At 39.3% G+C, this 144,179-nt stretch overlaps 1 protein-coding gene across 3 annotated transcripts; it reads left to right on the forward strand.

Moving 5' to 3' along the window:
- Window positions 1–19,323: 19,323 nt before the first annotated feature.
- Window positions 19,324–110,779, forward strand: LOC124555776 (pre-mRNA-splicing factor 38B-like). 3 transcript variants are annotated; one of them, XM_047129827.1, is made up of 9 exons: window positions 19,324–19,498; window positions 47,023–47,187; window positions 63,016–63,140; window positions 68,938–69,089; window positions 71,131–71,191; window positions 76,408–76,527; window positions 87,589–87,977; window positions 92,664–92,993; window positions 109,599–110,779. In XM_047129827.1, exons 1-9 carry the CDS (start codon window positions 19,477–19,479, stop codon window positions 109,603–109,605), a joined length of 1,371 nt encoding a protein of 456 aa, XP_046985783.1. In that variant the 5' UTR covers window positions 19,324–19,476; the 3' UTR covers window positions 109,606–110,779. The 3 variants fall into 3 exon arrangements, with proteins under 3 accessions (XP_046985783.1, XP_046985782.1, XP_046985781.1); XM_047129826.1 differs by having other exon boundaries at window positions 110,322–110,779; XM_047129825.1 differs by lacking the exon at window positions 109,599–110,779 and adding an exon at window positions 93,601–93,864.
- Window positions 110,780–144,179: the final 33,400 nt, after the last annotated feature.

Here is a 144,179-nt window from a genome sequence, read left to right on the forward strand (position 1 = left end):
GAATAAAAGTTTTCAGTTTTGAACATTAAGCAGTGGTGATGGGATATTTTGCATAATTTCAAATTATTACAAAATTCTATTCAACCGTTTTCAAGAACGTTAATTTAATATCAACTTTTGTATGAGAAACATTTTTTATGTATCATTGTTTCGAGGATATTCCCTCCAAACCTAATATGCTAAATTACCGTTTGGGGCGTGTTTCATCACTTAAAAGTGAAACTGTACATAAACAAAAAATATTTATTGCGATATTTGGTCCCCTGTAGACACCCACCAAGCTTCATCAAGATGTTTATTGACACTTGGGAATGTTCTCTTGTGAGTGATAAGTGACCGAGTGTCGGCGTGCAGCCACTTAATTAATGCACATGGCGTTTGAATTTGCATCTGTGGTCTATTTTCTGGATGCATGGTATTGTTCCATGTTTAAGTGCTCTCTGTTGCTTCAGACGGCTCTCTGTGGCTTCAGACGGAGTCATTGGCGAATAAATGGACTGTCTGCGTGTCTGGTAGCGGAAGCATAATTTATTTCCTGGAATTTGCGCGATCTGGGATGCAATTGACCTTACTGTGTATGATACCAGGCTGAGGCTTCTTGGAGTGTGGTGCCCTCTGAACTCTGAAGTCTAATGCTGTATATCACCTCTGGCAGAGACACAGAAATTGGGCAAGGAGCCATATAACAATTTAAACATGTTTAAATGTGTATAAATATTCTATTCTAACCTGTTCCATTTATGGCGAGCGAACATATACTGAGCTTGTTTACTGACAGCTTACGATTCAATATTTTGAACATAGTAATTTCCATAACCTAATATTTTCAACAGGCTGTGGCTTGAAATTTGTAAAGGGCTTGTATGCATGTGGAACGTTTTGAAGCAATATGCATTAATTAATCCATGAAAGAGTTCACATAAATTCAACAAAAAGTTCCTTTGCACATGCATGCATCTAACAGACACTGCAGCAACTACAACCATTATGAAATACAAGAAATCTATTCACAGTTGCGAATATGCACAACCATCAGCTGTATTACAGGAATGAAAAATTGTGCTGAACCAGATCTCAAACCGGATTTACCGCTTATCCTGAGTGGTCACCCTACCATTTGGCTGTCCAAGCATGACCCATGGGCAGACTCAAACTTCCATATGTTGTCAACTGTGTGTTACAACCTATACTCATACACACATACAGGGGAGACATTTTACTTGAGAGTAGCTTGCCTGGTGTCAACAGACAGAAATGATACTGCAGTGCCTGTGTTGTTATGAATTACAACACAATGTTCCTTCAGCCATAAATGCATATTTGAAGGAACATCGAGGGAGGTGGCACAGTGGTTAGCATGCTGGACTCGCATTTGGGAGGACAATGGTTTAAACCAGTGTCTGTCCATCCTGGTTTAGGTTTTCCATGATTTTCCTGAATCACTTCAGGCAAGTGCTGGGATTGCTCCTTCTTTCCACTTACAAATTCTTTCCCCATCCTTCCCTAATCCGAAGGGACTGATGATCTCACTGTTTGGTCTCCTCCCCCAAATCAACCAACCAACCAAAGGAACAGACACTTCAGCTCTTATGAAATGTATTCGCAGTTGTGAATATGGACAACTACCAGCTGTATAATGGAATGATGACAATCAACATTTGTGCCAGACCAGGACTCAAAACAGGATTTGCAGTGTAATTCAGTTCAATTTTTCATTCGGTTTTGTGGACACATAGTAATTTTTTGTTTCTTGCATTTTGGTGACACTATTTATTAGTTTCTATTCAGATTTGTATTTATGGGTGGAATTCTCAATACAGCTGCAACTGTGTGCTTTTTTGGCTTCCACAATAACTTTTGTTGCTCATTCCTGTATGGAAAACAGGCTAATGTGGCATGGTCAGACTTCAGACTATTAAATAAGTTGCACAACAACATAATTTGGTTTTTCAAATGTGTCAGCTGTATAGCATACCATGGATTTAGTTTCTTTTGGACCTTGGTCTTGAAGCATTTGTCAGTTACTTTGCATTTCTTTATGGGGATGTTGTCATCAAATTATATCAAAAATGCTTTACAAACCTATCAAATATTAGCTTTTGCTGACAAATCGTTACTTAAAGTGTATTGTGTGTTACAATAACATTGTCCAAATCAAACTTTGTCAGCAAGACTTTTATAAAGCCTGATAATCTGTTCATCAGTGACAGGTCTGGTGATGACAATTTTTGGGACAGGCCTACTGTTTGTTCATGATAAGTTGACAATTGGCGCAGTGGCTGACACTATCGCCCGTGCCCCCCATTTCGGCTGGCGAAGGGACAGGGAGGTGAGGGGAAGGCAATGTCGGTTGCTTCCTGCTTAAGCGTTTTACCTTACAACTTACGTATTATTTATTTATCCAAAATAATGAAAAATGAAAGTAGATGAATGTACAACTTACAATACTATGAATCGAAAGTCAAAAATTGATTTTTGAGTCTGTTTGTATATTGCTTTTATTAAACACAGCTCAGCAGAAATGTTTACAGTTTGTCATTAATCATGTCGGAAAGAAAAGTCAAAATGATGTTCACTTAAGATCACTGTCATTTACGTTTGATTCAAGATCATCATCATCATCGTTTGAGGGCGTGGTGTTGATGATAACTTCATTCATTATTCCCTCTTGCATCCAGTACTCTTGTTCCAGTTGCTGCACTTTCCTGCAGTATCCTTGCCAGTCCTGTACAATTACTGAAAAGAAAGCAACGTTTCCTGCAATCTTTACTTTGAGATGTCATCAGTGACATTGTTCCCCCTGAAATTGTTCTATCTTGCCCCATGTCAGTTCTAGCGGATGTAGATCGTAGTTGTAGCGCGGTAAACAGACTCCTTGTGGCCTCTGCTCTCAGTGATTTTGTCAAGACATACACTTTCATGTTTAGTTTTTTCCTATATTTTAGATAACATTTCAACCTTCCTCAATGATTCATAGGAATTTATTTCCCTATCTTGCACTCACTCTAACACCGTAATTTTGAAATCAAATTTCTTAGGCATTCTGTCCAACTACATGCTGTAGAGACAGAGCTCTCGTGAAAGATAAGTAATTTAAGTTGTAATTAATTGTAGTTGAACACTATTAACTAATTAAATACGTTCTTTAGTTTACTCTTCAAGCTCACCATTTAAAGTTTTTCTTTTATTTGCGTAGTGTTCTAGCAATCGCAAAAACTTCGTTTGTTTACTTACTGCTGCTTAGGCCTCATTTTTGAAGTGTGCATTTTTAGCGTTATACCGGAATTGTAAGTGCATTTGCTGTGGTTTAACTGATTAAATACATTCATTAGGGGGCTTTTCAAGCTCACCATTAAAGGTTTTTCTTTTATTTGCGTATTGTTTCAGTAATCGCTAAAAGTTCTTTTTGTTTATATTTCGCGGCTTTGCCTTACTTTCCGAGTGTGCATACTTAGCGTTTTACCGCAATCTTAAGTGCATTTGGTATAGATTAACTAATTAAATACGTTCATTAGTGTGCTCTTCAATCTTGCCATTAAAGGTTTTTCTTTTATTTGCGTATTCTGCCAATTATCGCAAATAGTTGGTTTTGGTTACATTCGGCTGTTTAGGCCTAATTTTTGATCGTGCATTTTTAACATTATACCACAAAGTTAAGTGCGTTTGGTAATAGTTTCCTTACATATTAGTTTCCAAAACATATTTAGTGTCCTTTTACATCTGTATTTAATATATTATCGTTATCACTTAGTAAATCTTGTAACTAATTTCCAAACTACCATGGATACTAAGTGTGTGAGCTGCAATAGGAAAGTTAGTTCAGGGGTTTTGTGCAGCTGTTGTGACAGGTGGTTTCATTGGGGAAATTGTAGCGGCGTGGGAATTGGGGAAGCAAACGAGACTCTTCCATTCTTTTGCAGGTTTTGCTCAAGAGATAGGATTATAGCTGAACAGGAGGTGAAAATTAGAGCCCTTCAGGCTGATTTGGACAGAGCGAGGGAGGAACTGAAGAGGTTAAGGGGGGAGGAGGGTAAACAGTGGTGGGAAGTGGTGGCTGGGAACAGGGCCCACAGAAACAGGACAGTGTCTGACAGTTTCCCAATTGTACAACCAATAGATTTGCCTTGCTACCACAGTTAAGTAAGGAAGAGGCCCCAGTAGAAGTAGATGTAGTTAAGATGCAACAGAATCACACAAGGAAACCAACTGTTTCAAAAAAAAGTAGAAAGTAAGAGGAAAGTTCTGTTGCTAGGTAGCAGCCATGGAAGAGGTGTGGGCCAGATTTTGCAGGAAAAATTAGGTGACAGGTACCAGGTCACAAACATTTTCAAGCCAAGTGCATGTCTTAGCCAGGTGGTAGAGGATATACGTACCTTGTGCAAGGGTTTCACAAAGCAGGACTAGTGATGATAGTGGGTGGAGTGGGAAACAGTATTGATATGGATCAGAGCTACAGTATTGAGTGCGGCCTGGTGAAAATAGCCTCTGCAACGACCCATACCAATGTTGGGCTGGTGCCTGCTTTCGTGCGGCATGATGAACCCCAGTTGAACCGCTCTGTCAGGAGGGTATATATGGAGTTGGATCAGTTGCGTTGGGTTTCCACTCTGTCAGATATTGGATTAGTTCCTGTCGAGGCTATTGATAGGGGGATTTCACAAGGCATGGCCTACACCTCAGTAGGAAAGGGAAAGGTAAATTGGTAGGGTTGTTAGCGAAATCCATAAGGGGGGACACCAGTACTCATGGATGTACCTCTTTTTTAGACTAATATCAGTGTCCAATGAGAAGTTCAGGCAGGCAGGTGCTAAAGAGGTCCAATACTCACCAGATTCTCACAACAGTAAAGTAAATAATAATGTTACCATATTTAACCAAAATATTGGTGGATTAAAGGAAAAAGTAGATTCTCACAAAAGTAAAGTAAAAAATAATGTTACCATTTTTCACCAAAATATTCTGGGATTGAAGAATAAAGTAGATGAGCTCCTGGTTTGTTTAGATGACATTGAATCTCATAATGTAATAGGTATACTATGCCTGTCTGAGCATCACATTGTGTCTGATATGGAAAAGGTAAATGTCAGTGGCTATAAACTAGCTGCACATACGAGTAGAGAGAATAAGGTGAGAGGAGGAGTTGTCATTTATGTCAAAAGTTATCACTGTGCAAAAAGCTTGGATGCAAAAAAGATTTGTCTAGAGCAACAAATAGAACCATGTGCCTGTCACCTTAAACTGAAGGGGGGCTCTTTTATAATTGTAACAGTATATAGGTCCCCTTCAGGAAACTTTCATTTATTCCTGGAAAGCTTGGATGCCTTGTTGTGCTATCTGTCAGACAGAGAAAGGCAAATTATTATTTGTGGGGGCTTCACTGTTGATTCACTGAAAGAGTGTAATAGGAAGAATGACCTGGAAGTCTTGCTTGGTTCTTTCAATTTGACATCCCTCATTAATTTTCCTACTCAGGTAGTAAAGGACAGTAGCACATTGATAGATAACACTTTTATAGACCAGGATAAGTTTAAAAACATAAATTCTTGTCCTGTTGAGAATGGCCTTTCTGATCATGCAGCCCAGCTATTTACAGTATATGACATAGCTCCATTCAGTAATTCAAAACTACCCTCCATAGTTGTGCATTCAATTAATGACTCAACTACTACAAATTTCAGGGAAAATCTTTAGCAGTTAGACTAGGATGAGTTGTAGAAGGAACCCGACGCTAATTTAAAATATAACTTATTTCATGATACACTTGTAAGAGAATTTGAAAACAGTTTTCCCAAGAAAGTAGTTAAATCTAATCATAAGAAACCATGCAAAAACTTGGCTTGCTAAAGGAATAAAACTGTCTTGTAACCACAAAACAGAACTGTATCTAACAACAAGAAAGAGTAATGACCCAGAAACAACCAATTATTATAAAAACTACTGTGCTACATTAAGAAAGGTTATTAAAAAGTCCAGAAGCGTGTGAATCATGTCTGAGATTAATACCTCTGATAACAAAATCAAAACAATTTGGAAAATTATTACAAGGGAGACAGGGCAACCAAGAGTACAGGATAACGGCATCACCATCAGAGCGAATAGAAACATGATAAACAAAAAGCCGGTAGTCGAAAACCTTTTGAATAATCATTTTTTATATATTCTAGAGAAAATAGCATCTAAATGTTCATTTGAAGAAGCAAGGCAGTTAATGAAAGAGGCCTTACCCACACCATTTGATACAATTGAAATTCCACCCACGTGTCCTTCTGAAATTAGGAAGATAATAAACTTTCTCAAGAATAAAAGCTCACATGGAATCGATGGCATTTCCAGGAGGATAATAAAAGCTTGTTCTCAAGAAGTAAGTGGGATTCTTAGCCACATATGTAATAGCTCTCTGAAGCAGGGTATTTTCCCGGATAGACTGAAGTATGCCATTGTTAAACCATTGCATAAAAAAGGGGATCTGTCTGATCTCAAAAACTACTGCCCAATCTCTCTTCTGACTGCCTTATCCAAAATTCTTGAAAAAGTAATGTATTGTAGAGTAGCTTCACACCTTTGTAAAAATAAAGTTTTGACAAAATGTCAGTTTGGTTTCCAGAAGGGTTTTTCAACAGAAAATGCTATATATGATTTCACTAATGAAATATTAAATGCTCTGAGTAACCGGAAGTCACCTGTTGTGATTTTTTGTGATCTATCAAAGGCATTTGATTGTGTAAATCATGGAATACTTCCTGATAAGCTCAAGTACTGTGGTATGAATGGGACAGAGCTCAAATGGTTTAAATCATACCTAACTGGAAGAGTGTAGAAAGTTGAAATAAGCAGTTCACATAATATGCAAAAAAATGGCGATTTTTCAAACTGGGGAACAATGAAGAATGGGGTACCGCAAAGTTCGGTCTTGGGTCCTCAGCTGTTCTTAATATATATTAATGACTTGCCATTCTATATTCACGAAGATGCAAAGCTGGCACTTTTTGCTGATGATACAAGTATAGCTATCACACCCAACAGACAAGAATTAACTGGTGAATTTGTAAATAATGTTTTTCAGAAAATCATTAAATGGTTCTCTGCAAATGGGCTCTCATTAAACTTTGACAAAACACAGTATATACAGTTCCACACAATAAATGGAATGACACCATTAATAAATATAGACTTCGATCAGAAATCGGTAGCTAAGGTAGAATATTCAAAATTTCTAGGTTGATGAGGGGTTGAACTGGAAAAAACACACTGAGGATCTTCTGAAACGTTTGAGTTCAGCTACTTGTGCTATTAGGGTCATTGCAAATTTTGGCGATATATATCTCAGTAAATTAGCTTACCACGCCTATTTTCATTCTCTGCTTTCGTATGGCATCATATTCTGTGGTAACTCATCATTGAGTAAAAGAGTGTTCATCGAACAAAAGCGTGTAATCAGAATAATTGCTGGAGCTCATCCAAGATCATCTTCCAGACACTTATTTAAACAGCTACAGATCTTCACTGTAGCCTCACAATATATATATATTCACTTATGAAATTTGTTATTAACAATCTGAATGAATTCAAAAGTAATAGCAGTGTACGTGGCTACAACACTAGGAGAAAGGATGATCTTCACTACACAAGGTTAAATCTAACTTTGGCTCAGAAGGGGGTAAATTATGCTGGCACAAAAGTCTTTGGTCACTTACCTAATAGCATCAGAAGTCTGACAGATAGCCATATAGCATTTAAAAGGAAATTAAAAGAATTTCTGAATGGCAACTCCTTCTACTCATTAGATGAATTTTTGGATATAGTGAGTGGGTTATTTCCCCAACCCCCACAAAAAAATATTAAGTGTCATGTAATATTTTGTATACTGTAATATCTTGTATAGACAACTTTTATTAACCTGACACATTCCACATCATTACGAAGTGTCATATTCATGATCTATGGAACAAGTACTAATCTAATCTAAGAATAGCGCATTATCCATACAATTACAGAATTGGGTGGAATATTAGGAACCACCGTATCTGCAACCCCCCTCCCACCTCTCCCCACCAGTCAAGTTCGATTACCTTAGCCAGCTTCAAGAAGTCAGCAAGGTAATGGAAACAGTTTCTTGTCTGAAACTTCCTGACAAATTAAAACAGTGTGCCAGACCAGTTTCCCAGATTCGAGTCCCAGTCCGGCATACAATTTTAATTTTTCAGGAAGTGTTTCAAATCAGCACACTCCGCTGCAGCGTGAAAATTCGTTCTAATTTCTTGTATCTTACTGCAAGAACTTATCGAATTTGTCATTTCGCAGAAGGTTTTCTCAGTCTTACTAAAGTTCTGTGTGTTCAGTACAGGAGTGAAAATATCAGTGTCAAAAAGGAGAATGACGCAAAGACAAATGGGCCAAAACAAATGTATCATTGGGACCCATAAATATATATAATTGACATCACTAGTCAAGTAACTGCGATATGCGTTTACCAATCCTTTGTTTCACCAGAAGAAAAAATAAAATGGCACTACAGAAGTATTTAAATTTTAGCTGATTTTTTAATGTTACTGTAAACATAAATGCATTACATTTGTGATAAAAGTAGTAAATATTGCTTGCAAAAATGGAAGCGTATTAAAATGCAGTTTCTTGGTGAGATTGTGTGCCATATTTTGGTTTCGTGTTGTGGAATATTTGTTTATACAATAGACAAGAGATGTTTGAAATTTGTGTACAACATCCTCAAAGCTTTTTAATCTAAGGAAATTCCTCTGATTTCAATTAACTGAATAGTGTTTCTTGGTAACATCCATATGTGCTCCTCTAACATTTTTCCCATTTTTTATTTTTGTGTTTCGTCACGATTTTTAATCATTAACAATATGCAACGACATTTGGCACTGCTCTGGTTTTTAAGAATAACTGCATTTCTTCAGCTAGTACTTGCTGCAGGTTCCTCAAGTAAACTTGGCATAGTGACTTCAAGAAGTACTCTTGAGGAAGGTTTACTTCCAATGTAAACATTGGAAACAATGCAAGGGCATATAGAAGTTACTTGCTAGTGAGCACAAGCCTTCAGTATAGGGTGACCATACGTCCCGATTAATCGGGATTGTCCCGTTTTTTGAGGTCAAAAATTTGTCCCGACTTTTTTTTAAAAACAAGCAATATGTCCCAATTTTCTAGGACTATTTTCAGACATTTACAAAGTGGTTAAAATATTTTCTGAGTGTCGATTTTATAAACCATCAATTGAAACTGACATTCCGTATGTTGGTACCCCCTGATAATGTACAGCTAAAGCACTATAATTGTTGCGTACTCTTATTTTCTTTGCTTTTACTTGCCATTGTTGTCAGCAATCAGTATCAGTTTCGTGAAGCGCTAGCACATCAGAGGAAATTTCCTTGCGGCACTGCTACAGACAATGACTGTTCAGCAAAATGTAACGTATGTAACTGTGCTGTATCCAACGAGTTAAAATTTCATAGACTGGCTGAGATACTAGTTACAGCGCTCCTAGCGGCAACCAACGCTAACTCTGCCGCCATGTTCTCCTTAGTCAAAACATTAGGAAAGCGTTACTGTTGTTTGTGTTGGAAGTGAGTCAGCTGTTGTGATATTACTGCAATATTTAACTTTTCTAGTTGACTTTTTTGTTACAAAATATAAAGTCAACATGCCTGCAGTGTATTCAGCGTTCAACTGCACAAATCGCAGCGATAAAACAACAAATATTTCATATTATAAGTAAGTATATTAGTACCGAAATACGACACACGTTTTTTAATGTTTATTAAAGAGTCATTTGCATTGGAACTGTAATTATGCTTAAGACAAATGCAGGAAAGTAATTTATTTATCGTTGATTACAGATTTCCTTTAAATGATAAGGAAATTACAAAAAGATGGGTTATAAATATGAAGCGAGAAAACTGGTTTCCTACTACAGCCAGTTACCTCTGCTCAGCTCATTTTGAAGAGAAATATATGTACCACATAAATGTCCAGAGGCGCCTTTTGTCAAAAGCAGGACTTACTATCTTTAACTTTCCACCACATTTACAAAAGCAAGATAAAGTATTACGACCACAACCCAGAAAGCGATCTTTCGACAATTTGCAAGATACTGCTGTTACAGTGACATCATTAGCACAAAGTAAGTCAATAATTTAATTTTACTCCGTGTTCTTATTACTTTGAATTACATACTTTCTATTATAATCTTATGGTGTAACTCTGTTATAAACTTATGATGCAACTGCATTCTTTCAGTGCCTGTCGGACCCACATCTGTTTCTGCTGACCACAATTACTGTCTACCAAGCCCTAAGAAGTTGAAAACACAATATAACAGAGTACAAGCAGAGAATGTGCGACTAAAGAAGCGGATAAAGCAAATGAAGCAACTTAGTGTACGACACAAAAGAAGAATAGTGCAGTTACAGCCTTTAGTTGCTGGTTTGAGAAGAAGTATGTAGTTCAGTTTCTGATATGTTAAACAGTGAACATGTAGTTGGTTTGTTGAAGGAGCTATTGGAACTTCAGTGCAGTGCTAAAGTATGCCATTATTCTCAGCAAATAAGGAAATTTGCCCTGACCCTACACATTTATTGTGCCAAGGCATAGCGACAAAAATATCGCATTTCTGCGCCCGTTACTGTTTCTAATAGTTAACCACAGCATGTTTAGAAGTTTCACCATAATATTGTGGTGGTACCTGCTCTAATTGCATTAATTTATGGGCAACAAGTAACGTTATAGTGGATGGACAGACTTATTTGAGTTGTCTTGTAGTGTTATCTACATCGAAAAGTTTAGTTTCGACAAAAACATCCCTTTTTGCTGTCAGTGTACACTGAAATCACTGCTGTCTATTGCTTGTTTTAGAAAAAATAAAGCTAGTATGGGCTATTTCAAATAAGTCAAACGCAGTTACAAGGGGGCGGGACACAGCAGACGATTGCCTTGACTAAAGAAAACATGGCGGCCAGAACTTCAATTTGCTTCAAACATGGCGGACCTATAGCCACTCTATGAAATTTTAACTCGTTGGCTGTATCCGTGTCTCATGGTGGTGGTGCAGATCTCAAGCATCCTATGGAATCAGAGAACCAGAGGAAGAATCTTCGATCGGCAGGTTCCTCGCAAAAAATGCCGAGATATTTTGTAACTTCCAATACACAGGGACAGAAACACGTAGCTGCAGCAGAAGGAACCATGTCATTCCATGTTGTTAAACACCACCAAAGCTGTCGTTCTAATGACTGCAGTGTTCAACTAAACAAAAATATTTTCCTGATTCTAAGATTGCAGAAAATGTTTCGTGTGGAAGAACAAAGTGTGAAGCAATTATCAACAATGTTATAGCTCTGCATTCCCAGAAACAGGTAATAGCTGCTGTATACAGTGCCAAATACTTTTCAATATCTACTGATGCTAGCAACCATGGGCATCAGAAAATTTTTCCTGTGATAGTTCAGTATTTTTTCTGTAAGTGAGGGTAGACTGCAGACGAAATTGCTTGATCTTGATGAATTGCAGAACGAAAAGTCCGAAGCAATTTCCAATTATCTTTCTCATGTTATACAGTCATTCAGTATCATCTCAAAGTGTGTTGCATTTGGTGTGGACAATACTAACTTTAATTTTGGGGGTTAATGAAGAAAGAGGGTAATAATGTTTTCACACATCTGAAAGAAAAATTAAAAAACTCTAACATTGTTGGCATAGGTTGTCCAGCACATGTTGTTCATAACACACTTCAAAGTGCTTGTGATGTTTTACCTGTTGACATTGACTGCATTGTCATGAAGTTGTACGACCATTTTCATATTCTTTTCTATTTGTGTTGCAGAACTCACTGAATTCTATGAATCTGTTGGTGTCACTTACAAAAATTTACTTTTCTTTTCCAAAACAAGGTGGCTTTCATTGTTGCCAGCCATAGAAAGGATCTTGAAAATGTATGAACCTTTGCAATCTTACTTTTTGTCACAGTCTAACTCAAAGTGCCCTGCAATCTTGAGGGGAGCCGGAGGTGCCTATGCTGCCCATCTCAAAAACCACTAAGTTTGAGGAACATTTATGAATAAACTACCAAATAGAAAAATTTGAATTTTTTTTACATGTAGAGTGGTTTACTATTGCAGTTATGACACAGGGCTTTTGGAGTATCTTTTCTAGTTTCCTTCCAATTATTTTTTTATTAATGACCCAAATTTTTTTACAAATAATTGCTTTATAATTAAACTGAAATGAAACTACTGAACATATTGCCAAATGGCTGTGTTACAATGTAAGTTTGACCACTAGGAGTGCTGTATAAAAATTTCATCTCTCTAGCTTGAGTGGATTTTGAGAAAATGTTCCTTATATTCGAAAAATTCTAATTTACGGGAAATTGCTATCAAAGTTTCTCAATACATTCCTGCACTATAGGATGGATGATCAGTGTCTTCTTCTTCATCCTCCAAAAGCTTCCTCTTCTGTCTTCTTTTCTGGCCTGTTGTTCCATCATACTTCATATGCCTTTCTCTTCTTTCTGCTCCTGTTATCCTTTCTCTGTCAATATTTCTTAGTGCTCGTACAGTGTTCACCCCAGCTGCAAATCCTAATACCTTCAGAACTTCACACTTCACACTGTTCCCTTGGTTGTAGGTTGCTATTGCATCATAAATGCCAAAGTGCAGTGTTTTTATGCTTACAAACACCCTTTTAGGAATCACTTTCCAAATCAAATTCTTTACGCTCTCATTAGGATTCTGCATCTTTCCGTGTAGACATTTGTGTAACAATTCTGGCTGTGCTAAGTCATGAAAAATATCATCACTGTCACTAACATATTCACGAAATCTGTCACTTCCACCAGTCAGCTTCTTGCTAGAAGATGTCACAGGGCTATGGCCGGCCATGTGTTGCTTAGCAGAAGAACGCACTGTTTCAGTAATTGTAGTATCGCAACTTGGTATTAGTGTCAATTTTCTTTTACCTACGTTCTTCCTCTTCTTATATACACGGTTACTAAAACGTGGCATCGTAACCAGAACAACGCTTTACTCAAGAAGTATAATACTACCAACAACAGGCGCAACACTGAACTAATTCGAAACGGTAAACAGCAAAGAGGCGATGTTCCGCGCTCTTAGCGCTTCATTTGTCACAGAAAACAATGTAGCCAACCCTTGCACACTCGCTGTGTGCGTAACATAAGGCGCTGTATGCGTAACAGGCCGAGAAAATCCCAAGCAGTTCGCCAGGAAGTCACGAGAGGGTGTTAGATGCATTCAGCGCCCGGCCATTTCGTCTGCAGGCGTGGGGGAAATGGTATTAACTCCACTTCCAGGGCGAGTAGAACAATAATTCAAAGTTTACATTAAAGAGGAATGTTCCAATTAATTTTCGGTAGCAAAAAAAAGAAATCGTAATTTTTTGGATTTGACCACCTCCGGCTCCCCTTAAAGAGTTTTTTCAGTGATCCTATAAATGAATGTTATTTACTTTTTGTATATTCACAAATGGGTGTTTTCTGAGCATTGAGAAACAGAATAATTCCATATGTGAAGTATTAGCAGTCTTAAATAAAGCTTTGACAAGTCTAAATTCAAGTAAACATGGACATTTTGTACCACTAAGTATAAAAAACTGCTGAATGATTGTGATGGCCAGTTTGTTAAGAAATTTGACATAGCAGTATCAACGTTTTATGATTCTTCAGTAGACTATTTATCCTCATGGTTACAGGGAATGGCTGAGTTTTCTGTATTCTCATGGATGATGCTCACAGAACCACCAGAATGGCCAGTAGTTGAAAATACTTTAATGTGGCTAAATGAAAAGGGCATTCTAGTAAATGACAGCCTCTTATTTGATGAAATAGTTCATATACAGTCATTTGTAAAACAACAAGTGGAAACAGACAGTGAACAATGGAATCAGTTGATGGCACATGAAAAATGGTGTAGGTTTTTCAGATCTTGCCAGTGTAATGAACAGTTCAGAGAATCGCTTAATTTAGTGCAGTACTTCTTTTCACTCCCTGCCCAAATTCAAATGTTGAAAGAGTTTTCAGCTTACTATCATCACAGTGGACAGATGAGAGGAATAGATTTACAGCGAGGAGTGTTAAGAGTATTTTACTGACCTGTTTAAACTCCAGCAAATACAGTTGCACTGACTTCTATTCATACCTATTAGGCAAACCTGAGTTGCTGAATGAAATTTCATCTTCAAAGAAATATGATTGCAGTGTGGAATCCACAAAACCATAAATTCCTTGTGTTCACTGAGAACTTTTTTTGTGGTGGTTGTTACTGTATGTCTTTCTACATTCTGTGTTATAAATGTTACATTTCTTAATAAGTAAATTTCTGAAAACTTGAAATGTACTTTCCATTCTTTGTTTGGTTTTGTACGCACACACACACACACACACACACACACACAAATCAGTGAAGGCTATATTTGCAGAGGAAGAAGAAATGTTAGCATCAAAAGTGATATTTAATGAGAAATAAAAATTGTCCCACTTTTTGGCCAAGAAAATGTATGAAAGTCCCACTTTTGTCTGAAGAAAATATGGTCACTCTACTTTAGTAGCACTTTGGGCCTAGAATAAACTTGATGTTGGCACTGCTCTGAGAGAAATGAATATCTTTCAAGCAGTGCTGCTTTCCTCTTCTTCTGGGAGCAGTAGCGAAATCGTCAAGATATCATTGCCAAACAGTAGTCATATTACTTTCATCAACAGGGAACGTACTTCTGTAATTTAAAGATACAGAATTATGATCAGAAAATGGAAACACTTTCACATCACATGATTCTTCAGTAGTTTTAAAATCGAGGAAAATAATGTCGAGGTAGGCTTGATCTCTTGTGAGCCTATTATTGATAGAGTGTATTTTATTTATTTGGCGCCCATATTATCACATTCATGACATCGGACTTGTCAAAGTACAAAACTGTATAAAATATTTTATATTTACATCATGTACAAAATCTTGTCATTCTTCACAACAAAAACATTATTCTGCTTAATTAGATTGTAAAATTATATATGTACATTCAGATAAAATAAAAACTAGCAAAACACCATGGTCGATTTTACTAAAACTATTAAATAGCAGTACTTAAGTTACATATGCATAGTAGCATATAGCACAATAGTTAGGTGCACAATTAGATTCATACACTGATAAAAGAAGTTTAGTTTTATCCAGGACTACTTTGATAATTGCACTGTCTTAGCAGATTTTTCAGTTCTGTGACACTATGTTTATGTGCTGTTATTTCAAAATCGCCATTCAGATCTCCACCTATTGGAGTGTCATAATGCATCGATTTAGTCTCTGCAAATTCATCTAACAATATCATCAGTTTTTCTAAAACAATATGCTGATAATACCCTTAGGTGATGTGTAAAATGATATTATTACTAATTTACAACTGCCAATGTCTGTACCAGCAGCTTGAAAGTTCTGTTCTTCACACCAAAATCTTAGATCCAATTTAATAACAGAGGAACTGAGTGACCAGTCAACAAAGAATCCACACCACCTTTTACATGGGATTTTCTGCGATAGCTGTTAGCTGTGTTATTCTTATCAAATTTAACAACTGTAAGTTCGCTCCGAGTAGCCCAATTTTCACACAAGCAAAGAATATCAAAAGTTATTCTCGAATCCAACAGTATTTGCAGTAAATTGTTTATCGTTTACTCTTTGAATGTTCAGATAGCAAATTTTTAGATGAAGTCTGTTATTCCTTTTAAACTGAATATTTTGTTGAGAAGCTATAAAATATTTCACACTACCATTACTTATCTTATGGCCTTCTTCCTACAGCTGCCTTCGACTAAAAATCATTTAGACAGAGATGAGGCATAGGTTTCCACTAACCCACAACACTAGACACTGTTTCTTCAACCTTAGCTCTCTTCCCTCCTTATAATGGCACTGCTGTTACTGTTACTGTAACAGCTGCTGTTAGTACTGCTTCTGTCACTGTTGTTTGTGCTTCAGGCATTGTTGTTGTTTTTACAGGAGATGGTGCACATGCTGCTAGTTTTGTCAGTGCTCCAATTGTTGTTGATACTGATGTTGTTGTTGTAGCCACTGAAGTCTCTGGTGTAGCCTCAGATGATTCTTCATATGTCCGTAATATGGATGGTGACATATCAGCTGCTGGATTTTGACTGCGACATTCCTCATTTGGATCCAATGATGATTCTTTTGCTGCTGCAGGTGATTGTGATGATGATATTGTTGCTGCCAATACTGTCCATTACCATGGTTGAACTGTGTAAGCATTCACTTGAGCATGAGCAACTGCTACAGTTCCGCACTGCATTGACCATGGTAATGGTTGAACTGTGTAATCATTCACTTGAGCAACAACTGCTACAATTCCGCACTGCATTGACCATGGTAATGGTTGAACTGTGTAAGCATTCACTTGAGCACGAACAACTGCTACAATTCCGCACTGCATTTATAATGACCTGACACAGGTCGAAATCTGATCTGCGTTATGACTATAAATGTCATATTAAAGCAACTTAATTCCACAACAGATTGCTGCTCTATCTAACCCAATATAACCACATTCGTTGCGTGCACCCACCCCATGGATGGCAACCTGATAACAGATTTTTATCATTGTGCACTTAGGTTCTGTTAAAGGATGAAACTAATAGACTTTCCAATTTTTTATCTTATAGGCTGCTATACGGTTCACTGTTGCAGTTACTGTTTGGGTGCTTGTATTGTTAATATTTATATTTTAATGTACGTACCTCTTCTAAAAGCACTGTAATAATTATGTCTTTGTGGACTTTTTCCTTCTGTTTTGGCCCAGCTCATCAGATTTTGTGCAAAACCACACTTTTCGCTTCGGATGTTGAAGTGATATATGCTTCTGCAATTTAAACACATTATACCCTTGTTAGCATCTTTCTTACACAAGCAGTAATCTGTATTCAGAATTTTCTGTAAAATGTATTGGTTGTAGATGTGCTGCTTTTGTTGTCATTTTCAACACTGCCACCGCTTCTGTCTGGTACGTTTTTTGAAAGATGAACTTTTTTGCCTGTTTTTCATATATTTATTTTCAGAACTTATACATTCCTGGACTACACTTGGTGCTCTCTTGGGTTTTTGTTGAACTATTTACATAGCAATACGATTTTTTTCTATTTTGTTACAGTACTGGCAATTCTATTTTCAGGATAAAGCTCTTTCTGCAGATTGCGTGTTTTATCATAGAGCATAGCTGTGATACATTCCAAATGCGAAATTTTTTCAATGATTTCTTCATTTCGGTTTTTAATGAGCACATCACTCGATTTCATCATTCAAACATCGGCCATGTCTATACTCGAATTTAATTCCTGAAAGCTTTTCCGCATTTTGTCTTCTCTTTTGCTCTTAAGTCACAAATAGCGCAATACTTACAGTCTTCTACACCTATATTTTTACATACGCAGTACATTTCTTTGCGTTTATCATGTTTAGATACACCACTTGAATAACTGTTAAATACTACCAGCAGACATCTTAGCTCATTTGATTACCATAATGCTGATTTTTGCTCAATTTCCTTAAAACTTAGTTATTTTCTAATATTGAGATGTCAGCAGATGGTCAGCAGGTAGTAGGCAATTAATTTTTGTACTACGTTGTTGTTAAATAAGCGTTCTGCTAGTACTTATTGAGCTAGTCGTTAGAATGTTTTTCTTTCTCCAACAGCTATGAAGTAACGAAACGACCAGTCCAAAATTTCGCAGTCGATTGCATCGTCAACCCACAGTCTCCGTTATCAACGAGAGATGTGCTCTTACAGTTAGCTTGGAGCTATACCATTGTTGGCCCTTTTGTTCAGCAGTGCCTTGATGCATAGCAGAGAAATTGTTATTCCAGGCTCGCTGACCACAAAGTGCGAGAGAAGTTTCAGCTATGTCATATAAATACCAGTAGAGCGATGATATTCTCCTATTGTTATTAAGTGATGTGGCTTGCTGGTTAGCACACTAGACTCGTATTATAAAGGAGTGCAGATTAAACTCCCAAACAGCTGTTGTGACATAGGTTTTATGCGGTTTGCTTAAATTGATCAAGGTGTGTGCCTTCGAAACAGACATTGCCAATTTCCTTCCTCATCATCGCACTATCCAAACTTATATTCCATTTCTAACGGCGATGTAGTTGGCAGGACGTTAAATTCTACAAACTTTGTGTCTTCTTCTATTACTTCTCTCTAAATGGCAAGCCCTCAACTACCAGGAATTCAACTACCAGGAATATTTGGATTCATGTTATATCGTAATGTTTCAGATAAATTGCCATGATTTATGGTACCTTAATTACCAATTAATGGCAACACCTTTGATGACCTCATACTTCGCAAAATGTTCTATAGTAGATAATACACTGTGAGTCAAACGAAAATTTAAAATACCCTACATCGTTTTTCTTATATATAGTTCCTTTAGTAATTTGTTTGTGTTGCATAAATGACATAGTTGTTAGACATTTGATTTTAGACCCAAAAGTAAATGTAACACAGAGCAATTTGTGTGCATTCACGTGAGAATGTTTCTGTCATTGTTTTCATAGGTAATCTGTTTCACGAACATTCATATGCAGAGCAATTTGCTGGAGATAACGTAGCAAGGAAAGAGTAGGGACGTTTTCTGCAGAAAGTAATGTTGAACTGAGGCATTATATCTTCCTGTGTAAGTGTGTGTTAAAAGTAAGACAAATTCACGTAGTGAAGTAGTTCATATGCGGACGTTGCGTGCTTGTCATGCACAGGAACGTATTTGACCCGTCCAACATCATTTCGTGAAACAGTTAAACGATAGACAGAAATGATTATTAGAAAATTGGTAGGTTGCCTGCTCCGTATGAATGCGACAGGATTCGTTGCGTCTCTTTGTCATTCACTGACTTTTATACGTGCCTGTACTAGCGCCGAAGTAATTCCTAATGTGTAATGTAGTCATGTATAAATACAGACATTCACAACATGCTAATTGTTTTCTTGCTCAATAATATACTTAACCGTAAACAGTTCACCTCTTTCATAAACAATGCTTGCGATATCTCTTTAATAATGGGGCAACATGACAATCAGTCGTTTTGTCTGTCGCTTCGTCTGAGATTCTGGGTAACAGTAAACATTGTTGTCACCATGTGTGGTGGTGGCCTTAGTTCATTTTTCCGAGTGTTTGGGTTCTGTCTCATGCGCTACCCTTTTGTGGACTTTGTGTTCGTGAAGTTCCCAAGAGAATAGAATTTAACGAGTATTCTTTCGTTTTGTATTCTTTGGATACCTTGACGCAGTTTTGTAGTGGTCCTTGATTGATGGATGTGTATGTTTTAAATTCGTTAGAGAAACTCAAAATAGGGTAGTACCCTAAAAAAAAATAGATAAATATAAATATTTAATGGTTCTATGTGACAAATTAGAGTGGAGTGTGAGACAAATCGGACGTAAATGGTAATGGAAAAATACGATGGTATGTGTTTTACTCATCCTGTATGCGATACTTTATACCTGTATGTATATTGAAGATGCTAGGATTATGATGTGTGCAGGTGTCTATTGATGTGTAAGAAATTTTGTAACGTTACCCAAATGCCCCAGTGTTGTGTTATAGTGAAAGAAAATGCTCATTGCCAAGTATTCGCTAAGTATTATTTTAATATATAAACACTACCTCTCCAGCTTTACGAAGAATTAACACCACTTGTTAGCCGCTTTTAAATTATGAAGCTACGAAGCGCATCACAATTGGACATTCAGCAGACCAACGTTTCTTGTGTTACTGGATATCCGAATTTCTATTCCCTGTAATTTTCGAGTGAAACATAATTGCTCACATTAGTATTATCACGCCATACATAAAAAGTTTCGTTCCCATAGGTCATTACATGGTGACAGGAGAGTACGCATTTCATCATGAAATGGATATCATCTCAGCTGAAGGCGTAGTTGCCTTGGTTACCGTTTACGTGCGAAATACGCTGTTTGCTCTCGCGTATTTGGCTAGCGAGAGAGAGACAGAGAGAGTGACAGAGAGGGGGGGCGGGGGCGGTTGATGTGAAGCACGAAGTGGCCGATAGATGACTGGCGGGTTTGCGTGCGACATACGAATAGGCTGACTGTAGGGCGGCGGGCAGTTGGTGACGTATTGCTTGCCATTTGGGGGGGGGGGGGGGGGCGGCGGCGGCGGTTGATGTGAAACACGAGTGACCGATAGACGATTGCCGAGTTGGAGCGACATACTTATTGCGTTATAATATAGTTGTTACAAGAAGCTTTCACTGCCTGGTGGCCTGTAGTTATGAACAGTTGTGATACTACCCATAAATTTATGCTTAGGAGCTATAAAAGAGAATTGCGTTTATGTCTTAAGCTCCCGCTCTCCAACATAACCGTTACATTTAAAACAGTATATCATCGTTAAAATTTGGTGTTGTTGTATTATATTTGTGCTTAATATTTTCCAAAGAAAAAAAAAAAGAAACATGTTTATTGACCCGCACTAAATATCTTCGCCATTGTCTTGTAAAGCTTGATATGGTATACAAGTCTGCAGTTCTATCTATGAACTGTCTTTTTTTGTTAATGCAGGAAAGTTTGCAACAACTCTGCCACATGTTGAAAGTATTTGAGCAGAAGTATCTAGAACTCTATTTTCAACAAAGGTCATGCCCTGTCAGTCTTCATTTTCCAGTAATATTTTCATTATCTCGTTTTGTCTGCCAAAAAAGTATAAAACATTTAAGTAGTGAGCCGATTATTGTGGCTGTTATTTCATCCGTAAGTCAACAATTTTTCACAATGGTACAATTAATAAGTTTCCTGTTTTACCTGTCATAAGTTGTTGTAAGGCATTATATGCTCTATTTATTGACTTTTTGCTGTAATTATTAATAATATAAAAAAAAACTTCTACCAAATTCTAGCATTTTACTGTCATGTGCAAACGCTGTGTATGGAAATTCATGCCGGCCGGTGTGGCCGAGCGCTTCTAGGCGCTACAGTCTGGAACCGCGCGACCGCTACGGTCGCAGGTTCGAATCCTGCCTCGGGCATGGATGTGTGTGATGTCCTTAGGTTAGTTAGATTTAAGTAGTTCTAAGTTCTAGGGGACTTATGACCTCAGCAGCTGAGTCCCATAGTGCTCAGAGCCGTTTGAACCATTTTTTGGAAATTCATGTGTAACTATATGATGACTGAGTAAAAGTTATTTGGGATGCATAAGTATGTTGTGCTACACATGGAACTACTCAAGTTTTGGCAGTTATTACAGGCAGCTTTCATCTGTCAACTTGTTGAATTTTATAGTAAATGACTGGTTGAAAAGCTGATGCTCAGTTATCACAACTAACACTGATACATTCCCCACGGAATGTTCTCTCTGTTGCAGCTACTGCACAATTTACAGCTAAGGAATTGTCCCTTTACCTTGGAATAGTTTCCTCCTTGCAACTGTTTAGATATATGTGCACTTCCCACGCTCTGCTTTATCCTCAGATTTGAGGAATATATTAAATTAATGTTCTTCATAAAAACTTTATCTTTTGTAATACAGTTATTGGGCAACCCGGCTATTATTTGTGGTTACTCATTTCCCCTTCTACTTTTATGGTGTCAATACGTGATAAAGTTTTTAAAGGGAAATTGTTTACATGAATGATGATAGTTTTTATTTGGACCCATCAGTATAAGAAATCCTGATCCATTGTACGTACATGGGTTTTCTACTGTCCATATTTCTTGAACATATTTCCATGATACTAGAGTTGTTTTTGTCGATGCTCATGCTGCTGCTATTTTTGCTCTTCCACCTTTTCCTTGCAATAATGGTATACTTAAGTTTTTCCCTTCTTACTTTGTGTTAATGTGAAGTGTGCTTAATGCTCTTAAAGCCACTGCTAGAGTGTATATAGCATAAACGTTTGTATCTCGCTATAGTCTGCAGATTTTTTTTTTTCCTCCCTTTCTTTTGTTTTCCTCCCGTGGTATCTTAACTGGGTACAAAGTCTATTCAAGCACTGATCTTTGATTTTTGCCCAGTATTTTCACAGTTCTACTGGTGCTGTTGCTTTCTTCATTGGTAGTTTCTAAAAAGTATGCATGCATGAAATCTCCCTGTTACTAAAAATATGTTGACCCCTCCTCCCATCTCCTTTATATCCTTTACAGTTTCTGTCAGCTAGGTTGTACAGAGATCTTTGTTTCACTAGAAAGTGGACGAACTTACCCACCTATGAATTGTAATGTCATCAGTGTTCTTCAGTTCTGTTCAGTGATGCTTTCCATGGCATTCAAGGCTCTAGGGTGGATATCTGTTATATGGTGTTCAGCTACATGTCAGAAGATACATGTACTTTTTGGTATTTTGTGTCAGTTCATAGTTCCAATTTATTAACTGGCGTAGGGAGGGCTTTTTTTTTCACTGAATTAGGTTCTTTCTATTCACAGAGATAGTGTACAGTTAGCGCTGTGTTGGCCATAAATCCCATTTCTTACGATTCAGATACATTCCTCTGACTAGTTCACGTTTCCAGTTTGTCACCACATTTTCATAAACACAGTTGAAATGATGAAAGCCCATCACCTTGTCTGAGCCATGTTTGAGTCTCAAAACCATCACAGTTCTGTGTGTTAACTTTTACTTTGGAGTGTATATAATGATTTTGAGTGGTGTGTTGTCTACTCCTAATTGCTGAATGTTTTGACAAAGAGTTTGTTGCTCCACATAATTGTAAGCCATTCTAAACTCAACAGCTGCTTATGTTTCCAGAGTAAAGTAGTATTGTTTTAAGACTCAGCTAATCTATTCATGAAGCACCTCTGATATTCCAAAAAAAATTTCAGTTGGTTCTTCTCCTCATTAGCAAGGCCTTTGGATCTTATTCGGTAATGAGGGAATGGGGATGCTCATTATTGTCCATCATATTAAATGCTACATGTGATGGGGATGGATTATGGCTTAGGTACAGTCAGGTGGTAAATGTTCTGGTTTTCAAATTTCTGAATAATTTTAATGAACTTTATCACCATGTTGTCCCATCACAGTGCTTCCATAGCTTAGTTGTTGCCTTGTTTTGTGATTTGACTAACTTCTTCCATGGTGGGTAGTAGTGGACCCATTGTCCAAATCCTCCTCTGATGGATCTTGTGTAAGTATGTTCTTAAGTATTCAGCCAGAAGATTGTAGTTTTCCTTGTAATTACAAACCATTTAGTGTATGATTCTCTAAAGGGAATACAGTTACTTTAACTACACTTTCTGGGTTTTTATTTTGAACTTTCTGTGAAAAGTCTATGGACTTAGTTTTAAGTTATATATATTGTTGTTTGTGACAATACATTTAATTGCTAAGGTTGCTTTGGCTGCATGGACCCTCTGTTCCAAGAACTTTACCCAGTTTTCTTGATTTTACAGCAGCCCTATCCCAGCTATGATGTCTACCTTTGGACTGCTTCATAATTATGGTGTCCAGTGTATTGCATATGTTTCCTTTTTTTGTGAGAGGTGTGAGCCACTGGTCCGAGTTCTTAATTTTTTAAATATATTTGCCAGGCCATGAGATGGAGGAATTGCCCTATGGTGTTGGTTCTGTTGTTGTTTGCATTTAAAAACACTTTCACTCTGTTCATTGCCATCTTTATCAGAGCAGATGATCAGATCTGTTGTGTAGAACTGACCATGATACAGTGATTTGACAGTGTGACAAGACTTGACACCTTGAGATGACAGGTGGAGCTGGGATTACAGAAGTGTCCAATTCCACCCGTCTGCTTTGACCCATGATGTCACCAATATGGCGGAAACGACCCTTGTCAACGTCTCCAATATGGTGCCTATGACGTCATTACGTAAATGACAACAAACACAAAAATACATACAAAACCAACAAACACATCTCTCTCCAAAATATAATCAAACTAACGGGACCAGCATGGGAAATTGGGGTTTTTTGGATGGGGACAAACTAAATATAAACACACCAAAAATCCCAAACCACAAAAAATGACGACATAAAAACACCACTAAATCCCCTAATTCTGCTACACTTACAGTGTCGACAGGAATCAGTCACTTTCCTTCACCTACATAGCTCAACCGCAGTTGTCAATACCACAAAATGAAAACCAACTACTCCAAAAATTATAATCACACCGCAACTATCGATACCACAAAACCAACATCTAAAAAAAAAAACAAAATTGGAATCTGATGCTTCCCCTGTCCTATATAGGTCAACAGCAGCTCATGATACCAAAACACACACAGCTACGATGACACATTGGAATCGGACACTTCCCTTTACCTATTTATGTCAAAAGCAACTCACGATACCAAAACACACACAGCCACATTGGAATCGAACACTTCCCTTGATCTATATAGGTCAACAACAGCTCACGGTACCAAAACACACATAGTTACGACGACAAATTGGAATCAGTTACTTCCCATGACCTCTACAGCTCAAATACAACTGACGACACCGTAAAAATTACAATCGAGTACTTCCCCTAAGATACATAAATCAACCACAAGTGCCAATACCAAAACATCAACCACCAACACATGCAATAAATAACACCGACCCAACAACACATAAAAACCCCACCTAACACCATAACACGCGTACAATAGATCCAAAAAAGTGACTACCTACCATAAAAAAGTTCCTGCGCTACACACTGATCCCCAACTCGCATATTCTACTTGCATACACCACATTTTACTATCTCCGTTACAAGCCCGAAAAGTTCCAGAAACTTAATGACGGACAACATATCGTCCCCCATTTCAGCCCACGCACTATTAAACTTAGAAGTCTTATCCATACCTAACACAAGAAACCGCAAATTGAATTAAATGACTTACTGCACGACAAACATCAAACCACTAACATCAAACGACACCGCAACGGAAACTTAATCCGTAACTCAATGAAACTAATTTCCATTTTCCTATAACAGTCACGACCGATAAATGCACACTTCAAGCACCGACACCCATATGAACACACAGCACCAGAGCACTACACCAACCGCAACAAGACGACATCTACAAACACAACACACTGAAACTAAACTCCGCATCGTCATGACGTCACACAACACAACACCCTTACATCATGGGTCAAAGCCAACGGGTGGGATACGACGCCTCCATAGACCCGGGGAGCTTGCCAATTCAGTCTCTGGGGTGTTCGTGCTTGATACACTATTGCTATTTTTGTTGTCAGTGTTGGCCAGCAGTGCCTTGGCAAGTATATGGTGTAACCACTATATGAGTTTGCAGCTTGCCCTTGATTCCTGGCAGGGTAGCGTGCATGTTGCCCCCCTCCCCCCCCCCCCTCCACACACACACACACACACACACACACACACACACACACAGAGTGAGTTCCGCTTTCCCAACTTGTCTATCCATGAGCTTTGAGCCATCTGTTGTTGTTCACACCTTAAAGCGATTACTTTGGGAATGGGTAGGTGTGCTGGTCCTGGTTCTAATCCGCTCAGTGAATATCCATGTCTTTTGTTTTATAGAAATATGCATAAATTCGGTGGGATTCTTGACTAAACCAGAATTTTTGATGCTGTTCCACCCATCCCTCACCCCCACCTAAAAACAATTTATCTGATAAACAAAACATGTTGGAAAGTGTGTGTACCTGTTTAGTGGTGGCTTACATGTAAATTTTGAGTGAAATCATATGTCTGTTCAACACTTTCAATGAACAGAATTTTTTTAGTTGCTTATGTCACAGCCCAGATTTCATGATAATGTAGAGTCTTTCTTTTCTACCAGTTTTGACATAATTGCTGTCATATTTTGGAGGTACAATGAAATGGTAATTCTAGTTCATGTGTGCTATGTTTTTATATTTGCCATTATCACTACATTTCCCCATGTTGCGCTGATAGTATTTACTGGTGCCCATTTTCATGGCCCCACTTTAATTTAGTTTTGTTTAACCTGTGCATTTCATTTGTTGTTTATGGTTAAAATTTATCTACTTCAATCTCCTTTATGTGGCCATTTGTTTACATTATGCTGTTGCTATTGCTATGCAGTCTTTGTTGTGGACTTTTCTCGAATGTTGTGTTGACCAGCCTGTTGCTCTTTAATTTGTGTTGGCTCTGTTGACTATGAAGCACTGTCTCTGATGTTGTTATAAGACAGTTTCACTGGTACTTGGAGAAGCTTAATTTCACATGAGGATATTGGACTACTTTGAAGGTAAAAATGGTTATTTTTTATAACAGTAAATCTATTACTGGTTTCCATTCCAAAGATACACATTGCATACGGTTGAAGCATTTTGTGAAATTCGTTTACCACAAATTTATTCTTACTTAAATTATTGCAATAAGATAGACCATTTGCAGTGATGTGGCTTCGTCTAATCCTAATTGCATTTATATATTCATATCAAAGCTATATATTATGAATACTTCACAATCCTACTTTGTATTCATCTGTCAATTCATGTGGGACTGAAAATTTTCTAATGCAATATTTAGTCCTTCCTCAAAATCAAATTTTCACAGCATGGTACATCTTTTAATGAGTAATATTCTGTTCTTTTGTTGCATTCCTCCCCAATACTTTCCTGAGATTACTGTAGACTCAAACTTTTCTTTTGTCACCAATCCAAAAGATTACACCATATGCATTAGAAATGCCATTGCTGGACATGTTTGTAAGAAATGTGACAAAGAAGATCTAAATAATCATAGTTGCTAGACTGAAAGTGCATTTGCGCATTTATTTACCAGATGATGCCAACCACAGATGAGAAAATATCAACTGGTGTTGTGATCAGTCCAAATCATTTTACTGTGAAGATTAAAGTACTAATGTAGATATGCTTACATTTTACAGATCTTGTGGCATTACAAGTAACTGGTTTTGATGATAAATGACAAAAACTTTGGAAAAAACGTAATGCTTTGACGGGTGGAGGGAAATAATGAGCGTAGTTCCACATGGTACAGTTATGGGGTATCTTATTTGCCTCACTATGTATTATAATAAATTTTGGTAGAGAAACAGCAACAGAAGAACTTGTTAGTAAAATTTTCAAGGGAGTATCGAGTGGTTCTCTTCAAATGGATTCCCTCATGCTTTTGAGAGAATGGAAACAGGGGAAGTGTGTTTGGTGGGAGTACAGTTATGTGCAACAAATTGATTAATACAAACAATTAATATAGTACAATGTGCCTAGGGTGGAATCTTCCAAATTTTTGGAGGTACATATTAATCCAAGGATCATTTGATTATGATGTAGGAAATGTTATCAAAATACAGTGAAAATAAATAGCTCAAATATATAAACATGTATTTGAATATACACACGTCAAAAAAAGTTTTGCATCACCCTGGTTCCCAGAACTCCTGAAGATAGACATTGACTGTGGATATTGTATCATAGACGCAGTCCCTTTGACTGTTCAGAGATGTCACTAAACCCACCCAAAGATGTAAAAAACTGTGCATGAGCAGCGCCTCTTAGATGGAGGGGGTCTGACAGCCAATCAATTCCAGTCATTCCACCAGGAAGGAGGTACACAGCCCGTGTTGTCTGTAGTTCAACCATGCCTCGACAGCCAATTCCGTGGTTCGATCGTGTCCACATTGTTACTTTGTGCCAGGAAGGGCTCTCAACAACGGAAGTGTCCAGGCGTCTCGGAGTGAATCAAAGCAATGTTGTTCGGACATGGAGGAGATAAAGAAAGACAGGCACCTTGCTCAGGCCACCCAAGGGCTTCTGCAGTTGATGACCGCTGTCTACGGATTATGGCTCGGAGGAACCCTCACAGCAATGCCACCATGTTGAATAATGCTTTTCGTGCAGGCACAGGACGTTGTGCTACATCTCAAACTGTGCGCAATAGGCTGCATGATGCGCAACTTGACTCTCAACATCCATGGCGAGATCCGTCTTTCCAACCAAGACATCGTGCAGCACGGTACAGGTGGGCGCAACAACACGCCAAATTGACCGCTCAGGATTGGCATTACATTCTCTTCACCGATGAGTGTCGCATATGCCTTCAACCAGACAGTCATCGGAGACGTGTTTGGAGGCAACCCGGTCAGGCTGAACGCCTTAGACACACTGTCCAGCGAGTGCAGCAAGGTGGAGGTTCCCTGCTGTTTTGGGGTGGCATTATGTGTGGCCGACGTAGGTTGCTGGTGGCTTGGTAGGCACCGTAACAATTGTATGATGCATGAATGCGATCTTCCAACCCATAGTGCAACCATATTGGCAGCATATTGGCGATTCATTCGTGTTCATGGACGACAATTTGCGCCCCCATCATGCACATGTTGTGAATGACTTTCTTCAGGACGATGACATCGCTCAACTAGAGTGGCCAGCATGTTCTCCAGACGTGAACCCTATCCAACATGCCTGGGGTAAACTGAAAAGGGCTGTTTATGGACGACATGACCCACGAATGACTCTGAGGGATCTACACCGAATCGCCGTGTGAGGAGTGGGACAATCTGAACCAACAGTGCATTGATGAACTTGTGGATAATATGCCACGACGAATACGCGCATGCATCAATGCAAGAGGACGTGCTGCTGGGTATTAGAGGTACTGGTGTGTACAGCAATCTGAACCACCACCTCTGTAGGTCTCGCTGCATGGTGGTACAACATCCAATGTGTGGTTTTCATGAGGAATAAAAATGTGAAACATTGAACCAACTGAATCACAGTGCGCATTTCTTCAACTTGGCTCCAAAATTGTTCACCAAACATTATTTTAATTTTTTTATTGCTAGTTGAAGCTACAGTCTTAAGCTTCTAAGCCTTCTAGATGCAATCAAGCACCCATTTCTTGCCAATTTCGGTACATGCCACTAATCAATACTCATTAAGCAGTGGTTGCTATCTTAACTCTTCCTTATTCACCAGACACACTATTCTGGATCAGCATGGTACTTGATAACATGTTGGTTTATGTTGATAGAATTTTGTTGCATCACAAATATGATCCACAGAATGTGTAGAAAATTAAACTGTAGATTAAACCTTATTTTCCCTCCATCATACACCCAGCTATTGTATTTTCCACCTGTAACACTTCTGAAAAGTAGTAGTAAACAAACATTCAGTAGCATAACAAGCTGAGTTGTGTATTTCATAATTAAACCATGTCCCAAAATAGACACTGTCACATTAATGAAACTTGCCATAATGATGTCTGATAGTTGTTATAACTAAACTAATGGAATGAGTGAAGATAACCTCTCGCCCTGTAGTGGAGACATTGAGAGGTAATCAGGAACATAAACAAGAATTGGAACTCGGTAGCTCAATTTGTAGTGCCTTGAGACCAGATAAACTACAAGACACTTAAAAATTTGTTAAAATATTTAAGAAGTTACATTTGTTGTGAAGTGATGCCAGAGGAACTTCATAATGGTAAGACCCTTGGAATTTGGATGCCATTGAAGCACATTGAACTTCCACTAATGTTATACCAACCATGCTTCGATAATTTTGTAGTACAGCATTACCACTATGCGATATGTCATACCACTAGGGAAGACAGTAGAAGTGCAAGGCACATCCAGGGATGGAGAGTTACCATAATCAGTTAAGTTTACTTGCTGTTGATGTCAAGGGACCAAGAGAGTACCTAGAAGTCTTCTCTGTATGTTGTTGCTGTGCATCATCAGGCTGTATTGTACATATCTAACCACCAGTGTGGCATTATGCAGCCACCGTTAACGCACTGTTCATACAAACAAGGAATCATCAGGTAAACAAATTCCCCTGACTTTCTGTTGTTGAGGTTATTGCGCAACTTGTTGATGAACCCTAATGGGCATTGACACAATTCAGAGGTAATTGCTGTTGAAGCACTAGGTTAAACAATCTTCTATGAAATATTGTTCACCAGTCAACTCTCACTAATCTTTGCATGTGCTCTTTGTCTTTAATAACATGAATTTGTGGCACAATAATTTTCTCCCTTGACCATTTGCTGTGAAGATTTAAAATTTTCAGTGCTTCAAAAACCCTGGACTCTCACACTCAGTATACAGTTACTTTCCTCCCTCCAACTGGGATAAATTTATACTTTAGTGAGCAATAAACGTCATAATTATTGGATGCAGAATAAAATGTTGAGACACACCTTATTTCATCCGCTATATGCACAGTGTGCCTCTTGGATCTAATAATATGACTGGACGGTGCACACATGGGAAATGAAATAGAGAAGAACATTATTATCATGCATTATGCTTAGTATTTTGATATACATAAAGAGAAGGGGGGATGACAGATTCCTAAATGTATTTCAGATTAGAAATATACATATACATTGTGATTGATGTTTCACAGAGTCAATTGGTAGGGGACAACCACCAAACTATCATCCAATCGTAATTCTTTCTTGAGTACCACATGCTCGCTATGTTGCCTGTTTTGTAGGTTACATGCAGCACCTTGTGAGGCATGTCTAGCTGCATGACAGCAACATTGCTCCCCACCACTACGAGATGTCTGTCACAGAATAATTTTAATTGGGGTACAGTATTTGTGATACGGAAGTGACAGGAGTCAAATGAAAGACTAGGAACAGGTTCATGGAATGAACTATAAACATATAGTTTATAGCAGAATTTTGTCTGTAGGCTGTAAACATAAAGGATGTTATCAAACATTTCACACATGGAAGAATTCAGCAGGTATACTTGTTCATGTTGGTAAAGCCTGCTGACTTATGCAGAGTCATGTTTATAGCGGTTATGGAAGTGAAATTTCATTATGTGTATGCTAAGAAGGTTAAATGCATCATATCACTTCATTTCACTTTCAGCTACTTTGCATCTGTACAGTCACTGCTGTGGATGTATAGAGGTCTAGGAAATGAGACCCACTGGCAGTAAGATAAGGTTTATGGAACTTTCGACTCTTTGCCAAAGTTCTGACTCCCGTTCCTCATTGAACACAAGTTTTAGTACAGTATACATGCGGTGTGTAGAAGAAACATGCTTGTTTGGAAATCTTAGACAAAGTGTGCCAGAGTGTAGCATCCTGATCTGACATGTGGGTGGATCATACATAATACTAGTGCCAGATACCCTCAGCAATGTACTATAGGGCTGCTTGCAAAATAAGAATTTACCTAGTTAGTAGGTTTCTTATTTCATGTATCATTTTCATGATAAATCATAATGATGTAGCATAAGTAATGTTATATTGACATCACAAATAATTTTGTAAATATGTCTAAATGCTCATCATTTACAAGTGGTTGTTTCTTCATTTTTTAATTAGAAAAAGGAGACAGAGGGACATACAGATGTGAGTTAGTAATTGCTACCAACTACCCTGTACACATTACAGCAGTAGAAATTCTTCTGCAGAATAGGAGGAGTTGTCAGGGAGAGACTTTATCAGTTTATTTTCAGCTTTTACTGTGCTGTCTGTAAGGCATTTTATATCACTGTGTAAGTGATCAAAAATTTTGGTTGCAACATTGCACACCTCATTATGTTCTATGGACAACCTTAATGTGGAGTAATAAACATTATTTTTTCTTCTAGTATTGTAATTACATCTATCATTGTTCTTTCTGGACAGCAATAGATTATTTATGATAGTCAGTAAGCACGACATATTATTATTAAAGAACATTTTTAAGCAATGAAAACTTTCTTTCTTAAAGATGAGTTACCACAGAATGTTAGTCCCTATGACATTATGGAATGAAACTTTACAAGATATGTCAACTTACTGATTTGTCTTTCCCCAAGGTTTGGAATGATTTTAAGTGAAAATGTGGCTGAACTAAGTGGTTTTAGGAGTTTGAAAATTAACTTTTTCCACTTTAAATTCTCATCAATATGAATGCTTAAGAATTTCAAATTTTGCGCCCTGTTTCTTATTTCCTCACCATGTGTTACACTTATCGTTAGTGTAGTATTTGTATCGTAGATGTGCAGATCTGAATAAGCTGTGTCTGTTTAAAATTGAGGGGGATACTATTCCCAGAATACCAGTGAATAACACTTTTAAGAACATTGTTTACCATTCCTTTTGTTGTTGTTGTGTATGTACTTGGATTGATCACAATACTAGTGTCACCTGCAGAAAGTACTAATTCTGCTTGTTGACTTTGGTAAGAAGTACATGTAGTGTTGCAAGCCTGTTAAACAAGTACTTCATTTCTGTTACTGACAGCTTGGGGGTACCTGGTTCGGTGAACAGTGCAATGGAGTATCTGAGACCGGTCTTTAAAAATAACTTCAGTAAAATGGAAATGACACATGCATCTCCCAAAGTAGGAGCATCCATCATAAAATCCTTGAAATCTAAGTATTCCAGTGGGTATGATAACATATCAACAAAGTTAATCAAGGAGTGCTCATGCGAGTTTAGTTCTTTCTTAAGTTATTTTTGTAATCAATCTCTTAGCAGAACATTTCCAGACTGGCTAAAATATGCTGAAGTTGAGCCTCTTTACAAGAAGGCGGATAAAGAGATACCATCAAACTATCGACCAATTTCACTTTTGCCGGCTTTCTCAAAAATATTTGAAAAGGTTGTGTTCAAGCGTCTCCTTAAGCATCTGATTGCAAATAATATATTGTCCAAGTTATGATTTCTGAAGGGTTCTGATATAGAGAAAGCTATTTACACTTACAGTGAGAATTTACTTAATTCATTAGATAATAAATTAGAGGCTACTGGCATTTTCTGTGACCTGTCAAAAGCCTTTGACTGCATGAACCATAGCATTCTCTTAAGTAAATTAGAGTATTATGGTGTCACCAGCAATGCTGTGAAATGGTTTGTGTCTTATCTATCTAACAGGAAACAAAGGGTGTCATTGCGAAATACCTGTGCAGTAAGCAGTTAGTCTTCATTTGACTGGGAATTAATTACATGTGTTCCTCAAGGTTCCATCGTGGTTCCATTGCTTTTTATTGTGCACATTAATAACCTCTCATCTGTTAAATTGTCAGATGCTAAGTTTGTTTTGTTTGCAGATGATATAAGCATTGCAACAAGTAGCAAGTCAAGTACAGATTTAGAAATAGCTGCTGATCAAATTTTCACTGACATTAATAAGCAGTTTGAAGCTAATTCACTGTCATTAAACTTTGAGAAGACCCACTATATGCAGTTCAGAACGTCTAAGAGATATCCTTCCATCATAAGTATAACATATGAAGACATGCAGATCGAAGAGGTTGACAGTGTTAAATTTCTGGGAATACAACTCCGTAATAAATTCAGTTGGGAAGGGCATACCACAGAATTGCTTAAGCACCTAAACAAGTCTGTATTTGCCATGAGAATTATGTCAGATGTAGGAGATATAAATATAAAAGGGTCGACAGAAGCGTCCGATCCAACGCATCGGCTTTGACCCGTGACGTAAGGGTGTTGTCGTGTGTGACGTCATGACGTTGCGGAGTTTGGTTTGAGTGTGGCTGTCTCCAGTTCTGTTTTATCTTATTTTATTTACTTTTCTGATCTGTTCGTTCTATCTCGTGAGATTTTTTTTTTTAATTTAAAAACACTTATTACTTATTTTAATTATCTGTTTCCTCGAATTTCTGTTTTATTTTATTATATTTATCTTTCTGATCTGTTCATTCTATCCCGTGAGATTTTTTTTTTAAAGACAAAAAACACCAATCAGCTACTGAAGCATCTTTATCTTCTATGGGTTGCAGGGGTTACGACCCCCGGGGAGGTGGGTGGGTATTCATGCATGGCTGTCTTCACTTACACGTTGTAGCTACGCAAGGCGTCTAAATTTGTTTATATTTAGTTTGCCCCCCACCCAAAACACCCCATTTCCCCACGCTTGGCCCGTTAGTGTCATTAGGCTTCTTGTGGAAAGTGTGTGTGTTTGTTTTTGTTTCCTCCATATTTGTGACGTCATGGGTCAAAGCAGATGGGTGGGATCGGACGCTTCCGTATTTCCATATAAAAAACTTAAGTACTTTGCTTACTTTCATTCTGTTATGTCATATGGGATCATATTCTGGGGCAACTCATCAAACCAAGCAAAAGTTTTTACGGTGAAAAAGCATGTGATAAGAATCATTTTTGGTGTAAATTCAAGAACATCTTGTAGAAACCTGTTTTATGAACTTCATATTCTAACCACTGCTTCTCAGTATATTTATTCCTTAATGAAATTTGTTGCAAGTAATACATCTCTATTTCCAACCAATAGCTCAATACATAGTATCGATACTAGGAATAAGAACAATCTACATAAAGATGTAAAATCACTTACCTTGGTCCAAAAAGGGGTCCAATATTCAGGAACACACATTTTCAATAAATTGCCAGCAACCATTAAAAACTTGGTTTCAGATAAAGCACAGTTTTAACAGAGTTTGAAAGACTTTGATAGGCAACTCCTCCTACTCCGTAGATTAATATCTTAACAGAGACTGTTAAGCCAGCTTAAGTAAAAATATCTGTTAGATTTCAGTTTTGACAACACTTGGTCACAACAGTCAAGATTGGGTATTCTGTGTATGATAAATTTATTAATAGTGTAAAACAGTGTTTCATTCTGATAGTGTGTTAATTCTGTAAATATTAGCTGTTCCAATTTACTGTATCGTTTTAACCTATTTTGACTATCTCGTGACACATAATCAGGGTTGTAACTATTATATTCAAATGTTTTATATTTTTATGTTGTACTTTGACATGTTCCACACCCACAAGAATCATCTCATTTTTTTTGGGTCTATGGAACGAAACCTAATCTAATCTAAATGGAGGATTGTTTACATGGACGAGGAACAACAGCGGGCTTATATTGGACATTTTTGGAAGGTGACTACTAACAACCATCAAGTAATGTATAAAATGCATGTTAGACCATCAGCTGGTTTTTTTTTTTATTTAAAAGCCAAATATCTACCAGTTTCAGTCACAGATCATCTTCACAGATTAGGGTTAAAACAGTTTAAGCCACAACATCACGTGTATCATTGCTTAAATAATGGCCACATCTCACATGTAGAGCATGTCATTAATTCCAGTACAACACACAGGACTTTGAAACGCAAACATACTAATAACGTAATAAACAGAGCAGTACTTCTGTTCATGTTTACGCATGTTATTAGTGTATTTATCTCTAAGAGTCCTGTGTGTTATACTGGAATTCATGGTATGTTTTAAATATGAGACGTGGCCATTATTTAAGTAATTACAGATTTGATGTTGTGACCTAAACTGTTGTAACCCTAACCCACGAAGATGATCTGTGACTGAAACCAGTCGATATTTGGTTTCGAATAAAAAAAGCAGCTGATGTCCAAATGTGCATTTTATACGGGACTTATTTGGAGCCTTGGGGAACCCTATACTTTATTTCTGCCCTATCAGAATAATGTACCCTTACTACAAGGGTTGAATTACTAACAAAAGGAGGCTGCAATGTTGAGATCACAGATTCACTTCAATCTTTGTACACCTGTAATAGGTCATTATAACAACATAATGTGCAAGTAGTAAGGTGCACTACTCTGGCAAGTTTGAGAAAATGGAAAGAGAAGTTTTATGCGTTTATTATGACATAGATGTAACTGTGTGAAGAAGTCATTATGGTCAGATGGTTAGTGTTCATGCTTCATAAGAAGGCTGTGGGCATGACAACACTTCGAATTCTGCTAATACTTATTTTTTAATCATTATTTTTTTCATCACTGGTCATATTATTTAATTTATATGACATTTGAGAGGTAATGTAATGGAAAGAAACATGTATTTACATGAAATATTTGCATCCAGTTTCAGTTTATGTTTTCCATGTCTGTATGACAAATACCAACCTGCAGTATCTGATGTTGAGAGCACATCTGATGAGTAATTGTACATTACTCTTGTGGTCTGACGCTTTGTGATTTACATGTTGCTGATTGCATCATTATTTATCGAGGTTTGACTTGGGGTTTCCAAGCCTGTCCCTTGTCCTTGAAAATTTAATTACAAGTAGTAAATAGTCAAATAACATAAGATATTCGTTACAACTGTATGAAAATGCACATGGCAGTTTTTCCATTACATTACCTCCAGAATGTCGTATAAATTAAATTATGTTACCAGTGATGAAAAAAAGAAATAGATTAAAAAGTGTTAGTTGGATTCGAACCATTGCCGCACCCATGACTTTCTTGCAAGGCGCGAATGCTAACCGCTTGATCACAGTAACTTCTTACAGTTGCACCTTCGCACAGATACATCTGTATCATAAAAAATGCATAATACTTCTCTTCCGATTTTCTCAGAACTGCCAGAGTAGTGCACCATACTGCTTGCTCATTATGTTGTTTTAACAACCTACTAAAGGTGTACAAAGTTTGAAGTAAATCCTTGATCCCAACACCATGGACCTCCCCTTTTAAGTAAAACTTTCCACAGTATTTTGGTTAGATATGTCATTATCCGTTAGTTGGCAATCCCATCAGTCCTATGAAACTCCAATTTATGTAGGAGAATATTGTGATTCACACAGTCAAATGCCTTAGATAGGTTGCAGAAAATACGAACCAGCTGATATTTTGTTGTTTTAGATGTATTTTGACTTCAGCTCCTTACAGTGCCTTTGTTGACTTCTACCATGTCTTCATATTGTAGCATTGGTACACTATGTTATATTACAATACCTGGAGTGTTACCTTTTCGTATCAAACCATACACAGATATGAAATGCTGTGGACTGCTGCTGCATGGTTTCTGTGATTGATGTCAATCAGTAGTTGTCCTTTGTCACTCTAGGACAACTAATTAATATATACACAATTATAAGCACATTTCCATTACATTACATATAATCTGGAATAGCTAAATATGGTACAAAAAGACTTAATAGTCCCGTTGATTCCAATGAGACACAGGTGATACATAATGGTTCACTTGGGAAGCGAGATGTCCCTCCTCTCCCCCCCCCCCCCCCTGGACATATTTAATGGTAATGCAGTTGAACAGTTGCTTGTAATTCAGAGGGTGAGAATTTTCAAGTTTAACGTGGCAAACACATGAATTAACTGCGTAATTAGAATGATGATACCACAAATATACTGTCAAAATTTTTTTAAGAAACATAATTTAATATAAAGATGTATATGCTGCAAAAGTCTGCTATGGAATTTGAAGCATGTGAGTTATGTGTCCTTGTGAAATCTAGTTTTCATGTGGGTCACATTAAAAATTATTATGTTTTGTGGCTGTTAATGCTACTGTTTTTGTGTCCAGTTATTCTTCAACATTTCTTTAAAAAAATACAGACATCCACATGTTTACTTACATAACAATGGATAAATTACATCACCTTTTTGTGTGTCATTTCCTTTAAACTTTTTAGTTATTGGCAGGCCTTTGCATCAGATGTTTTGGAGTGTCCTGGGATCAGTTCTCTGCGAAGCAAAAAATAATATGAAAGGGTTATTCAGCTGAATTGTGGACACACTTTCTTGTGTTTATCTCATGAATGCCATAAGATCCCACCAAAGAAAATACTAAAGTGTTTGATACCAGGAATCAGCTGTGACCTACAATTTCGTCAAAATGGTAGACATAAGCAACTTGAGTAAATCCAATGTGACAACTGTGACTTGGTTGGTTGGTTAGCCGGCCAGTTACATGTTCCATAGACCACTTGAATGATTATTTTATCAAAATTATGTGGAGTAAGTCTGTTTACAGGATGTGTATACATGAGTAGTGTTAACTTTAATGCACCTACACTTAAAAACATCTCCACCTACCATTGGCAAATGTGCATGAAACATGCTGTAAGGCAATGGTGTATGGAATGATGACTGTGGGGACAGGAATGGCATCAGATAGTGTTTTCGGATGAATCCAGGTTCTGTTTTTTTGAAAATGATGGTCGCATTTTGGTTCACTGTGGACAAGGGGAGTGGCATCACAGTGACTGCATTTGCACAAGGCATACAGCGCCAATTCGAGGCCTTATTTACAAGCATTAAATAATAAAATAGCATTGGTTGGCTTTTTCTGTGACTTATCTAAGACATTTGACTATGTGAATCACAATATTCTCCTAATAATCATGTTGTGTATGTTGCAGTTTTTCTTATTTGCATGCTTGATGAAAGAAAATAAACAAACCAACCCACAGAAGATAGCAAAAAAGGGCTGAAACATATCTAGGAAAAAACAGAACTACAAAATGGTGTCTTGAATTAGGCGGAATTCCTCTCCAGTATTCTCCTAAGTAAAATGAGGATTGATGGGATAGCCAATGAAAGGATAATGTCATTTATAACCAAAAAATGCAGGAAGTTGTAATTAGTAACTGAACCAAAGTAATAAAGGGACATTATTCTGACTGTGGAGAAATGACGTATGAGGTTCTCGAAGTCTCAATCGTAAGTCAACTGTTGTTCCTCATATGTGTAAATGATCTTCTATCTGGTATGCAACAAGCAGAATTGCACTGTCCATTCACATTAATGTGACCATCCATCAGAGACCTGAATAACCACTTTTTGCTGCATGGATCAATGTGAGAGGTACCCACAGGGGTGTTGAGCCATGCTACTCTTGTACTGTGCCCAGCTGCACTGGGTTTCTTGATTGAGGATCCGGGGCACAAACAGCCTGATCAAGGTTGTGCCACAGATTCTTGAATATGTTTAAATCTGGGGAGTTTAATGGGCAGGGGAGTACGGAAAACTCATCCTGCACTATTCAAATAATAAACTTACTCTAAGAGTTTCGTGACATGTTGCATTTTCCTCCTGGCAGATGCCATCATGTTGAGGAAGAATGAACTGCATCTAACGGTGGGCATGGCCCCAAGGACAGTGTGCCTTCCAGAATGACAAGATCACTCATGAAATGCCACAAAAACATTTCCCAAAGTATAATGCTATCTCCTCTGGCCTGGACCGTTCCAACAATTGTTGCAGGATGTTTTCTTTCATAGGTTTCATGCCATACCCGCTAATGGCAATCTGTCCAATGGAGCATAAAATGCGACTCATCCGGAAAGGCCACCTCTCGCCACAGTGAATGCCCAGTTGCAGTATTGGTGTGCAAATTCCAGTGTTTGCCACTGATGAACAGCAGTCAGCATGGTTGCAAGAATCGGGCACCTGTTGCAGAGGCACATGCACAGCAACATTCACTGAATGGTCGTTGAGAAGACACTGTTGTTAACCCCTTGGTTCATCTGGGTGATCAGTTGCTCAACAGTTGCACGTCTATTTGCCCATACACTTGTCCGCAGCTGTTGTTCACTCCTGTCATTTATGGCCTGTGGTGCACCACAGTTGCCTCAGCAAGAGTTTTGGATAGTGCCATTCTACCATGCATGATGTGCTTTAACCTTACCGCCAGTGCAAATAATTTCTGCAAATCATCTCACCTTCAGTCGTAAAAAGACAGAACATATTCAATTCTGCACACCTAGAGCTACTACAGTAATGGTAAGTGTAACACATGGTGGGGAAATAACAGATAGAGTAAAAAAATTTGAAATTCTTAGGTGTCTGTATTGATGAGAATTCGAACTGGGGAAAGTACATTTTGGAACTGCTAAAACTACTTAGTTCAGCCACATTTGCACTTATAATGATTGCAGATCTTGGGGAGAGACAGACAAATCAGTAAGTCGACATATTTTGTATACTTTCATTCCATGATGTCATATGGAATGTCCTGTGGAAACTCATCTTTATGGAAGAAAGTTTTAATTGCTCAAAAATGTTCTTTAATAATAATATATGTTGCTTACTGATGATGGACTTACTTATGGATATCTGTTTAATGAGATGGACATTTTGACTACTGCTTCACAATTTTAATGAAGTTTGTTGTAAATAATCAACTGTTATTCAGAAGGAACAATGATGCACATAATTACAATACCAGAAAAAATGTTCATTACTCCGCATTAAGATCATCTGCAGTACAAAAAGGTGTGCTCCATGTTGCAAAAGCCGGTCGGGGTGGCCGAGTGGTTCTAGGTGCTAAAGTCTGGAACCTCGCGACCGCTACGGTTGCAGGTTCGAATCCTGCCTCAGGCATGGATGTGTGTGATGTCCTTAAGTTAGTTAGGTTTAAGTAGCTCTAAGTTGTAGGGGACTGATGACCTCAGAAGTTAAGTCCCATAGTGCTCAGAGCCATTTTTGAACCATGTTGCAAACAAACTTTCTGATCACTTACTCAGTGGTGTGAACTGTCTGAGAGACAGCAAAGTGAAATTTGAAAAGAAACTGAAAAAGTTTCTCCTTGACAACACCTATTCTGTAGAAAAGTTTCTATTATTGTAATGTGTAAAAGACGATGGGTAGGAATTACTAATTCACATCTCTATCCTTAAAGAAAAAAACAGTTGTAAATGTTCAGCATGTAGCCATATTTACAAAATAATTTATGATATTAATACAGGGGATATCAAAAGGTAATGTCCGTCCTTGGTGAGATGAAATAAGACCTTGTTTGCAGCAAAAAATGTTAATCAATTTTTCCATATTTGTCACCCTTTTTCTGTTATATGTAACTCCGGAATGGCTACTTTCTTGTTCATTCCATGCCAATGTCAATTAACGCATTTATCATACAATTGATGGTTTAATTTTGTTCTGTTAATTCCTGTAATAATTACATTAATATGTGCCATTTTCCTTGGTTTGATATGGCCCTATTGGTGACATGCTCGAAATGTCCCCCTCTCTCTCAAATACAAGGTTCAGCACAGCACCTGACCTCTCGCTGCAAGTTACCAAATCCCTACTGATGTGTTGCTCCTGCCGTTGTATGAATTGTTGCAATGAGCTCTTCTCTGTGCACTTGCTCTTTGAGGAATCCCCAGAGAAAGAAGTCCAGTGGCATCAGATAGTGGTGCTACGCTGGCCAAGGAACAGGACCACCTCTTCCAATCCGCATAGCTGGAAAATTGTTGTACAGCCATTGTCGTACTCTTAGTCAGAAATGTGCTGGAGCACCTTCCGGTTGATAACCATATGTGTTGTCTTGTCTGTACAGGCATATCATCCAGTATTGCTCTTAGCTTAACTTCTTAAAAAAGCAGGCAATCTGACCCCCTCCCCCCCAATTGTATATGAATGGGATAGTCAGTGTGCCACCAAGGATAGCTTCGTGTTCATTAACACAAAATCTTGTTTGAAATGAGATGGAACAAGCTACTTGAGGATTGTTGTCAGAATAGATGTATAAGTTGCGTCAGTTCATAACACCATATTTTTTGAATGCTGACTCATCAGTCCACAAGACATTGTTCTAGAAATCTAGTCAGTCATTAATCATCTATAGTGACCACTGACAGTATGCGAGATGATGTCCATGGTTGTGGCTTTAATTCTTGCACAGTGTTCATATGGTATAGATAAAGAGCTTGATGATGAAGTACCCACCAACCCGATGAGTGTGGAAGTCCAACGTGACACCCAGGACACCTTGTACTGATAATGGAAGTGCTTCTACAATATCGAGAATTTCTTCTTTACGATATGGAGCATGTCCTGGTTGACCAATGTGATGTGTAGATTGTTGTAGCATTCCTGTATCCCCCATGCATTGGTGGAGAGCTTGAAACACCCATCTACTTGGATGCCATGGATGCATTGCCATTACAGAAACCATAAACAAATTGCCTATCTTAGTGTTCCTCATTAGTAAACTTTGTGGATGTTCAGACACAGACTTCACTTTAGTAACTTTCAGTGCAAATAAGGTCCTTTATCCTCTCATCAAGGATTGACATTATCTTTTGATACACCTGGTATAAAGTGACTAATTCTACATCATTGCGATTTATTGTGCAAATTATGCATGGAACATGAAACAAACCAACCAATCAACAAGAGAGCCAGCCAGCCTTTCTTCATTTTCATACACTTATGCTGTCCATCTGACATGGTATTTCTGTAGGCAGGTTGTCAAAGAGTTTTACGGCAGTGTAAAACACTCATTTTTGTGCCATAGTTAGTCCAATTAGAAGGAAATTCATTATGTCTCTTTTGTTGTTTTTGACAACAAATTTCATCAGTGAATAAATATATTGCTAGGTTGTGCTTTAATATTCCCAATCCCAGCAGATGCCTGCATGATGTATGTGTGTGAACTCCACACACAATTCTAATTATTGTCTTTTGTGCAATGAATACTGTTTAAGTGAAGAGGTAACCCAGAAGATTATTGCACAGGACATTATTGAATGAAAATGTGTTAAGTTCTTTTTTCTCCTCCTCGTCCTCTGCCTCCCCCTCTCAGCACTTTAGCACTGTATAGGTAGTACCCCCTTCAGAAAGTTTCCTGCTTCTGCCCTCCTCAATGAGAGGTACTTCTCCAACATTTAAATCTAAGACTTTTGTATCCTCTTCCACATAGTATATTCACCTCTTTCATGGCCTCCCTCTCTGTCCTTTGCTGTTTGACCTCCATTCATTAACATATATTGTGATATTTACATTATCCACCCTAAGAACATGTCTAAGCCAATCTGTTCGACTTTTTATTTACATTAAAATTTCTGCTCCTTGCATAAGATGTTCCAACTCAGCTTTTGCTCTAACTCTCCATGAACCATTATTATTCTGAACTGCCCTGTAGATCTCGTGCAGCACCTTGTGTTCAAATATTCTGAGTACTGCGCATTAACATTCGTTAACGTCCATGTTCCACATCCGTAGCTTATGACTGTCCTGATAATGACCTGGTATATATGCAGTTTAATCTGTCTGTAGAAGGAAGGACAGGCCTTCAGAACAGTAAACATATGGAATCATCTACTATTGCTTAAAATGAATGTTTTAATGCTGGTGGGCAATCCTTGATCAATTATTCATGATGATGAACTAAATGAGGAAGGGGTATCAACCCTGTGCTGGACCACCAACCTTTGAGGACTAGGTTCTCATTTTGGAATTAGTTCCTCTTGTGGGATTGCCTATAGTCTAGAGTTCCCCCTTCCCTATCTTGTCGGACACGCTTTTATGATTTCTCCACTGTGGCCATTCGGGTTAGGGTGACCTTGCCAGTAGCTGTGCTACCACCAACAGTGCCTCCAGCATCTTCAGAGCAGAAAAAACCTCCTTTCCCACCACTGAAAATAAAAATGCCTTCGACATGGTGATGCTCCCTTTGGGGGGTCTATGTTCTGCCCAGAGTTGGCAATTATTCTTATGGCAAACATAGCCACTATTTTTCACTTTTCTTATTTTCCTTTCTGATGTGTGTTTGAGATCTTGAGAACAATATTTCCGGAATGGTTGAAATATGCTGAATATAGCCTTTGTTTAAGAAATGAGACACCGTATTTACCTGATTATAAGATGAGGTTTTTCCTCAAATTCATCATTCGAAAAGTACAGGGTCGTCTTATATTTGAGATTAAACAGTTGCTGCTGATGTTGACAGTTTTACATTGTTTAATAGCATAGGGGTCATCTTTCACTTACAGATGAAGCAGATGCAGATTTGTTTTGAAGAATTCGGAAGGGTGATGGGCAGACGACACTTGCATTTGAACAGGTTCTAGATTTTCCGATACGCTGAAGTGCTCAATACAATATTGACGTTGATCAGATGATCACATAACATTTGACTTGAGTGGCGCTAGTGCAAAGGATACGCGAGAAACTATGAATTAGCCACTACAACAGTCTGTTGCTGTTCTCGTACATGTATGGATACTGTGTACAATCATTAATGCTGCTTTTTAAGTGAAGCTAACATTCAAAAATGGAAACGTTGTCCTTCAACAAACAAACAAAAGCATTCATATTAAAGAGACTGTAATTATTGTGAGAATAAATTACAGCGACAAGATCTGCCCTGGAGATGGTACCAACAGATGCCAGTAGATCACGGAATGTGCGAAAGTTGGAGAATCGGACTGAATCGTGATTGCGATATTTTGTTTATGTATTAGGTGCTGCTGTTACATATTACCTGCACCGTAGAAGATCCTGCAGTTTGTGTTTCAAAGTTTGTCAAGCACAGCACTACAGAAGGGTTGGAGGGGAAACAATGGTATCAGCTTGGGTCAGAACTAGATACGTGCAGTGAGGGGAGTAGTGAGCAGGCAGCAAATAATGTCTTATTACCAGCCATGGGAATGTATACCTCATACTTTGACTTTTTTTAGGAAGATCTGTCACATTTAAACTGCAGTTTGCCTGAATCCACTTGTCAAAATTCAACTGACTTAAAAATTGGACAGATACTCAACAATAATATGCATTTCTGGAGGAGACGGTAAATGTCTAGATTGGGGGCCAGTAGTGTACTTACATGTTTTGTGCTACAATGTTGCTGACACTCGATGTGATGTACGTTGGGAACGAAAAATGGTATGTATGCTACTAGTTCTATGCACCCAATGACAGTGACGGCAAATGATATGTTTGGAAGCAAATGCCATTGTAACATTCTCACATTAGTTTAGAAGCAAAATCCAATATGTATTCAGATAGAAACAGCTGTATTCTCAGATCCCACCGTAACCACAACCTTAGAAATCACAACATATTCAGAATAGCCGAATATTTGTCACAGTAAATATATAAATTTCACAGCTGTGTCGTTGGGGTGAAGATGATTAAAAATAGTGATACCACAGGTGATACAGTTAGAAAGCAGAAAATGTAGAAAAGAAAATGGTCCGCAAATTAATATAAATCATTTCCTTTTGTTCATTTTATTTTTCCATGTTTTATTAAAATGTAGAGAACTAATAAATGACATAAATTTAGAATAGGTTTAATGTTAACTTTTTAGGCAGATACTTTGTCAATAAAACAGTTTGTAATTTTGATTAGTCAGAATATGTTAAAAATAAATTTTTCTCAAGAAGCCTCTTGGAAAAGAAGAAGAAGGGGGTCATTTTATAATCAGGGTCGTTTTATGCTTGAATAAATATGGTAAATAAGTACTGTCAAACTTCCCTTTTGCCAGAGTTCTCAATAATTTTAGAAAAAGTAATACACAGTCGGCTTCTTAAATGTCTGACAACAGATGATATGTTGTCAGAGTGACAGTTGGAATTTCTAAAGGGTTCTGATATTGAGAAGGCCATCTCCATATACAGCTAGAATGTACTTCCAGAATGAAATTTTCATTCTGCAGTGTAGTGTGTGCTGATATGAAACCTCCTGGCAGATTGAAACAGTGTGCCAGACAGACCGAGACTCAACTCAGGACCCTTGTGTTTCATGGGCAGGTGCTCTGCCAACTGAGCTGCCCAAGCCTGGCTCATGACCTGGCCTCCTGCAGCAAAGCTTCTGTGAAGTTTGGAAGGTAGGAGATGAGGTACTGATGGATTTAAATGTGTGAGGATGGATCGTGAGTCAGGCTTGGGTAGCTCAGTTGTTAGAACACTTGCCCACAAAAGGCAAAGGCCCCCGAGTTTGAGTCTCGCTCCAGCACACAGTTTTAATCTACCAGGAAGTCTCATAGAATGTACTTAATTTGTTATTAGACAGTAAATTACAGGCCACTGGTATATTTTGTGATCTGTGAAATGTATCTGGTGTGCAAATCACAATCTCCTCATGAGTAAATTAGAATAGTACAGTATAATAGGACATGCTGCAAGATGATTCAAACCTTACACCTCTGATGGGAAACAAAGGATGTCATTACAAAATAGATGTGTATTAAGCTATTAGGCATCCTCCAACTGGGAACTAATTACTTGTGGTGTCCAACAAGGTTCCATCTTAGGGCCCCGTACTTTTACTTGTGTATATCAGTGAGCTTTCATCTGCAACATTACATAATGTCAAGTTTGTTTTGTCTGCAGATGAAACATACATTGCAGTAAATAGCAAATCAAATACAATATTGGTTAACAAAATTTTCATGAACGTTAATAAATGGTTCCTAACCAGTTCTTTGTCACTAAACTTTGAACACACAACATGCATTTTTAGAACTTGGAAGAGGTTTCCTGCCAGTATTTGCCTAAAATATTATGAAAAACCAATAGAAAAAGTTGACAGTGTCAAATTCTTGGGATTACAACTTGATGATAAATTCTACAGGGAGGAGCATACCACAGAACTGCCAAGGCACCTAAACAAATCTCTGTTTGCAGTTCAAATGTTGTCAGACTTAAGTGGTATAAAAATAAAAAAAGCTCGCGTACCGTGCTTACTTTCATTCAATAGGGTCATATGGGATTATTTTTTTATGGAGTATCTCATCAAGCCAAGCTTAAGTTTTCCACATCCAAAAACGAATAATAAGAATTGTTTGTGGTGTGAACTCAAATATGTTCTGCTGAGGCCTGATTGGGGAATTATTGCTTTCCAATATATTTATTTGTTAATGAAATTTGCCATTAAAAATATCTGTTTTTCAAACCAACAGCTCAATACATGGAATCAATACTAGGAATAAGAATAATCTTCACAAAGATTTGAAGTCACTTCCTTTGGTCCAGAAAGGCATCCATTATTCAGGAACACATTTCAGTAGCTTGTCAGCAGCCATAAAAAGTTGAACTACTAATAAATTCTAAGAGGAGCCTAAATGATTTATAGGTTGACAACACTCTAGTTCATTGACAAATTGCAAGTAGATATGACATGCATACGATGACTCTGACACTTTCCTGAAACAAATGTTGCTATCTGAATAGAAGCATAATGGCCCAAAAGTGGTTGCAGCAATAAAATAAAGCTTTTTAAAAGTATCTTCGAGTGGTTGTGAACTCCTTCAACAGTCTTACAAGTTTTGTGTGTTTTTCTTATTGTGTAGCTAAAGTGTGAGAGAGTGTACATTCGGGGAATAGAAGGACTTTTATGCAGAACTGATTTCACACATCATCCAACATATCTATTGGAACAGTTTAACACTATTAAACACCTGAAACAAACATATTTCCTCCCACATGAAATGAATACTTTGCAAATGGCTCTAATATTTTGGACTGGTAATATTTCATTGGTACAGTGTTGAGTTTTGGAACTAAGACATGGAAATTTTCTTTTCAGACACCAACTGGCTTGATCGGAGCCCTGGCCAAGAAGAAGAGAAAAAGACACATGCCCAGAAACTAGAAAAGAAAAATAACATTTTACCATTGTGGGGGAATGAGCGGACCATGAATCTTAACCCATTGATTTTGACAAACATCCAGTCATCTCATTACTTCAAGGGTAGCTATTGTAATGTCTTAGAATAATTCTGTAATACTAACTTGATGGCCAGTGTACATGGAAATGACATTTTATAGGGTGTTTTTTTAAATGAGGGAATCACTCATCTGATGATGAATTTACCTGTAATGAAGAAACACTGCTGCATTGAGAAATGTTAATATGAGTTTTTGTAAGAAAATGAAGCAAATATAAGTACTTTTAGAGAGAGAGAGAGAGAGAGAGGTAGGTAGGCTTTTCAGCACTTCAGATAGATGGTCCATAGTATAATGTTTAAACCGGTAGAAATTTGGGGATCAGGGGTCGGGATATAGTATTCACAGCACTGTATTAATGTTATCCCTTTCAAGTCTTCATTATTGGAGGAGGGTAGTGTGCACACATTGTGTGCAAATTAACAGTGTAGTGTAAAACTGAAAGAAAAAAATTCTATCCCAATCAACCATTGTTAGTTACGAGATTGAGGAAACAGACATCCAAGCTCTAGTTGGGTACCACCAATTATCTGCAAAAATGTCAGACACTGTTAGAATGACAGTGGAATATTTTGTATCAATGGATAATGGAGGCTTCATTCACCACATTGTAATAAAGGTGTAACCCTCAATTAAAAAAAAAAAAAAAAAAAAAAAGAAAAAACTAAAGCCTCAATGTAAGTGGCATGCAGAGGAGATGTGTATGCCTTCAGCAGAAAATCGGGGTACTCTACTTTGTCAGGGGTGCCTGCTAAAGTTCATTTATTTCAAGCTGACCCAGTTATGCACACATTATTTCTCTGTTTGCTTGTTATAAAATATAAATTGTATAAGTCAAATACACACATACAGTGTTGAATACAAGTCTTCAACCATATTGAAATGTAGACCATAATAGCAGGAATTGAATGCATACAATACTTGTTCACTTTTTTTTTTTTTTTTTTCAATTTGTGAAAAGTGACTAGGCAGTCTTGAGTAGTAGCTTCTTATTTACATTGAAGTTAAGAGAAAATGCAGGAGCTCTAGAACATGATTAAAATCTTTTAAATAATGCTCTATTTAAGAAACAGCAACATGAAAGTAAGCCAATCCATCTCCAAAAGTGTTAAAATACCAAATGATTACTTGCCGTGGCAATGGGAATGCGCATTTAGCTGTCTGTGTAGTAGTGTGTCTGTGAATAGGTTTACTGTTGCTAGAAAAAGAGCTAGTGCTTGAAAGCTAGTGTGAATGCTGTTTTCTGTTATGTGTTCCTGTTCTCCACGCGTGATCTGCTGTAGGTGATTGGCTGCCCTTCCCTTATGTTGTGTCCATCCAGAAATTTCCATTATTGTTATACATATGATTACTAACTTTGTGTGAGCCAGGATGTTGTGGGCAACAAGACCCGTTGTGGGCACAGGTATTAAAGACATGTGTAGGAAAGGGAAACTGTTACATGTGTTAAAGCAATGTTGGCCACAGCATGCCAAACTACATGCGAGCACGATGTGAGGGACGAGGTTTGGCTTTACTTGGTACTTTTTGGAAGTACTCAGTAAAACACAAAATTTCGTTTAGCATTGTGGTGCAGGATTTTTCAGTTGGCACGATTTTCTTCAATTTGGCAGACTTGGGGGAGTCTGTGATGTTTACCCTTCGCTATTTGTTTGTGGTGTAAAAGTAGTTCACAGGTCCAGTGGCTTTTTCCACGAAAAGAGGCAGTCTAGCAATCTATCATCACAAGCCTTTAAATATGAATGGGAATGACAGAGGAAAAGGAGAATAATTCTCAATATCTATTACGCAATACACAGTCATGTTATAAATGGGTATCACAGTTTGCTGTGGAACAGCATTACTACATCATGTAGAAAGAGTTTAAAGATTTAGCTGACGATTACTGAGAAAAAATGTTCAACAATTGGCAGATGGGATTCATTGTTCTGTATGTCAAGAAGCACTCTGTGCTAAATTTGCAGGCATGGAGCACGTGACAAAGTTGGTGGTACAAATGGTAAATTTTCTGAAGTCACATATATTATCCCGTGTCAAGTTGCAACACCTTTCAGTCTAATTGAAAGAAGAGTATGGAGACACTATTGGTTACTGCAAAGTACATTGGTTAAGTCAAGTGTCAAGCCCAGAATGATTTTTCGATTTAAAACCCACTGTTGTTGAATTTATAAAGGAAAAATGAGCGCATGAATGAAAATTAAAACAAGAATGGATTGAAGACCTTGCATTTTAAGTGGTCTTAACTGCACACTGTGCATGGTAAGAGAGAGCAATATAAGAAACAACTTATTTCTAATTTGATGATATGTTTAAAAAGAAAATTGCATTATGTAAGGGACAAATTGTGACAAAAAACATTGTCCATTCCTTTGTCTCATTGGCATTAAAGAAATCACGAGGTTTGAAGAAATCATTTTTCCCCTGAAAGAATTAAATGTATACCTTTCTAAAGTTTTTACTGCCAATCTGTTTTCAAAACCATTTGTCATTTCAGTTGCAAGTGCCCCTGAACATGTGGATATGCACATGGAAGTGAACAATCCGCAATGTTAGTTCCAACTAGAAGACAAATTCTTTTACATTAAACCTGTCCTGGAGGTGTACATTGTCTTCCTCGGGAAGAGTTTCCATGTCTCTATAAAGTAAATGTGATATCAATTTTTCAATCAGTATTTGTGCGTGAAAGGTTTCTTTTCTGTTGTGAAAATAAATAGGCCACAATTAGGTGGCAGCCTGACTTGAGAAGATCTGTTAAATTCTGTCTCTGTACATATGCTGATGTTCTGTAACACATAAAAATTATATTACGCCTCCAGTGCACCAAAAATAATTAAATAACAACAAAAGTATGTTTTGTTTGTGATACTTACTGTTGAGAAATATGAAATGGGAAACCAAGTCGTATATAGTGTGTCTGCATTCCCATTTAAATATGGCACATTTGCAGTTTCCCCCTTTCCCCCCCTTGTCACACTCAAGCAGAGTGGTGTGGCAGTGGAGGAAGTGTACAGCTAGGCAAGATAGCTAGGGCACTGATAAGGAGCTGGTGTTTAGAATTGCGGTTCCAGTATTGGTGGCAGACAATCTGAAAGTGGGACCTTAAATGTCGCATCGAATACCATTCATTAGCAATCCTTTACATTGTAGCTCTGTGCGCAGCCAAAATATTCTTGCTCATAAGAGATGGCAGTGACTACTATCAGTTTCAGTACTGAGTATAGCAAGTGGACGCTATCTTCTGGGAAAATTTGGTTTCACTTGTAATTGCTTTCCTGGGGCATTTGGTCTCAGGCTTCTCAGAGCAAAACAAAGTGTATTCACATGACTCAGATTGGGTGTGTGTTTGCTTTGTTGGGCAAATGGTGACTTTCCTACCTCAGCAGTGTAATAGTTCTGCAGTGGTAAGTAGAGCATGAGACTTCTTGTCGATGATACAAATAATACTTCATATACCCGTATAGGCACAAATTTCCAAGATATTGAGCGGGCATTGATGCGAAGGACTCAAATTCACGATCTTCGCAGGTCAGTGGAATCTGTATATATATTCTCAACCTGGTTCCTACTTGTGTTCTGGTTATGTTGGTCAGAAGGTAATAAAATGGTAATGATTCCTCCTCCATTGCTGCTAATGATTCTAATGGGATTGGTAACTTTACTCGAATTCTGCATAGCCCTGCCAGAGGCTGTCTTGGTTGCAAAAGTACTAGGGTCAAATGCCCATGGATTGCATGGAGGGGTGCTTCCAGCAGTTTTGAAACTTTGATACTAGAGAAAGTACTACTTTCAGCAAGAGTGAAAAAAACCTCATGATGGTCAGCTGTGTTTTGACAGTTTACAAGTGGTCCTTGAAAACTTCTAAGTTATGACTTTCTGTGTCTGCTTACTCTCGGATGTGTGTCATGAGGATGGCAGCCATGGTGCTGGGTATTGTTCTCCATGTCTTGGTCTAGGCTGGCCAATTGCGTGCTGCATATTTCAAGCATTTCCTGATTTCCTTCCACATCTACCTGTACCTGTTGCAACCCTATATTTATGTCCACAGCATCTTCTGTGTCGGCAGTGCCGAATACCGTCTTTAGGATTCTGCCACCTGCATTTACCCAGACCCTTTTTTACTAAAATCACAAAACAATTCTGAGGTTTGGCGCAGCTGCTCGTGTAAACGTTCAAAAGCTAATTGTAATAGATGATATTCACTTTGAGTAGCATTTAGTCTTGCCCTGCCTTGCATCATGGTTTGTAATTTCTCAAAAGTATCCTCAAGGTGCTGAACTTAGTTTCTACTGTTCATACATCAAAATCCAGGCTTAATGTCCAATGGTGCTCAGAGGTCACTATGTCTGGGTGCTGCATAAAAATTACCCCACCACTCAAAGGTCATACCTTGATACCTTCTGCCATTCTGGATTTGCCCCACAGGCTCAGGAGCACCATAACCAGGAATTTTCTGGCTCTCATGTTTTCCTTGGTTTTGCGTTTGGCAGCCGGAACTGATACAGCTATCTTCTGCTCTCTGTAAACTGGTGCTGGGTTAGGCTCTGTCCACACCCTATGAGAAGAGGAAATTCCCTGTCAGCCTACTTGCCCACCTCACATTCAAAAAGTGTCCTCAGATTCTTCTTTATTGACTAAATTGCCGTATGAAACATTTGTTATCCCTTCCTCCCTTTCAGGGGTCTCGCACCTCTTTTATGAGTACACGCTTAGCCACTACAGCCTTCCAGCCCTATGTCTCTTTCTGTGCTGAAAGTCTATCCTCCTACCATTCTTTTTTCCTCTCTGCCTTTCCATTGGATGGTCTTCTTTGTGCCGATTTTGCATGGATGTGGTTTGTGATTTTGGACACTCATTTTCCTCCCTTCCAGCATGCTACCAATTTTCATTTTTAACCATATGGTCCCCTTGTTAGGTTTGACATGCTGCGCATTTTCCAATTTTTACAGAGGTGCAGTGAAGGTCACAGAGTGTGGTGTATAATCCACGTTTTGTGCCTTTCTCTCTTTGCGCCCTTCGTTTCTTGCAAAATTACTATTCCAAAAACCCAGCATTGTATTCATTCTGTTGGGGTTGGGTTATCAAGTTCAAGCATGGTGGTTGTCCCTGACCATACAGGGATCACACTGTTGTATCCTGAGCTAGAAATTCCCCAAACAAGCAATGGAGTTCCTGCCTGTCATGGCTGGAAAGGGGGGGCTCCAAGCAACATTTTACTGACCAGATAACCTTTTCTGTGGCTGGGTGACACCCATGGAGAGAGCCCCTGTTCAAAGTGAATTAAAGTTTCTTCTACTAGTGGTCACAAGGACTCAGCCCCATGACACTACCTTCCTTGGCTGTGCTGTGAGGAGAGAGACAATCCAGGCATTGTAGTGCGAAGCACTGCACCCCATACCCGTAATGTACTCATACTGATGGGTATACTTTACTGCAACAAAACTCTTATTGAAAAGATTGAAAACAAATTTGGGGAAATTGAGTCTTTGGGAAAAATGAGAAATAGTTCATTATTAATTAAAACTTCCTCTGCTGCCAAGACTTCAGCTCTTCAGGCACTGCCCCACACAAACTAAACATGATCCAAGGAATCATCGTCCACAGAGGACTTACACTCCAAACAGCAAATAGATCAGGAGCTCCGGACTAATCTCCGGTGGTGAGGCGTGCATTATATCGATCATGTCAAAAAGGTCCCAAGGATATTGTACGGATACAGGCACTTTTATCATGGCCTTTTAAAGTGAATGTCGTCACAGAGAAAGCTAGTCATGGTGTACAGGTACGATGCGAAACTGTTATGTCCCACAACCTATGAGGTGCTTCAGATGTTTACATGTTGAACATACGTCATCCCGCTGTATGGCAAACCCAAAATGCGGCAACTATGGGCAGTCACTCCATGAAGGTAGTTGTGAACATCCACCTTTGTATATAAACTGCATTGAACATCACCCTCGACATTTGCCAATTTTCAGGAAAGAGCACACGACCCAGGAATACAAATTTATTGACTACCTGTCATATATTGACGCATGGAAGAAATATGAACGCCTCAATCCTGTGTGTATGACAGTCAATTATGCCAAAATCACAACCATTGCATCCTCCCCCCTCCACCTCTACCCTCCCCAAACCAGATGTCCATCCTAATCTCTCATGGGACTTTCTTCAGGAACCATTTCCCATTTCCAGCCAGAAAGTGTTTTCCTTCTTCGATGTCTACCGGTAACAGGGCTCCCTCTCAGGATCCCTCTCGCCGGCCATCCCGGACCGGGGGCCAGCATCAAACAGTGGCTGAAGGAGCCATGGCCTGTGGATCCTCGGGCTGTCCATTCCTTGTGTGTCCCCATGCTCAATGCGAATAACCCCTTGAGCAAAAGAAAAAGGTGCTGTATCCCCCCCACACAGTCAGATTCTGAGCTGCTGTTTGTGGATGTGGTTCCATCCCCCCTGCTGACAGACAGTACCGATCTTGCAGAGTGACTGGTCCCCCTGGCCCTTGATGCCTAAACTGGCCACCAGTAACGCGATCTTTGAGTGGATCTATAATGGACACTACTGTCACTTGCCAGAAATACACCTCCTTATTCCCTCTTGCTTTCAAAGAAACACACTTCACTGATACCATTCTCCAGTGCGCCTTGGTTATCATGCATTGTGTTAGAACCATGCTGATCCCAAGAGGCAGCTTGAGGAGTCTCTATTTTCAGAATGAGATTTTCACTCTGCAGCGGAGTGTGCGCTGATATGAAACTTCCTGGCATATTAAAACTGTGCGCCCGACCGAGACTTGAACTCGGGACCTTTGCCTTTCGCGGACAAGTGCTCTACCAACTGAGCTACTGAAGCACGACTCACGCCCGGTACTCACAGCTTTACTTCTGCCAGTACCTCGTCTCCTACCTTCCAAACTTTACAGAAGCTCTCCTGCGAACCTTGCAGAACTAACACTCCTGAAAGAAAGGATATTGCGGAGACATGGCTTAGCCACAGCCTGGGGGATGTTTCCAGAATGAGATTTTCACTCTGTAGCGGAGTGTGCGCTGATATGAAACTTCCTGGCAGATTAAAACTGTTGTGGACTGACAAGACAGCCAGTCCACAGTGACGGGTAACCGAAAGGCACTCGCTTAAATTCACGCAGGCTGGCGTGAGGTCTGGAGCAATGACGGAAATTATAGTAGCCAAAAATAGTACATAGCTTCTGGAATACTTAACTTTAATTCATAATTGTAGAACATCGCTCTTGATGATACAGAAGTATTATAGCAATTGAATACGGCGCCTTGCTAGGTCGTAGCAATTGACTTAGCTGAAGGCTATGCTAACTATCTTCTCGGCACATGAGAGAGTCTTCGTCAGTGTCTGTTGCTAGCTACGTCGGCTGTACAACTGGACGAGTGCTAGTAAGTCTCTCTAGACCTGCCGTGTGGCGGCGCTCGGTCTGCAATTACTGACAGTGGCGACACGCGGGTCCGTCGTATACTAGCGGACCACGGCCGATTTAAAAGGCTACCACCTAGCAAGTGTGGTGTCTGGCGGTGACACCACAAAAACTGTGTGCCCGACCGAGACTCGAACTCGGGACCTTTGCCTTTCGCGGGCAAGTGCTCTACCAACTGAGCTACTGAAGCACGACTCACGCCCGGTACTCACAGCTTTACTTCTGCCAGTACCTCGTCTCCTACCTTCCAAACTTTACAGAAGCTCTCCTGCGAACCTTGCAGAACTAACACTCCTGAAAGAAAGGATATTGCGGAGACATGGCTTAGCCACAGCCTGGGGGATGTTTCCAGAATGAGATTTTCACTCTGTAGCGGAGTGTGCGCTGATATGAAACTTCCTGGCAGATTAAAACTGTTGTGGACTGACAAGACAGTCAGTCCACATTGACGGGTAACCGAAAGGCACTCGCTTAAATTCACGCAGGCTGGCGTGAGGTCTGGAACAATGACGGAAATTATAGTAGCCAAAAATAGTACATAGCTTCTGGAATACTTAACTTTAATTCATAATTGTAGAACATCGCTCTTGATGATACAGAAGTATTATAGCAATTGAATACGGTGCCTTGCTAGGTCGTAGCAATTGACTTAGCTGAAGGCTATGCTAACTATCTTCTCGGCACATGAGAGAGTCTTCGTCAGTGTCTGTTGCTAGCTACGTCGGCTGTACAACTGGGCGAGTGCTAGTAAGTCTCTCTAGACCTGCCGTGTGGCGGTGCTCGATCTGCAATTACTGACAGTGGCGACACGCGGGTCCGTCGTATACTAGCGGACCACGGCCGATTTAAAAGGCTACCACCTAGCAAGTGTGGTGTCTGGCGGTGACACCACAAAAACTGTGTGGCCGACCGAGACTCGAACTCGGGACCTTTGCCTTTCGCGGGCAAGTGCTCTACCAACTGAGCTACCGAAGCACGACTCACGCCCGGTACTCACAGCTTTACTTCTGCCAGTACCTCGTCTCCTACCTTCCAAACTTTACAGAAGCTCTCCTGCGAACCTTGCAGAACTAACACTCCTGAAAGAAAGGATATTGCGGAGACATGGCTTAGCCACAGCCTGGGGGATGTTTCCAGAATGAGATTTTCACTCTGTAGCGGAGTGTGCGCTGATATGAAACTTCCTGGCAGATTAAAACTGTTGTGGACTGACAAGACAGCCAGTCCACAGTGACGGGTAACCGAAAGGCACTCGCTTAAATTCACGCAGGCTGGCGTGAGGTCTGGAACAATGACGGAAATTATAGTAGCCAAAAATAGTACATAGCTTCTGGAATACTTAACTTTAATTCATAATTGTAGAACATCGCTCTTGATGATACAGGAGTATTATAGCAATTGAATACGGCGCCTTGCTAGGTCGTAGCAATTGACTTAGCTGAAGGCTATGCTAACTATCTTCTCGGCACATGAGAGAGTCTTCGTCAGTGTCTGTTGCTAGCTACGTCGGCTGTACAACTGGGCGAGTGCTAGTAAGTCTCTCTAGACCTGCCGTGTGGCGGTGCTCGGTCTGCAATTACTGACAGTGGCGACACGCGGGTCCGTCGTATACTAGCGGACCACGGCCGATTTAAAAGGCTACCACCTAGCAAGTGTGGTGTCTTGCGGTGACACCACAAAAACTGTGTGCCCGACCGAGACTCGAACTCGGGACCTTTGCCTTTCGCGGGCAAGTGCTCTACCAACTGAGCTACCGAAGCACGACTCACGCCCGGTACTCACAGCTTTACTTCTGCCAGTACTTCGTCTCCTACCTTCCAAACTTTACAGAAGCTCTTCTGCGAACCTTGCAGAACTAGCACTCCTGAACGAAAGGATATTGCGGAGACATGGCTTAGCCACAGCCTGGGGGATGTTTCCAGAATGAGATTTTCACTCTGTAGCGGAGTGTGCGCTGATGTGAAACTTCCTGGCAGATTAAAACTGTGTGCCCGACCGAGACTCGAACTCGGGACCTTTGCCTTTCGCGGGCAAGTGCTCTACCAACTGAGCTACCGAAGAACGACTCATGCCCGGTACTCACAGCTTCGGTAGCTCAGTTGGTAGAGCACTTGCCCGCGAAAGGCAAAGGTCCCGAGTTCGAGTCTCGGTCGGGCACACAGTTTTAATCTGCCAGGAAGTTTCATATCAGCGCACACTCCGCTGCAGAGTAAAAATCTCATTCTGGAAACATCCCCCAGGCTGTGGCTAAGCCATGTCTCCACAATATCCTTTCTTTCAGGAGTGCTAGTTCTGCAAGGTTCGCAGGAGAGCTTCTGTAAAGTTTGGAAGGTAGGAGACGAGGTACTGGCAGAAATAAAGCTGTGAGTACCGGGCGTGAGTCGTGCTTCGGTAGCTCAGTTGGTAGAGCACTAGCCCGCGAAAGGCAAAGGTCCCGAGTTCGAGTCTCAGTCGGGCACACAGTTTTAATCTACCAGGAAGTTTCAGTCTCTATTTTGTTTCATATGGGTTGAGGATTTTCTCTGCACGTGAACTGGGTGTTTTCCTCCTCATTTCATCATCATCATTCATGACAGTGTCTAGAGTAGACTGTGGAAAAAAAGGGAGGGGGGGGGACTGTTCAAAAATTGTGACTTTGTACGGGAGTCCATTAATCCATACACATTTACATTGATTTTTATGATGCAGTCCACTAAACCCTCTATCGAGTCTCCTTGCTTCTGTGTTACATCATTAAGTCATTTGCGATAATGCCGCAAGGTGTTTTTCCTGTAATGATCCAGTAACCCTTCCTGAAAGTCCATTTCTCATTGCACATCACATACAGGGCTATTACAAATGATTGAAGCAATTTCATAAATTCACTTTAGCTCCATTGATTGACATATGGTCACGACCCACTACAGATACGTAGAAAAACTCATAAAGTTTTGTTCGGCTGAAGCCGCACTTCAGGTTTCTGCCGCCAAAGCGCTCGAGAGTGCTGTGAGACAAAATGGCGACAGGAGCCGAGAAAGCGTATTGAAATGCTTGAAATGCACTCACATCAGTCAGTCATAACAGTGCAACGACACTTCAGGACGAAGTTCAACAAAGATCCACCAACTGCTAACTCCATTCGGCGTTAGTATGCGCAGTTTAAAGCTTCTGGATGCCTCTGTAAGGGGAAATCAACGGGTCGGCCTGCAGTGAGCGAAGAAACGGTTGAACGCATGCGGGCAAGTTCCACGCGTAGCCCGCGGAAGTCTACGAATAAAGCAAGCAGGGAGCTAAACGTACCACAGCCGACGGTTTGGAAAATCTTACGGAAAGGGCTAAAGCAGAAGCCTTACCGTTTACAATTGCTACAAGCCCTGACACCCGATAACAAAGTCAAACGCTTTTAATTTTCGGCGCAGTTGCAACAGCTCATGGAAGAGGATGCGTTCAGTGTGAAACTTGTTTTCAGTGATGAAACAACATTTTTTCTTAATGGTGAAGTGAACAGACACAATGTGCGAACCTGGGCGATAGAGAATCCTCACGCATTCGTGCAGCAAATTCGCAATTCACCAAAAGTTAACGTGTTTTGTGCAATCTCACGGTTTAAAGTTTACGACCCCTTTTTCTTCTACGAAAAAAATGTTACAGGACACGTGTATCTGGACATGCTGGAAAATTGGCTCATGCCACAACTGGAGACCGACAGTGCCGACTTCATCTTTCAAGAGGATGGTGCTCCACCGCACTTCCATCATGATGTTCGGCATTTCTTAAACAGGAGATTGGAAAACCGATGGATCGGTCGTGGTGGAGATCATGATCAGCAATTCATGTCATGGCCTCCATGCTCTCTCGACTTAACCCCATGCGATTTCTTTCTGTGGGGTTATGTGAAAGATTCAGTGTTTAAACCTCCTCTACCAAGAAACGTGCCAGAACTGCAAGCTCGCATCAACGATGCTTTCGAACTCGTTGATGGGGACATGCTGCGCCGAGTGTGGGAGGAACTTGATTATCGGCTTGATGTCTGCCGAATCACTAAAGGGGCACATATCGAACATTTGTGAATGCCTAAAAAAACTTTTTGAGTTTTTGTATGTGTGTGCAAAGCATTGTGAAAATATCTCAAATAATAAAGTTATTGTAGAGCTGTGAAATCGCTTCAATCATTTGTAATAACCCTGTACATTCTGACACCTCCTAATAGTCTCAAGCAAGCTATACTTAACAAATGTCCATAACTGCAATTCCTTAATTTCGCAGTTGTATGCAAACTGTCCATGAAGACAAAAATGTCTTTCCCAGATTTACCATAAAATGGAGCCACCAGTGAACCTGTACCAACATTGAGGATAGGTAAAGATACTCCTGGAGATGACCCTTCACTTCTTTCACCCTTCAGACGATCCAGTTTCCTTCTCAAAGTGTCATTGTTAGCTCTGACATTAGCTACCTTATTTAGTAGATGCTGAATAGTCTCTTGGGTTATTGCTTTCTCACTAACATACATTTTGCTCAGTACTACCACCTCAAGCATATAGTGTATGCAAATAGGAAGGAAAGGACAAACACAACAAGAGAGGCCAGTACTTACTTGAAAACTTGTGCTGAACGCCACTGCTGCTGCACCTCATCCTCTTTGAAGTTCCATTGGGCGACGATTTCCAGCTCTGGCAGATATTCAAACACCAACATTGTAAGGAGTAATCTTTAGGATGGGAGTGGGTGAGTGGCACTCTGCTGGTAGTTGGCGACGGAGTGGGCAAAGAAGGCAGCTGATCCATTGATAGAACACTTAATTGTCAGACACAGACAGACGTGGTTCAAAATATTTGAAACAGACAGACTGCAGACGATGAGAGGTGATCCTCGCATATCAGTACAGATGTACTGACACAGATGTTCCCCATGAGCTGTAGCGACGATCCAGCTACCACAGCACAATGGCAGATGGTGCTGACGACTGCCAGGTGGCGGCACGGCAGCGAGGTGAAATCTGCGTGCTCAGGTCAGACACTTGAGCAGCGTTAATAGGTTCATGACATTGCAGAGGCAGTGTCAAACATCCGACAACAACTGACACAGGCCGTGTGTCATTGGATGGGTCAGCTGTGACAACATGGCAGCAGGCTTATCCTGGTGATTTAAATCCCATTTCCACATGCTGACAGTTTCGGAAAGCCACAGTGTCAAAGTTGCATCAAGACACGTGGAGTGAGGTCGATGGCCTGGTATGGCATAACTGGTGGGCCGGTGGTTATGCGGTTGACATGCAGAAGTGTCATCTGCAGAAGCAATGTCTCTGCTAATGCTACTGAGCTGGTAGGGCATTGGCCAGTGGACACTGGCCTGGTTTTGCTGCTGGGCTGCTGTCCCGGCTTGCCGGTGTCTGTGCTGTTACAGTGGGATGCCTACAGTGATGATGTGTGATACATTGCCATGTCCACATTTGTGTTTTCAGTGACTCTTTAGAAGCAGCCACACTTGGTGCCTTGCCATGCATGAATGTTTTAATTTATAGTATTGGATATCACGACCCCTTTTCAGTGTATACTTTTACTGTGTCAAATATTGGAGATATCACAGAAAGCTTGAAAACTGTCACTGAATTTACTGAGAGATCTGATCTTGAACCTTTTCCTCCTGCCAGCAAATACCATTTTAAAGAACCATGCAACTGGTACTATAAGCCACACATTGTAGGCTTTTATTTTTTTTCTTCTGTAATGTTGATAATTAATTTGTCAATAATGCTAATATGCAAAAGAGAGTGATCTATTACTGCAAGAAATGAATTGTCTCTCACTTTTCACCAGCTTCATACACATATATGAGTAGATCCTTCTGTCTCCCCCTAGCTTATAGAACAGTCCAACGATGTTCGCTTTCTGCCGCAACATGTTTTGTGAGAGCACTTCACTTTTATCATGGGAAATTTTCTCGACATTGAGATATCAAATTTTTATATCGAAGATATCCCTACCAAGTTTCAGTGTCCTGCTGACTAAGCATTAACACATCCAGACTATACTTTCAAGGAATGTGAGGACAAGCTCTCTGGGGATCTATCTTAACTGGTTCCAATTTCACCTTTTTGCTAACTGAAATAATACTGGAAAAGGGCTACAGGCTGCTGCATTCATCTGTCACAACCTTTTTTATTACCGTGTTGGCACTGAGAACATTGTTAGTGTATTAATTATAGTTATATATGTTAAAAATGTTGACAAGTGAACAGAGATTCAGGATCATAACTTTATTAATTAATGTTCATCCATTTTGGGAAAACATCCCCCCCCCCCCCATTCTCTCCTCCTCCTCCTCCTCCTCCTCCTCCTTCGTCTTCACTAGTGAGCTTAACAGATTGCACAATGTTGACACTACAGATATACAAGTGCTGGGCTAAAATGCACGTACAGTGTTGGCAGCTCTTGTGTTGCTTGCTGATGTTGGAAATTCATTGACATTGGTCTTTAGCCAGTCCAGTCATAGTATAAATTAGCCATTGTTAATCACTGAATCCAATGGTTTCTTTTAACAGAAGACACAGATTCATTACATTTGAATTCAATGTGGGTAGTGTCAGAATCAGTTTTATTGGTCCGATAATTAGAAATTTTAAATTTGCTTGCTGATCTTCATATTTATTTTCTGAGTGGGGGGGGGGGGGGGGGGGAGAGAAAACAGAGTGAAAAAAAACTAAATGCAATGGCACGCTGACCTATAGCAGAGCCTTAGGCTTATGTTAGGTTGGAAATGTTACAATTTGATTGACAGCTGGCAAAATCAATGAATGTGAGTGGAAAGAAACAAAATGTACTGACTGTGAGAACTTTAGCATAGCCTGAGACCTGGGTTAGGTTTTAATGTGACAGTTTGGCTGAAAGCTTGTGAATCGAATGGATCTCAACACAGAAATATGATTGCCATAACTGATCTGTAGTTAAACCCAAGTTCTTCATTGTATTAACCTACTTGTATGTCTTATTTCGATCCCCCCCCCCCCCCCCCCCCCCCCAAACTCTGTGACAGTGTGATTAGATTTTAACATAATAGAACAAAATACCAGATGACTTTTCATATGAACCATAGAAAATTGTGAACAACCATTCAGATCTGCCAATAATCAACTCTCAATTTGTTGTATTCAGTTTCCATCGTTCATCATGTGAGTTGTTGCCAACCTATGCTACGCAACAGCGGCTGACCCCATAAGTGCACTTTTATCCAAATGATAGTAGTAGTAGCTTGATATAGTAAATGGCTAGCTTGAAGTGCAGAATAATATGTAGCCAAATGACTACCAGTGTGTTCCACATTTATATAACCAAACTGTCATTGTGTCACCTGATTGGCAAAGAGCCCCCACAATCACAAAGTGTGTCTGTGAGGTAATAAAGTGACAGATGTATGTTGGTGAAGGGATGTACCCCACTTTGCTTTTCCTATTGTCTTCAAAATACTTCAAAGGCTGTTGTTGTGCTCTTTAATTATCCTCATTTGTAGGAACGTCATTGTAAAAGACCAGTAATCCAATACATCGACATATCTGTGTGGTTTACCTATGCTAATGTTGTGGTAATGAGATTACCAAGCATGATCCAAAAGAGTATGCTATATAATGTATAAATACTTGTGAAACGTTACCAGTAAGTAATTATTTGCCCACATTTGTGAATTGATTGAATTTAAATACTGAGATTTCCCAGCAGATTAAAACTGTGTGCAGATCTGGACTCAAATCTGGGAACTTAGCCTTTCACAGGCAACTGCTGTTCCAGCCGAGCTATCAAAGCACAGCTCACAACATGGCCACACAGCTTTACTTCTGCCAGTACCTTGTCTCCTACCTTCCAAACTACACAGAAGTTGTTCTACATACCTTGTGGGACTGCCATTCTTTGAAGAATGGATACTGCAAAGATGGGGTTTAGCCACAGCCTGGGAGATTGTTTCCAGAATGAATTTTCTGCCAGCAGCAGAGTTTTTGCTGATTTGCAATTTCATTGCATAAGAAATTTGGAAAGTAGAAGACGAGGTACAAGCAGAAGTAACGTTGTGTGTGCAGGATGTGTGCCATTCTTGGATAGCTCAGTCAGTAGAGCACTTGACTGTGAAAGACAAAGGTCTCACTGTTGAGTCCTGGTCTGACACTGGTTTTAATCTGCCAGCAAATTTCAAATCTCTTCACACTCCACTTCGGGGTGAAAATCCATTCTGGAATTTCAATAGTGTTTTCTTTTTGTATTAAGCTGGTATTACTAATATAATTGTCCAAGGCATTTTGCAACAGTAAACAAACAACTAACCAAACTAAACAGTGACAGTTTTCACGCTGTTTATTATATTTTTATGTTTATTTTACTTGTTAAGCTTTTACATTGGTTAAAATTTTGGATTTATTTTAATTTTATTGTTTGATTTCAGTCAATCTATATGAACTCAAAACATATCATGAGGTCATTGATGAAATTTATTACAAGGTTACCCATCTTGAGCCATGGGAGAAAGGTAGCAGGAAAACAGCTGGCCAGACTGGAATGTGTGGCGGAGTGAGTATATCTTCAATTGCTCCAAGTATGGAACATTGTGTGATGTTCATGTTTTGTTTACTTTACTTTATGTTATTTACCAATTAGTAGAGAAATTGAGTCTTCGATGAGCATGTAAACAAGAATGAAAACTTCGACGTTTCACACTATACACACCAACAACCATCTGTCCGATGGAGCATACAACATGATTCATCTGAAAAGGCCACCTTTTGCCACTAGTCCCAATTGTGGTATTGATGTGCCTTTGTCACTGATGAACAGCAGTGAGTTAGGGTGCATGAGCCGGGCACCTGCTGCGGAGGCCTGTACACAGCAACATTCACTTACAGTCATTGAGGAGACACTGTTGGTATCACCATGGTTCATCTGGATGGCTAGTTGCTCAACAGTTGAACATCTGTTTGCTGGTACACATCTCTGCAATTTTTGTTCACCCCTGTCATCTATGACTCCTGGTGCACCACAGTTGCCTCAGTGTTGGTTTTGGAATGCGCCATGTACTTTAACCACAACGGCATGCAAACAGTTTACAAACTTGGCCATTTTGAAAATGCTTCCGCCCTTGCCCCGAAAGCCAGTGATCATGTAAATTTGGGCATCAGATAAATTGCTCCATTTCTGCTTTACGATGATTCCACTTTCTTCTGCATCCCCCTAATGCTCTTTATGTACCATCCACTGCTAATGCTGCCTCCTACCGTCCGTGAAGGGTTGTTGCACTTTAATGTCGAACACAGACAGTTGTCACATTAATGTGACTAGACCACATAAAAATAAATAAATAAAATGTGATTGTAGAGTGGACATGTAAACAAATTTATTCATAAGAGTTCATAAAACAGTGTCAGAAAAAACATTAATAAAAATGTAATCGTTCCTCTCTGTAGTGAAGATAAGAAAAATTGAAAGGACGTTGCGTATATACTGGGCATTACAATCAGAATTCCTAGAATTACGAACAGAGACAAAAATAAGCTTTAATACCTCATATGATCTGATGATTTATTACTTACAGGGTGTATATGACCCGGGACAACGAGGAAATCAGGGAAAAACCCGGGAACTTTCTCATCCGGGAAAAAACAGGAAAAACCCGGGAATTTTTCATTGTTTTAGCTTTCAGTTAAATTTTTGTAATTTTTGCTTTTAAGAATTGATTCTCTAGCAAAGAATGTTACTGTATCCTGCTACTGGAGAATGATACTGCAGCAATTAAATATAAACGAGAGGAAAAAAGCCGGCCGGAGTGGCCGAGCGGTTAAAGGCGCTACAGTCTGGAACCGCACGACCGGTACAGTCGCAGGTTCAAATCCTGCCTCGGGCATGGATGTGTGTGATGTCCTTAGGTTAGTTAGGTTTAAGTAGTTCTAAGTTCTAGGGGACTTATGACCACAGCAGTTGAGTCCCATAGTGCTCAGAGCCATTTCGAGAGGAAAAAATAAAATAAAACTTTAGTGGCAAAGGAAATGCGCAATTTACAACAACAAAACACCGTGCACGCACAAGCGTTTGCAAATAGAAAAAATTTGTCATAGGCCGTAGGGTGAAGACTGTGTATTTCTTCGTAACAATAAACTACTTGCAATGAGCATGTTGTCACAACTGTTCACATTAAGTTCGTTTGACCAGTTGCCAGTGGGCTGTTGCGCATGCGCAGTTGACTCGCGTATAAGCAGTACCTTCTCCCGCTTCCCGCTACTTGAAGTTTGGCTGTTAGCTGTATCGGCAGTAGCAGCAGGCATCCAGATGCAAACGAGAAAAATTTTTCTCGCGCACCCTAGCTGCCAGATTCGCGCATGCACAGTGTTGTCTGAGTTGTAGTGGGGAGGGGGTTAGTCTCCATGTGACCTGTGTTTACGTTAAGTGATTTCGCTGCTTCTCTTCGTGTACAGCTCCCACGTCAAATGAAAACAAAATGGATTTCTGTGGCCAGGAACTATCAAGTGAATTAAAATACATTCACAAAATTAGGGAGGGCAAAAATATATTATTAGTTTCAGTTTTCTGATATTATTTTATTTCCAAGTTAGTAGCAGTCAAACATTAATCGCCTTGCAGAACAATGAATTTATTTTTGCAAGTTTGCTAAAGAAATTTGGCTTTATTAATCTTTCCGCTGAGGCAATCATTTTATTTGAAATGAAGTGTTTCATTCTACAGTATTGGCTAGTTCCAACTGTTTGCTGAATTTCAAGTGCAAGTCCAAGTGCACGTTATCATCTTCTGCCATGTATGGCATTATGCCATAATAAAGAACCAAAAATGAGATCGTAGAGTACTGGTACATTTACATCCCGAAAACCACACTGAAAAGCTTAATATCAGATGGGACCTACTTCATTGTGAATCTGTAAAAAGACAATTTGTACTTCAAGCAGAATTATGCATTTTAGTATGGTGTACAAAATTCTGGTGCTCTTTGGAGTATCCTCTGATGCCCTGTTTCTTTTATGGTGTAATGTAAGCTCTCCTAGTGCCTTATACACACGAACATGCGGGCTTCCTACACCACTGCAGTTGCACACGCACAATAATCCCTGTTTTCTGGCGCTCTCTGGCAACTGATAAATCAAACCTATTTCTAACAGTCTCTGGATAGTATTGCGAACGGTGGTTAGAAAAGCGTTACTTTCAAAGTAAATTTCTTTTTACGCAAGATGAATTATGTTACGTGTGAGAAAGTGGGATGGAGTTCTAAATCATAGAGTGTTTGCAACTGAACAGTTTGAGGACCAGCCGAGACATTTATGTCATAATTTTAAATTTACTGACACATTTGTGTGATGTATCTTAAAGTATAACACACACAGAAAAAGATCAATATTACATGTGAAAGCTTAGCTTCTGTTGTAGCGTGTTAATCTGAGAGACCAATATTATATGCGAAAGCTTAGTTTTTCTTGTAGATATATGGTACTGTGTACATTAATGTAAACCGTTAGCTTTTCCTCTTGTGTGTTCGCGCTATGTAACCAGTGATCTTGCTATTGGCTGACTATAACACATGTCCTATCCTCTGAATAGCTGCTGTCATCGGCTGGCGAGATCTCGTAGCTTGAGATATGACTGGCTTACAAAAGGACATCGCAACCTTGGTTTCAACGCTCCGGAAACTAACGCGTTGTGTTTGGTGCAATTCAAATTTATACTTTCGTAATACGAAAATATGCAGTGTATATGTTGCTGCAAATCAAAGGTCTCTCCAAAACTTCTCTCCCCCATCTTTTCTTTCTTTCTTTCTTTCTTTTTTTCCCCTCTCCAAATAACTATTACAATCTTTGTTCTTCTGAATCTGCATAATCTATTCATCTCTTGGTCTCCCTCTATGATTTTTACCTCCCCCACCCCCAACCCTCACGCCCGCCCGCCCACCCACCCGCCCGCGCGCCGCCCACCCACTCACACTCACTCACACTCACTCACTCTACCCTCCCACACTAAACTGGTGATCCCTTGATGTCTCATAATGTGTCCTAAAAGCTGATCCCATCTTTTAAGTCAAGTTGTGACACAAATTTCTTGTCTTCCCAGTTCTGTTCAGTACCTCCTCATTAGTTACATGATCTGGCCTTCAAATCTTCAGCATTCTTCTATATTACCTCATTTCAAAAGCCTCTGTTCTCATAGGCAATTCAAAATTGAAAAGAACCAGTAGTAAAAATTATACTGTGCCAATTAGAAGAGAACGAGTAAAATTTTGTACATTTATTCACATATGTAATGCTGAATTCGATGTGCACTTAAATCATTTAGAATCAGTCTCATAAAATTCCTGATCTGTGCATGTTTCAGTATCTTTGTTACTGCAGTATTAATAATGCTTTCGTCTATTGCAAGTGCAATGACACCATTGCACCTCCCATAATCTTCTTCCAGTTGTTGAACCTTCTTGCAGTACATTTCCCACTTATGAGCACTTACTGACAGAAGAGACTCACTTGCAGTCTTTGACAATTTGACTTTGGGCATGGCACCTGAAATTTTACGCTCCCCAAACAACCATTTTACTTTTTCCCATGCCAGTTTTATCACACTCACATCACAATTTTTGTGTGTTAAGCAGACAACAGTGAGGCCTTTTTCTTTTGCAATTTCATCAATTACTACCTTTTTCTTTTCAGTAGGTCTGTATTGTTGAACTATAGGAAAGAGAGCCTGCTTACTCATGCTCTCATTACAGACAACACACATCTTCTGCAGCCATTCCAACATCCTCACTTTAGTATCAGACTGTGTGAGCATTTTGTCCACTTGTCTGTTATGGTATGGAGTATTGTCCATCACAGTGACTGACTTAGGAGGAAGGCTTGGGACAACCATATTTGCTAACCACCTTTCATGGATTTAGCCCAGAATTTTGGTTGTACCTCCTCGATCCAACACTTTCAATAATAAATATTTTTAAAGGATGTTCCTTATCCCATAACACTGACATCATCATCATTCTGCCAACATTTACCAACTGTCATACTGCTGTCCATCCAAGTTTCATCCAAAGATAGAATGTTTCTGTGGGTGCTGTCCTAATATATTTGATTATTTTCTGCAATGGAACACGAGTGTCAGTTAATAATGTCTCTATGCTCTTGCAGTAAAGACATCTTTCCATGTGAATCCCAAGGACAACAAATATTCTGCAGCCGATCTTTTCCTCGAGTATTGCTCAAAGTTTCTGCAGACTGTGAGTAATCTTCTGCACCAAGTAGAAATTTTCAATTGTTTGTCTCAAGACACCACTGTCAAAGTTATCCAACTGGGTTTTGCCCTAGTAAGCTACGGTCTCGGTGGAAGAGAATTTTAAAAACTGTCAGAGAGGAGGACTGTATTCTATGCAGAATCTATAGTTGCGAATAATAATGAGGTGTCCCCAGGGGAAAGATTGACTTTTTTAAACCACCTAAACTGTAGTTTAGGGTACAGTACCAGGCATCACACTATGCAACAATAATTAATTGAATAAAAATAATGAAGATAGTCATTTCTATTACAAGGCAAAAAGAAATTGACATGTGGCAGGACTTGTGCCAGCTACCTTCCGCATACCAGCCAAGTATTTTAACTACTACGTTATATGGAGGTTTCTAAAAAGTCGACTTTCATATTGCGTCTTTAAACATCTACTAAATGAAAAAAATTATTTTACACACACAGACAAAATGACCACTTTAAAGTAATTCAGACCAGGGGAAGGAATTTAAAAGCACTGTTGAACTAAAAAATTTGAACTGAAATTTACCTCTTTTTTCCTGGAAGTGTCTGGTGAGTTCCCAGAATTATCTTTACAAAATCTATTAATTCTTTTCATAGAACTGAAGCTTGCCACTGTGTATGTCAGCGTTCATTTTGTTAGCTGAGAGAGAGAGTGTCGCAGCTCTGTATTTTTGCTCTCCTGATCGCAATATTCAGCGACATTATTAAATAGTTTTCTTGTTCCACTCCATAATGTACTATCCTTGCTCTTCATCAAGGAGTTTGAAGGAGTATCTGACATTGCCCGTGATGGGCCAGAACTGCTTCATCACTCATCAAGGAATGTATTGCTTTAATACACAACATAACAGTCACTTCACAAAGGCTACGTACACAATGTTCTGTGTTAGATACCTGAGTTTGGTAGTAGTTGGATGCAAAACATGAAAGGGTCATAGTTTCTCAACTTCTATCTACTTACGATTAGAAGGCCTTCGTTCTTCTCATTGTAAACAAAGTGTATCTCAAGACTACTATAAATCACCATTGTTTCAGTAAATTATTTATTAAATAGTAAAATGACATTAAGTCTGTGTTTTAATAGGTTCGTGGAGTTGGTGCAGGTGGTATTGTCTCAACAGCTTATTGTTTGCTATATAAGCTGTTTACGCTAAAGTTAACAAGAAAACAAGTGAATGGTCTCTTAACCCATCCAGATTCACCTTATATTCGAGGCCTGGGGTTTATGTACATAAGGTAAGTTTCATTTTCTTTAGGAAATGTGGCCAAATAGTTTTATTTTGTGGAATTACTTAATTAACAAGCAATTTATATAATCAAAAACAAATGTGTCGGCACAGTACGTTTTTTTGTATGCAAAATATTGCTTCTTGGCAACTTGATATGTAGCTTTCACATTCTTATTGTAGCTAATATTAAATTGAAGAGTAATTAACAGCCGCACATAGCCATTGGGCCTTACTACAAAATGTGTTAAATAGTGGAGAGTTAATATCGCTCAATTCTCCCTCCCTCATCCTTTTCCTTCCTGAAGTCCACTTGCCTGTACCTCTAATTTCTCCAGAATTGTGATTCTAACCAAGCTTGTACCAATACTTAATGTACATTTTCATTTTTTTACACAACATAAAAAAATTTGACCCTGTCCCCTTCACTCCCTGCAAAGAAAATGAAAATGTTGCATGATATAAAGGTATTAAATGTTTATTTTGTGTGTGATTGAATAGTATGTAAGATGGGCACGCAAAGCTCTGAACTGATGGACTCAATGGGAACACAAATATAGCATACAGAGTGAATACACAAAAAGAAGTGTGTATGAAAGCTGTTTGGAAAATCTTGGCAGAACGTGAGCTGTAGGTAACTGTAAGAGCAAATGTAATACTCAAAATGGGATAATATTTTAGCAAAATCATTACATTGCCATACTCCAAATAGTGTAACTTACGTCTGCTTGTGGTCAATGTACCCAAGTGCATTTCACTTCAATACTGATAGGAACATTGTATTCTCTTGTAGTTTTTTATGTGAAGTTTAAGTGCAAAGAAGTTTTATCTTTGAAAGAGACATGTTTGGGTTAATTTTCTTTGGATTTGTTGTGATGATTTCTCGGTTACTCCTGTGCCAGGGCACTACATTGCACAAGATGAGGGTCAACTCATCACTCACACACTTTTCAAAACAGTGGATCTATAATGGTTTACTTATTTTTTTCATAAAACGAAGTAGATAGACAGTACATCATGCTGCTGTGAAGGAAGCAGCTAATACTGTTGATTGTTGCTATCATGGAGATGCTGCTGAGATAAGTTTTCTCATACAGGCTTTAGCATAGATACAGTAGATATTTTTTAACGGCTAACTCTCAAACATTTCACACATCACAGTCATGGTATTTGAATGTGTGTTCATGGAGAAGTTACATCTAGAGGAAAAAAGTTTATTCTCCAGGTAAAAATTACAGTTTTGCACATTGCAATATACACAACTTTTGAATACTTCCTGAGCATATTTATCTGAAATGCAACTATGCAGTTGCAATGAAATTGGTATGCAGGTGATATCAATCTCATACCCACACACCCTTTACTGTTGTCACCCTCAGCTGTAGATCTTTAGCTAGCCATTGACAACTTTAGTGCAATTGTACATTTAACATATAATATAGATTAAAACTAACAAAAGCTACTTTCCTCACTTAACAGAAATTACCCAAAACCACTGCTTTTTGTTGTCTTTTATTTTTCTGGTTAAATTTTCAGATATGTTGATCATATTATTTTTGATATTTTAATCAAGTGGATCTCCTAGTTTCTGTGCTCGCAGTCGTTCCCTATTGATACCCATTTGCGTTTGTTCCATTTTATGTGTAGGAGTGCCTTTGCCAAAATTAGGATAAGAAGCTCCATGAACAGAAAGTAGTTCACAGATCTTGGAGCCTCAGAACAGTATATTAAACAGAAACTAAAAGTCAAGAAATTAGATATATAAATGATAATCGAAACTCTAAACAATTAAGAATTAAATGAAGGAAAAGAAGTTGATGTATGGCAGAAAGAACTCAATTTTATCATTATACAGAAGCTTGCATGTTGATTTAACCCACAATTGTGTGTCTTCAGTTAGACTAATGGAAAAAAAAATATTTCCTCAACTGTCCCCACCTGTTCCCACCTTTGAGGAAGTAAAAAGTATTTTTAAGGATACAAAGTAAATAATTTACTTCAAACAGATTTTTATTTTCATGACTGACTCATATTTATATGGCAATTTTTAGGTATACTCAGCCTCCACAAGATTTGTGGGACTGGTATGACCCTTATTTGGAAGATCCAGAGGTATGTTTTCCAAGTGACTGACATTAATACAAACATTTCAGATATTACTCTGAAATTGTAGTTATCATTGTTTTGTGGCATTTAAGATTTGTAGTGACACCTGATTGTAATGGCTTCACCAGGCAAAACACAGTTAATTTTAAGAGCATATTTTAAGCAATGTAAATTTACTTTCCTGAGTGTAAAAGTATTCTTTTACATTTTGTTGCAATCATAGTGATTGATAGTACTTTTTCCTTCAGAGTTAGCTATTTCTTTATACATACTGTAAAAAAGTCTCAATATATGGGGTAAGTAAAGTTCTGATTGTATTTATATCTGTGATGTAGTTTTGGGAGTTTTTATTCACAAACCTTAATATTACTGTATCATTTGTGCAGTCACGGAAGGAAAAGACTAGGCATAGTTTCCAAGGGTCAATTAAGAAGCATTACTTAACTTCAGTACTGCAGATGCACAGCCCACGAACACAGTGCGTAAGGATATTACAGGCGTTTAGAAATTTAATGAAACAAATACCAGACATAGTAGTTAAAAAGTTCATTTTAAAACTTACTTTTTAATTTACAAAAAGTGATTTTATGCTAAACTGAATGTAGTACTGTGGTAGATCCTCCTTTGAGCTTAGTGCATATAGATATGAGGGTGTGTGAAACTTTCACCACACAAAAAACCATTGGTAGCAGATAAAATATTTTGGTGTGCTATTCTTCATTGTTTATTTTGTACCAACTTTAGACCCTTCTTTTGGTCAGTTGGTGTTTTGTTTTCCAAGTATCCGAGAAAGATTCTCTTGCCAGTATTTTTACCTAATTAACTCCAATCTTTTTATGGTATGTATGTTCTTGTGAAAACCTGATTTTAGATATCCAATAACACTTCATATGTTCAAGTGCGCAGCCCACGAACACAGTGCGTAAGGATATTACAGGCGTTTAGAAATTTAATGAAACAAATACCAGACATAGTAGTTAAAAAGTTCATTTTAAAACTTACTTTTTAATTTACAAAAAGTGATTTTATGCTAAACTGAATGTAGTACTGTGGTAGATCCTCCTTTGAGCTTAGTGCATATAGATATGAGGGTGTGTGAAACTTTCACCACACAAAAAACCATTGGTAGCAGATAAAATATTTTGGTGTGCTATTCTTCATTGTTTATTTTGTACCAACTTTAGACCCTTCTTTTGGTCAGTTGGTGTTTTGTTTTCCAAGTATCCGAGAAAGATTCTCTTGCCAGTATTTTTACCTAATTAACTCCAATCTTTTTATGGTATGTATGTTCTTGTGAAAACCTGATTTTAGATATCCAATAACACTTCATATGTTCAAGTAGAAGTCGTGGGTATTTAATACTAGAGTGTGGAAATGACCCACTAAAATGATGGGACCATAATTACAAAATACCAATGTTCCCATTAAAATGTAATGTTTATGGAACTATTAAATATGGTTACTGTTCCATTGACCATATGTAGTTCCACTGGATTTATATTCAATTCCAGATTTAAATATAGATATACTCATTCTGGGTTTATTACATCTGACCAGACGAGACTAAGACCAATTTTAGTAAATGAGATCCCAGGTATGGTATAAAAGCAGTGAAACATCTAGGTCAGAAAGGTACAGTGCATTTAGTGAAGACATGATTATTATTTTAAGATGGTCTGAAAACAAAATTTTGTTTTTTACCCTGTTTGCCATGTGATTTTTTTAAATTTTTTTTATTAACATTCATAATTTGTGAGGTCAGAGATGGTACTGTAAGAAAATTCTTTGCCTGGAAGCTACTTTCAGATGTAAGATGCATTCACTGTAAATTAGAACTGCTTTGCATAGGAGAGCTTGTCAGAGGTTTACAAAAAGTTTGAAGATATGATGAAAGCCAAAATGTTGTTTAGTTTGTAGACCTCTCTGTCAGAATGGTGAATCTAATACAGGATTCCAAACAACTGAAACACCTGTCAACTGAATGTAATCAGAGTTTCTTTAAAACCAACAGGACAGCAAAACTCCTATTGTCTTTTGCTCTGAAGAAATCAGTACACTTGTGAAAACTTCTTCAGTGGAAATGTTGTGACTTTGCTGTCAGCATGTACCTGTTTGCTAGCTTCAGTTAGCGATACATGAAATTACTTGACAGTGCCTACTTTGTTCAGATATTCAGTTGTTAATTGGGAAAGCTTTGGAATCAATGAAAAAATCTGTGTAGATTTTGTATGTAGTTTGGTAATTACTCATTGTTAAAATCATGAGCATGCATGCAGCACAGGTCATTTTCTGGTGGCTGTGATGCAGTCAAACTTGGTAGATGAGAACTGGTATATTACAGTTGTAACTCCCACCATTTTTTAGACCTGGTGAGTATTTAATAAATAAGACAGCAAATGCTGTGTGTTGTTGGAAAAGCATAACATAATGTGTTGCTCAAAAAGTAAAATCTGCCAAGCCTCATTATATTGCTTCTCATAAAGAATTAAATGTTCTGTACCCACTGTTACACATGTCTGATAAGGAAACAACAATGGATTTTTTTCATACATATCACGTACAGTGCAAATGCGATACCTCATACCATATCCTTGGTTCTCTGAAAGGTTTGTAAATGCAGATGATTTTCTGTTGTCAAAAAGGCTGTTGGTTGTGTACTACTAGTATTACTGCTGCTGCTGCTGCTGCTACTGCTACTGCTACTGCTACTGCTACTACTACTACTACTACTTCTTTGTTTAGGTATAGACACCTTGCAGAGAAGACATAAAAACACACAGAACTGCTCTGATGTGACATTTTGTGATTTAACTGTACAACTTAAGTAGGAATACAAGAAGTGGAATTTGCCAGGAATTTTAATGTACTTCACTGCAATCTCTCAGACTGTTAATGAATTGCTCTTTTTTTTCCACACAGGGTGATTCAGTAAAAAGTTACTGTAGCACAGCATAATATGTACTCAGAGTGTAGCTAAAAATGATGTTTTCTCTCTTTGCATAAAGATTGTGATGCATCAGTTGTATAAAAAATGTGACCATGAAATAAGAAATTTTGAAGTATTCTCTGTGTGTCCAATGATTGCATCCATATGCATGCTGTGGAAGGAATAAGAAAACTGTTACTGCTCTTGTCACCTGACTGACAGGTGGGTCACAGAAGTGGAGGCAATTGTGTTCCAAAACATAGACTAGAGCACCTCACTACCTCATTCCCACAGAAACTATTAGTGATCATGAGTTTATTGAATCACCTTGTACACGCCATCATGATTATTTTCAAAGTTTGTTGCCTTTTTCTGAATTCATAATCTATAACATATTTTATTAGGGCTGTGGATATAGGTTTATGTTGACCAAGTTTACATGAGAGGCAGCTTCTGGAAGACAAAAACTGAATTTCAGAAATCATTTTTCACTGTCGTGTTTACATGTTAATGCATTGATTTTACATTCATCAGCTGTTTTGCGTGCATGACCTCTGGAAATCAGTTTTTCCAGTTTTTGATTTAGTCAGCGCAATGGCTGTTTTTCCCTTCAGTTAAATATTGGAGGTAGACAACTTCATGCTCAGATCAGTGTTTACATGTTTCCATCACTGCACAAAAAGTCACTCCATCCAAATTAGCCAAAAAATTTTGAAAACAAGATATAATTTGCTGACTCCAGCACATTTCAAAATGGTTGTGCATTTACATGGGAGGAAAAAATCAAATCTGGAAGAGGATGTCCAGCAGTTAGAACTGCATTTCCAGAATCAGTATTGTGCTGTGACAAACCAGAAATGATATTGGGAAATCTGTTTATGAAATTCGGTTTCGGGAGCCTCATGTAAACGTAGTGATCCATACACTTCGACTCACATGCAGCATACTTGCTTCATGTTAACTTATAGCTGCTTGTTGGGTCCTTTAATAGGTTTTGTATTCTTTATTCCATATTTTGTAAATGTAGTGACAATTTACATGATTAATTTAGTGCTTTTTAGTGACTTCCAGTCTATTAACATTTTTTTTTTTTTTTTTAGAAACTTGTCTTTAGGAAGATGTAAATATGGTAGAAGATGTTTTCTTTTGTAATGCTTGAGAGCATTAAACAAGCAGCAGATTTCATTGAACTGCCTTTAGGGAGTGTTTTTATGTATTCTTCTTGTGATATGTTGTTTTTACAGTATTAATGCACAGATCTTTTTCATCAGTTGTGTGTTTTTGAATGCCCTTTTTTGATAAAGTGGTTAGTAAATGTATCTTCCTAATATGAAGCAAATTTTGCAAGATGAATTATAAGTTTAATAGTGATTCTTAAGTTTTTTGTCTTACCTGTCTTCATTTCTTGTCTTGTATGTTTTCATGTTATCTGCATTTAATGTAATAACAAATTCCATGTTCCAACAGGACCGAAGTCCAGCTTCATCCTAAGAATTACGGAGTGCAACTTTTGTGCTTCAAACCTTGTTTAACTGCAAGTACTAAGTTGTATATTGTTCTTGATGAATCTTTAGAAATATAAACAGTTGAGTTGATTATGGTGTACTTGTGTGTTACATATCAGTCACCAGTTAAATTTGTTGAAACTATATAACTATCTGGCAAACAAAATATTCATTTAGTCAATTACTCGTGATCATGATCACCTTTAAGACATGTTAAGGGACACACAATTGAATATTTTTTGGAGTTCCAGTCACTTACTAGCAATTTTGTACAGTATACTTTGGTAGCTTATTTGCATTGTTTCATATATTTCTTTCTTCTCACTCAGTTTATTTCATTGCTTGATGGTACAGATTTTCTCAAGTACTTCAACAAGAAAAACATGAATGAATAAAATGTATGTTAATATAACTGACTTGAAAGCTATGTAACATATATGCATATACAAGTCTCCCAAAACTACACCTCAGACTTCTAGCAGGTAATATTCATGTCTAGCTTCATCTATGAATGAATCATATCAATTGTGTAAAGCGGTTCTGAACTCAAGCATTTCGTTTTTAGAGGGACAGATTTTCACTTTCATTTTCTACTTTAACCTTGTGAAACAGCTGTAAAATTCCATATGCTAGATAACTGTATTCCTTGTTAGAAGCTGAGGTCCTAACTTACACCTTTGAAATAACCTGTTTCTCACTTACAAAGTGAAACAACCATTTTTAAATGATACTTTCACTTTTGTTGTCTTCTCAAGGAAAGCCAAATAACGTTGTGTGTTTTATGTTTTCAGGAAATGGATGTCAAAGCTGGTGGTGGCCAAGTTATGACTATTGGTGATATGCTCAGAGCATTCCTGACAAAACTGGAGTGGTTTTCAACCCTTTTTCCTAGAATACCTGTACCTATTCAGGTATTAGTCAATTTTTAGCAAAAATTCTTGTCAAATCTAATACTAGATTTTAATAAATTGTCATTCTTTCCGTAATTAAAGTGAGTGTACCACAATCTTTAGTGTTTGTTCTGTAGATAAATACATGCTCTTTTTGAAGATTTAATGATGAATTTCGCCGTACCAGGTGGAATTTGAAATTTATGTGCAACTGGACATACTTAAATGTAATAGTCCAATTTTCTGAAAATTAAAAATTTAAGAAAGACGAATGAGCAGTCACAATACTGATTCAGTATTCTTTTAGTTTTGTACTCAAGAAACTTGATTTCCAAACAGCTACTTTCGGTGTATAGTAGTGTGATGATTCATATCTTGGAGCAGAGGTGTACGTGACGTCTCTGTCAGGGAAATCCTTGCTGCATCTAGAAATAAACTTTCCTGCAGGCAAAAGGGGAATGGGCTATACAAGAGGAGCGGAGTAAAGCCGAACGAGTGATCGCCAATCGCCGTCTGATTATGTTGTTGGTTGGGTTTGTGAATGATCAGCATTGTTATAATTACTAGGGATATCCATAGATTCAGACTACCAGAGTGGAAATAAACGACTTAACAAGAACAACAGGTAAGGAAGATTACGTATTATCTTCTCGGTGTATCCAAGAAAATGAAATTTTGTCAGAAAATTTTTGGCCAGATCACTACACTAGTAAGGGCCAGTTGTACAGTCCCCATCTAGCAGCCGCTTAAGTTCTATTCTGGAAGTAGCGCGGAAAATGGTTTGTACGAACATTGGAGAATAATCAGGGACAACTAAACCAGTGATTCTGGCAGGGTTATTGAAGTTAACCGGCGAATAAGGTTTGACAAACGCAGGAATAGTTCCAGAATTAGTCATGACAAGATTGTTTATTAGGACTAGGAAGGCGAAGAAACGGGGACATCACACAAATTAGGGATGACGATTCCAAATTTATATAATAATCTCGTACTACTACTTTTCGATCTCGTGATTGAGAAACTGGAGCGTATGAATGAAATGTGAAACTGTTTTCTAACAGAAAGCTTTTTGCTTGTAGTAGGCCTAATAGGCATTTTTTGTTGGTCTTTGTGAATTACATTCTGTCATGTTATAAAAATGACCATTTGTGCCAAAACAGTATTGTTTATTTGGTTCATGTTTTTTCTGCAGTGTTAGAAAGGCCTATTTTGTTTTATCTAGCAGACAGTGACAAAATAGATGTAGTCAGATCAAGAAACCACCAGTCTTGGGTACTATTTGTATTAACAGCTTACGCAGTATTAGATAACGATATTTCGATTTTTCATGTAGCAAAATGTTTGACGAACTGTGATGAGGCAATAGATTCTTTCGCAGAAAGGAAAGCTTGCCATGTAAAGCTGTAGCAAGATTAGAGTGAAAACAACGCTAGGCGCTAAGGATTGAAGAAATGTGTACTGTATTGCTTGTCTCTTGTCTTTACTGGTTTTATGTATCCTATATTTAATTTAATGTCACCCAAAACAGGGAGTTATTAGCTAACAGGCAATAAAGAGTGCAAATTTTCTGAGGAGTTCTTGTTCTCCCGATTACAAATTAACCCATCCAGTATTAATGGCGAAGTTTTTTCTTTTTTAAAGATGGGCAGGATGTCAAACCGAGCGACTGGGAGCAGGAGAGGCACCACAGGACATTTTAATTTCCACTGTCCTGAATATAGTTTGATGGCATCCAGTAAAAAATATACACTTTTCAATTCCACAGAGCGAAATACAGTGACGTGTGATAAAAGAATTCTGTGTGAAGATGGGTGGCACTGCACTCTGGCACACTTAAGACCAAATAACATGTCTTACATTTCCTCGAACATCTATGTTTTATGTATCAGACTCTTCAGAATGATGTGCACTACAAAATGAATACAGGGTGTTACAAAAAGGTACGGCCAAACTTTCAGGAAACATTCCTCACACACAAAGAAAGAAAATATGTTATGTGGACATGTGTCCAGAAATGCTTACTTTCCATGTTAGAGCTCATTTTATTACTTCTCTTCAAATCACATTAACCATGGAATGGAAACACACAGCAACAGAACGTACCAGCATGACTTCAAACACTTTGTTACAGGAAATGTTCAAAATGTCCTCCGTTAGTGAGGATACATGCATCCACCCTCCGTCGCATGGAATCCCTGATGCGCTGATGCAGCCCTGGAGAATGACGTATTGTATCACAGCCGTCCACAATACGAGCACAAAGAGTCTCTACATTTGGTACCGGGGTTGCGTAGACAAGAGCTTTGAAATGCCCCCATAAATGAAAGTCAAGAAGGTTGAGGTCAGGAGAGCGTGGAGGCCATGGAATTGGTCCGCCTCTACCAATCCATCGGTCACCGAATCTGTTGTTGAGAAGCGTACGAACACTTCGACTGAAATGTGCAGGAGCTCCATCGTGCATGAACCACATGTTGTGTTGTACTTGTAAAGGCACATGTTCTAGCAGCACAGGTAGAGTATCCCGTATGAAATCATGATAACGTGCTCCATTGAGCATAGGTGGAAGAACATGGGGCCCAATCAAGACATCACCGACAATGCCTGCCCAAACGTTCACAGGAAATCTGTGTTGATGATGTGATTGTACAATTGCGTGCGGATTCTCGTCAGCCCACACATGTTGATTGTGAAAATTTACAATTTGATCATGTTGGAATGAAGCCTCATCCGTAAAGAGAACATTTAGAACATTTGCACTGAAATGAGGATTGACACATTGTTGGATGAACCATTCGCAGAAGTGTACCCGTGGAGGCCAATCAGCTGCTGATAGTGCCTGCACACGCTGTACATGGTACGGAAACAACTGGTTCTCCCGTAGCACTCTCCATACAGTGAGGTGGTCAGCGTTACCTTGTACAGCAGCAGCTTCTCTGACGCTGACATTAGGGTTATCGTCATCTGTACGAAGAATTGCCTCGTCCATTGCAGGTGTCCTCATCGTTCTAGGTCTTCCCCAGTCGCGAGTCATAGACTGGAATGTTTCGTGCTCCCTAAGACACCGATCAATTGCTTCAAACGTCTTCCTGTCGGGACACCTTCGTTCTGGAAATCTGTCTCGATACAAACGTACGGCGCCACGGCTATTGCCCCGTGCTAATCCATACATCAAATGGGCATCTGCCGACTCCGCATTTGTAAACATTACACTGACTGATAAACCATGTTCTTGATGAGCACTAACCTGTTGATGCTACGTACTGATGTGCTTGATGCTAGTACTGTAGAGCAATGAGTCGCATGTCAACACAAGCACCGAAGTCAACATTACCTTCCTTCAATTGGGCCAACTGGCGGAGAATCGAGGAAATACAGTACATACTGACGAAACTAAAATGAGCTCTAACATGGAAATTAAGCATTTCCGGACACATGTCCACATAACATCTTTTCTTTATTTGTGTGTGAGGAATGTTTCCTGAAAGTTTGGCCGTACCTTTTTGTAACACCCTGTATACGTTTGAAAATTCGATTTTTAAAAATTTTTGATATCATATCTCAGACGCTTGGGGGAGGGGGGGGTGGCAGCGGGCGCCATTATCTTAGTATTGTCCTGGTTCGGAAATATCGTAGATCTGGGGCTGATGCGCAGAGCAGTCTGAGTTATAGTGGGGAAGTGTGTAGTGTCCACGTGACCCTTGTTTCATTTAGTCAGTTTGCTATTTCCTCTTTGTTTACTACTCTCACGTCAAATGAAAACAAAATGGATTTCTGTGACCGGGAGCTGTCAAGTGAATTAAAATACATTCACATAATTACGGAATGCTAATATATGTTATTAGTTTCAGATTTTATTTTATTTCCTCTTTTCTGACAGCCATGCATTAATCGCCTTGTAGAACAATGAAGTTATTTTTGTCGGTTTGCTAAAGAAGTTTGGTTTTTATTAATCTTTTATGCTGAGGCAGTCAATGTGTTTGAAACAAAGTGTTTAGTTCCACACTATCGGCTAATTTCAATTGATCGGTGCATTTCAAGTGCACGTTTTCATCTTGTAGCACGTATGGCATTATGCCATAATAAAGAATAAAAAAATGATTTAATACAGTACCGGTACTCCAAGAAAATTTACAGCCTGAAACCCGCATTGAAAAGCTTAATATCAGGTCGAGGCCTACTTCATTGGGAATCTGGACATACGAATGTGCTCTTTAAGTATGCACTTTAAATGTGCCATTTTAGTATGGTTCACGAAATGCCGATGGTCTTGGAGTATCCTCTGATTTTTTTCTTCTTCTTCTTCTTCCTCTTTTTTTTTTAATGACGTAATGTAAGATCTTTTAATGTTTTACACGTACGAACATACAGACTTCCTGTGTCATAGCAGCTGCCAAAACACGGTGGCGCCTGTTATCTGGCTCTCTCTCACAACTACTGAAATGAACCTATTTCTAACAGGTCACGGAAAAATATTGCGAATGGTGGTTTGAAAAGTGTTATTTTCATAGTAAATTTCCTTTTACACAAGTCGAACTATGTGCGAGAATGTACGATGAATTTCTTAAATCACAGAGCGTTCGATGACGAGCCATTAAGAAGTATTTTGAGCCCAGAAGATCAGACATTCATGTCGTTATTAAGAGCAAATTGATGTAGTGCTATGGGAAGCTCTCTCTCCTCTGTGGTAGCTAATTTATTTGTGGAAAACTTTGAGGACAAGTCACTGTACTCGGCTAAAAATTTTAGTGGCCCATTTGTGTGATATACCTTAAAGTGTAACACGTGCAAAAAATAGCAACCTCATATGTGAAAACTGAGCTTCTCTTGCAGCTTATTAACCCTAGAGGCCAATATTATATGTGAAAGCTTTGCTTTTCTTATAACAACGCTATGTATATTAATTTAAAACATTAACTCTTCTTGTTTGTGTATCCGCGCTGCGTGACAATGATGTTGTTACTAGCTGGCTACATCGCGTGTCCTGTGGTCTGAATATCTGCTGTCATCAGCTGGCGGGATCACGTGACATGAACTATGACTGGCTTACAAAAGCACATCGCAGTCTCAATTACAATTGTTCAGAAAGTAACATGCGATGTTTGGTGGAATTCAAATTTATACTTTCGTAATACGAAAATATGTAATGTACATGTTGCTGCACATCAAAAATCTTTCCAAAAGGAGTTTTCTTCCGTGAGTTTTGTTATCTAAAGTGCCGGGAAATTCTACGCCCGTGTATAAAAACATAACCATTGAAAGGATTGATAAGTTTTACAGTTCTAAGAGAAAATATACTGTCACTTAATAACACGGAAAAAATGTATTTTTAACTGGGAAATCCGGGAAATTTTTTTCGTTGTCTGCGAATTCACTCCAGTGGCTAATTGTGGTATCTTCTTCTTCAGGAGAATGTAATTGAAGCTAATCACTTCAAAATTTACTTAATGACATGGGTATTTCATCGATTTGGAATAACTTTAGAAAATATTAGTTGCAATAATGGCAGGAAATCAGAGCAGTGTTGCTGAAAGAACTATTAAGAAGGGAATGCTGCTCAGTTTTAAAACTTGGAAGTTCCCATTGATGAAAAGGAAAAGTTTTTTCCAATAGAAGCGTGATAAGCCAGGTGTGTTATTGTGGAGATATAAAGTGACAGAAGGTAGTGCAAACAACTTCTAAAAGTAACATGATTGACTAATGGAAGTGAAGCATTAAAGGCAAAAGTGTTTTATCTATTCAGTTGTGGGAGATTGCCACTTGGTGAATGGCAGCAATCATGGAATTATTGGCTTTAAGAAAAAAAAATTATATTCTATAGTGGGAAGTGGTTAGGGTAAGAAAGAGAGCAGAAATTTGTATATAATGAATATGCATTCAGCACCAGTACATGCGCAGTCTAAATGCAACCGACTTCAGTGCCCAAACGTATAAACTTCGCAGTACAGGCGGTGGAATTCAAATTGGCGTGTTTCCTTCAGTCAGATCGGCTGACATTCCCAAGTGCAAAACATGGATGGTGAGAAATTTTTTTAGTTCAGTAGAAGAAAGGAGTAGTTTTTGGTGTCCCGAGGATGAAAAACAATAACGGGGATATATCACAGAATCATCAGTTTGAAGTTACTACTTTATTGGAAATCTCTGTTTCAGACAACTTAAAAATTTAGTAATAATTTATTCAATGTTACCTTATATTACAGTACGCATGTTCTGTGGCTATCTAGCCATTTTAGCCATATGTCATTTTCAGCATAGGCAAAATCTATATATGAAATTTTGGGCCTAGGTTATAACCTCAAGTAAGTGTGTGTGTGTGTGTGTGTGTGTGTGTGTGTGAGTGAGAAATGTTATGTATGTCCAGTTTGATGTTTTTAAGTTTCTGTCGTGGATCCTTTTTGGGTTGTAGTAGGTGGGCATTAGCTGTCAATGAATTACTGTTTACTGGCATTTTTATGCCAATGGTGATTCTGTTGTATGAGGTGGTGTGCAGATTTGGTGTATATGTTTCCACTTTTCAGTACTTTAGGTATTCAGAATATCTTATTTTGAAATTTATGTTTGTCTTTCATACTTATGCTAAATGATAGGCATTGACAGTTAATTAACATATGTCTGTTTTGCTGACTTTATTTGAAGTTGTGCAGTGTGTGTGTAATTTTTCTTTTCAATGTCACCGCAAATCGTGACAAGTATATAATAGAACATTTCTCTCTTCATCTCAAATATGTTAGTTGGTAAATAGCAGATGTGTTGTTGTGTTTGTCTGTGCTTGTGTTGGTTGTCCTTAGTTTTCTCTGCGTTGAGTTGTCTGTCCTGTAGGCTATTTTTAGCCCTTGTTTTTTTGAGTCTGTTGCGTATTCTGTGGGCTGCTTTGTTGTTGTAGGTGATAGTGGACCACTTGTTTGTTGTTGTGGGTATTTCTTGTTCGTGTGTGCCCATGAGTGTGTTGTGTGTGTTTGTAAGTTGATGAGAAGGCTTTTGTTTTTGTGTGTTGGGTGTACTGTTTAATTTTGTGGTTCAGTTTATCCATAGTGTTCATATCATATCCATTCTCTACAGCTATTTGTCTGATTGTCTGTAATTCACTGTCGTTGTTTTCAGCGAGTGGAGTGTTGGTAAGTTTGTGCAGCATATATTGGAAACCGGCTAGTTCGTGTGCAATTGGATGATAAAAATGTTTGTGAATGGCTGTGCTGGTGGTGGTCTCTTTCCAGAATATGGAGAATTGGTGGTGATTGTTGTGTCTGTATGTTGTGAGGTCAAGGAAAATTAACATTTTGTCATTTTCAGTTTCTATGGTGAATTTTATTTTTGGGTGGACTTTGTTTATATCACTGTGGGATTGTTGGAAGGCATATGATGTCATCTACATAATGATACCAATACATTATCCGGTATTGTTTGGATCTTACTATTGTTTCAAAGCCGAAACTGAAGCAAGAAATTAGATACTTAAAAAGAAGCAGGAACTCAATGTTGAACTATTCAGAATTCACCTGGAACTAGGAAATCACACCACAGTCTCTGAAATATTTAATGATATCATGAATACAGTCAAACAAAATACAGAAAAACAAATAAAAATAAAATGGAATAAACAACAACAAAAACTAAACACACTTTTAAAACAAAATGAAGTCATTATACATAAAAATAAAAAACAAACAAATCACACATTCTACAAACGTCTGGTCAACCTTACTGACATACAACTAACCAACCAAGAAATAAATTTTCTAAAAAAAGGCACAAAATACAATGTCAACACACACATTACACGCAAGACAATGGAGAATCTTATCAGATAAATTGAGTATGTCAGAAAACAAGAAGAAAGAAACAGTAACCTAAACTTCACTGCAGGTCGGACAAGAGAATTAGTCGTAGAAGAAATAAGATACATAATAAAGGAAAACAAAAACAACATATTGACAGGAACAAAAACTGAAGAAGAAAAAACCTCCAGAAAAATAAAGAACAAACTTAAAAACAAAGTTACACTCATTACGAGATCAAACAAGAGCGGCACCTGATAATAATAAAACAGGATGAATACAAGGATAGAACCTTAAAATTTCTGGAAGACAACAACATAACAAAGCTAACCAGCAACCCAACATAAAGATACCAGAAAAACACACAAACAATTCTAAAAACAAAAACCCTCACGTCTATTCACAAAACAGAAAGCAAAATGGCTGAAAGAAAGAAAGAAAAGAAAGAAAGACTCCCCAAGCACCCACACTGAACAGCTTACTAAAGCTCCACAAGGAGGGCATTCTGATACATTCTGTTGCCAATTTCAGAAGTGCACCCACATATCACTTACCCAGAGAAATGTACACATACTTACAGAAACATTACATACACACAAATAACAGAAGCATACACAACATCAAAGGGCTGATACAAAAAATCTAAGATAGCAACATACCCACAACAACCATACTCAAATCATTTGATGTCACATCCATGTACACCAAGATCCCCACCACAGAAACCATCAACATCATCAGACAACAATTAGAACAACAAGCAGAAATTCCCAAACCCCACATAAAAGAAATAGCTAGCATTCTAAAATGAATCACAGAGCAAAACTGTTTCTCATTTGACAATGAGTTCTACCCACAAGAAGACGGGATCCAATGGGGTCCTAGCCAACATTTTTCTCAATGAAATTGAAAATAAAGAATTTGAAATGGTAGTAACAATACTGAATAATATATTGGTATCATTATGTAGATAACGTGATATGCCTTCTAGATTAAACACCCAGTCACATCCAACAACTCCACAATGATATAAACAAAGTCTACCCAAAAGTAAAATTCACCGTAGAAACTGAAAATGACAAAATGTTACATTTTCTTGCCCTCACAATATAGAGATACAACAGCCAACTCCAATTCTCCATATTCAGGAAAGTGACCACCACCAGCACAGCCATACAAAAACATTCTAATCATCCAATTGCGCACAAACTAGTTTGATGTCCAATATAAGCTGCACAGACTGAACAACACTCAACTCACTGAAAACAACTGTAACAGTGAATTACAGACAGGCAAATAGCTGTAGAGGATGGATATGATACAAACACTATAGATAAACCGAACCAAAAAATTAAAAAGGACACTCAAAAAACAGAAGCCTTCTCATCAACTTACAAACACACATAACACACTCATGAGCACACATGAACAAGAAACACCCACGACAGCAAACAAGTGGTTCACTATCACCTACAACAACAAAGAAGCCCACAGAATAGGCAAAATACTCAAAAGACAAGGGCTAAAAATAGCCTACAGGACAGACAACTCAACACAGAGAAAACTAAGGCAACCAACACAAGCACAGACAAACGCAACAACACATCTGGTATTTACCAACTAAGATGTCAGAACTGTAAATCAGTTTACATAGGACAGACAAGCAGAAACTTTAATACCAGATACACAGAAGAGCATTAAAAAGTAACAGCTGTCATTCCACATTTTCTGAACGTCTTATGGACAAGAAACATAGCCCAACATACATCAATACTGACTTGAAAATTCTCAAATGCAGCAACAGCCCCCTACAAAAACTAATAATTGAGAAGAAAACTACCAAATACAAAAAGCTGTAGTTGAAGAAAAACAAGTAATAAATGAATACACAGTTCTCTGCAATGGAACTCTGTTCTCTGCCCTCAAAGAATTATTAGATGATACCAACCTATAGAACCCCCCCCACCCACCCACCCACCCACCCACCTCCTCCATTACCCTGCACACAAATAGACATAACACACACACACACACACACACAAAACTAAATAAGATTAATAATAATAATAATGAAAATCTTCAAACCTACCACCCCCCTCCCTCCTCCCTCCCTCCCCCACTCCCCCACTCTCCCTCTCTCCCCCACCCTCCCTCCCTCCCTCCCCCACTCTCCCTCCCTCCCTCCCTCCCCCACTCTCCCTCCCTCCCTCCCTCCCTCCCCCACTCTCCCTCCCTCCCTCCCTCCCTCCCCCACTCTCCCTCCCTCCCTCCCTCCCCCACTCTCCCTCCCTCCCTCCCCCACTCTCCCTCCCTCCCTCCCTCCCCCACTCTCCCTCCCTCCCTCCCTCCCCCACTCTCCCTCCCTCCCCCACTCTCCCTCCCCCACTCTCCCTCCCCCACTCTCCCTCCCTCCCCATCCCTCTCCCCCTCCCTCCCTCCCTCCCCTCCCATCCTCCCCCCTCCCTCCCTCTATGTTTCACACACACACACACACATACACACGAAAATAGGCACAATAAAAACATAATACCTAAGGATACCACACCATGTAGTAAAAAGGTGGTTACCCAACATAAAATCAGACCCGAAAAGAAAACCATAAAATAATCCATGTTGCTACTACAAGGACCTTGAACTCTGTGTCTGTTGAATGCTTCCAGTGCTGTGATGGAAAGTGACATTAATGCCAGACACAATGTATAGACTTTTAAAGTACTTACTTTGAAAACTATTAATTGCATTCAAACCTGATTTTACTAAAAGTGTTTATTGCAGAATAATTCCATTATGTTTAGGCAGATCCTATATTGTGAGATTATCAACAGCTGCATATCCTTCTTCACGAAGTTTCTCTCCTCTTACAAAAGAGCTATTTTCTTCCAGGCACAACTGTCATTCAAGTAAGACAGTGTTCTGATAGCTAGGACATAAGTTTTTGTGTACTTGCTGTAATGGTATATGTCAGAGAGATCAGAGGATCATGTATTTGTGTTTTATTAAAAACGTGCTATGGTTCCTTACATAAGGAATTACATTTTTTCTGGTAAAGTCAACAAACCAACTCCACCTTTGTATAATTATTTTCATATATTTTCCCACTGATTTATGTCCTTGTCTTTCCCAATATTTTTTCTGCTTCTTCGGTTTAAAAGTCATACCAATATTTCCTGTAAAATGGCAAATAGTGTACACTATTTTTGATACACCATCATAATTGAGGAGTAGGCTGTGCCATAATTGGCTCAAATGTTTCTACTAGCCATATTCAGTACTTGATGTGTTATTCCACATAACATTATTTTTGTTGCAGCAAAAACTTGAAAAAAAGATGTTAGAAAGATTTCCTCCTGTAGTATCACCCTCACGGCCACTGAAGCAATCACTACCACCACTGCAGTCAAGCAAAGAGGCAAGACATATCCCTGATGATGAAGTGTCTTTTGGGGAAGCAGAACGATTTTCAAGGCTCAGGAGGACGGATGCACCTCCACCAAGAGAGAGGCGGCAATCACCAGATAGAGCCAGAAGCAAAGAAAGGGAGAGAGATAGGAGAAGAGCTTACAGTTCTGAGAGGCGAAATAGCAGAGAAAAACATCACAGAAATAGCAGAGAAAGGAGAAGCTCGTACAGCCGTGAGAGGAGTCCTTTGCGCCATCGAGAAAGAACACATGTACATAGAACAAAAAATGGCAGGGAAACGTAAGTATTTAACAATTTCTGCTTGTCTTAATATACTTTTGAAAGTAGTGATGATGATTTGTAGTTATACTTTACATTTAATATGTTTGGGAATACTGTTTTAAATTCAGGTACAAATTATTTGATTATGTTGTTATAATTGTAAGCCATCAAAATACAGTGGAAAGTGCAAAAGTTGTTCATATAAAGTGGATTGAAGCTTGTTTACATGATGCAGCCATCTTTATTTGACCTTCCTTGTTTTTTACTACACAATTCCAGTCAAGTATTATAATGGTTCTGTTGTATCCATGAGTGGTGAGTACTCAACAAGGTGTATTGCTACACACTTAAGTGATAGGGCGAGTGCTGCCACTGAGACATCAGCAAAGTGTATGGGTGAATCTGGTTTCTGGAGTGCTGAGTAGTAAAAATCTCTGAATAGTCCAGTTCCAAGCGTAGTCAAAGTCCGGATGACAGCGAGCCAAATGTTGTGGTGTTGATATATCTGCAGTAGTAAAGTCCAAGATGAGACTGCTGGAGTGAGGTGCCACATGTGCTTATAAAATTCATAGTTCCACAGCTAAATCAATTACTTTCTGTAACACTAAATATTAGATTATCACTTTAATTTTCATTATACATGAGCATACTCAGTTGTTGTGGTGATTCTTGCTAAATCAGTCATAGAAAATATGGAAAATTGATAACTGAAAGAAATTCTAAGTGCATTCCAATGTTTGTTGAGCTCATTAGTGCCATTACGTTGTGACAATGCTGTATAGAATCCATGTTTCCTGAGATGCATGGCAAGGCCACTTGCTTGTTGCCCTGCACTGAGCCAGTGCTGGGCCATGTGGTGGCGAGTGAGAAGACTGTTGACCCCATGTGAAAAAAAACTGATAGAGAACGGTGGGTTATTTTACACTTTATCGTTAATGTGAAATTTTCCTGTCAGTACTAATAATGTATTGCAGTATGAAAGTTTGCTGGTGCCAGGAAAAAGAGTTGTTTAACCCATGTGCAGAAGCCAAAAATCTGTTTGCAAATTTTGCCCTTACAGTGTCGAAGTTCCATAGAGCAAATATGTCTAATTTTGGCATTGCCCACATTTTGTTTTACCACACTTGAAACAGGAACCTAGGATTCTGAACACGTTTAATACGCCGATCTTTGGCCTAAACATTGTTGGCTTAATTTTAGGATACGAGGGCTGTTCAAACAGTATCCGACTTTATCTTTTATTGCTGAAACCAACAATAGTATCAGGGCGGGCACACACTTATGTTTGTATGCATACATAGTGCGCATGCCTGATTTTGACAAATGAACACATGTAACTGATAGTCATCAGTTTTTGTGTTGTGAGTAAAATGACAGAAAAAGTGGAACAATGTTATTATCTCAAATTTTATTTTAAGCTTGGCAATTGTCAAGTTGAAATTATATAAAAGATTCAGTGGTACAACCACTTCAAGAATGGTCACTCATTAGTGAAGATTGAATTACATTCAGGTAGACCCTCAACATCCACAAATAAGGCTTGTTGTTATTGATCACATAAGGACGCTGGTGATGCAGGGCAGATGAATCATTATCAGAAAACTTGGAGATGAAGTTAAAATTAGTACTGGTACCATTCGTTCTGTTTTAATGAAACCTTGGGACCTCAGGAATATCTCGTCAAAATTTGTGCCAAAGTCGCTGACAACTAAGCCGAAGCAACTTTGTTTGCAGAGCACGCAGGATGTGCTGTATACTGTGAACAGTAATCCCAACTTTCTTAACACAGTGATCATTGATGATGAGTCCTGGTTTTATCAGTATGACTGAGAAACAATATTCCAGTCATCACAGAGGATGCATCCAGCACCCCAAGACCCAAAAAATTGAGGCAAGATCACAGCAATGTGAAAGTCATGATGACAATCTTTTTTGATTCCAGTGGTGTTTTCCAACTCATGCACGTCCCAGAAGCTAATAATGTCAGTAAGGACTACTACCAAGAGGTTCTGTGTCAACTTTGTGAAGCAGTGAGATGCAAACATCTGGACTTCGGGACAGTAGGCATTTGGCACTGTCACCACAATAACGCACTCACTTATCATCCTCAATTAATTGGGAGTTTTTTGTAACTTGTTTATTAACCTCCCTATCCCTCTGACCCAGCACCAAGTGAGTTATGGCTTTTCCCTAAACTGGAAAAAAACTTTGAAAGGGACCAGATTTCAGAACAGGGAAGACATTATGCAGAATTTGGCAGGGCAGCTGTGCACCATACCGGAAGACACTTTCTAACAATGGTTCCAGCTGTAGCAGCAGCCTTGGGAGAGGTGAAGGGGATTACTTCGAAGATGACTAGTGTTGAACAATTGTATCTGAATAAAGATTGATTTTATGAATAAAACTTGGGTACTGTTTGAACAGCTTTCGTACAACCTAGAGTCTTTCAGTGTTTCCTTCACCACTGCCTGAAGTATTTATACCTTCATATTACTCAAAAGTTACTGGTTGAAGAAATTCATTTTCCTGCAATAATGATGCAGTCTTTACTTTTAACTAGTTATACAAATAATGTTTTCTCTGGCGACTTCAGAATTTTTGATATTTTTATGTCACAAATAATACCAAAAATGATGAGTTTTGGGAAGATCTGTAATGTGGTGGATCAATTAAACAACATATTTTTGTAGTACACAAGTAGAAATAAGAAAATCATGAAATTTGGTTTTTACCTTCATTAACACACAAATCGGTATCATGCTGCTCACTTTGCTTCAGTCAGCCTCTCACAACACAGACATGTGACATCATGTTACCTTTTTCTTGCAGTAACACAGACTGCTGAGAATATTTATTTCAATATTTGTTCAGTGTAGTAAACTGCCCCCTCAGTTTTATAACATTTTTGTATGGGAGTGGGAAAATTGCTAAATTGTGTGGCATTTACTAAAAATTGCCAATTTCATGGTATGTCACTAAAACTCACAGATTATACTGTTTTTCACTTTCTCATTTATGTAAAATTTTCCTTTTGCTGCTAATTATGTATTGCAACATAGAAGCATGCTAGTCCCAAGAAAACAATTGTTTAACCCATGTACAGAAACCAAAAATCTTGGTGTCAGTTTTACCCCAACAGTGTTGCAGTTCCATAGTGCAGATAGGTCTTATTTTGGCAGTGCCCACATTTTGTGTTGCCCTGCAGGTTTGTGTGTTTTTAATGGTGTTCGATTGCCTCACTCGATGTCCATTTTACCCATTTTGTGTCACTAGATTTCCAAATAGTTCTTGTAAAGGCATCATGACTGATGTGTTTCACATTCTGTAACTTGTTTGGTTCTATAGGGCAATCAGTTATGAACAGTTAAGTGCAACAGACCACAATTTAACTGATGTGTAACTGTTTAGCCACAACTTTTATCTGTGTTAATGCCATGAATTCATTATTCAGTGGTGTGATGGGCTGGAACCAGAGGTATAATGATGTTCTAATGATAAATTTTGTTATTTAAAGCCAGGTAACCAAGTTGGGTGATATTGTGATCATCCTAGCTGAGACTAGTCATAATAGTGTTAGAAATAGAGTAATTTATTATGATACTAATTACCTTGACAGTAATTTTGTTCATTTGATATTTACTTGTCTCATTGAGAGCTTATGATGACCATAAATAACTCAGTCAGCCAATACTTCTTATTTTGCAGGACTTTCATGCTCTCTAAATTTTTTCTTTGACGCTATATTTGCATGTTAAATAGATTATTATATTGGTTGATTCTCTCACCTGCCTCTGTAGTGTTATTGAGGGTGAGGATAATCAGTTTTCAGTAACCCTTACACTGTTGTGAACATGTATACTAGTCCTTCTATGCCGTTCCCCAGGTGTTTCAGACATGTATATGCCTGCCGCTTGGATTTCCCTATGGTGCTATGAACATTGAATGTATCATAAGCTGTCGACCTCTCGCTGCTGCAGATGAGTTATTTCCATATCTTGGCAAGTAAAAAAAGTTTTGAGTATTTATGCCTCATTATGTGCTATCATTTGCAGAAATCCTCGTTTCAGTATCTTGAACTATTCATGAGATATGACAATTTTTATGGCCACACGATTCGCAATGTGCAAGGCTGTGAATGGGTGTGTCACATGCGACTGTCCTTCAGCTATAAAACCCAGTAACTCAAGCATGAAAAGAGATATTATTGTTCTCTCAATTTTAAATAAAATTTCAGTATGTTATCTACATTTCATTTACTGAAATTTATGAGCTCAAATCAACAATACACAAAGCTTGTGCATTGCATTTTTACCTTTGTGAACTCTTTAAAATTCGCTGCATTGTTTTACTTAATTTGATGCAGTGCAGTAAGAATGATGGATAATGAAAAGAAATTCAGTTCTTTATGGAGTGAAGATATCAGGTTGTAAGATGTGCAAAAACATTTTTTTTTCTTTTTTTTTTCCCCCAAATAGTTTTTGAAAAATCGGATAAATATTTCATATTAGCCAGAATGCCATCTGTCAGCAGAAACACCAGCATTTGACAAGCAGTACAGCCGTAACAAAGGCCACCTCAGCAAAGAATGCAAAGAGCTCATCTATAGCAGTGAAAGGCTTACTTTGTATGCTGTTTTTGTCTCACATTGAAATCATGCTTCCATCTGTGTGTTCAAACAGTGACTGCTGTTTTTACTTGTTGCAGCCCTGTTCGTCGAAGCTCACCTGACGATTTTGCTGCAGAGCTCAGAAGAGAAAAGGAACGTCAGAAACGGGAGAGAGAAAAAGAGAGGGAAAGAGAAAGAGAACGGGATAAAGAAAAAGACCGACACAGAGATAAAGACAGGGATCGAGAACGGGATAGGGAAAGAGACAGAGAAAAATTGAGGGAAAGGGACCGTTCTCGTGACAGGGCTCATGAACGCTCTAGGGTCTGGGACAGAGAGGATTCCCGTGACAAAGATCGCAGTCGAGATAAGGATAAAGACTTGGATCGTGCTTATGACAAAGAGAGGGATTATTCTCGAGAAACACGGTATGTATATTTCAATATTTCAGTTGTATCTGTTATCCACAAACTTTTTCTTTTCCATTTCCCTGGGGGTGTAACAGAAAGTAGGATAAGTCAACTTCACTCAGATTATAAGGCATTCGGAGAGAAAAGAACAAGCTCTACTTCCCGTATGTAGTTTTGCTAACAATGAAATGGAAGCTTTGTCTTCTGATTCATATTAACCTTCTAGTGAGTTAACACAGATGTGCTGACACAATTAATATGTATATGTTTCATGTCATCATAGCTGAAGCCACAATTTCATCGAAGAGTAGTAGGAAGTTCCTGCCTGTGGTGAACCAGGAACACCCTTAATGCTCAGTTTCACCCAAAATACAGTATAGAAGATGAAGGAAAGTGTTAAAAATTGGTGCTGTAGCTTATTTTGAACTGCAGCATATTTGATCTCAAACGTCGACAGAGTTATTGTTTGTGCTAATTAAGTATTACAGATCAGGGGGCAAAGATAAAGTTAGTGGATAGTATGATAATTTTTTTTTTCCATTTATAGTGAAATATATCTTTTACCTGAGTATGAAGTAAAATACTAACATAGTTTTCCTGGTATGTTTTTTTTTTTTTTTTTCAGCCATAAAAGGAAACGGAGCTGAAATTTGCAGACACTTTGTATTATTGAGTGTGTGTCTGAGAGAGAGAGAGAGAAAACTGTATGCAGTCTCCGCTCTACAGAACTTACAGATTTTGATATTGTGAGCTGTATGACTGCTGTAACTTCTAATTCGTGAGAAGTTGATACAAAGATCATTTAAATTAAAACTGGGAACAATATAATTTGATAGATTAAATATCTCAAATCATTACAAGAAATGCAAGAACTATTTTTGATCATCAAAAATTTCAGCTTTTATTTTGAAACAAAGGAAATTTGTTTTGAGCTTTATTTCAAGAGTGGTTCTGGAATTGTTAAAAGATGGCATAGTGTGAGAATTTTTGTAAAGAAATATTAACTAAATTATTAAAAATGTGAGACTGCGTGTTAGCCATGTGTGAGCCTATGAAAGCAGTTCATTGCATATCACTCTCAAGTAGTGTGTTTTATTTGTTTGACTATAGAATTAAGTCTACAGAAATGTAATTTACTTGTAGATAAAAGTATACCCCAAACATGTTTCCTCACTAAAACTTGGTCAAATTTGTGCCTAATTTTTCACCTTCTACCAGTAGAGTTTGTGGAGATAACTGTTAAGGTTGCCTGATATTTACTGGTTTGAAATGCTTTTACTTCAAGCACGTCAAAACAATACTGTTTGTGCAGTAAGGATAGTAGTTGTAGTCACTGGCCTCAAACTGATATGAGGTCTGTCACACACAGGTCCCATCCTAGATAACAGTCCATAATTGTTACGAGTGAAGATCACAGAATGTGAGCCTGAATGAAAACACTAATGCCATATCGGTACCAGTCAAAATATTATCTTAACTGTGTGTTTGAGCTGAAGTGCTAAGACGTCAATGATCTATCATTACAAAGTAATCAGAAATGCCTTGATTACAAACGACGGCTCAGTACAAAGCAGATTTAATATCAGTTACCACAATTTGTTCGGCTAAATCAAAGATCGACTCATCCAGTCTTGAATAACAGTCTTGACATTGTTCCAGTGCTTCACATAATGATATTTTGTATTTAACAAGATATGAACTTTTTGTTGATACGTTCCCCCCCTCTCACCCCTCCCCCCACTGGATTTCACATCCACATCAAAAATGGATTTTTGATACTGATTATAATAAACTCACTCCCATTTGTAACCTTACTGTAACTGCATTTTATAGTTATGGTAATTTTTCTGGCTGTCAACAAGTATACCATAGTAAATATATTGTTACATATTGTTTTTCACAAAGTATAGTGAAATATTTTAAGTTTTGATTTTTTACAAAATGGGACACACATCATCTTCTGTGAATCATGGCTTTTGAATTGTCATATATCTTTTATAAATATCATGTATCATTTGTCAGTGCTCCTTTGAATCTTTTAGTTCATGTGTATTGTGGATGGTGCAACTCAGTTTTTCACAACAAACTATTCCAATTTTTTAATTGTGTAATTTTCATTCTTTCTCATATGCATGTTGGATTATGGCTCACCTCCTCCCTCTCTTCTGTTTTTGCAGTATTAATTTTTCATCTAAATTTTAACAATGCTGTGTGGTTTTTTACATCTTTTTTCGTCTTTTCTTTCTGAGTAACAGTTTTCATAAGTTTTGTGCAAACAATAATAATAATAATAAAATTAATTTTTCATCTAAATTTTAACAATGCTGTGTGGTTTTTTACATCTTTTTTTTCTTTTCTTTCTGAGTAACAGTTTTCATATGTTTTGTGCAAACAATAATAATAATAATAATAATAATAATAATTGCTCTAATTTAAAAGAATAAAAAAATTAACTACATATATACAAATATTTGTATTGAGACATGTATGTTCAGCATGAGAAACGTTTAAATCAAAATTACAAGTACCGTATAAATACTCAGTATTGCTTCAAATTTACTGCTAGAAATAGCAAAACAGCTACCTCCTTAGCCTCAGGGGATCTTCTTTCCACAGAAGAAGGTGAAAAGAAGTACTCCAAGAAACCTAATATCAGCAAGAATATGAATACTGTGTATGAAAACCCATATTATATGAAAAAAACAAAACCACTCACAATAAATCTGTTACCCTTTATCGAATGTGAAAGTTGGTATAATGCACCTAATACCCTTGTTAAAGTTCAAAAAGTGCTTGAGGACTCGTTTGTCATTTTGAATTTGAATGAAATATATGCAATCAGAATAATTTGCCAGATTTGGGTGTGCAATCACTGTCTTTGCACCTTGTAAGCCATTGTATTGTACTGTATGTTAACCGGGGACCTAGAAACGACGGAGACGCTCCATTCCTGCCGCTGCCGCAGTGGTCCACAACCCCACGACGACTTCCGCAGTCCACTCCACCCCTCCGCCGCCCCTCACCGAACCCAGGTTTATTGTGCAGTTCAGCCCACGGTGGACCCCCCTGGGAATGTCTCACACCAAACGAGTGTAACCCCTATGTTTGCGTGATAAGAGTAATGGCGGTGTACGCGTACGTGGAGAACTTGTTTGTGCAGCAATCGCCGACATAGTGTAACTGGGGTGGAATAAGGGGAATCAGCCCGCATTTGCTGAGGCAGATGGAAAACCGCCTAAAAACCATCCACAGACTGGCCGGTTCACCAGACCTCAACGCACATCCGCCGGGCGGATTTGTGCCGGGGACCAGGCACTCCTTCCTGTCCAGAATTGCGAGCCGTGATAACCTTTTTTTTCCTCTGGAATATTTTTGGTTAAATATCCCTTTTATAGAAATGGAGGTGTAGCAAAGTGGTGCATGGCTTTTAGGTAACAACAGGAGTGAACTACACGCTACTGTTCTGGCAGTGGTATAAAAGAAATGTGAGGTTTTGTGAGTACAATAACACTCAGTACGATTCCAGAATGAGATTTTCACTCTGCAGCGGAGTGTGCGCTGATATGAAACTTCCTGGCAGATTAAAACTGTGTGCCCGACCGAGACTCGAACTCGGGACCTTTGCCTTTCGCGGGCAAGTGCTCTACCATCTGAGCTACCGAAGCACGACTCACGCCCGGTACTCACAGCTTTATCCTTTCTTTCAGGAGTGCTAGTTCTGCAAGGTTCGCAGGAGAGCTTCTGTAAAGTTTGGAAGGTAGGAGACGAGATACTGGCAGAAGTAAAGCTGTGAGTACCGGGCGTGAGTCGTGCTTCGGTAGCTCAGATGGTAGAGCACTTGCCCGCGAAAGGCAAAGGTCCCGAGTTCGAGTCTCGGTCAGGCACACAGTTTTAATCTTCCAGGAAGTTTCACTCAGTACGATGTTTAAAAACATGCTTCTTTGGTTTTAATTTGAATGATCTTTGTACTGATATAAAACAAAGTATTTTACTGTAGAATATTTTAATTGCAGTGATGAAGTAGTATTGATTAATCAAATAATTATATATAAACATGAAATGTTGTTGAAGTAAACAATTGTTAAGGTATCACAGAAAATGTCGAGAAGTGTGTGCATGTTCACCTGTTTGTGTGACTGAACGTATTTTTTCCCTTATCTATTATTTATGTCAACTTTATTGTCAGAATGTTAAATGTAGTTAAATTCTAACTGTACATTACATACCTGTCATGTATCCTCCAATTTCTTTGAACTCCAACTTATGCACTCTAATGCCTTTTCAGTATCACCATTACACATTTACCTTACTAGATAATAAAAAGAATCTGGGGTACATAAGCACAAATGGAAAATTAATGTTTTATTGTGTTTTGAGATTTGGTTGGCTTTTGCTATTTGTATTGCCAGGTTGTCTACTTTCACACTGAAAGTATTTGTTTTGTCAAAAAGAAACCTGATAAATAATTAGAAATTTACTAAGCATGTTGGAAATAATGTCATGAAATTACTACATCCTGTGTCCAGGAGTACATCAGTAGTTTGACAACAGTTTCAGGGCATGGAGAATCTCTCTGAATAACAGACTGACGACTGGGATCAGTCAGAATTGTTGTGTACTATCTGCCTCTCTCTCTCTCTCTCTGAACTGTGCTAATTTATGATTTCTACGTGAAAAAAAGGTGGTGAATAGTTTAGAACAGACAGCTTTCTTACTGATTGAACATCTGTTTTACAATAAGTTCCACTGGAAACTTATTTTGTTTGTGTATCACTAGTAGTATTTGTATGCTGTTTTTGTTATATGCAGCTTTTTGCTGGGATTCGCATTTTTATTACTGAAATTCATCTTTATTTGTTACTTCTCCTAAACACCACAATAAATAGTGTATAGTGAATATTTTTATTAAATCATATACAGTGTTGTGTGGATTTTATTTTCATTCATTTTGTAATAGCTCTGAAAAGTTAGTACTTCATTTTTAGTATGTTGGTGTAAGACATAAAGATGTACTCTTAAGTATGTTTTCTCAGTTTTCTGATGAACAAAAAACATCTGTCAAATGATGATAACTGGGTGGCTATTCCAGTCCAATATGATCGGCTTTATCGAGAAATCTATTTTATGATTAATATAGAAATTACAGCCTGCCGAGCATACTTAGACATGGATCAAAATTTTTATAAAGGTATTTAGTAGAGGAAATACATAAGTAATGGAGTTACATTGTTAATGACTCATGATGGATGAAAGTAGATAATATAGGAGACACGAGTGACCTCAAATGTTCGCCAGTAGTAACTTTGTAAAATGTTTGTTTCTGTGATTTTATTATAAGGTGCATTCAGAAAGAAACAAGCCAGAGACTGTAAAGTGAAAACCACTGAAAGTATCTCAATGCTATTGCTTACAGAAGAAAGTGTGGTTCCTGTACGAATGCTGAGACCCCAAGCCCATTCCAAGAGGGGTATGGGCACACATCACATGATGACAAAGCGAGCACATTCTTGTGTCAACCATGCACCAAACTTTATAGTGCTGAAAATAGAGAAAGAGAGGCTTCAGAAGAAGAACAAAGGGGTGTTGTGTTTCCTTACAGCGAAAGGAGTGTGGGGGAACGGAATTACATTGGACAATGGCACAAGTGTATGGATAGCACTGCATGTCTATTGCAGTTCGAAGCTCTGTGGCAGTGGCTGCCAACATAATTTGCTAGTCTTCAATAATGAGGGCATCCACCTGCTGGACAGTAGTATCGGTAATGTGGTGTGGTATTCCAGATTGTACATCATTGGCCAACTTCCTTCATTCTTCTTTGAATTGCTTTGCCATGCCTTGACCATTGTGATGGACATGCCATGCTCTCCATACATTTGTGTCATTCTTTGATGAATTTCCACCCCTGCACTCCTTCTGATGTCTTAAGATGCACTACCCTCCTTTGATCTTTCTTCTTCAGAAGTCTCTATTCCACTGTTCTCAGCTAGACTAAGTGCAGTGGACAGTGAATGTGTGTAAGTGCTTGCTCCGTCGTCACTTGGGCGTGTGCCTCTGTACCTCTAGTGGTGAGTGTGGTGTGTCAGCACTCTCATAGGGACCACACCTTCTTCCATAGGTAATGGCATTATAATCCCTTCTGCGGTTCTCATTCTACAGCCTCTGGCTTGTTTCTTTTTGAATGCAATTTGTAGATTTGTGCACCAATATTTGTGACATTAGAAGAACAACTACTTACCCGCTGCTGAAGCAGGAATAATCACAGAAACACACATTTAAAAACTCTAATCTGCAAATTGTGTAATTTCTTGTAGAGGAGGATGAAAAAATGGAAAACACAAATTAAAAGTTTTCAGGTGATTTAGGGCAAGGAATAGTTGTGTCAAAATCTGTATCTTGATTAATTTAAGACTCTTCCATTGTTCTCTCTGACTGCTACATTGTACTCTAATGATCAATGATGATTAGGAGTGCCTTTTCATCCTTTTTGGCATTTTTACATCTCATGCTTGAAAACATTTTTAAAAGTTCAGAAAGCTTGACATTCAAGTGAGTTTTAAAAGTTGTATGTCAATCAGTTTTATTTTTCATTTTTTAATGTTATATTTGATAAACTGACACTACTCCTTTTGCAAATGTTCAGTCTCTTGACATCTCAAGTGTGGGATTGGGTCATGATCTTTAGACATAGTTCTCTGCATAACATTTCCTCTACTGCTACAGAACAGACTGTGAGAGGCTTTATTGTTAGGTGTTCTGATTATCCCTCCTTAGCTGCTGTCAGATAAATAATACTTTGAGCACTTTTCTGCTACAATTGTTAATATTTTGCCATATTTTACTTTTTAATTGCATTTGTAAGGAAATTGGACAAATATCTGCTGTTTGCTTTCAGACCAAAATCTTCAGTAATGTACACGAAATATAAAGAAGATAACTCTGTCAGTAGTTGAAATATTGTATCCAAAATGGAATCAGCTGTGCTAGATACTGAAAAACATACCACCAATTAGTTATGCTGGGAAAGTCTCCTAGAAATCAAACCAAAGCCTATTAGATCAGCAAGGTGATGATAAGCAAGAAGTAGAGAGAAGTGACATGAATATGTATATGTAAACAGCGACCTAAGTTGATGATATATAAAAATTTCTGTGGCCAAAAAGAATCTAAAACCAATAGAAAGGTGGTAGATTTAATTGGTTGAGTATTAATCCTTTCACCGGGGTGTTGGGAAATGACGCAAAACTCGCATGCAGCCCTAGAAATTGACTTTCTCTCACAGCCAAATATCTCTCTCTCTCTCTCTCTCTCTCTCTCTCTCTCTCTCTCTCTCTCTCAAGTCAGGAGTAAGAAATTAAACTCTTGTGTGTCTAAATATAAGTTACACATTTTTATTGATACAGTTTTACAAAAATGATTACTTAGAATTTCCTCCACACCCCACCGGATCATAATAATGAAATTACTATGAAGCACATTGTTTTTTGATGAGACCAGTATGTGGGATGGGCAGCCTTGATGGCCACACATTGGAAAGACCATGCTGGAAAATGCTCTTTTGGGAAAGCAACAAGCATTAGAGTGGGACTGTGGAACAATGCAATTTCGACGCTTAGAGTAACAGAAACAGACATAACAGAGAACATTACTCATCAAGACAATGCAATATAAGAAACTGATTTAAAACAAGTGAAGCATATGAAACTGAAAACTGAACCTGTACACAACACCTGACATCTAACAATTGCCACTCATTTATAAATGGGTTTATCAGTCAAAGGTTTAACTCGAGAGGCAAGTGAGAAGTACAGTGGCAGAATAAACTCCAAATAGGAAGTTGTTTGCTGTGGGAGGATGGTTGATGGTTGAAAAACTAAGAAGTTTCTTCCCTATCTGTTGTCTTTTACAGTAGCTGGAGGTAATTGAGTGCCACCATACTGGAATAAGATAGCTACCATTTATTTAACACACATTGATTGAGAATAATGTCTTTTGTTGGGAAATTTAGTTACGCTTTTATATCTCAAAATAGCCGCATTGACTGTAAAACAGATTGTTATTCCACTGTGAGTATGAAACACCGTTGTTTTCTCTCTTGCACTATGCATATTAACCATTAAATTTCCTATTTAAATATTATTATAAGATTCATTGTGTATGGTTATTGCCGTATGTTAATTGGAGCCAGATCTTCCTGTAATGTATTGCTTGAGACTAACTTTTCTACTGTCATTGTTACTATTTCACCTTTGAAAGTGATGAATGTTGGAGGTCGTTCATCTGAGGGTTATGCAACTGAAATATTAACGTCATAAATATTGACTGTCCATGCAGAAGTATGAAGTAAAAATCTTTGCAAGTTTTGTTGTGGCGTTGATAATTGTCTTTCCAATGCCTTTAACTTTTATTTTCCATTTTCCTAATACTAGTCCCTAAAATATCACGGCATCCAGTTTTTTTGTCATGGTTAGATATTATAATCTGATCATGGGGCTCTCTTTTTCACTAAAACCTCATGAAAGGCAAGTTTTTAAGCCATACCAGTAAGCAGCATACATCATTATTGTTATATTTTCATCATTACTGATTACTACGCCATGTAAGGTTTTTTCCAGATTTTAATACCATTCATCAGAGATTTTTGCACTCCATGCACATTTTATTCACTGTTTTCAGATAAGGAAATTAGCTCTAACCTGCATAGTTCATCTGGGGTTAGCAATGGTTTTGCTCCAGCTCACTTGAGTACACTGCAGCCCACAAGAAAAATGGGAATCTTGTTTTATACTGAGAATCCTTAAATGTTTGGTGTAATCAAAGTTGCTTCATTGAGGAAGAGTTTATGTAGCTTTATCCTCCATTTTAATACAAGATGCTCAAAAAATAAAAGTACAGAATTCCATAACAGTTCCTGTGACTACTATAATACTGTTTTCTTTTACTAGGAATCAGGAGAGTTCTAATGGTTGGTACAGTTGTCCCCCGTCCTGAGTCAGATATAGCAAGCCAAGAAACAAAAATTAGTGTGCAAATAAATGTTTCCCAGATTTGTTGGTTTTTTTCTGGTAATATGGCAACTTGTAAGTCGGTCATTCTTCACCAGTATTAGTAAGTGAAATATTCAAAGAAGAACTATTTTATATTCTTGTTGGAGGTTTGCCTGACTTTTGATAGATTTTAGCAATCCCTTTATTGTTCAGCATATTTTGATAATCATACTATAGCTAAAAAAAAGTTTGCTGTTGTTGTTGATTAACCAATATGTGCTAGTAGTGAGCAGATGTTCAGCCTCAGTTCCATCCTCATACTATGCACAACATTTGTTGTGAATGGCTACCAATGAAATTTCATTGGGCTTTTGTTGTCATATTCTGTTAAAGAGTTGGCAAAGCTGCTAGTTGTATGTTGTTATAATGTAACTTCGTTTTCACAACATTTATCACTGTAACTGAGTTGATGAATGTATGGTAAGATGTGGCTGGAATGACCGATTCCCATTTATACTGTTTGATATTATGATGATGCTGATATTTGTTATTCTAGGTTATATGGATTGCCAGTGTTTTTAGTTGCTATTTATTGGATACATGTGTTACATGATTCTTTTGTTGTAGTTCTCTTGATTTAATTTGTATTTGTACAGTTCATCTGCATTTGCTTGTCTTCACAACTGACAGATTGAAACATAGGCATGTGTGCAACAGATATGCAGTATTATTTGTTATAAATGTTGAATGCTGAATTATTTTGCACAGCGTGAATATATTACTCCTGATACCATATCAACTAATGAAGTTCCATCTCTGTTTCACAAATTTCTTGGTTCTCTGTGACTCCAGTTCATGTATAATATTGTTGTGGTATATAATTTTATCCTCCTTAGTGTGTAGCTTTCACTAAACTAGACGTAGTAGTTACCACCTGTAGACAGAGTTTCGTGAGGTGGGGGGAGGGGGGGGTGGGGTGCGCGTGCGCTTACACACACACACACACACACACACATACACATACACATACACATACACATTCACATTCTCATAGTCTGGTTGTTGTTGCCATTCAGATAAACAGTTTGTTCCTTATTGCTGCTCCTAGGTTCTATAACCCCTGGCTAAGTTCCAGTTCTCCAATAATTACAGTGTCATTCAAGCTTCTGCTCTTCCCATGATTTGTCCTATCTTTCCTGTGCCAAAGGCAAATTCTTAGTTCTAGAGCATTCATTCAGTTTCTAATACCGGGTGTTGGTAGATAACGATTAACTTAGAGTTATCAGAGATCAAAACTTCCATGACATCATTACCCATATAAATGCTGTGTGACTTCTTACTAACACCCCTCCTCCGCTTGTCACCACCACCACAAACAAATGACTTGTAAAACCTGTCATCATTGTGTTAATTCAGTTTTTGAGCCAGTTTTATTATTTACTTTGCCCATTTGAAACTTCCTACATTTTCTTTATTTTGCTACCTCCAGAAACATTTCTTCAGAGTAGTAGAATTGTTTCATGTGTTCACAGTTTGCAACATTATTTTTTTCTCTAATTTCTATATTGTCATCAACTAGACGTTCTCCCCAATAGCATATGGTTGTCTTCATTTGCATCCCTCATTTTCGGGACTCCAGGTCTCTGTTTCTTATTAATAATTTGAAGAACAACAACCATTATAGAGTAAATTTGTTCTCCTTGCCTTATGTGTACCAAGTATATATCCTAAAACAGCACAAATAAGTTTAGGTGCAGTGGCCATGTTGTTGTTTTCCGTTGGTCTTCGTCGGCTCTGATGTGGCAGTATCAACGTCATGCATATATCTCCATAAGGATATTTGCAAAGTAGGAGAGAACTACTGGATATGCTAGTATTGTCTGTGACTTGTGATTGTATAGATTAGCTATAGAGTCTTGCTGACAGAAAGTAGTGATACAGGTACAGATCTTAGTTTGACACATTATTTTAATCTGTCCAGATGTTCATTTCTGTGCAAGATACAGTCTTGGTAACACTTCCATATAATGATAGATACAGAAAATGATATTTAACAATTGAACAATTTTTTTTTTTTTTTTAAATTTCCGCCATTGACTGTAAGTTTGTATTCATTTATGTCATACAATCATGATTTCGGCTTTGTAGCCATTCTCAAGTGCAATTTGAAATCACAAAAATATCTGACCTTCCTAAATGACATGTCAGTGTCAAAATAACATTTATCTGGTCTTATAAACTGGTCATTATATTAAAGGATATGAATACATATCAAAGACACACAGTATATGTATGGTACTCATGTCCTTTAATGTGATGACTGTTTTATAAGACCAGATAAGTGTTTCTTTGATGATGGCATATCATTTAGACAGGTTGGACAGTTTTTGATATTTCAAATTGCACCTGAGAATGGCTATAAACCCGAAATCATGATTGTGTGAAACGAATTAATGCAAATTGACACTCAGACGGAAGAAATTTCTTTCAAGAAATTCTACTTGACTGTGGTCCCCAGTGAAGGAAAAATCATTAATTCAACAAAGGTATGGAACACTGAGAGTAGTTAATAATTGTAATTTGAAATTTTCAAATGATTCAGCCTTTTACTGCATTCCAGTCCATGATGTACAAAAGTTTTTTTTAAACATATCATTAGCATAAACAAGTGTTCATTCTGGGTAATACTGAGGATAAATTACCCACTGAACATTACTGTACATCATTGCCATTCAGCTATTTGCCATCAGTAATTATAGTGGCAGTGTTTGCTGAAGACATTTAAATATTAATTTCCATCTTATTAAATGATAATTATTTTCTTTCCATGTTTTCTTATACTTTGTACCCTGTCATAGTTTGTATTTCAGCCTCGTAGCCCTTGGTACCCAGTTTTACAAAAGTCCAAAATGTTTGGACTGTTTTAAAGCTTACAGTACATTTAAATTTCTGACTTATATTCCCTTTATTCATTTGAAATGTAACAAACTTGTGAAAGTCATTTTAATTAAAACACCATACAAACTAATCAATCTACCTCAAAAAATGAAACTGATCTTGTTCTTTTGGTTGGCTGTCCAGAACATTTATTTTCTGGAGGAAGCAAACATAATTTTCAATTCTGTACTGTATTCTATAATTTCATCTTATTACTGGCATGATAAGCATCATATTTTATTTTGATCATGAACTAATATACTCAGTTTAAATCAAAACAAATGGATGTCACACTTTAAAAAAAAAAAAAAAAAAAAAAAAAAAAAGGGGGGGGGGGGGGAGGGTGAGCCATGTAGGATGATGTAACAACACTTTTATTTCGTGACCTTTTCAAGGTACAGAAATGAGGTTTTCAGAAGATGACAGTACACAGAGGTACTATGAAAAGAGATATTGAAACATGTTATGGTGTGCTTTTTTTAACAACATTTGAAAATTTTTGAAAGTACGACGATTAAACTCTCATTGGTGTTGAAACTTTTGACTAAAATATACCAGAAATGTGCTAAAATTGAAAGACAAGATAGCTGTGATTGGCTGTTGCACTGTAAACACAAGGGGGGTCTGTTATGTTAGGCTCTGTCATAATATGCAGATAGAAGACAAGCCTACACTGCTAAGATGAAACATATTTCCTCTTGATCTTAATTTATTTTACATAGATACAATATCAGCCTCAGTTGTTATAAGTGGAGCTACATTCTAACTTCTAGCCTGTCGGGAGGGGTTGAGTAAGACTATTTCAAATGTGTGTACATACTTGAATAGAACAACATATGTGGGAACAGTTAAAGGGCTAGATATGACAGTGGAGCCTGGCATGAGAGCCCCACTTAGCAATGTTTACACCACAGTTGACAAATTCTAGACACCTCATCATTTAACATTAGCACATTTTTTGGATATTTTTCCAAAAAGTTTCATTGTCAATATGAACAAGCATTACAGCACTATATTCATCACCCTGCATATGAAATGGTAAACTGTGTAAAATGCACAACAAACAAAAGATATGTTACACACTCTACCACTACACATCATCTGTGTATATTGATTAGCTCTCATTCATAAGTTGAACATGTATTTATGGAAAATGAAACTACAGATAAAATTTAAAAAACCAGGACAAAAAGTTCATAAATAAGCTATGTGAATAGGAAATATTACAGGATATGTATCAAGAGTTTAAATGCTTTTTTTTCAAATTTGCAAAGAATATGTTGATGGCAATTTTCTTCAGTCAGGCAGCTGTGTTCACAGGTCCCTGAGATATGTATTTAATTATGAAAAATGAATGTATTTAAATGAATTTTCAAAATGCGTAACAGCATGTCTTCACAGGGAAAATAGTTTGCCTTTTGATAATCTGAGCATGATGCAGTGAATGACTGATAATGCTTTTGAAAGGACTTTGTATTCATATGAAACATTTCACAGGCTCTTGTTTCGTAATATATCACAGTCTCATTTTGTCAGAGCTAATGTAATCACAAAGTACTTACTTTTGTAAATTATTTGTAGGTTCTGATGTGTAAAAAGGCAATATATGTACTTAAAATTAATGTAACTTTTGAATAATATTTTTGTGTAGAGGAGAGACAAAGATAGAAGAAATAACTTACTAGAAATCAACTCTAAAATGTAAATGTCACAGATTCACTAAATTCATGATTTTCCTTTCTCTCCTCATCCTCCCCCTCCTCCTTCACCACCACCACACCACCACCACCACACCACCACCACCACCACCACCACCACCACCTCTTCCCTTCCTCCTTCCACCTCCCTCCCCCCCCCCCCTCTCTCTCTCTCTCTCTCTCTCTCTCTCTCTCTCTCTCTCTCTCTCTCATAAAACCTCCTTACACACACACACACACACACACACAAAAAAAAATCACCCTCTCATTTTCATAATATGTTCTTTCCCATTCATAGTATTTGCACAAGTTGTTATATTGTTACTTGATAGACATCTATGTGAACACTGCACTGAAAATGGAAGCTTATGTACCGGTCACTCAAGTACATTGTTTTATTATTCTATTGATATTTTGAATTTTGTAAAGAAGAAAAAACAGTCTTTTCCTCTGTACTGATTTTTATGTACCTTATTTAAGAACCTCATTGGGAAAGTCTCAGGGGACTTTTCTTTCACGAAAAGGAAGAAAGAAAGATAACATAGAATTTTTGAAATGTCTCTGTGTGTAAAGTTCAAATATCTTTTGATACAATAAAGTTATGTATAGGTATGCCTCTGAATGATTGGTCTCTTATCTTCCTGTTAACTGTATATTTTGATGTACACCCTGATACAGACTTAGAATCATTACTGTCATTGAAAAAAATACTAAAACTGGACTGCATGCTCTCATTATCATTTATGGGATATGTGTAGATATGCTGCATGTTGAATAAGCTGCTGAAAAGGTGACTTCTCATATTTTGAGAATTATTACTATAGAAATAAAAAGAGATTGCCCTGCCTTTATTTTAGTGAATATGTTAGTTGAAGTTGATGACTTACGGTGTACACTGATTGTCTCGTGTGTTATGTCATTACAAAGTCTCTAGCAACATCCAGAATTCTAAAAGTTCCTTTGTTACTAATGAAAGAAATCATTTTGAAACACTGAGTATCAGGTGTGCTTATCTTTATAGAAAAGTTTTTCAGTTGTAATTACTTTCAGAAGAAAGCTAAAATACAAAATTTCCGGTTAAATGGCGACTATCTACCACTCAAATGGCCTTACTAAATGTTATAATAGGATGTTGACTCAGGGAGACTGTGATACAATAATGCCTGTCCTGCTAGTGGCACACTATGCGTGAAAGCAAGATACTGCAGGTTTCGAGCTCTTTGTCATACTTCTAAGGCTATGAGGGCAAAATTATATTCTTCAGGATTATACCAAATGGTTATCACAAGAACTGATTAAGCAAGATGTCTGATCCACATATGGATCTCAGATGTCCAGAATAACAACACAGACCACTGCAATTCTCCATCAAATACAGACCAGGTGACTTAATATGGGTTTTTATGTTTGTACAGAAATTCAGGCACTCAGAATAATTATTCAAATGTAGTTTTGTTCTGTACTGAATGCTGCATCCTCTCTCTCTCTCTCTCTCTCTCTCTCTCTCTCTCTCTCTCTCTCTCTCTCTCTCTCTCTCTCTTTTTCTTTTAATGTCACTTACAAAGCTGCGAACACTATCTTATATAAAGAAGACTTTATCCATTCCCTTCACATGAAGCCCTTATTACAGTCCAGATGGTTGGATCAAAGATGAGGACTAATCATATTAACCCTCACATGATATCTGGGGTCTTTTGAGACCCCAAGGCTCGTTTAACTGCAAATAAACAGTTTTAATGTGGGTGTAAATTACTAATCCTCGAGATATGCTGTTCACAGACTTATAACTGGGTAAAATGTTTATGATTACATCCCAGTCTATAGTACAACAATTTGAAATTTTTGCAGTGTGGTCAGAAAATACCCCAGGTATGCAATATGTGTTTTGCAGTGTCATATATAAGTTTTGGTATGAAAATAAATCTTAGCAACAATGCACCTTATAAACTGATATTCATTTGTACATTGTTGTAAACAATGAATAGAAAGTACACTCACATACACATTCACAGTTTGCAATTGAGTTTTCTGGAAGGACGGTGTGGTGTTATAGTTTATTCATCATAGATGGTGATGTATGTTTTGCAAGGAGCTAAAGTCTTGAACAGGCTTTGGCAGATTTACAGAAGAGTGAAAGTGATAATGAATGAATTTTTGGGAACGAGGATGATAGTGATGCTGGTGGAGATATGATAGAGGAAGATATGCAGGTTGGAGATGAAGTGGATATGAGTGACTGTGAAGATGATGATAATGGTATTCAGGTAACAAGTGCATCTGCTTTTGTGTCTAGAAGTGGACAGATAACATACAACACAGTACCACCTGATGTGTGTAAGCAGGTTTCAAGGCATGTATTACGTGAAACCGCGTATTCCATGTCACCTTCGACCACAATTACAGACAAGGGCAGAGTGTTTCAGACTTTTTATCACCAATCACATGCAGAGTGTAATAGTAATGCATACCAATAATCGTGCAGAATATAATAAAATTCTGCACCCAACTCTTGAACCCTGGATTGAACTTGATTCTATGGAGCTGCAGGCATTCTTTGGTCTTGCACAAGGCTTGTAGGAAGCCTTTGAGTGAATATTGGTCAGCCACAGTGTTCTTTTCAAGATTTTGATGTGCCTCTGGTTTGGTGATAAACTTACAAGGAAAGAAACAAAAGTTGCTTCTGGTTCAAAAGCTGAACCTATAAGGGCTGTGTCTGAAATGTTCATTGATGCATGCATTCCGGCTTATGTCCCTGCATCTGTGTACTTTCAAGGGACAGTGTCCATTCAATGATAATGAATGAATTCCTTAGAAACCTGGAAAGTATGGGATAAAAGTGTGGGTTGCTGTAGATTGTGAGAACAATTATGCCATAAATGCATAAGTGTATATGGGGAAATCTGCTGAAGGAAGGGAAATAAATCAAGAGAAACGATTGGTACATGATTTAGTTGATCACCTGAAGGGAAGTGGTAGGAACATTAATACTGACAAATTTTTTACAGGTTTTGATTTGGGACAAGAACTTCTCATAATAAATTGACATTTGTGGGAAATCTTCAGGGCAACAAAAAAGAGATACCAAAAGAAATGTTGGCGTCAAAACAGAGGCACCCATTATTGACCACTTTTGGGTATGGACAGAATACTGTTTTAGCTTTGTATGTTACTACACAAAAGAAGTCAGTCATTTTGTCACCTATTCTACACGAAACATTTGATGTAAGTGGACATGAGCCACCTGAAATAATAATGTTCTACAACTCAACAAAGTGAGGAGTGGGTACAGTTGATAAGATGGCTAGACATTATTCAGTGAAACAAGGAACAAAAAGGTGGTCAATTGCTGTAATTTTTTTATATACTAGATGTAGCTTGTATCTTGCTTATGTTCTGTATTGTAAATTTTTACATGATATGAGAAGTAGAAATGCAAGAAGAGAATTCCGCTCAGAACTAGGAAAAGAGTTAGTCAAACCTCACACTGAACAACAAATCCTGTCGCCCCAGTGCAGAACACAACGCATTCGTTTCTAGTGCGCCTTTCCAATCCATGACCGTTTCTGATGCACATAAAGTTTCTGGCCTGATGACAGTGCTGTAACATCTCAGTTTTACATTACATGATATGCATGATTTATCGTAGATGTTTCCAGCCTTTCAGAATGCTCTACTCATCTTTTGATTTTTTTTCATTGGTTTCTTCCTGTATCCCATTTGCCTTCAAGGATCTTCTAAAGGAAAACCAACACAATAACCAGGAAGCTGATGTTCCAAATCTGAAAAGAAAATGATGTGATTCCTGCTCAAGGTCAAAGGACAAGAAAGTGAATCAACAATGTGATGGGTGTCAAAAGTTTGTCTGTAAAGAACACGCTAGGTTAAGTGTGTTGTGTAATGATTGTTGATCATATGACACGGAGAGCAAGTAGGAGTGTATTTCTAATAAAATTCCATGTAAGTGATACTACACATAGTATTAATTAATTATAGTATTGTTACATAATGTGCAGGTTATGAATATTTTGTGTTAAAATAATTTTTGGAACTAAACAAAATATGTTTTCATATTTCAAACAACTCTAGTGAATAATTACAATTTACATGTTACTTAATTATATTAACAAACTATGGGGTTGTAATATCAACATCGTGTGTATGTTTCTCAATAAATTATAATTACATTTGTGGACATATTTCAAATTTTATCGCCATAAAGTTGCTTGAATAACTTTGGGGTCAAAAATGACCCCAGGCATACAATATGTTTTTCCAGAGCTGATACCATGCAAGGGTTAAGAAGTTGATGATACTGTTGGTGGTCTTCACAGCTTTCAATGTTGCAGTCATGAAGACATCTAACATACAAGGACCTCTCAAAAAGATACATAAGCAACTCAGAAAAGCCCTTACAAAAAAGTTTTATTTAGGAATGGGAGCTATATCATACCCTTTGTGCCATTTGTGGTAATGTGCAGATCTTAGATCAAATTCCTACCTCTTGTCAGTATCGTACTCATATAAGGAAATTCTGAAAGATTCTACAAATTTTTAGCCAACAAAATGTATGGGCAATTAAAGAGAATTCAGTGTTGTGCACAAATGCATCATTTATACAATAATAGGCCTCATTCCATAGGTCAGCATTTGACTGTGTGTGTGTAGTTGCTGTTATGGTTGACTTTTTCTGGCATGATGCATATTGAACACCTTTCTCTGTTCTCGACTGGAGCGTATGATATGTTCATGTCATCTATAGCCAAAATGTATTGGTATGTCACCCTCCATCTTCCAAGTATCCATTCTTCTCCACGGTATTCAAACTAGCAATAGGGCCTGTTGCAAATGTCAAATTTATCTGCTGTGTAACTGCAGGTTGACCTATCCCATTCTCCAAGGCTGTTACATTTGGCAAGAGATACTGATGCACGACTTTTCCATCTACTATCAATTTCATTTGGAATAACTTTGTTTTCAAAAAATCCCGTATGCCTTGTAATATGTTGTGTTAGGTATGCAACATCTTGATGACCTCACATGACCCCTGGAAGTTTGTCAAACATTTTGCGCAATCTACTCTTTTTCTGATGCAATGTTTCCTGTTATGATGAGATGTTGGGCTGATTAATGGGTTAAGCAGGTAGGTTAGAGAAATGGGTAGGTTGGAATTACAAGTAGTAGGAATTTGTGAACTCTATTAACATCTGTCCAAAAGCTTTCAATCTCAACAACTGTCAAGCATTGCAGGAGGAAAGAAGTCTTTGAGGTGGGCAGCAAACATATTATTTTCTACCCCTTTCCTCCCTGTCTGTCAGGTTATGTTGCAAAAGCTATCTCAGGTTCTTCGTGCAGGGTTAGGCCAGTTTGTCCATTTCATTTCTGCCCATTCAGTTTAGATGGAGTTGTGGGCTGGTGCAGAAGTAGGTCAGTTGAGAAGAGTGATCTCATTCTGTTCTGTCAATCATCCTTACCCTGTTGTGAACAAGTGCACTGGAGACTGATCCCAATGGAAAGAGATTACTGCCTCAGTATATAATTGTCACGTTGATGGGATTATGATATTTTCATGATACAATTATCAGACCATTGTTTTCTGAGGGCGATACTGAGTCCTCGGAAAGTACAATAGTTTGCCAGTCATGATTGTCATTTTCCTCAACTAATATTAGATGGTAAAGCCCATATTCATCACAGTCTCTCTCTTTGGTGGCCGCATTTTTGCTTTGCAGCCAAGTCTGAGAAAGCCAGAGCAGAAGCACGTCCGCCGACCCACAAAATTTAGTTGTGTGCTTCGACTGTTCTGCTTTTAAAAATGGATTTTGCCATGATGTGTTCAACATTGTAGTATGCAAGGTAGGTGTTGAAATATGGCTAATGGATTCTACAGTGTCCCAATATCAGTGTATCAACCATCATGCAGTGCACTCAGGTGTGCTGACAAAAGCCCCTTCCTCTGCAGGATTAATGATGTGGACGCAAGTAGGCTGTTGACAGTAAGCTACGGCTCATGAATATAATGGCTGGATGCAAATAAAGATTGTTCAACTATCTGACTTTGAATCCTGGAGTGTCATTCATTGCCATAGAACAAATAATACATTAAAGACCCACATAACTCATCTCAATAGACTGTCAGAATAAGACCAGCATTTGGATGATACTGTTTAATGTGCCATGACATATTAGTTTGGCTGAGCAAATTCTGTTGAATACTTTCGTCTGTCCACATTTGTCCAACACACTTCTCTCACAAAATTTAAAATTTTGTATGTAGTCCGTTGACACACACTGCGTTTTTGTGCCCAGTGAGCAAACTTTGTTGCTGAGCATGCAGAGGAGGAGGGAGTATTTTAAACAGTATCAAGTTGTGTAGTCGTATTCACCTGTAATACTTTATGTTCATATTGCAGTTTACATTTTGTGGTGAGGGTGACATTTTATAGTATTCTGAATAATCAATTATGGTATGTTATATGAGAATAATGTTACTAACAGTCCACGATCATAACATACCATTATGTTGTAATTAATAACTGCTACTAAATTATTCTCCAAGAAGTTAATTCTGACTGCTGATCCCTCCACATTGTGTCAGCTCTTGAAATACGAATGTGTTATGTCAAACTACTAATTTGATAACAGCTGTGAAGTGGACACAGGAAATATAGAGCAATGAAGCTTTTATTTTTATCATACAAGCTACAGAAATTTATTTCGATTACAACAATTTGCTATACTATTCCATTCCTATTATTATTATTATTATTGTTATTATTATTATTATACTTTTTCCATCTTCTCACCATGTATTTTCTTCCTTTCATCTGACAAGTTGTTGTTGTCTTGCATTTCTTGGTTCATTTTCCAGTGGAGTACTTTGTGCTTTCTTGCATAACTGAGTGTCATGTTGGCATTCTTCATGATTCCAGATCTGTTTAGTTTGTTAGGTGGGCAGCATTCTGTTGATATGCCAGCAAAATTTCTGTCTGTATTTCTTCGTGTCATATTCTGTGTTAGATATCTATTTGGTCTCTTGTCTGCTCTGCAATCTGTGGCCTCCTTCTATCTTATTGAGCCCTGGGATTTTTCTCATGATTCTTCTTTCCAATTTCTTGATGTTTTCTAGTACACCTTTCCAATCCATGACCGTTTCTGATGCATATAAAGTTTCTGGCCTGATGATAGTGTTCTAACGTCTCAGTTTTACACTACATGATATGCATGATTTATTGTAGATGTTTCGAGTCTTTCAGAATGCTCTACTCATCTTTTGATTTCTTTGTTCATTGGTGTCTTCCTCTATTCCTTTTGCCTATATCATCTCTGCAAGATACTTGAATTTGTGAACTCTCTTGATCTTACAATGCTTTGTCATGATGGTTTTGGTACATCTTTTTTGATTTGACATCTATTCTGTTTCCTCAAAGGGAATCTGTAGTCTGACTTTTTCAACCTTCTCTTTCAGGACTGCTATTTACTAACTGCAGTTGCTGTGGTACGGGGCATATTACCAGATCATCAGCAAACTATCAGCCATTTTCCTTCCTAGCCAGACTTATTTATGAAGAGTCCGTATCTTCTGTTCTTTCTCTCATTTCCTGATAACTCTGTCTGATCATACATTGAATAATACAGTAGAGTGTCGATTATCCGAACGTCGGTCAACCGAATGACCGCTTAACCGAACTGTGTACTCACTCGCACCTGTTACTCTCCCACCCTACCGTCCATCATCCCCCTCACTCCCAAACAATGTTTCCCACAGTAGTCGCCGCACTGGTCCACCACTGGCAGAACATTGCTTCTAATGGGGCCTTCACAAGGCGCTGCTGACCGGCCAATCCGCCAGTCGCTGTGTTTCAACAATCAGCACACTTCTGTTGGCTTGGCACTGGCAGTAGAAGTAGCGGCGGTATCAAAGCTGTTCACAGCAACAGCTGCGCCAGCTTAGAGTTGAGGCATGCCACTCCGCACAGTTTGAAGGATTGCGCACCCCCAAGAAGAGCTTCTCATAGTGCAAACAGTCACCTTCTGTTCTGTGTTATGACCACTTGTGTGCTGCTGCGTGAAGAAGTGAACTTGACGATACAAAATGCTTAAACGTAAACGTGTTGTCCTTTCTATGAGGGACAAGTACGAGATTATTAAAAGGTTAGAAGAAGGTGAATCTCCAACCACTTTATCCAATGAGTACCACGTGGGGAAGTCGACAATTACGGATATAAAAAAAAAAACAAAAAACAAGCATACCAAATTTTATAGCTATGCTTGATTCTACTGATGGATCAACAAGCTGTAAAACTATGAAGCTCGCCGCAAACACAGATCTAGATGATGCTGTTTACAAGTGGTTTACACAAAAGAGATTGGAGGGAGAACCTATCTCAGGTCCCATTCTGTTTGAGAAGGCAATGCAGTTCAACGAAAAACTTGAAGGGCCTTCGAACTTTAAAGTGAGCACGGGCTGGTTAAAACGCTTCAAGTCAAGACACGGCATTTGTGAGCTTACAATACAGGGAGAAAAACTGTCGGCTGATTTTTCAGCAGCTGATTCTTTCAAAGTCAAACTAAGGGACGTATTAAGGGAAGAAGATTATGCTCTTGAAAACGTTTACAATGCTGGCGAAACTGGACTTAACTGGAAAGCTTTACCGAGAAAAACTCTTGTTTCACATCATGAATTAGCAGCACCTGGTCCTAAAACAAGCAAGGACCGTATTATAGCTCTGGCTTGTGCTAATGCTACTGGAAGTCACCGACTGCCTATGTTCATCATTGGTAAAAGTAAAAAACCATGTTGTTTCAAGCACGTTAATATGTCAGCCTTGCCTGTTGTGTACACCTCACAAAAGAGTGCCTGGATGGATAGTACCACTTTTATGAAGTGGTTTCTGGACGTTTTCGTACCCTCTATAAAAGCTCATCAGCTAAAGAATGGGAAGAGGGAGAAAACACTACTTCTCCTTGACAATGCACCAATTCATCCGTCATGTGATATTTTAAACGAAAAATATGAGTTCATAAAGGTAATATTTCTTCCACCTAATGTAACCTCCTTATTACAGCCCATGGATGATGGTGTTATTGAGACTTTGAAACGATATTACAGGAAAGAATTGTTGTGTAAGTTATTGTTAGAAAGAGAAGAGGATGGAGAAGAAAGTCTCTTAAGAAATCATAAGAATATTGACTTGAAAGATGCAACATGATCAGCGCAGCATGGAATAGTGTAAAGGAAGAGAATTTGAAGGAAGCCTGGAATAAAATTTTGGACACACAAGAAAATTCGCAAGGTATGATTGAAAATGACAAACAGAATGATATGTCCGAAATTCTCGGTATGCTAAAAGAAATAGATTGCCACAAATGTGATGAAGAAGACGTTCATGAATGCATGAATATCGATGACGCAGATCCAGGACACCAAATCATGCTGGACAGCAAGATTGTAAACGTCGTCACTGATAAAGATGACGCTGCCAGCATCTCATCAATCAGTGCTCCAGAAAGTGAAGATGAAAGAATACCAACAGCTTCTGAGGCATTCAGTTGTTTAGATACTGGCTTGCGATGGTTTGAAGCCCAAGATGAAAGTGACCAGTTTCAGATATCTGTAATGAAAAACGTACGTGACTTAGCTGCTCGTAAGCGTGTAGGCTTGCTTAGACAGACCAAAATAAAGGATTTTTTTAAACGTTAATTTTGTATACTGTGTGTATTGTTCATGCAAAATGCGTATGTAATATGTATATATTTTTGTTTAATAAACTGTGCCACATACTATATATTCCTACTGAAGTTGTCTTTGTATGTTACTTTGTAATACTAAAAGAGATGCCTGTTTTTATGAATAAATTTACTGTACAGTACTTCTTTTTGGCAAATAAACATGTACAGTTCGATTATCCGAACGAACCAGTTTTCCGAACACCCATGTCCCCCAATTACTTCGGATAATCGACGCTCTACTGTGTTGGTAAAATACCATTATACTATCTCACTCATGTTCTAATCTCTAAAGTCTCCGATAACTATCCCATGAATTTAATTTTACATTTGGTGTATGTTAGTGTCTGTCAGATAATGTTCACTGTCTTCTTGTTCAGGCACCTCGTTTAGTTCCTGGATCAGTGACAGTCCATCTATAGAACCTTACTCCTTTTTGAAATCTACAAAGGTGCATGCGGTCTCTCCTCTTCTCATTGCTTGGTATCTCAGGACTGTCTTTAAATTAAGTATCTGTTTAGGACAGGATGTTCCCGGTTTGAAACCTGGGTGGTATTCTTCTATCTTGTTTTCCAATTGGAACTGTGTCCTATCTAGCAGTTACTGTGACATAATTTAGTATGTAACAGGCAGTTAAAGATATCCCTCTGTAATTTTTAACATCGGTCCTATCCCATTTCATATGTAGAGTTTGTATAAGACGTGCAGTCTTCTTGTATTACTCCAGTTTTGCATATATTTTGGAGGATACTTGTTGTTTCACTGATGGTACTGAGGCCAGCTTTCTTTAACAGTTCTGCTATGATGCCATCTTCTCCTGCTCTTCTACTGTTTTCCAATTTCTTAATTTCTCTCTTGATCTTCAATTCATCTGGTGCTTTTGATTTATCATTTCCCTTGGGAATCTCTGTTGGTTCAGCACAATTCAATAGTTAGTTGAAATATTTTCCCAGTGTCAGTTCTCCATCCTTTTTGTCTGAAACAGATTTTGTGGTTGATATCCAATGGTTCTGGTTTTAAATGTTTGAAGTCTCATGTGTTATAATTTGTTGTAATTTTGGGACTCCTCTTCTATTCCTTTTAACTGATCCATTTCATATTCTCTGTTGACTCTCCTTATGTTACTTTCTTGCTGCTACATACGTTTCCAGATTAATTTCTGTTTTGTTGCTGTTACATTTGGTGTACATTGTTTTCGTGTTCGTAATTGCTTTATGGCTTGTCATTCAACCATGGATGTCTCTTCTTTTAGCTAGAGGAATTTTCTCTTTCACTTTACTGGTTGTCTTCTCTTTGAATTCTTCTCATGCCGTGGCTATCTCTGCCTCCCTTTGAGCTTTGAACCTTGATGTTAATTTTGTCATATCGAACTTTGTCAGCAGGGTCTTTCTATTTGGTGTCAGCCTAATTTTGATTCTGGTGAGATAATGATCGGAGTCTCTTCTGACTTGTATGTTTGTGATTTACCTGCAGTTCTTATGTGTACCTACATGGTTGATTTGGTATTCTCTTAAAGATTTGACTGGTAATCTCTATGCTCTTTTTGAAATGTATCAACATGATGTGTATATTGTGTTGTTAACATAGTTCAGTTACTCTCTGTCCATTCTTGTTGATAAATCTGTGCCTCTGGTATTGTCCTGTTGATCCTCCGAATCTCATTTCTCAGCCTAATTGCACTTATCATCTCCTCTTTTGTCTCTCTTGTTATCTTGGTTTATTGGTGCAAGTTCGTCGATTATCGTGTAAGACTTATTGGCACATTTCAGTCTCTTCATCGTCAGTCAGTTGTCTATTTGTTTTACATCTGTTACTGACCAAAGGATCCTCTTGTTGATTGCAAAGACCATTCACATGAACAAAGCTCCTTTGCTCATTTCCCCATCTGTTTCGCTCTTGAGCAGTCCATAGTGTTGTCATCTGTTATACAGGTCTCTTGAATTACCAGTATCAGGCTATTTTGTTCATCCAGGATCTTTTTTAATGCATGCAGTTTCCCTGATCTGATTAGCGTATTAATGTTCAATGTTTCTATATATGTTTTCACTATAGTATAAAGTTTGCCACAGGTCTCAGACTCCATGTTTCCTTGGTCAGCCAAACTCCCCAGAATCCGATAGTCCAGTTGTGATGGTAAGGTGGGCACTGGAAGATTGGTTATCACTTAGGGTATTGGTAGTATTCTGCTCACAATTCATGTCTGCACTTGGTTAATGAGTTCATCTTTCACTAGGTAGATAGAACTGGAGTGGTTACTTCCAGAGTTTTGTTTGCAGCCACACCAACCAGATGAACAGATACTGGGTCCAACTGCTCGCTCTTCGCTCTGAGCAGACACTGAAATGGTTTCTCTGAATGGTTCTTCCATTCTCCCTGCCATTGGGAGTTGATACTCCTCTTCCACCTTGGAGACCATTGACCAGATTTCCCCTGTAATCCCAGGCAGGGCCCCTCACAGGGTGCTACTATCTGGAGCCAGATGGCCCCAGGTTTTTAGTGAGGAGTTACTCCTCCGCCCCCCCCCCACCCCCCACCCAAAAAAAATCACTTATTATTATTATTACTACAACTACTACTACTTAGTGACATGAGAACTACATTGCTGCCCATTAAAACTGCTGCTCCAGAAAGGTTAGCAATTGATGAAGATATCCTTATTGTGTATATACAATATTGTAAGAATAATTCATGATTAAGTGTGTAAGTTGACATCTTGGATATTTGGGAATCCAGCTGGACATTCACGTCATTCTCGCACAATATTTCAACAGCGTGCCTCGCTGTCTTCTTCAGGCACTACCTGAGACTGGTCCTTGGGTTGATCGAGTCCAGTATTTATGCCTGGAAGGAGCTGGGCGTTCCGTCTTCGGGCCGCGCCGAGCCGAGTGTTCCCTTTGTGGTCTGCACCCTCCAGTCGCGGATGTTCCGACTGCCGTCCACGCCTGTTTTGGCCATCCCCAAGAGTTGTGTTTTCTGGTGATGAAAGAGTGGCACTGAGGCGACTCCGGGAGGATGACAGCATTGTGGTGATGCCCGCAGACAAGGAGAACTCCACAGTCATCCTAAAGAAAACAGAATATGACAGAAAGGTGCAACAACTTCTGGAGGATCTTGCATACAGGTCAATAGGAAGTGGCCCTACAGAGAAAGTGGAGAAAAAGACCAGGGCTCTGTTGAAGGAGACAGGCCTGCCTGAACAAGTCATCAAGAAGCTGTGTCCCAAAGTGCCAGCACCACCTAGACTGTATGGACTCCCCAAGGTTCACAAGGATGGGGTTCCTCTGCGATCTATTGTCAGCAATATTGGCGCAGCAACCTACCCTACTGCGAAATACCTGAATATGATGTTGACACCACATGTGGGTAAATGTGCACATCACATCCGGAGCTCAGAGGATTTCCTGCAATGGCTGAGCCAGCAACACATCACACATAAAGACATCATGGTTAGTTTCGATGTGGTGTTTCTCTTCACACAGGCACCACTGAAGGAGTCACTTGAGCTTATTGGAGAGAAGTTTGATGGGGGGTTTTCCTCGACTTATTCAGGCATGTACTGACCTCGATGTACTTCCTATATGGGGGTCAATTTTATGAACAAACAGAAGGGGTGGCAATGGGCAGCCCTCTATCACCAGTGGTGGCCAACCTATTTATGGAAAGTTTTGAAGAGGAGGCACTCTCTTCAGCCACATATCAACCCAAGTGCTTTTTTAGACCTATGCACACTGACTTATACCTACAAGCCAGCAGTTGCCACCATCTGGCACAGAAGAATGGAGTGCTCAAAACACTGGTCCACAAAGCACAAACTCTGTCAGATCCTGATAGTTTGGCCACAGAAATAGATCACTTACGATCAGTGTTCAGCAGGAATGGGTACTCCTCTAGAGATATCCAGAAGGCATTTCAACCTGCCAATCAGCCAAAGGATCCAGAAGAAGAACCAGAAGAGGCAAAGAAAATGGCATACCTGCCATACGCTGGACCTGTCTCTGCAAAAATCAGCAGAATTCTCCAGAAATATGACATCAAGAGCATATTTTGCTCACCCACCAAAATTGGGGCTATGCTGGGGAATGTAAAAGATGACCTGGGGCTACGCAAGCCAGGTATTTACAGCATACCATGCCAGTGTGGGATGTCATACGTTGGCCAGACCACCAGAACTGTGGACATCAGGTGTAAGGAACACCAGAGACACACCAGACTCAGACAGGCAACTAAATCAGCCATAGCAGAGCTTTGTCTGGAACTTGATCACTCAGTGGATTACAATGACACCAAGATTGACACACAGACCTCAAGATTTTGGGACAGTGTCATTGAAGAAGCCATTGAGATTAAGGTCACAGATAATCTAATCAACTGTGACTCGGGATACCAAATCAGCACTGCCTGGAATCCAGCACTTAAGCTTGTAAAAACTCAACGCCAGACACTCCGGGATTCTACAAGAAATAGAAGCGGAAACTGAGAGAACAGACGTGGGACAAGGTGTCGGACATTAGAGGCCAGATTTGACACACCCCAGATCATGAACTCGACTTCAGAAGACTGCTAGGCCGGGTGCGGGCGGCGGTCAGAACACCGGCGACCAGAGAGGGCCAATGTAGCAGCGTCTGGCAGGCGTGGACCACAGATGGAACACACGACATGGCGCGGACCGATTATGGAGCACCCAGCACAAAACAGAAGTGGAAATCATAGTAATAGTCATGAGACAGAGTACCCAACATCTCAGATCGGGTTCGACACACCTCAGATGACGTCCACAACCATTGGGGATGGCCAAAACGGGCACAGACGGCAGTCGGAACATCCACGACTGGAGGGGTCCATTGGAGCCGAATCTGGTGGGCGCAGACCACAGAGGGAACACTCAACTCGGTGCGGACCAAAGACAGAACGCCCAGCTCCTTCCAGGCATAAATACTGGATTCAATCGACCCAAGGACCAGTCTCAGGTAGCACCTGAAGAAGACAGCTAGGCATGCTGTTGAAATATCGTGCGAGAACGACAAATATCCGGCTGGATTCCTGAATATCCAAGATGTCAACAGATAGCTGGAAAAGCTTGAAGAATTACAAGTGTGTAAGTCGTTCGAGGTTAAACAGGGTAAGAGCTTTAATACACAGAGCTGCCATCTTGAGGAACAACAAGTCTAGCCATGTTGGGCATAGAGTTGAACTAAGGTTGAATGACATATATGGATATGTCATTCGATGCAGTTTTCTCTCTTTGCCAGAGTTAATTAGTCATAGCGACTGGTGAGTGGAGGTATGCCAGTCTCAGCAACCAGTGACCATTTTTTCACTGAGTGAGAGACCTGGAGAATGTGGTGGCTAGATCAGCAGTTGAACTCCCTCTATCAATGTAGGTCAGGACAGCATGCACAAATTGAAAGGAAATATCAGAGAGACCTCAAGTTAGGGCACACCCACCAGCTTTAACACACCAGAAATGTAACAGCTGCTGTCCAAATTACTAACAATGCAGACCAGAGCTGATAGTGTTGTGTAGCTGATGGCACTCTATACCACTGTGCCAGTTGTTATGATGATGGCATTCAGTCTCCTTGGAGATGTACACAGATAAATCCATTTTAATGCTGTACACAGAAACAGAACACATCTGAAAAGACAATATGGTGTGACTCCTGTGTGGTGCAATTTTGATGTGCACAGCAGTGTCAATATTCCTCTTTCTTCAACTGTACCAAGAAAACTACAACAGTGGTCACCACAATGTCTGTCTGTGGTGCTCCAGCATTATTGCACTGTGCATTTGGATACTTACCTTGGTGCAAAAAAAACATTTTCTGATGCAAGGTATGTGACATGGCTGTATGATCCTGCAGAGCCAAGTGACCAGTACATCTGTCCTCTCAGGTACTCGACATGTGGGACCATAGAGATCGTGCATAGCATTCAGTATGGCCATCCTGAACCCACTGATTCCATATTCACGGGACATCAACCATTGCAAGCTGTGCAATGATAAACAAGTTTCAGTGAGCCACAATCCTGTTACTGTCAAATTCCAATATGTTGGTAGCCATTCCTCTTTCTTGCAGGAGTCACATCACAATTTTCTTGCAAACAGTCAACATTTGAATGTGATTTATGAATAAGATAGCTATTGTGTAATCTTCCCTTGTGCAGAATGTAGATGGCGTTACTCCTACTCACTTTGTGTCGAAATGCTCATCATTTGCAAATCCATGCATGTAGGATATGCATGAACCATGGACATTTGTGTGGCTTGTATGCCTCAATGGTGCAGAGAGTGGTACCATAGGTGTAACCACAACAGAGGTGTATATTTTAAGAGGCGAGACTAACCTGTGATTCCTGTAGAGGGACAGCAGCCTGTTCAGTAGTTACAGGGTCAAACTACAGCCGTAATTTTTCCCAAGGGCATGTAGGTCTACTGTATGACTTAATGAAGATGGCATCATCTTGGGTGGAATATTCCAGATGTAAGATAGTCCCCCATTTGCATCTTGAGGTGGGAACTATAAGGAAATAGGAATGTGAGTAAGCTACCATGAACAGTGCAATGAAGACATTATAGTATCCAAGACAGACATGAAACCAACATCCAATAGAGAAGTACAAGTTTATAAGCCTATTAGAACCATAGATAATGAACAGATTGTAAGAATGTATCAAGAGAGAAGAAATTATTCAAATTTATAAGGGAGATGAAAATTTAGTAGTTGTGGGCCACAGGAATTCGATAGCGGGAAAAGACAGAGAAAGAAAAGTAGTAACAGAACATATACTCTAATACAAAAACAGAAAGACTCACCACTAAGGAATTAGTGAAATGGGATAGAAATTGATAGATGTGATGCACATGTACAGACAAACAAATGACAATGTTTTCAGAAAATTTAAATGATTTATTCAAGAGAAAGAGCTTCCCAAATTAAGCAAGTCAATAATGCATTGGTCCACTTCTGGTCTGTAGGCAAGCAGTTTTTTGGCTTTGATTGATTGATAGAGTTGTTAGATGTCCTCATGAGGGACATCATGCTAAATTCTGTGCAACTGGCATGTCAGATTGTCAAAACCCTGAGCTGGTTGGAGGGACCTGCCCATAATGCTCCAAATGCTCTCCATTAGAGAGAGGTCCAGCAACCTTATTAGCCAAGGTAGAGTTTGGCAAACACGAAGACATGCAGTAGAAAGTCTCGCTGTCAGCGGACAGGCATTATCGTGCTGAAATATAAACCCAGGATCGTTTGTCCTGAAGGGCAACAAAATGAGGCATAGAATATCTTTGACATACCTCTATGCTGTAATGGTGCCACAGAAGACAACCAAAGGTGTCTTGCTAGGAAATGAAATGGACTGGAATTTCATTGAGAAGAGCAGAACTGTCTTCAGTGATGAGTCCCGTTTTCAATTGAGCTCTGATGACAAGCGAAGACGTGTCTGGGGGTGCCCTGGACAGCAGTGGGATCCTAACCTGTCACCCACCATATGGCCTGACAACTAGGAGTGATGATCTGCAGTGCCATTTCATTTCATAGCAGGACCCCTTTGGTTTTCACCCACAGCACCCTTACAGAATAGCGGAATGTTACAACAATATTCTATGCCCCATTTTGTTGCCCTTCACGTCAAGCCATCCTTGGCTACATTTCAGCAAGATAATGCCCGCCTGCACACGGTGTGAGTTTCTACCTCTTGTCTTCGTGCTTGCCAAACCTTGCCTTGATCACTAAGGTTCCAAGATCTTTCCCAACCTGAGAAAATTTGGAGTATTATCAGCACGGCTCTCCAACCCATTCAGGATTTTGACGATCTAACACATCAGTTGGGCAGAATGTGACACAGTATCCCTCAGGACGACATCCAACATGCTTATCAATCCATGTCAAGCTGAATAACTGCTTGCATAAGGGCCAGAGGTGGACCGGATCATTACTGACTTGCTTAATTTGTGTAGCTCTTTCTCTTATCATTGAATTTTTCAGAAATTGTAATCATTTGTTTATCTGTGCATGTATATGACATCTAGCAATTTCCATCTCATTTGGATGATTCCTTAGTGGTGCATCTTTATTTTATTTTGTCTTATAGTGTATACTAGGGTAAAGGAATAAAAGGAAAGCTGCCTGGTAGAATTTTGCGTGGAGCATAATCTAATAATTGCTAACACTTGGTCCAAGAATCAAGAAAGAAAACTGTACACTGCTGGAAAAAATACACCACTCTCAAGGACTGTGGTCAGTGGCACTAAGTTAAAATACACTCCTGGAAATGGAAAAAAGAACACATTGACACCGGTGTGTCAGACCCACCATACTTGCTCCGGACACTGCGAGAGGGCTGTACAAGCAATGATCACACGCACGGCACAGCGGACACACCAGGAACCGCGGTGTTGGCCGTCGAATGGCGCTAGCTGCGCAGCGTTTGTGCACCGCCGCCGTCAGTGTCAGCCAGTTTGCCGTGGCATACGGAGCCCCATCGCAGTCTTTAACACTGGTAGCATGCCGCGACAGCGTGGACGTGAACCGTATGTGCAGTTGACGGACTTTGAGCGAGAGCGTATAGTGGGCATGCGGGATGCCGGGTGGACGTACCGCCGAACTGCTCAACACGTGGGGCGTGAGGTCTCCACAGTACATCGATGTTGTCGCCAGTGGTTGGCGGAACGTGCACGTGCCCGTCGACCTGGGACCGGACCGCAGCGACGCACGGATGCACGTCAAGACCGTAGGATCCTACGCAGTGCCGTAGGGGTCCGCACCGCCACTCCCCAGCAAATTAGGGACACTGTTGCTCCTGGGGTATCGGCGAGGACCATTCGCAACCGTCTCCATGAAGCTGGGCTACGGTCCCGCACACCGTTAGGCCGTCTTCCGCTCACGCCCCAACATCGTGCAGCCCGCCTTCAGTGGTGTCGCGACAGGCGTGAATGGAGGGACGAATGGAGACGTGTCGTCTTCAGCGATGAGAGTCGCTTCTGCCTTGGTGCCAATGATGGTCGTATGCGTGTTTGGCGCCGTGCAGGTGAGCGCCACAATCAGGACTGCATACGACCGAGGCACACAGGGCCAACACCCGGCATCATGGTGTGGGGAGCGATCTCCTACACTGGCCGTACACCACTGGTGATCGTCGAGGGGACACTGAATAGTGCACGGTACATCCAAACCGTCATCGAACCCATCGTTCTACCACTCCTAGACCGGCAAGGGAACTTGCTGTTCCAACAGGACAATGCACGTCCGCATGTATCCCGTGCCACCCAACGTGCTCTAGAAGGTGTAAGTCAACTACCCTGGCCAGCAAGATCTCCGGATCTGTCCCCCATTGAGCATGTTTGGGACTGGATGAAGCGTCGTCTCACGCGATCTGCACGTCCAGCACAAACGCTGGTCAACTGAGGCGCCAGGTGGAAATGGCATGGCAAGCCGTTCCACAGGACTACATCCAGCATCTCTACGATCGTCTCCATGGGAGAATAGCAGCCTGCATTGCTGCGAAAGGTGGATATACACTGTACTAGTGCCGACATTGTGCATGCTCTGTTGCCTGTGTCTATGTGCCTGTGGTTCTGTCAGTGTGATCATGTGATGTATCTGACCCCAGGAATGTGTCAATAAAATTTCCCCTTCCTGGGACAATGAATTCACGGTGTTCTTATTTCAATTTCCAGGAGTGTATGTGCATACTGATGGGTTGCAATGTTATTCATTTGACACGGTCATTGACAATCAGATGGCACTCAGGAAGCCTGCCTGTACACCCTCTCTTTTGACTCTGCAGGCAGTAACTGTGCAGAGCTTAAAGGTGAAAAGTGTTTACAACATTCATTCTAGGGTACCACCATGCCCCACTGATAAGTATATATCCCTGTAAAAAAGCATTAGCCATTTGCAAGGGGTTGTATTTTGGGCTTGTGGGAAGCTGGATGGATGTAACAACAGACTGCAGCACATGTTGGGCACAATGTGTTGGTGGTGTGTTGCAGCTTTCAACTGCAGTTTGTGGAACATTACCACACTTGGAGACCATCTTCTAGCTGTCCACTTGGTACAGACAAACGTGATTGAAGCATTGTGTGAGCAATGGTGGTTGAACGAATATCATCTAGGGCCTAAATCCAGGCACATGTTGCACCTGCTGTGTCATCAGGGGCATTGGGAACCACTTGCTTGCAGCAAAATTAAGACCACATGTACCTCTGACCATGCTACAGCTGACATCACAACATTGCCATATCTGGTGTTGTGAAATTGTTGACTGGAAAGTGGATTGTCACTCTTGCCTTTGGTGATGTGAGTAGATTATGTATGTATGCGAGTGATGGACATATACCTTTAGGGCTGGTGAGCTGCCTATTCCAGATGCATTCTCCCTCAACACACAGGTCCCATCCCAGACTTCATGGTGCAGGGCACCATTGGTTACAACATGAGTTCACATTTGGTGTTTCTGCAGCGTAAAGTAACCAGTGACCCTTACATTGTACAGGCTGTTGTCACTGTGCTACTGTCATTTCTTTGAGAGGAAGGTGATGTGCTTTTTCAGCAGGACAGTGCAAGTTGACATATGGTTGCTTCAATGCAAAATTCTCTATGCAGTGTACAACAGCTACCCTGCTATGTCAGCTTTTTTAAAGCTGAAATAACAATACTAATAGTATGAATATATACAATACATCATTTGCTTCTATTAAAAAATTCGTCAATGGAGTAGAAGGAGTTGGACACTAGTAAGTCTTTCAGGCTCCTTTTAAACTGATCTTTATTTGTAACTAAATTTTTTATGTTTGCTGGCAAATTATTGAAGATGAGTGTACCTGAGTAGTGGATCCCTTTTTGAACTAAAGTAAGTGCTTTTAAGTCCTTATGCAGATCATTTTTGTTCCTGGTATTGTATGTATGAACTGAGCTGTTTGTTGGAAAAAGAGATATATTGTTTAGTACAAAATTCATTAAGGAGTAAATATACTGAGAGGCAGTAGTTAGTATACCCAGTACTTTGAAGAGGTTTCTACAAGACGTCCATGAGTTTACTCCACAAATAATACATATTACACGCTTTTGGACTCTGAAAACTTTTGTTTGACTTGAAGAGTTACCCCAAAATATTATACCATATGACATTATGGAATGAAAGTATTCAAAGTATGCAAGCTTCTTCACTTTTATGTCGCCTATGTCTGCTAACACTCGAATTGCAAATACAGGTTTGTTAAGGCGTTTCTGCAGTTCTGTGGTGTGCTCCTCCCAACTAATTTATTATCAAGTTGTAATCCCAGGAATTTAAGATTGTCAACCTCTTCCATCTGCTCTTCTTCGTACTTTATGCATATGCTGGGTGGAAACCTCTTACAGGTTCTGAATTGCATATAGTGAGTCTTTTCGAAGTTTAATGTCAGTGAGTTGGCTTTAAACCATTTATTAATATCCATGAAAATATCATTAGTAGATCTTTCTAGAACTTCACTCGACATACTGATGAAAAGTGAAACACAGTTATTAAACTTGATTATACCCAAAGCTAACTATTTTGGAAGCTACATAGTGTAGAAGTGAATGAGAATGTGCTGTCTGCTTTCACCAATGTCTGTAAACTTTGACAAGCAGTGCAACAATGTCTCTTGCAGACTTCGAGGGAACAAATTTTAAAGTATACAATCTGATATAGTGATTGAACTTTTCGTGGTAGTTGTCATGAATTACACAGTTATCATCATTAATTTATATTGAAATTATGTGCAAAGTGAGCTTACCCAAAATGTCGCTAAGCAGTAAGATATTGTACACTTTTCACCTAGAAACATGCTGTGTCATGTGCAGTTGTGTGTCATATTTTAGTAGCAGTTCAGAAGAACTATGAGAATATGAAAATATGGTGATGTTAGAAAACATATAAAGAACTAATTAAACAATTATTTGATGCCACACAGTAATCAATAAAACAGTACATTTACAAAAAGAAAACTGAACATTATGTTGGTTGCTGTGGCAAAAAAATATAGATGTGACATAACTCTAATTATGCACTTTCTTCAGTGTGTTTTTACTGCCAGAACTACCACAGACAAATTATAGCAAAAATTACATCAGAGCCAGCAAGCTTATTTTTCAGTTATTTCCATGCTGTTTAGAACAACATTGCACCTGCCACAATTCAACCTCTTTATCAATGCTAAATATGAAATGAGCGAATGGCATCTTTGGCTGGGAGGCCCCAACGGGGAAGTTCGGCTGCCAAATCCAAGTCTAATTTCAGTCGACATCACATTGGGTGACTTGCGCACCAGTGATGAGGATGAAAAGATGATGATGATAACACAAGACCCAGTCCCCGAGCAGAGAAGATCTCCAACCTGGGCCCGCTTGTGAGGCTAGTGCGGTACCACCTGGCTAAACAGGCTGACCTTTATGAGTGCTGTTCCAGGGTTTGGGATGAATTAATTTGTGTTCATAAGCAACCTGAAATCACCTCGACTGCTGTCAAGAAACTGGAAGCAGCTGTGAATGAGTTTGTGGATGGGATACCAAGAGACACACATGAATAACACTGCAGGTACCCCAGCTACTATCCTCTCCCATGGATACAGTCTGCTCTACTGGAAATACAGTACCTGCAACTGTTTATCTACTTGTGTGGTCAGGGACCAGGGAGGAGGGGCTCTACACCCACTCAATGACTAATAAGTCTGAGGTGTTATCTCCCCTGAAAGTGAAACTGAGCCAGTGCAACACAGTTCCCTTGTTAAGAAACCTGCTGTGTCCCATTTTCCCAGAAAACAAATGCAAAACTGTAGAGTCCTGTTGGCAGTTCAAACATATGGTAATTAATGGTATCCTTCGGGGAAATGGCAGTGTTGGGTAAGAAGGATTCAGTATGTATCCCTGGAGGCCTCATTCAGAAAGCTGAAAAGCTGTTCTAGTAGCCATTGCAGAAATAGGTTTCCACAGGCTGCAGTTCATGGTGCACATCCAAGGTTATATTTGAATCATTTCAGGTATTAGCATGTAATATCTCTTTATATTTGATGAATTATTCTGATACAATTCTACCCTTGAATGACGTTTACTAATTTTCTATCTTCATACTCACAGAATCCATGCGCAAAGTAGTTTCATACAATAGCTATGCCATGAGCGCATAATTATTCTTTGTAGTACTCTCTCTGGTGGTTGTTAGAAAAAAGCTAATGAGATTGTCTTCGTGCCAATTAGCCTGAGCATTGTTTGAAGAATTGTAAACTGAATATTGAGATTTATGACAAAAGATAACTGATACGAAATTGTATGATTAAAAGGGAAAATTTACATTATTTGACATTTGACAATTAATGATATTCATCGATATATTGCGTAGCTGTTAATCAGAAGGGAACTTCCAAAAGACTGGATACGAACCTGCATTTAATAATCCAAGAGCTCCATTACTTCTTCAGGAGGTTAAACTTCATCAAAGCCAAATATCCACTTGCTCTGAGGTTTCCTGACTGATTATACAACGCTCCCAAAAATACGAGGCATTTTATTTGTATAGATTAGCAGACTGCCGCAAAGCACGAGCCTGCAGAGAAGAAGAATCATCGCCTGATTTCATTCTAACAAGTAAAATTTCTGAATCATTTTGAGTGACTGAGTTATGACTGTGTTTCCTCTTATGAATGATTGATTGCACGAACGAATTGAGAGCTACGTAATTACATAGATAGGAGGAAAAATTACAAGCAGGCAAGACTGAATTTCAAAGAAGCTATAATCTGTGGCATTATCCTCACAACTGATTGGAGCACTCTGTTTCTTAGTCAAGACATTGGTTTAAACTGAGGTCTTCAAAGGCTCTCTGACAAGCTAAGCTGTATCACCTTAGACATGCACCATAGGGTTGAGAATTGTCATGTCCCTCCAGGGGTTCACTACATGTCAGAGGCCACTGCCCAGATATTTGACCATTTGTGAAGCACACAAAATCTCTGTCCCTTTTATTAGGTTTTCTAAAAATTTTATTCTTATATACTCCTTAATTAAGCTGTCACAGAAACTTGGCATTTGCACCGTGATATCAGTATCATTTTACAGTGTATCCCAAAAGGTACATTACAATTTCAATGTCATAAAACTCAACTCGTAATTCAAGGCACTGCTCAGTGAGAGCTGAAGTGCTCAGATGTTTTAGTCAGGTGTGTCACTGATATACCTTGCAGCTCTCCTTGACTGTTTTGGCAATCTTAGAGAAACAAAATAAAGTTCTTAAAAAGTTTTTTTTGTAAGGTAATGAATAAATGTTTTGCCTTTCCAGGTGACAAGGGCAACAGAACTAAAAAAAGGTTTTTCCTTTTGTCACAGGGTGGAGGAGCACCATAAATGAACTGAACAATGGAGTCTGCACCAGGAAAGGCACATGTGTGCGATTTGGTTTATTGAAAAGAAGTCAGACACCCAAGTTCAGAGAAATTTCAGAATGTGAAATGGGAAACCACCACTCTCTCAACCATCCATAACAAAATGGCACATGAACTTTATGGAAATGGAAGTATGGATTTGAAACACCATGTAGGCGGGCCAAGGAGAAGTCACAAAGATATGACAAGAATTCAGCTGGTTTTCCAGCATTCTCCACAGAAGTCTGTCTGTAAGGCATCAAAAGAATTGTGAATCCCTTGTATGACAGAGCACTGGGCGCTCTGAAAGTGTCTTCATCTGTTTCCATACAAACTGCGTTTCAAGTAGTAAAGGGTACAGCACTCAGTCGCAATGATGTGTATTGTATATCTAGATTTCAGTCACTATGTGGCCATCTTCATTGCTAACAAAAGTGTGAAGAATGAGTTACAATTAGATAATGTGTGTGCCTTATTAAATGTACAGTTGCATAAGCTTTAAATGTAAGTCAGTCATAAAATACGTACCAGTAAATGTAGGTTAAAATGTTGAAAACAGAGGTTGAGTTCACACTGAAGCTGCTGTTTACAATTACAAAACAGCTTTTTTCAATGTACATGGTATGATTGTGGATGATTGCTGTCCCTATTTTCCTCTTCTGACAAAATATCCAATCTGGCGTTTCACCATCATTAGCCACCTCCGAGGTGTCTATCTCCTCCTTAATATTTAAACAATGACAAATATGGCAATCAGCATGAACAACCAATAGGTGTGACATTATAGGCCAATTGACACTAGCAATCATGGCACCATCAAGTCACGGCACCACCATGTCAAGGCGTATTCGCACTGTCCATCATGTCATGTCATGTCCTATCAAGTTCATTCAAGTCACTTGATCTCAACTCGCATGATTGTCCTCAACTTTTTTTGCAAGACCTGAAATCTTTGCAACATGATTTTCAACTGTTTTAAGAGCAAAGTGCATATACATAGTGCGGCAGGGTATATACACTCCTGGAAATGGAAAAAAGAACACATTGACACCGGTGTGTCAGACCCACCATACTTGCTCCGGACACTGCGAGAGGGCTGTACAAGCAATGATCACACGCACGGCACAGCGGACACACCAGGAACCGCGGTGTTGGCCGTCGAATGGCGCTAGCTGCGCAGCATTTGTGCACCGCCGCCGTCAGTGTCAGCCAGTTTGCCGTGGCATACGGAGCTCCATCACAGTCTTTAACACTGGTAGCATGCCGCGACAGCGTGGACGTGAACCGTATGTGCAGTTGACGGACTTTGAGCGAGGGCGTATAGTGGGCATGCGGGAGGCCGGGTGGACGTACTGCCGAATTGCTCAACAGGTGGGGCGTGAGGTCTCCACAGTACATCCATGTTGTCGCCAGTGGTCGGCGGAAGGTGCACGTGCCCGTCGACCTGGGACCGGACCGCAGCGACGCACGGATGCACGCCAAGACCGTAGGATCCTATGCAGTGCCGTAGGGGACCGCACCGCCACTTCCCAGCAAATTAGGGACACTGTTGCTCCTGGGGTATCGGCGAGGACCATTTGCAACCGTCTCCATGAAGCTGGGCTACGGTCCCGCACACCGTTAGGCCGTCTTCCGCTCACGCCCCAACATCGTGCAGCCCGCCTCCAGTGGTGTCGCGACAGGCGTGAATGGAGGGACGAATGGAGACGTGTCGTCTTCAGCAATGAGAGTCGCTTCTGCCTTGGTGCCAATGATGGTCGTATGCGTGTTTGGCGCCATGCAGGTGAGCGCCACAATCAGGACTGCATACGACCGAGGCACACAGGGCCAACACCCTGCATCATGGTGTGGGGAGCGATCTCCTACACTGGCCGTACACCACTGGTGATCGTCGAGGGGACACTGAATAGTGCACGGTACATCCAAACCGTCATCGAACCCATCGTTCTACCATCCCTAGACCGGCAAGGGAACTTGCTGTTCCAACAGGACAATGCACGTCCGCATGTATCCCGTGCCACCCAACGTGCTCTAGAAGGTGTAAGTCAACTACCCTGGCCAGCAAGATCTCCGGATCTGTTCCCCATTGAGCATGTTTGGGACTGGATGAAGCGTCGTCTCACGCGGTCTGCACGTCCAGCACGAACGCTGGTCCAACTGAGGCGCCAGGTGGAAATGGCATGGCAAGCCGTTCCACAGGACTACATCCAGCATCTCTACGATCGTCTCCATGGGAGAATAGCAGCCTGCATTGCTGCGAAAGGTGGATATACACTGTACTAGTGCCGACATTGTGCATGCTCTGTTGCCTGTGTCTATGTGCCTGTGGTTCTGTCAGTGTGATCATGTGATGTATCTGACCCCAGGAATGTGTCAATAAAGTTTCCCCTTCCTGGGACAATGAATTCATGGTGTTCTTATTTCAATTTCCAGGAGTGTACATGGATGCTGGAGTGCACATTTGTCCAAAAATGCCATTTATTGGGCTCAAATGGTTTGCAGGTTGTAGAGCTAGCTTGTATATTACAAAGGGAAGACAGAAGTGCAAAATAACACAAAGAAGAGTGTGGGTCCAAAACATGTGGTACAGAAGGGGAATTTCACACGCTGTACAAGGAACCTGAGGAAGAGGAATGTGCATTTTATATTTTAGAAACTTGAAGCATAGGTTTTTTTCATTTTTATGTCAAATTGCACCCAGAATTATTAAAAGGATCACATCTTGTAAAAAATAGGTTTGTTTAAAGTTAATTTTAATTGGTAGCCCATTGCAAATTTTTGTGCAATAGCCATATCTCTCTCAGTACCTTTCCTTCAAGATTCATTGATTTTCTTTGCATCTTGTATTCGGCCTGTAATAATACCAGTGCCTTATTTGTACTGGGTTTAGCTTGTGAAGCCACGTCAATATTGACCACTGATGCTTGCAAAACTGTTTCACACACAATCCAGAGAGCTACTTAACAGTAATAGCATAATTATAGCAAAAATTAAATGCAAGTTGTAGCCATATGGTAATCTATTTCATTGTAAAATGTTCAATGTGGTACCAGTATGTATAAACATTCAGTTTATGTAGTAGAGATGTAGTAGAGATCAAGTAATGTAGTATGCTCATGTCATACAATTCAGAATGCTACCTAACTGCTTCAATTAACCTTTCATCATTTCTTATAAATTTTAACAAAAGAAATAACAAAAGGAAACTATTTTTAACAAATAACAAACAACTGATATCAACTACGAAAATCACGATGAAATGAAATATGGACATCTGCATATGGCCATGTATCAGAAGGGAATGAGCCTGGGGTCATATGATCAACAACAATGGACGATGTCAACCATCAAAACTCTCTTCCCGAGAAACCTTGGCAGTGGCATGACATGGTGTGATGGAACAGGACAGCCAATGTGGATGCTGTCATTGGAAATGCATTCCACAATGTTTTGACTGGACGGGAATTTGTCATGACGTGATGCGACATGACTGCCAGTGTCTATTGGCCTTAAAGCCTCATCACCTATAACCATTTGATTAGACATGAATATGACAAGACCCCTATGTGCAGTTGTCATGCCTGGCTTATTCTTTACATTGATGGAGATGGCATGGCCTTCAAATATGCATTTCAATACATATGAAAACTGCCACTGCCTAACCTCATAAGCCACTCATGACAATTGCACATAGAGGCATTGTCATTTGTTTCTTGTGAAATGGCTGTAGGGTATGAGGCTTTTATGTCATGCCTATTGGTTGTTCATGCTGACTGCCATTTTTGTCATTGTTTAAATAATAAGGAGGATATGGACACCTCACAGGCAGCTAATGTTGACAAAATGGTGCTATGAGATATTTTGTCAAAAGAGGAAGATAGGAATGATGTGTCATCACTGGAAGTGAAGGAGTCACCATAGACTATGAGCTATAGCTATTCATCATGATAAAATGTGTAAATGGAGAATGCAGTTGATCGAGTCGTTCAACAGTGAACTTAATTACAGAGGTGTCACCAAGGACAAAGAGCGCATTATAGCCAGAAACTTTGATTCACATGCAAAGCAAATGGCAGTTTTCTGGCACTATGATATAAAAGATGAGACAATGTTTCTCAAAAATAAACAAACTAATGCACTAATTGGTAAAGTAGTTACATATGAATACAGAATTAATGTGAAGATTGAAGGAGATACTAATGATAATCAGGTATCAAAGAAGGTGTTTGAAGAAAGTTGGGGTGTGGAGCAGGTGCGCATATGCATTTCTAATAAACTTGGCAAATTTAGTTTGTAAGGATTTGATTTGGCAGGTGTGCCTTGGCGCTAGTGTACTGGAAAGAATGCATATTAGTTGACACAAGCAGTAAATGGGAGAAGTCAATTTCAGTTGATGCTGTTGAAGATTGGCCTGGTTTTGAGGAAGCAAGCAAAGCTAAAAGTACTGTATTTTCTGATAATCCCTTTTATATTGGTGTTCTTGTCAGTGCTAGTGAAGCTAAAGATAATGATAATATTCAAACTGTGATGAAATGTTTCATATATGGTAAAGAATGTTATTTATCTAACATTTTGTAAAAGAAAGGGGCCAATAACATTTTAAATAAAGACCTTTGTTTACAGCTCATGTCTGCATTGGAGTTCTTATGCCTACTGAGAATTCATCTGATATTATGGCGACAGTCTTTGCCTTGCATTCTTGATTCCTGATACACCAGCATGTGTTGATGAATTAGCTTTAACGTTTTACAGCAATAAAATCAATGGTGCTGCAGCTGCTTTAGTATTGGAGGAGCTTTGACACTACAAATCAAATTCTGACAATTTTATTACATATTACAGAGAACTACTACATATGAATACAGTCACTGGGCACAACTGTTTCCCCATGGAATCGAACCTGATCAGACTACAATTTTACTACAAATCAAACCCAATGACAGGCCAACAGTTTGCGATTTGAAGGCAAGAATAATGGCAGCTATTGAGATAGTTGACATTGTTAGAATGGGTTTGGACTGACTTGGAATATCAGCTAGGTACTGTATGTGACACAAGGGGAGCACAAGTAGAATGTGATTAAAGATCCAGAATAAAACTTTTTGAGTTGATACATCAAACAGACTTTACTTTTTTTCTCTAAGTTAGTTACAAGTCAAATGATAAAACACTGAAGCTGTAACGTACCACCTGGGACACCCTCTATTTCATTTAATGATTATATTTGAGGCAATGCTCAGTTACAGTTGATGTGCTTGGATGTTTCATTCTGGTGTGTCGCTCATGCTCCTTGCGTCTCTCCTTGACTGTTCTGATAGTCTGCCCCAAGTAAGACATATTACATTTGTGTAGAATGTGATAGATCCTGACTTTTGGACTGACTTCGAATATCAGCTAGGTACTGTATGTGACACAAGGGGTGCACAAGTAGAATGTGATTAAAGATCCAGAATAAAACTTTTTGAGTTGATACATCAAACAGACTTGGATCATCTTTAATGTTACAAAGAAGACTTTATCTTTGTTGACAGGAGCGAAATACACTAGATGGTATGTTTCCACAGGAGTTTACCAATCTTTCAAACTGTTAGGCCAGCAAAAGATAAAAAGTCTTCTTTGTCTAAAGTCTATTTGTGTCTTCAAAAGCCAGATGTCTACTGCATTCCATATCAATATGGCATGTCTTGACTGAGGCAGACTATTAGAAAAATCGAGGGGTCATGTAAGGAACATCATCAACACACCCAACTAGAACAACCACTCATATCAGATGTCACTGAGCATTGTCTCAAATATAATCTTGAAATTAAATACGATGAGACCAATATCAACGTGTAAATGCCAAGTTTCTCGGACAGCATAATGAAGTAGTGTATTGAAATAAAGATATCATAAAACATGAGAAACTAGTCTGGAGGTGTCAGTTTTAACAGAGCTTGGGGTGAGGCATTCAGTTCATTAAGATCTCGCCCACCATACCGTGCACCATAACTGGGAAACACTAAGGGAATATGCAGTTCATGTAATATCAGTGCAGGCTCTGTAAAGCAACAGAGCATCAAAGGACATGGTATGCATCATGAGTCAAATACAACTATAAATAGTGACGCAGGGGCAGCAATAGTTGACAGTTTGTTTGGAGTCCAGGCAGAAAGTACATGTAACAGCAAAACTCACAGCACCTGAAGATAATGACTGCATCAGTCTTCAAAATATTGTGCGTAAAATGAACAGTAACTTGGCTTAATACTCAGAAGCACTACATTAAGGAATGTTTTATCTCAAGAAGGAACTCGAAACATTTACTCTGGGTAATAAGTGTGTAGAGGAACAGTTGGCCAAGAACTGAATAAATTCAAGGGTTGGACAAACATATGGAAAAACCGCAAGAAGTGCATGCTTGAACATAAATGCAGATGCTAGCCAAGCCTGCAGGTAGCACTGTTGTATTTGAGTATGAACAGCACTAGTGCAATGTCCTCAATACTCTACAAATATCAGCTGTGGTCAGAACAGTGTTCTATGTGGTTGTGAGTGCATTATGTAAGAGCTAAGTGAATTCGAACATTGGCAACTAGTTGATGCTCATATGGTGGGTGCATCCATAACCAAGGGAGTGGAAGTCTCTGGTTTCAAGAGGTGTCATATTGGAGATTTATGCTGCTCACAGAGAAAGTGGAAAAATATCATTCACTAAGTCACAAAGCGGTTGAAAGTGTATGTTGAGTGATCGTGACAGACAGTTATTGAAGAGGACTGTGACGTAAAATAAGAGGACTTTGGCGGCCGTACCACAGAAACGCGTAAACAGCGGAACTGTGGTCACAGCTGACACAAGCAAACAGTGCCTGGCATTTGCTGATCTGCATGCACTGATTTACTATTACTCCAAATTTTGGCAGTGCTGCAATGCACACCAGCCTGCACATGACAAAGTAGGCAGTCAGTGCAAGCTGGACAATGCAATGTGACTCATGACCCCGATCTTTCTTGCCATGGACCATGTGTGTCGAGTTAATGTGGCTCTCCACAAACGTGTATGTGAAGTTTTGCTGATTTGTTCATTTTGCGGTGTCTTTCATCCATCCGCAAAAGACATGCCACTCCCTGGGTAGCATCAGAAACTGACCATCGGAGATGTGGCCTTTGTTTCATGCAGTTTACATGGTCACACAATGTGGTTATCACCAGAGTGTGTACCCTCCAGGATCGGTGATCAAACTATACCACCAGTGCAAGATGCCAGTACTGACATTAAAGATAAGAGTTTGTGTTTAACATCTAGCGAGGTATGACATATTAAATGTATGCCACTGACAAACCAATTCTCATGAATTCTTGTCACTCTTTCTTGTACATAATGTGGCAGTAAAGCAAGTTCACTGCATTTATAGGACTGTAAGCGGCGATAACACATGTCCATATCTCTGTCTGTGCTGCTATTACCACCTGCACCTGAGTGGGGAGGCTGCACACCCATGTAGTGGATAACAGCATGTCTGGTATCATGTCAGACTGAGTGAGGCTCCACAAGTGGTGCAGAAACTGAGAAGGTCTCTGATCACCACATTCCTCTTGACAGAGCAGGTGGTGCACTCGCTGTTCCTCAGGTAATGAGATCAAATGGATTATTTCTTCCTTCAATCATTTGTAAGAGGACTGCGTTTGCAGGGTAGTGATTATGTCCCATGCTTCAGCCACTTAATTTTGGTCAAATTGGCTCACTACGTGCCCAAATTTAGCAATGTCATGGGCTACATTGTTACTCGTGAAGATCACCTCCACTTGGCTGAACCATGTGTCCCAGCCATGTGGCCAAAAGGGAGGCAGCCTGACCAACACTGCTCCAGTGCTTGCCACTGCTCCTGCAACAGTGGACGCCATTGCATACTAGACTGACCAGGTGCATGATGCACTGGGTACAGCACTTAGCACCATGGCCTCAGCAGCTTATGATGACATTCTGCCACCTCCGCAGTGGCACACACCTCCCACAGTCTCTGCCATGGTCGCTGACCTGCACCAGCTAGTTCACAGCTTGGCTGCACAGGTGACAGCTCACACCATGCAGGTCAACTGGTTGGCACATTCACAGGCAGATAGCAGTAGGCACCACAGTGGTAATCGATCCAGCCACTGCCGAATTTGCTAGCACAACTGGCAGTCTAGCTCCAGCTGTTCCACTGGTACTCCACTGACAGCACAGCAGCCATTGAGAGACTTCTGCTCATACTGCACATGCTTTGACAATGAAGTGGCAAAGTGTTGTCCTCCCTGCTCACATCCAAGCGCCAGCTGCAGACAGCCCTGGACACACCCAGCTGCAATCCAGTATCCGAGCGTCTCTTCATAGCAGAAGAGGTGGTTGGCATGATGTACCTTGTTGCTGTGGGTTCGGATTCTTGATATTTCCCTGTTCTATGCTAAGATACCATAGGTGGGCTGAGGCACTCTCTCTCACTGCAGTGGACAATTTGGCCATTAAAAGTTATGGCACACACAACTCCAAGTTAGGTTTCAGACTACACTGCACATTCTCATCTACACTTACTATGGCCGACGTCAATGAGCCGATCCTGGGAGCGGACTTTCTCGGCCACTACAGGCTGCTAGCTGACAATGCAAACGGTAAGCTTATTGATGTGACAACAATTTTAAAGATAGTGGGATGACACCGGCAGGTAGCATTCTATAGCATAAAGTCTGTGATGTGCCCTGAACATTATGCTGACATTCTGGAGAAATTTCCTGAACTCACCCATCCAGCTGGCACACTGAAGGGCATCAAGCATTCAATGGTGCACCACATCTTGCTGCCCACATCGCCTCACGACAAATAGACTCGTGGCACCAAAGGCCGAGTTCAAGACCATGTTGTGGCAAGGCATTGTTCAGCCATCAAGCAGCCCAAGGTTGTCTGCATTTCATTTAGTCCCAAAAAAGGACAATTAGTGTCACCTGTGTCTGGACTATCCTGCCCTTAATTCACAAACAGTGCCAGATCGATATACAGAACAACACATTTAGATATGCCTTATATTTAGTACTATAAATTGTGCAAAGATGTACACACAAATTCCAGTGGCATCCAAATTCAGAAAACAGCTGTAGTCATGCTCTTTGAAACTCTGTTTGTGACGTTCAGCCTTTGGAATGCAGTCCAGACCTGGCATTGGTTCCTGGATGGCGTCTTGCAGGGCTTGCCATGTTGTTTCGCCTACCTCCATGACAGCCTGTTGTTCTCAAAGTCACCTGAACTCCACCGCTGCCACCATCTTTGAGCGCCTGAGTGAAGCCAGAATTGATATCAACCTGCTAAAGTGCCCATTCAGGGTGACAGAAATCGAGTTCCTTGGTCATTTAATCACCCCCACTGGATAGATGCCACTACCGGAGAAAGTACAAGCGATTCTGAATGTGCTGCATCCACAGATGCATAAAGAATTATGCCGTTACCTCGGCATGTTGAACTTTTATCACCGTCACCTGCCCAACGCTGCCACAAAGCAAGAACCTATGCCTAAAACACTACCCTGTCCCAGCTCAAAAGGGTAGACTCTGATGAATTGGATAGTTGCACTGGAGCAGACCTTCACGGAATCAAAACGGAATATTGTAGAAGAGACACTGCTTGTGCACATGGTGCATGACATAGACTTGGCCATAGTGATGAACGCCAGCCACACCACCTTCAGCATGGCACTAAAACATCATGTCGGTGGGAACTGGCAGCTCCTTCGTTTTTTCTCAAAGAAGTTATTGGGATCACAACACGCTTCAAGTGCTAATGATCAGGAATTGCTTGTGGTATATGTGAAAGTGAAATACTCTGCCCATCAGTAGAAGCCAGATGATACCTCCAGCAGCCTGCAACTGCAGCTAGTGTCTGCACCCAACTCTGCATGGAACATTTGGTCCGACATTTCCACTGGGACACACTGACAATTACTTCGAGAGAAATTCCGCTCAAGTACCTTTAACTGAGTCCACGGACTATCAGACCCTGGGACCAACGCCACTGCAATGCTCACGGATGCGCATTTCGTTTGGTCCAGACTTTGGAAGGACTGCCCTGAATGGACACACTCTTGCTCCACATGCCAGCACACCAAAGTTGGGGGGCAAACCACGCACCCGTTGGTACAGTCCCAACGCAACAAGCCAATTTGGGCACATCCACATGGACATCGTCACCTGCCTCCCTCTCTCCCAAGGCAAGTGGTATATACTACGGTTGATCCCTTCATTCACTGAATGGAGGTGACGCACATAGCGGAAATCACTGCCGAGTCCTTCGCTGCTGTCTTCATTGACACCTGGGTGGCATATTTCAGATGCCCCAATCACGTGACAACTGACTGCGGTCACCAGTTCGACTGTGCATTGTTCACGCATGTCACCAGACTATGTGGCATCCGATAACACAGAACCACAAGCTACAATCTGGCATTTGCTGGCATGGTCAAACAGCCTCATAGGACTCTAAAACCAGCCCTCACGTGCCATGACACTACCTGGACAGAGGCACTTCCATTGGTGCTGCTGGGCCTGTGAGTAACGCCAAAGAGAAGATTGACACATCACATGCCGACTTCATTTATGGACAACCTCTGACAATCCCAGGTGATTTTGTAGAGGAAGTACCACTCCCACACAATTCCGCAGCCCTCACCCTGGTGGAAAATTTGCGTACTCACATGGCCGGCCTCTGAGCACATGCAGTGACGCGGCACAGCACCGACATGGCACAGCACCAGGACATTATTTGTGCATTCCAATCAGCAGTGCTGCACTCAGGTCATGTTGTGTATTGACACAGTACAGCCACCGCTCCAGCTGCCCTACTCTGGACTGCACCATGTGATCGCACATGCAGAAAAAACTCTGGACATTTAGTGCAACATGAAGCCATCTGAGGGCATCTTGCTCACTTCAGCAACCACTCATTTCTTTGATCTGGTGGAGGATCTGGCAACAGACGATACTCCCTAAACCAGTGGTCAGCTAGTGCCCACCCCTGTAGCTGCCAGTGATGCACAGCTGCATCCAGTTGTCATCACACTGTCATGTGTGGCTCCCACCACCTCACCATGGCAGCCGGCACTGTTGCCCAGACTGTGCCCACCAAAGGTGTACAGGTCACCACCAACACAGCTGGCAGCAGACTATGTAATGTGTGCCAGCCACTGCAAATGCTTCAAACGCCTGTGCTGTGTCATCAAACCAACATGACGCACTACGCAGCATGCATGTGCCCCAAGCTGTCATACATTGTTAGAATCTGGCGCCCCCCAGCCACCATCTGCTATAGAGTCCCTGTCACCAGCTGGCCGCACACGCAGCCAGTATTTCCTGTCGAGCTTCGGACACCACCTCCCACGTCAATGTCTGCTTCTCTGTCATATCTCATGGACTCACGCTCACATCCCTGTGCCTTCACTGCATTGGGTGTTGAATCCAGTTCGGTCCACATTGGCTTTTATACTTGTGTTCGTGTTGAGCTCTGGACATCGCCCTCTGTGCCACTGGATTTGCCCATTGCAGCTCCGAGACCCGTGTTCAAGTCATGGTGACACCATACTGGAACAAGTTTATACTTAGCATGCATTGTCAGTATCCCTCCTGTCTTGAGCATTAAGGCCAGATCAAGTACCGTGCCATGCTTCCATGACTGAGTCCTTCGGCAAACTTGTGGGACACTGTTACTGAAGAACCTTAGATTTGTCATTCTGGATGTATTCCGAACAATTAAAATACTGAAATTCATTCTGTTGTAGTGTATTAGCTGTAACACTAGTGAACACTCTGTGTCATTATTAAATTATCACTGCATCAATCTTTGAGATGTCTTTCCAAGTGACTCACAGCTGCATGACTACACTGGACATTGATACAGACAGTTTGTAGCCAGCACTGGCTGCTGATGCTGTCACAAGCTAACCACATGGAGACACACCAACCGCACATTTGCCAGTGCCACATGCTGACGCCACGAACTGCCGCCCTTCCACCATTAACCTACCTGATGTCATCGCGCAGTGCACAAGCTCTAAACACATGTGCACCACAGACTGATCACTCTGCTTCCTTGCAGCCACAGTGCTTCGCTCTCCAAAGGGGGATCTTTGTGGTGGTGGTACCACAGAAACATCTACATCTACATCCATACTCCGCAAGCCACCTGACGGTGTGTGGTGGAGAGTACCCTGAGTACCTCTATCGGTTCTCCCTTCTATTCCAGTCTCGTATTGTTCGTGGAAAGAAGGATTGTCGGTATGCTTCTGTGTGGGCTCTAATCTCTCTGATTTTATCCTCATGGTCTCTTCATGAGATATACGTAGGAGGGAGCAATATACTGCTTGACTCTTCGGTGAAGGTATGTTCTCGAAACTTTAACAAAAGCCCGTACCGAGCTACTGAGCGTCTCTCCTGCAAAGTCTTCCACTGGAGTTTATCTGCCATCTCCGTAACGCTTTTGAGATTACTACATGATCCTGTAACGAAGCGCGCTGCTCTCCGTTGAATCTTCTCTATCTCTTCTATCAACCCTATCTGGTACAGATCCCACACTGCTGAGCAGTATTCAAGCAGTGGGCAAACAAATGTACTGTTACCTACTTCCTTTGTTTTCGGATTGCATTTCCTTAGGATTCTTCCAATGAATCTCAGTCTGGCATCTGCTTTACTGACGATCAACTTTATATGATCATTCCATTTTAAATCACTCCTAATGCCTACTCCCAGATAATTTATGGAATTAACTGTTTCCAGTTGCTGGCCTGCTATTTTGTAGCTAAATGATAAGGGATCTATCTTTCTATGTATACGCAGCACATTACACTTGTCTACATTGAGATTCAATTGCCAATCCCTGCACCATGCGTCAATTCGCTGCAGATCCTCCTGCATTTCAGTACAATTTTCCATTGTTACAACCTCTCGATACACCACAGCATCATCTGCAAAAAGCCTCAGTGAACTTCCAATGTCATCCACAAGATCACTTATGTATATTGTGAATAGCAACGGTCCTATGACACTCCCCTGCGGCACACCTGAAATCACTCTTACTTCGGAAGACTTCTCTCCATTGAGAATGACATGCTGCATCCTGTTGTCTAGGAACTCTTCAATCCAATCACACAATTGGTCTGATAGTCCATATGCTCTTACTTTGTTCATTAAACGACTGTGGGGAACTGTATCGAACGCCTTGCGGAAGTCAAGAAACACGGCATCTACCTGTGAACCTGTGTCTATGGCCCTCTGAGTCTCATGGACGAATAGCGCGAGCTGGGTTTCACACGACCGTCTTTTTCAAAACCCATGCTTATTCCTACAGAGTAGATTTCTAGTCTCCAGAAATGTCATTATACTCGAACATAATACGTGTTCCAAAATTCTACAACTGATCGACGTTAGAGATATAGGTCTATAGTTCTGCACATCTGTTCGGCGTCCCTTCTTGAAAACGGGGATG

Source organism: Schistocerca americana, chromosome X (genome assembly GCF_021461395.2).
Source record: "Schistocerca americana isolate TAMUIC-IGC-003095 chromosome X, iqSchAmer2.1, whole genome shotgun sequence".
Lineage (NCBI taxonomy): Eukaryota > Metazoa > Arthropoda > Insecta > Orthoptera > Acrididae > Schistocerca > Schistocerca americana.

Coding starts and splice junctions, on each gene's coding strand:
- LOC124555776 (XM_047129825.1), top strand. CDS start 19,477: ATGGTAATGGAAAAATACGATG. Junction 19,499..47,022: donor GGTAATGGAAAAATACGATG/GTATGTGTTTTA, acceptor TTTTCTTTTCAG/ACACCAACTGGCTTGATCGG. Junction 69,090..71,130: donor CTGGGGTTTATGTACATAAG/GTAAGTTTCATT, acceptor GGCAATTTTTAG/GTATACTCAGCCTCCACAAG.